Raw genomic sequence first — 144179 nt, 5'->3', positions numbered from 1 at the left:
AAAAAAATTATAATTCATTGTCTCCTGTGGTGTTTTATTAGATTCTAGTATAAATCTGATCAATCAATGATTCTAAAGAGGCACCTGTATACTGTCAGAGCATAATACAAGAAAGAGTGTAAGAATTCACTTTAGGTATTTTGACAAGGAAGAATTTAACACAAGGAATTTTGTGTTTATAATACTGTTTTAAAGGTCAGATATATAGAACATAAGGAATCATCAGATATAAATACTTTGTTTCACATCTATGAAACTTACAGCTAAATACAAAAATATGAAATAAGTTACAAATACTCATATATGTCAGGTCTTTCTTGCTACTCATCAATTCTAGAAGAAAATGGCCTAAGCTAAACTTTCACATCCCACAAGAATTCTATTTCTAAAATGTAAATAAATGCTGAATCTAGCTTTAAGGGAAGTTGAAAAATGTAGCTTTTAGCTTTCTAACCACTGTTATAAAAGAGGGAAGGGAGTTGAAGAGTTGAAAATGTGCAAAAATTTCCAGCTGGCTATTCAGTAGCACAAATAGGATTTTTCTAGGAGAAACACCAGTTACTTCCAACTTATGTTTAAGAATCAGCTCAAGAGACTTTCTTGGCTGTCCAGTGCTTAAGACACTGTACTCTCACTGCAGGAGTTCAATCCCTGGTTGAGAAACCAAGGTCCCACTTGCCATGGAGTGTGACCAAAAACAAACAAACAAAAAATGTTCAACTAACTGTAGATGTGCCAGTTGTTTAGTAATCACCAGTAAGTATGCCAAGATTATTTACAAATAGTTGATTCCCCTGGATGAAAGGGTTTCTATTTCAACAGCAAATAAATTATTTGAAATTGTGCTTAGCAATTAAGTGCTCAATAATCTGTATATTTATTTCATGATCTATTAATAATCTTCTTCTTATTGAGTTGCTCATTCCTCTTTATTAAGAACTGTTAAAATATTTTAGCAAAAAGTAGCGAAAAGCAATGTCTTGCTCTGTTTTGGTTTTCTGTTGTTGTTGTGACCTGGGATCTGTATTGTCCTTGAAAGTAGTTTTCTCCTGAGGCAGTGATATAGTGACATTTAAAATTTTATTGATCCCAGGGCCTCTTGGATTCCCTACGCACTAATTTCCTTAAATTGTAATGACTGTATTTTCCTTAGTTCCTGCTGCTATTGCTACTGGTCTTAACTTTCATCTGTCTTTGTCTCCTTGTTTTTATCCATTCATTCTTTATGTTTCATTGCTAAGTGCAAGAGCTTCTCTCTGTCTTGTTAGGAAAGCTGCTACTCTTTAATCATTTATAATCTGCTTGTCATGTTACACATTGTTGTATTAATATATTGGGGTCAGTTTTAATGAGCCATCTTTTAATAGTCACAATCAAAAGCTGTGCTTATGTAAATACTAAGCTTCTGGTAAAAATTTGTTGATTTCAATCACATTAAAATATTGCATATCTCTTCTACTTACTATGTGTCATTCTGTAAACATTTCGTAGGTGTGTATGCTTTCTTTGATTTCCTGCTCTAAAGGCTGTGTTTTAGCCAACTTCATATTCTAAGGGGCCAGAATTTATTTTGCAATTTGTTGATCTGGTTAAGATAGAAGTATGTTTTTCAGAACACCCTTCCTTGTATGGTTCTAAGTGAGAGGTGGCCAAAAGAGACATGTGCATGAAATTTGGAGTACATGAGTGAATCAAGAGCCATTCCTGAAGACTGCCACATACCCATGGGTTTCAGCCTCTTCATAATCTCATCAGCCCTTCCTTCTGACTGCTGGATTTGCTGACAAATTGATGCCCCCAGTCCACAGTCATATGCTCAGCTGCAGACACATAGAGATAAATCTACCCAAAGGCAGCAGCTTCCCATAGATCTTAGCACAAGTTTCTGTATCTCAGGCCCACATTTGGTATAGAACTCTATTCACACAGACTGGTGAGAATCTTCTTTGTTCCCCTACCTCCCCCTCTAGGTTTTTGCTATCTAAGCTCCATCTAATATAAGAGGTCAAATTAGCATAGTAAATCCTTTATCCCATAGCACTCATAGTGATTTTGCTCCCTTGACTGAATTATGATAGAAAAAATTGGGCCAGGATAGCATAGTATTAATGCAATAATAGATCTCATTTTCTCTCTAAACCATACATGTGAACTGTCCTTACCAGTTTATATTCATGAATATTATAAGCCTCATTCTAATGACTTCACATCTTCATTGATATAAGGTTTCTTGTATACACAGATACTTAAATCCCAGTGACTTATTTCAGTTTTACACTCAACATTTTCAGAAAGTCACTTCATTTTGACTCTTCAATAAAGAATCATAAGGAAACTTTCAGTAAGACTGACTGTTCTAGAAATATCTACAATTTCTTTTTTCTCTCTTTATTTGCTTTTTTACATTAAAGAAAATCATTTTAATCAATTCTCCTTTCTAAGAATTGCATAATAAAATAATAATTATATACAAAAGCACATACTATATTTGTTTATCTTTTTTTATAATTCCAAATATATATAGCTTGATTTCTCATTCCTGTTGACACAGTCTTGTCTAGTCAAAGCTATGGTTTTTCCAGCAGTCATGTATGGATGTAAGAGGTGGACCATAAAGAAAGCTGAGCACTGAAGAATTGATGCCTTTGAAAAATGGTGTTGGAAAAAGGCTCTGAGAGTCCCTTAGATTGCAAGGAGATCAAAATAGTCAATCCTAAAGGAAATCAGTCCTGAATATTCATTGGAAAGACAGATGTTGAAGCTGAAGCTCCAATACTTTGACCACCTGATGTGAAGAACTGACTCATTTGAAAAGACCCTGATGCTGGGAAAGATGGAAAGCAGGAGAAGGGGATGACAGAGGATGAAATGGTTGGATGGCATCACTGACTCGACAGACATGAGTTTGAGCAAGCTACAGGAGTTGATGATGGACAGGGAAGTATGGAGTGTTGCAGTCCATGGGGTCGTAAAGAGTTGGACACAACTGAACAACTGAACTGAACTGAATGTTTTAGGCATAAAAAACCCACTTAACTCTTGCCAATTTTTTTGCCTAGAGTTTTTCTACACAGATATGCTTAAGGTGCAATGAGAAATTATTATGCTTATATTTATTTTACCTTTGTTTCTAGCACTATACAAGGGCTTGCATTTGACAGTTTAAGTTAACAAGTATTCTAAGAATTCCCTGGAGAAGGAAAGAGCATCCCACTCCAGCATTCTTGACTGGAGAACCATGGACTCTGGAGCCTGGTGGGCTACATTCGATAGTGTTGCAAACAGTTGGACATATCTGAAGTGACTTTGCATCCACAATTAAGAATACATTTGATTCAGATATTATGCACTCTTGAAGGAGAGTAGCAGCAGTATAAATAGGATAAGCTCTGCTCAAGTGTAACACAGAGATCTCTAAGTTCAGTAGCAAAGTATATAGCCAAGCTCATACTGTTCAGTTCAATTCAGTTCAGTCACTCAGTCGTGTCCAACTCTTAGCGAACCCATGAATCGCAGCATGACAGGCCTCCCTGTCAATCACCAACTCCCGGAGTTTACTCAAACTCATGTCCATCGAGTCGGTGATGCCATCCAGCCACCTCATCCTCTGTCGTCCGCTTCTCCTCCTGCCCCCAATCCCTCCCAGCATCAGGGTCTTTTCCAATGAGTCAACTCCTCGTATGAGGTGGCCAAAGTACTGGAGTTTCAGCTTCAACATCAGTCCTTCCAATGAACACCCAGGACTGATCTCCTTTAGGATGGACTGGTTGGATCTCTTTGCAGTCCAAGGGACTCTCAAGAGTCTTCTCCAACTCCACAGTTCAAAAGCATCAATTTTTCGGCACTCAGCTTTCTTTATAGTCCAATTCTCACATCCATACATGACCACTAGAAAAACCATAGCCTTGACTAGATGGACCTTTGTTGGCAATGTAATGTCTCTGCTTTTTAATATGTTATCTAGGTTGGTCATAACTTTCCTTCTAAGGAGTAAACACCTTTTAATTTCATGGCTGCAATCACCATCTGCAGTGATTTTGAAGCCCCCCCAAATAAAGTCTGACACTGTTTCCACTGTTTCCCCATCTATTTCCCATGATGTGATGGGACCAGATGCCATTATCTTAGTTTTTTGAATGTTGAGCTTTAAGCCAACTTTGTCACTCTCCTCTTTCACTTTCATCAAGAGGCTTTTTAGTTCCTCTTCACTTTATGCCATAAGGGTGGTTTCATCTGAATATCTGAGCTTATTGATATTTCTCCTGGCAATCTTGATTCCAGCTTGTGCTTCTTCCAGCCCAGTGTTTCTCATGATGTACTCTGCATAGAAGTTGAATAAGCAGGGTGACAATATACAGCCTTGAAGTACTCATTTTCCTATTTGGAACCAACCTGTTGTTCCATGTCCAGTTCTGACTGTTGCTTCCTGATCTGCATATAGGTTTCTCAAGAGGCAGGCCAGGTGGTCTGGTATTCCCTTCTCTTTCAGAATTCTCCACAGTTTATTGTGATCCACACAGTCAAAGGCTTTGGCATAGTCAATAAAACAGAACTGAGTGAATATTAAACAATCAATCAGGGGCCTGTGTTATGTTTTTATAACAAACTACCCCAATCCCATAGAGATGAAATGTCTGATGGTCATTTACACTCATTTACTGATACACTATAAATTTGCCATATTTTATTATGTCTTGGCAAAGTAACTGACAGGAAGTTTAACAAGATATGTGCTCACCATCTACCTTTATCACCGTCTGAGAACAGTGGCTTGTAAGATTCTTTTTTTTTTTTTTTTTTTTTTGGTTTCGTTTCTTGGACAACAAGTTTAACTTTATTATTTATTTATTTATTTATTTTTTTGCTTTTTTTTTCATTTATTTTTATTAGTTGGAGGCTAATTACTTTACAATATTGTAGTGGTTTTTGTCATACATTGACATGAATTAGCCATGGATTTACCTGTATTCCCCATCCCGATCCCCCCTCCCACCTCCCTCTCTACCCAATCCCTCTGGGTCTTCCCAGTGTACCAGGTCCGAGCACTTGTCTCATGCATCCAACCTGGGCTGGTGATCTGTTTCACCCTAGATAATATACATGTTTCGATGCTGTTCTCTTGAAGCATCCCACCCTCGCCTTCTCCCACAGAGTGCAAAAGTCTGTTCTGTACATCTGTGTCTCTTTTTCTGTTTTGCATATAGGGTTATCATTACCATCTTTGTAAGATTCTTGATTAGAGGAATTAGATATATACACAACTGGTCTTCTGCGTGCTATTTCTTAAAAAGTTGTTTTTGTACAAAAACTAAGATGTGCAAGGACAGGTATGATCTCTTTGAGCCAAATTTCATGCTTTTCTCTCTAAGAAGGAAGTTGTTCTTACCAAAATATGTAAGGTACAATGGTATTCTCTGTTTGAAAATATAGACAATGCTTATTAGAAGTGATAACCTGATAACAACTTTTTAAATAAAAAAATGAAAGTTTCAAAAATTTTTATCTGACATAGAGATTACTTCACTTAGATGGTTTAGAATGGAGACACACACATTAAAAAAAAAAACAACACACAAACAAAGAAAGTTACCTTTCCAACTTCTCATCTGTTGGTCTCAAAATTTCACATTTATCTTCTCTTTTTTATAATGACTTAAGTAAACTGAAAATCCAGTTTTCTGGTTTTAAGTACAGCAGAATTTTGGTCAAAATATTGGCATTGGTTCTAGATTTCTCCTTTTGTTTATATCTTTGATCAAAAAGAGAGAATCTCTTACAAAAAGTAGTCAAGGAACAAATAAGTATTTTGGGTTTTGACCCAGTACATTCAATCCATGAAAAATTGCTGTGACCAAGGGTATATTTTTGAACACATGCCTACATCTGATATAAGGGAAATAATTATATCACTGGAATAACATGAAGAATCTAGACTTAAACTTTATATTGTTGGACAAATTGGAATAAAATTTCTTTTAAAATATTTTGCTATTACCATGAGCAAAGCAGTGTTAAAATATGTAAAGTACAAGTGTGTCAAGGAAGAAATAAAAATAAAAAATTATATATTATAAAAAGAGTAAGAAGATTATAATATAATAGCAATTTAATGTGTAATTAGATATCAAATTGTTTCTGAGAAATATAGATATCAAAGTTTTAGATTTTGAAAGACTACATTTTTACCCTTTTAATCTTTCCTAAACAACTAATTTCTCTACTCCTTAATAATTGCTATGGAGACAATGTTACAACATTATTTTTAAATTTCCTCAAAATTGCTTAAGTATCACTTGACCTCACTTATATATTTTTTAAAATTTCCTAACAAATTTAGATATCCTAATTCTCCACTGCTAAGCAAAGACTAGAGATCTCTTCAAAAAAGTTGGAGATATCAAGGGAATATTTCATACAACGATGGGCACAATAAAGGACAGAAATGGCAAGGACCTAACAGAAGCAGATGATATTAAGAAGAGGTGGCATGAATATAAAGAAAAAAAAAAAAAAAGAAAACTGTACAAAAAAGATCTTAATGACCCAGATAACCATGATGGTATGATCACTCACCTAGAGCCAGACATCTTAGAGTTTGATGTCAAGTGGGCCTTAGGAAACATCACTATGAACAAAGTTAGCAAAGGTGATGGAATTCCAACTGATCTATTTCAATTCCTAAAAGATAATGCTGTTAAAGTGCTGCACTCAATATGCCAACAAATTTGGAAGCCTCAGCAATGGCCACATGACTGGAAGCAGTAAATTTTCACCCCAATCTCAAAGAAGGGCAACGCCATATAATATTCAAACTACTGCACAATTGCACTCAATTCAAATGCTAGCAAGGTAATGCTCAAAATCCTTCAAGTCGAACACTACATGGGTTCAACACTACATGATTCAAGAACTTCCAGATGTATAAGCTGGGTTTAGAAAAGGCAGAGGAACCAGAGATCAAACTGCCAACATCCAATGGATCATAGAAAATGCAAGGGAATTTCAAAAAAAATCTGCCTCTGTTTCTTTGAGTATACATTTAAAGCTTTGCTTTGATTGTGTGGATCAAACAAACAAACAAACAAAACTGTGGAAAATTTTTAAAAAGATGGGAATACCAGCCCACATTACCTGCCTTCTGTATGCAGGTCAAGAAGCAACTGTTAGAACAGGATATGGAACAACAGACTGGTTGTAAATTGTGCGAGGAGTATGTCAAGGCTGTATACCGCCACCGTGTTTATTTAACTTATATGTAGAGTATAAACACTGCCAGGCTGGGTGAAGCTCAAGTCAGAATCAAGTTTCCAAGGAGAAATATCAGTAACCTCAGATACACAGATGACACCACCCTATAGCAGAAAGTGAAGAGAAATTAAAGATTGATGAAGGTGAAAGACAGTATACAAGCTGGCTTAAAACTCAGCATTAAAAAAATGAAGATCATGGCATCTGGCCCCATCACTTCATGCCAAATAGATGGGGAAACAATGGAAACAGTAACTGACTTTATTTTCTTGGGCTCCAAAATCACTGTAGATGGTGACTGCAGTCATGAAATTAAAAGACGCTTGCTCCTTGGAAGAAAAGCTATGACCAAACTAGATAGCATATTAAAAAGCAAAGACGTAATATGCTGAAAAAGACCCATGTAGTCAAAGCTATGTTTTTTCCAGTAGTCATTATGGATGTGAGATTTGGATCATAAAGAAGACAGAGTGGTGAAGAACTGATGCTTTCAAACTATATTGCTAGAGAAGACTCTTGAGATTCCCTATGACAGCAAGATCAAATAAGTCAATCCTAAAGGAAATCAACCCTGAATATTCATTGGAAGAACTGATGCTGAAGCTGAAACTCCAATACTTTGGCCATCTGATGTGAAGAGCTGACTATTTGGAAAAGATCCTGATGGTGGGAAAGACTGAAGGCAGGAAGAGAAGGGGATGACAGGGTGAGATGGTTGGATGGCATCATTGATTAAATGGTCATGAGTTTAAGAAACTCCAGGAGAGATGAAGGACAGGGAAGCCTGGCATGCTGGAGTCCATGGGGTTTCAAAGAGTTGGACACGACTGAATGACTAAGCAACAGCAACAACAAATCATTAGTGATCTTACTATAACAACCAGAATATTTCAGTGCAAAGACCAAAAATATTAACTATTAGAATCAATCATTCAACAGTCTTTTCAGCATATAGATGAATGAGACAACCCTAGGAGATTTTTTTTTTTTTTTTTTGGTATTTTCTCATTAAAAGAAGATATTGGAACATATAAAATTGGAATCATATAGCAATACTTTAAACATTTGGTTCCACTTTGACCTTGCATTCTTAATGTGAGAGAACATAACTTCCTGAATTTTTTTTTAAAATACGCTTATTTTCTGGATGCTCACTAATTTTTTAGCAAGGTGTTTGAAGAAATCTTTCCCTTATCTCTACTCTGTGTATGTGCAGTAAAAAATATATTTTTATGTTAATATTTCATAAAGCTTCCATGAGTCTGAAGTTAGCTAGGAAGTAATTCACTGTCTGCAGACTACAGATTCTGAATCTTTGTTTTTCATTAATGGAATTGATAAGAAAAATGGGTCTCTCCTGGGTTTTCTTCCTTTTCTATTTCCTTTCTACTTCACCTTGTCAGAGATTTATCTGTAGGCACATAGAGGAGTCATGTATATGAACTGCAGTAGGGCTTATCTCCTTCTGAGGTCACTGTAGTATATGCCTTTCTTTCTGAAACAAGAAAAGGACAGATTTATCATAGATACATGATAGTGAAGCAGTGTTATTGGGAAAGCTACTGTTTTTCACATAATACAACAAACAGATGTTGGAAAGTGATTCTGATTTCTGTTAGATACTACAAATAAAAGTGGCTTAATTTCTAATTGCAAAGTTAAGCTGAAAAATTAAATTATAACATGGGTTATTAATTCAAATATCCCAAATTACCTTTGAACCAGCTTGGTAAAATAGTGTAAGTTTTAAAACAAAATGCCATCTTCAAATATACTGATAAATGTAATTTGCCTTAAAAATATTTATTTCAAATAATAACAAAAAAGATCCAGTTAATACAGGAAAGGAAATAATAAAGAACAAAAAGAGAGCTCAGTTCAGTTCAGTTCAATCACTCAGTCGTGTCTGACTCTTTGTGACCCCGTCAGCCGCAGCACGACAGGCCTCCCTGTCCATCACCAAATGCCAGAGACTACCCAAACCCATGTCCATTGAGTCAGTGGTGCCATCCAGCCATCTCATCCTCTGTCATCCCCTTCTCCTCCTGCCCTCAATCTTTCCCAGCATCAGGGTCTTTTCCAATGGGTCAACTCTTCGCATCAGGTGGCCAAAGTATTGGAGTTTCAGCTTCAACATCAGACCTTCCAATGAACACCGAGGACTGATCTGCTTTAGGATGGACTGGTTGGATCTTCTTGTAGTCCAAGGGGCTCTCAAGAGTCTTCTCCAACAACGCAGTTCAAAAACATCAGTTCTTTGGGGTTAATGGAGACTAAAAAATATAAAAGATAAATTAAACTAAGATATGGTTCTTTGAAAAGATAAACTGAGTTGATAAACCTCAAAGCAGTCTCGTAAAGATAGAAGGGGGATCCAAATAAATAAAAAGAAGACATAACAAATACCATGGATATATACATTTATAAGAGATTACTACAAAAATTATTCTCTAACAAATTGAACAACCTAGAGGAAATGCATAAACTTCTGAAAATTTACAATGCCTCCAGCAGTCATGTAGGGATGTGAGAGATGGGCCATTAAGAAACCTGAACGCCAAAGAATTGATGGTGTTGGAGCAGACTCGAGAGTCCGTTGAACTACAAGCAGACCCACCCAGTCAATCCTAAAGGAAATCAGTCCTGAATATTCATTGGAAGGACTGATGCTGACCTTGAAGCTCAAATAATTTGGCCCGCTGATGGGAAGAACTGACTCATTGGAAAAGACCCTAATGCTGGGTAAGACTGAAGGCAGGAGGAGAAGGAACGACAGAGGATGAGATGGTTGGCTGGCATCACTGACTTGATGAGCTTGAGTTTGAGCAAGCTCTGGGAGCTGGTGAAGGACAGGGAAGCCTGTCATCCTGAAATCCACGGGGTTGCAAAGATTCAGACATGACTGAGCCACTGAACTGAACCGGTAATAAACTTAGAAATAATGTCAAAATAGTGTTTTAAAACAGATGCTCTCAATGGTTTTTTGAAATTCAACAGAATACATCCTGCTGAAAACATGCTTTTATCAGTATTTCCATAGTGAGTCTGAGTATTCATCCAGTGGCTAAGAAGGGACTGCAAAGGAATCAGTTCAGTCACTCAGTAGTGTCCGACTCTTTGAGACCCCATGAATTGCAGCACGCCAGGCCTCCCTGTCAATCACCAACTCCCAGAGTCTAACCAAACCCATTCCCATCGAGTCGGTGATGCCATGCAGCCATCTCATCCTCTGTCGTCCCCTCCTCCTCCTGCCCCCAATCCCTCCCAGCATCAGGATCTTTTCCAATGAGTCAACTCTTCGCATGAGGTGGCAAAGGTATTGGAGTTTCAGCTTCAGCATCAGTCCTTCCAATGAACACCCAGGATTGATCTCCTTTAGGATGGACAGTTTTATCTCCTTGCAATCCAAGGGACTCTCAAGAGTCTTCTCCAACACCACAGTTCAAAAGCATCAATTCTTTGGCACTCAGCTTTCTTCACTGTCCAGCTCTCTCATCCATACATGACTACTGGAAAAACCATAGCCTTGACTAGACAGAACTTTTTTGGCACAGTAATGCCTCTGCTTTTAAATATGCTATCCAGGTTGGTCATAACTTTCCTTCCAGGGAGGAAGCGACTTTTAATTTCATGGCTGCAATCACCATCTGCAGTGATTTTGGAGCCCCCCAAAATAAAGTCTCACACTGTTTCCACTGTCTCCCCATCTATTTCCCATGATGTGATGGGACTAGATGTCATGATCTTAGTTTTCTGAATGCTGAGCTTTAAGCAAACTTTTTCACTCTCCTCCTTCGCTGTCATCAAGAGGCTTTTTAGTTACTCTTCACTCTCTGCCATAAGGGTGGTGTCGTCTGCCTATCTGAGGTTATTGATATTTCTCCAGACAATCTTGATTCCAGCTTGTGCTTCTTTCAGCCCAGCATTTCTCATGATGTACTCTGCATATAAGTTAAATAAGCAGGGTGACAGTATACAGCCTTGAGGTACTTCTTTTGATATTTGGAACCAGTTTGTTGTTCCATGTCCAGTTCTAAGTGTTGCTTCCTGACCTGCATACAGGTTTTTCAAGAAACAGATCAGATGGTCTGGTATTCCAATCTCTTTAAGGATGCAAAGCAAGACATCCTTCTAAAAACATAATTTTATCAGTATTTTCATAGTGAGACTAAGTATTTATCCAGTGGCTAAGCAGGGACAGTTTCTAAAACTCTCTGGTTAAGCTAGGGGGATTAAGAGGGTGCGTGGTCCTGGTTTAGAAGTGATGTTTGACTTTCAAAAGAAGAAAATACAAATTCCATTTAAAAGAAAGCAACAGATAAGTATCTCACATAACACAACTAAGACTTTGGGCAGGTGTGCTAAGTCACTTCAGTCATATCTGGCTCTTTGTGACCCTATGGACCATAGCCTGCCAGGCTCCTCTCTCCATAGGATTCCCCAGGCAAGAATTCTCAAGCGGTTTGCCATGCCCTCCTCCAGAAGATCTTCCTGGATGGAACCTTCATCTCCTGCATTGGCAGGGGAGTTCTTTACCACTAGCACCAGACCTGGTACAGCAAAAAATAAAATTAAAAAAAAGAAAGTGTCAAAGAGTCAAGATCAAACCACTGAGTGTACATCAAGTAGTTTCCAGGCTGAATGGATGTTCTTGCATCTTTGAATTAGTCCATATACTGCTGCATGTTTTCTGTATTAATTAAATAAAGCATTTAATATTATAGTTATTAAAATAAAATTTATTTAAGCACATCTTTGAAATAAACCATTGTTAGGTGTGAGACTTGCCTGTTCTTTGATGTTAAAATATGTTGTTTTTTAAATTTGAATCTGATTTTATATACACATTTAATTTTACTAGCTTTTCCTTAGTTTGAATTATTAGAAAGCAAAGGCTTTAGGCATAATCTGTGTTTGACACTGATGTAAATTCCCTTTAGCCTCCCCTCCTAGCAACTCTGCTTGCACACTTTATCTCCATTATAATCAATTAAAGCTAATTAAAAAAAAGAAGAGACAGTTTTCCTTTCAACCTTTGATCAGTAGAAGCTCCAGGTGTTCCTATATGGACTATCTCTTCTTATTTAACAATAAAGAGTAAAAATAGTTTTATAAGCAACATCTCTAGATTTCAATATATGAACATTTGTGATTAAATTTTACCAATTGGAATAATGTTATGTGAACCTCTTTTTTAAAGAGAAATGAAACACCCTGATCATCTTTATTTCTTTGTTAAGATTTTTAAAATGATAGATGTGGCTTATAAATTTGCCACAAGTTATGAAAATCTGTCTTTAGCATCAACTGATTTTAAAGGATTTGTTGTTTTTATCATGGATCATTTCTTTTTGAGTGACACTTTAAAATAGATAATAAAAGGACTTTTCAAGCAGTGATTTTAAATTGTTTTCATCACAGAGGCAAACTAAATTTGCTGCATGTGGATGAATAGCTTTATGATGATTCTGAGTATCTACTATAAATTTAAGACTATACTAGCAAAATCAGTGTGAAGATAAAGGAAACTGAACTTCTATTCCTAGAATTCAGATTTGAGGACTGGAATGCTATCACAAAATCATCAGTAGAAGTACAGTAATATTTTTCTAATGATAAACACGAGATCTCGAAATTCACCTAACAAACAGTGTAAGAAAGAGGTGTCAAAATCTTCCAGAAGATGATTTCATCCTAAATTTTTTTATTATCATTAATTATTATCATTATCTAAGAAGGATCACATTGAATTTGTAGATCTATTTAGGAAATTTTGCTATAATAATAATATGTAGTCTTCTTATTCATAAACATATGATAGCTTTCCCTTATGTTAATATTTTTAAAATTATTTTTAATCAGAAATGTTAATAGTTCAGTCAAATGTGTTTAGTAGTTGTCAATAAAAATATTTTTATTTCTTTTGCTGAACTTATTCCCAAATATTATATTAATTTGATTCTATTGTGAATGGGACATTTTGGACTTTGCTACTGCACAATAATTTTTTATACTGAACTTATATTCTGTAAACTTACTGACCTTAGTCTTAACTATGTTTTTGTGGTTTCCTTGAGATTTTCTATATGCAAAATTCTATGCAACACATTACTGATACAAAGTTTTACTTCTTTCTACCTAATCTGGATGTCTTTTCAAATATTTTCCTGCCTCATTCCTTATATAGAATTTCCAATACAATATTAAATGAAAGATGAGAGAGTGCAGATATTTGTCTTGCTCTCTACCTACAAAAAAAAAAAAAAAAAAAAAAGGAAAAAGGAAAACATTCAGTCTTTAACAATAAAATACAATGTAGCTGTAGCTTATCTCTCGATCATCTTTATTATGTAAAGGAAGTCTGTTTCTATTCCTAGTTTCTTGAATGTTTGACAGTAAAACGTGAATTTTTATCAGTTTTTTTTTTTCTGCATCTCTATGGATAATCATGAATTTTGTCCTTTATTCCATAATATGATTCTTGTTCAGTTCAGTTCAGTCACTCAGTCGTGTCCTACTCTTTACAATCCCATGAACCGCAGCACGGCCAGGCCTCCCTGTCCATCACCAACTCCCGGGGTACACCCAAACCCATGTCCATTGAGTTGGTGATGCCATCCAACCATCTCATCCTCTGTCATCCCCTTCTCCTCCTGCCCCCAAGCCCTCCCATCATCAAGAACGTTTCAAATGAGTCAGCTCTTCGCATAAGGTGGCCAAAGTATTGGAGTTTCAGCTTCATCATCAGTCCTTCCAATGAACACCCAGGACTGATCTCCTATGGACTGGTTGGATCTCCTTGCAATCCAAAGGACTCTCAAGAGTCTTCTCCAACACCACAGTTCAAAAGTATCAATTCTTCAGCACTCAGCTTTCTTCACAGTGCAACTCTCACATCCATACATGACCACTGGAAAAACCATAGCTTTGATTAGATGGACCTTTGTTGGCTAAGTAATGTCTCTGTTTTTTAATATACTGCCTAGCTTGGTCATAACTTTCCTTCCAAGGAGTGAGTAAGCATTTTTTAATTTCATGACTGCAGTCACCATCTGCAGTGATTTTGGAGCCCAGAAAAATAAAGTCAGCCACTGTTTCCATCGTTTCCCCATCTATCTGCCATGAAGTGATGAGACTGGATGCCATGATCATTGTTTTCTGAATGTTGAACTTTAAGCCAACTTTTTCACTCTCCTCTTCACTTTCATCAAGAGACTCTTTAATTCTTCTTCACTTTCTGCCATAAGGGTGGTGTCATCTGAATATCTGAGGTTATTGATATTTCTCTCCGCAATCTTGATTCCAGCTTTTGCTTCCTCCATTGTCTTTATTTTCTTGTAACAGTATTTCTGAATTTTCCTTGTGGTTTATCAACAGATCCATTAGTTGTGTAGGTTTTTAAAAATACTTTTTCCATATTCTCCTTATGTTGCTGTTATTCTCCATATTCTCCAACTGTTGCTGTTAAATTTTCTATCTCTTCTTTCAACTCTCTCAGTTTTTGCTTTATACATTTTAGAACTTTGTTATTAAATGCATACCTGTTTATACTTTCTGTATCTTCCTATATGATCCTTTTATCATTTAAAATGTTTCTTTGATTCTAGTAACTTTTTTTCTTATATTCTAGTTTGCCTCATATTAATAGATCCAATCTTGTTCCTTTGTTTATTATTTGTAGGGGATAATTTTTCCTTCCCTTTAAATTTCTATTTTTGATTTTAATCTAAAGCATTTACCTGGGCATAATGTATAGTTGAATAGCATCCTTTGTCCCTCTACCAATATGTGACTTTTCATTGTAAAAATTAATATGCTTAAAGTTAATGAAAATACTGATAAATAAAAATGGTGCTTGATATTGTGCCATTTGCTTCACATGTGTCTTGAACTTCATACCCTCCTGTATCCCTACATTTCAGTTTTCTTTCATGCAAAGTAAACATTTTCTTGTCCTCTATTTTAATTCCCTTTCTTTTATCTTTTACTATATATTTAGATATCTGTTCTTAGTGGTTGCCTTAGCATTATAATTCCATCATTTTACATAAACTTTTATAGCTTAGACTAATGCTAACTTAATTTCAGAATCATACACAATGTTTTCTCAAAGTAGATTAATTACTTGCCTGTCTTCTTTATGTTACTTTTGTCACACAAATCATGTCTTTATAGACTATAAACCATCTATGTAACTTCATGGTTATTGTTTTCATCAGTTGCCTTTTAAGCTAGATGATGACAGGTTTAAAATCAAAATCTTTAAAATTATACTGTTTCTCCTGCTGTTTATGTGTAGTACACATTGCTTTATCGCACTCCACTTTACCAAATTTTACAGATTTTGTGCTTTTTGCAAATTGAAAATTTCTGTTAACTTCTCATTGAGCAAGTCTATCTACAGCATATTTTCCATACCCTTTGCTCACTTCATGTCTCCGTATGACACTTTAGCAACTTTCACAATGTTTCAAACTTTTTATTGTTTATTATATTTGTTATGGTGTTCTGTGATTAGTGATCTTTGAACATTACTACTGCAAAATGATTATGACTCACTGAATGCTCAGGTAATGTTTGGCAATTTTTAGCAATAAAGTATATTCTAGTTAAGGTATGTTGCCCCTTTTCAGTCACTAAGATATGCACACTGATTTTATACATAGGGTACTACACACATAATAGAGTATATTAAAGTGTAAACATAACTTTGTTTTGTTTCATTTTTTAAATAATTAATTTTAATTCAAGAATAATTACTTTACAATATTGTGATGGTTTTTGTCATACACGAATCAGTCACAGGTATACATATGTCCCCTCCATCTTGAACCCTGCTCTGACCTCCCTTCCTATCCTATCCCTCAGGGTTGTCCCAGAGAACCAGCTTTGTCTTTGGGTGTGTTCCTTCATGCCTCAAACTTGCACTGGTCAACTATTTTACATATGGTAAGGTACATGTATTAGTGCTATTCTCTCAAATCATCCCACCCTTGTCTCCTCCCACTGAATCCAGGTGTCTGTTCTTTGCATCTGTGTCTCCTTTGCTTCCCTGCATGTAGGATCATCAGTAACTTTTATATGCACTGAGAAATCAATTTCATCTACTGACTTTATTGCAATATTTGCTTTATTGATTTGTTATTTTTGTTGTTCTTGACGTGTTCTTAAGTAAACCCACACTATCTCCTAAATAAGCCTATCATTTTATCAATGATCTTTATTTTCTTGGATTGATTGAACTCATTTCTAAGTATCCTTTCATTTAAGCCTGAAAGACTCCTTTTAGAATTTCTTACAGCCCAGGTCTCCCGAAATAAATTCTTCATTAATTTTTAAAAATTCATCTTCATTTTATCTTCATTTTTTGAAGGATTTTTTCCTGGGTTTAAAATTGTTTGTGATGATTTTTTCTTTCAACAATTTGAATATATTAGCCTACTGTTTTTTGACTTCCATGGTTCTTATAGAAGTCTGCTGTTATTCTTATTGAGGATCCTTTGTAAGTGATGAGTCCTCTATTTCATGCTGCTTTTATTTTATTTATTTATTTATTTTTTCATGCTGCTTTTAATGGTCTGTTTTTCAGCTCTTGACAGCTTCCCTATAATATGTTTAGGTATGAATATCTTTAAATTTCTACCTCTTGAAGTTCTGAATTTCTTGAATATATAAATCATGCTTTCATCCAATATAGAGGTTTTTTGACTAGATTAAGCCCCGCACATACAAATGACTTCTGTTCCAAGAGCTTTTCCATAAGTCCAGTTTGTAAGTCCAACAAAATTTGTAAGTCCACCAAAAATAGCCTAGGTACCCAACTAGGTACTCAATCAGCTATACAGTACTGAACTGCAAATAGGTTTATAATATTTTTCAAACAAATAATACATAAACACAAATCATAAGGAAAATATTTTTAATCATATGTAGAGTACCTTGAAAAGTACAGTGGCACAATACAATAGCTGGCATACAGAGGCTGCCATTGAGTGAACAGGCAAGAAGAGTTTTTGACCAGAGGCAGGAGAGAAGGTGGGAGACAGTAGAGCTGAAGGGTCGATAGGAGACAGAGGGCAAGCTGCAATTTCCCTCACACCTAACACTGATTGCACAGTTTCTGGTTCCTTGCTGGATTCAATTCTATCTACCCTCTTGAAAAAATGATCCAGTGATGTATTTGTTGTAGCTCTTTTTTTTTTTTTTTCCTTATCATAAATAACATGGTAGCACTGGGTTGCATTCTGAATGACTGCTGAAACGTTTGTATACCATCCTATATTCAGGTCCTATTCCTTAAAAACTAATTGTGCCTCCTCAAATAAAGAAAATCCACTTGCTATTCCTGCATTGTGAATCTCTTCAGTTCTATTACTTCTTCTTTCTTGGCTTGGCACTTCTTAGCTGTATCAGCTATGTTATCACTGCTTTTATGCTTACTTCCAGACATCCTGGGCTTGAAATAAAGATATCATACTACTGTTCTCTATAGTACTTTACAGTAAAGTACACAAAGGCACAACTGCTTTTAAAGGTACACACATGTGACAATGTATGCCAGACACATGAAGTAACCTACAGGATTGGACATGAGAACACACATTCACATCTTTGAAAGTTCACAGGTTGAAGGTGTGTATATAGGGGAATTATACTGTGTTGCTTCATCAAATATACTTTCTGCCTTTTCCTCTCTGCTGTGCTTCTGTCACTATCATTGTCTGCACATTGCTAAACAATGTGGTGTCCCCCAGACATCTGGGACTATCTCCACTTTTTCTTTATTCTTTTTCTCTTTCTGCTTCTAAGACTGGATAATCTCTATTGACCTATTTTCAAGTATGCTTTTTTTTCGTAAGTCAACTCAAATCTCCTCTTGTGTTAGAGATTTGAACTCCTCTTGTGCTTATTTAAAATATCAGTTACTACAAATAAACAAATGGGACCTAATGAAAATTAAAAGCCTTTGCACAACAAAGGAAACTATAAGTAAGGTGAAAAGACAGCCCTCAGATTGGGAGAAAATAATAGCAAATGAGGAAACAGACAAAGGATTAATCTCAAAAATATACAAGCAACGCCTGAAGCTCAATTACAGAAAAATAAATGACCCAATCAAAAAATGGGTCAAAGAACTAAACAGACATTTCTCCAAAGAAGACATACAGATGGCTAACAAACACATGAAAAGATGCTCCACATCACTCATCATCAGAGAAATGCAAATCAAAACCACAATGAGGTGCCATTACACGCCAGTCAGGATGGCTACTATCCAAAAGTCTACAAGCAATAAATGCTGGAGAGGGTGTGGAGAAAAGGGAACCCTCTTACACTGTTGGTGGGAATGAAAACTAGTACAGCCACTATGGAAAACAGTGTGGAGATTTCTTAAAAAACTGGAAATAGAACTACCGTATGACCCAGCAATCTCACTTCTGGGCATACACACTGAGGAATCCAGATCTGAAAGAGACACGTGCACCCCAATGTTCATCGCAGCACTGTTTATAATAGCCAGGACATGGAAGCAACCTAGATGCCCATCAGCAGATGAATGGATAAGGGAGCTGTGGTACATGTACACCATGGAATATTACTCAGCCATTAAAAATAATTCATTTGAATCAGTTCTAATGAGATGGATGAAACTGGAGCCCATTATACAGAGTGAGGTGAGCCAGAAAGATAAAGAACATTAGAGCATACTAACACATATATACGGAATTTAGAAAGATGGTAACGATGGCCCTATATGCAGGGCAGAAGAAGAGACGCAGAAGTACAGAACAGACTTTTGTACTCTGTGGGAGAAGGGGAAGGTGGGATGTTTTGAAAGAACAGCATGTATATTATCTGTGGTGAAACAGACCACCAGCCCAGGTGGGAGGCATGAGTCAAGTGCTCGGGCCTGTTGGGCTGGGAAGATCCAGAGGAATCGGGTGGAGAGGGAGGTGGGATGGGGGACCGGGATGGGAATTTGTGTAACTCTATAGCTGATTCATATCAATGTATGACAAAACCCACTGAAAAATAAAATAAAATAAAATAAAATATCAGTTACTATATGTCTTAGTCTGGGCTGTGATACCAGATTTATCATGAACTACATAGCTTATGACCAACAAACACTCATTTCTCACAATTAGAGAGACTTGGAAGTCCAGGCTCAAAGTGCTGGTGACTTTATTTCTGGTGAGGACATGTTACCTGGTTCATAGATAGATGTCATCTTCTCATGTTTTCACCTGGTGGAAGGAATGAAAGAGTTCTCTGGAGGCTCCTTTATAAGGCGTGAACAATTCTGTTCATGAGGGCTCCATTCTCCTGCCATAGTCACTTTTCAAAGGCCCCACTACTGGATACCTTCACAATGTGGGAATAAATTTCAAAGAATTTTGTAAGGACTTCTAACAATATACTTTTCAACCCCAGAATTTCTTCTTGTTTCCTTTTTGGGTTTTTTTTTCTTTTTCCCTTTTTTGATAGTCTGTATTTCATGAGATATCAATCCATACTTTTCTTTAATCCTCTAAACATGATTCCTGTTTTTTCTTTGAATTAATTTAAAATATTTGTCTAGTAAGGCCAACATCTGTTCTTCCTTGCATGTGTGGAAAGTCACTTCAGTTGTGTCCAACTCTTTGTAACCCTCCACCAGACTCTTCTGTCCATGGAATTCTCCAAGCAGGTGTACTGGAGTGCCTTGCATACCCTGCTCCAGGGGATCTTTCCGACCCAAAGATTGAGCCTGCATTTATTACATCTCCTGCATTGGCAAGTTGGTTCTTTACCACTAGCACCACCTGGGGAGCCTCCCCCATCCCTGTTCTTTCTCAGAAAGTTTCTAATGGCTGTTTTGTTTACTTGATATAGAGCGTGATGTAATGATTTAATAATTTACTGAAAAAAAGGTTTTTTTTTTGTTTGTTTAAAACTGAATGTCTTAGATAAACTAAGTGGAAAATGTGGGTATCAGACTCTCCTGCTTATATTTTGCTGATGGTACTAACTGTGGGGGATTTTTTTTTTTTTTTTTTTTTGCTATTTAGTAATTTTCCTGAACTGATTTCATAAAGTCTCTTTTCCCTGACATGTTTGACTACTGAAATCTCTGCTCATTAAGCTTAGAGTAGAGATTCCCTTATGCCTAGAATGAATGTCTTTCATATTTGGTTAAGATGCAACATTTCTGTTCTGAGATCATGGTGGCGATTTGCAACTCTGCTTTGTCTTTACCTTCTGCTGACATAGAGTTTCAGTCAGCCACAAGTGAAGCAACAATGCTTCTTTGAGATTTTCTTGTCATACACACAGCCCTGCATAAGCACATGACCTTTTAGAGTCCTAGCATAATGAGAAGTTTTCAAAACTACTATGGATATCTTCTTTCTCATATCTTCCTCACAATGTCTTAGTTTCCTCTTGTTTGTCCCAATTAGTATCATTGCTTTAGCCTGCTGTGATGTTAAGTAATTATCACTAAGTTTTTCAATGACTGCTTGAGGGAGAGAACTTCTTTTCATTGATCCAGCTCAGAACCAATCAGGCCTGGGAATGGGATTTTTACAGGAACTTTCCATCAATGTCAAAAGTGGCAGTTCTCCAGGGATAGGGCTTTTGGATCAATTATGTACAAGGCCTGCCCCCTCCAATGGCTACAAGACTGCCAGTTTTCACAGCTTTCATGATTGCAAAGCTGTCATTAAAAAGGTTACTATGAACTTGGGGAGAGGAGATGGGAAGATGACAAGTTGAAATATCAAAAAATCAGTTATTCCTATAAAGATTTACCTGTCATTACTCAATAACCACTTCTTAGGCTGTTGCAAGACTTTGGTTAAATCCAGACCCTGAGAAGTTTATTTTGATGCAAAATCTTTTATTTTATTTTTAAATTTAATTTAATTTAATTTAATTATTATTTAATTTATTTTAATTGGAGGCTAATTACTTTACAATATGTAGTGGCTTTTGCCATACATTGACGTGAATCTGCCATGGGTGTACATTTGTCCCCCATCCTGAACCTCCCCCTCCCACTTCCCTCCCCATCCCATCCCTCAGGGTTGTCCCAGTGCACTGGCTTTGAGTGCCCTGTTTCAAGCATCGAACCTGGACTGGTGATCTATTTCACATATGGTAATAAACATGTTTCAATGCTATTCTCTCAAAATCTTCCCACCCTCACCTTCTCCCACAGAGTCCAAAAATTTGTTCTTCATATCTGTGTCTCTTTTGCTGTCTCACATACAGGGTCATTGTTACCATCTTTCTCAATCCATATATATGCATTAATACAGCGTATTGGTGTTTTTCTTTCTGACTTCTTTGCTTTGTATAATAGGCTCCAGTTTTATCACCTCATGAGAACTAATTCAAGTGCATTATTTTAAATAGCTGAATAATATTCCATTCTATGTATGTACCACAGCTTTCTTATCCATGTGTCTGCCTATGGACATCTAGGTTGCTTCCATTTCCCAGCTACTGTAAACAGTGCTGCGATGAACATTGTGGTACACATGTCTCTTTCAATTCTGGTTTCCTCAGTGTGTATGCCCAGCAGAGGGATTGCTGGGTTGTATGACAATTCTATTTCTACTTTTTTAAGGACTCTCCACACTGTTCTCCATAGTGGCTGTACTAGTTTTCATTCCCACCAACAGTGTAAGATGATTCCCTTTTCTCTACACCCTCTCCAGCATTTATTATTTGTAGGCTTTTTGACAGCAGCCATTCTGACCGGTGTGAGATTGGTACCTCATTGTTGTCTTGATTTTTTCCAGTGGTCACATATGGACATGAGAGTTGGAGTATAAAGAAAGCTGAGCGCCAAAGAATTGATGCTTTTGAACTGTGATGTTGGAGAAGACCCTTGAGAATCCCTTGGACTGCAAGGAGATCCAACCAGTCCATCCTAAAGGAGATCAGTCCTGGGTGTTCATTGGAAGGACTGATGCTGAAACTGAAACTCCATTACTTTGGCCACCTGATGTGAAGAACTGACACATTGGAAAAGACCTTGATGCTGGGAAAGACTGAGGGCAGGAGGAGAAATGGAACACAGAGGGTGAGATGGTTGGATGGCATCACCACCTCAATGGACATGAGTTTGAGTGGACTCCAGGAGCTGTTGATGGACATGGAGGGCTGGTGTGCTGTGGTTCATGGGGTTGCAAAGAGTCAGACACAACTGAGTGACTGGACTGAACTGAACTGAAACTATGCTGTCATAGTTATAAAATTCCTAATGAATTTTATATTCTGTATTTTCAAGTGGATCATCAGTGACATTGGAAAATTCTTCCTCTGTTTAACTCTTACTTTTTGTTTCATTTAAAAGTCCAGCTATGTATGCCTTCATTTTTACTTTTGACATTAAATATATTTAAAATATAGCATATTCTTCAAAGTAAAATGTTCAGGAAACAGCAAGTAGATATCACATAATACGTGTTGAGGCTATTTTCCATATCAATGTCTTTTAAAGTTGAGTAAGGTATGGCCTGTTAAAGAAATAGTCAAATTATTGTGAACTACTCATCTTACAAAGATTTTTATTAAAACATTAAATATTATAGTATTTTATATATAATCTGTAATACGATTTATGCAGATATAAAACCAAAACACATTTACAAGTTAATTACTATATGTATGTGGTGTAGCTTGTGTGCTCAGTTATGTGTCCTCCTCTCTCTGATTCCATGGACTGTAACCTGCCAGGCTCCTCTGTCCATGGAATTTTCCAGGTAAAAATACTGGAGGAAGGAAATACATTTCCTTCTCCAGGGGATCTTCCCAACCCAGGATTTGAATCTATATTCCAAACATCTCCTGCATTGGCTGGTGGATTCTTTACCACTGTGCCACCTGGCAAGTTACATTGATTACTAATATAACTATAATTTATAACTATAGTTTATAAACTAGACTTTAATTGTTTCATTGATTCAATATTATAAATGATGTACTGAAACCAAATTTCCAATAGAAGTTTATCTATGATATTGACACTGTGCCAGTGTTTTTTTCAAGTTTGTCATATTTGAATTTACAAGGGGCATGAGATGTGTAAATTTTCCTGTCTTTAAAAATTTTTTGAATTTTTATGGAAGTTGCATTTGTACACCATGATCATCACTGAGACTTCCCTTGACATGAAAATGTTATTTTTATGGCACATCTCCACTGATTATTTTTCATACACAGTGTTAGGTAAAATAAGACTACCAAAACAGTTAACAGCACAGCAAACATAGACTCAAATCTTATATGGCAATGCTCAGTCACAATGTGAATAACCAGTGATTCCGAGTATTATAGTAAATCTCAAAAGGAAATAAATTCCTGCTCCATGAAGCTTTAAAAAAGAGTAAGATAGATTTTCATCCATGGACATGAAAAGAGACACAGGAAATATTACTAAAAGGAAACTTCTTATTGAACAGTATTGCTTTATTTAGTATATTACATAACAATAAAGTGTGTTATAGTAAACATTATGTATATATATATTATATATAAATAAATATATACATACCCACATACACATAGCATACCTGGAAATATAAACTCCAAACTGTTAACTGTTTTTATTAGTTTATTGTTAGTGAATGGGTGTGAGTGTAGGAGCCGAAAAATTGGTTTATCTTGTTTGGCTATACACTTTTATATAATAAAATTATTATCTCTACATAATAAATTATTTGTGCCTCACAGAGAAAATATATATATTTTAATTCCATGGTATTTGGAAATTTAGGACAGTTTTTAGATAAAATTTTTCTAAATAAAAATTCATAAATAAAATTAACACTAAGGTGGGTGATTAGGGAGGAGGTAATAGTAATGCAGTTTTGTGCCAAACAAACTGAAGAGGAAATGTACCAAATATCTGAATCTTAATATGATGAAAAGTAATATTTTCCATTTGTTAAAAATTGAATCTATAAGGAAAAACAATTGAAATTCACTTTAGAATTTGAGTCCAGTACTACAGAAAGTAAATTTTTGTGGTTTAGAAATCTAAATATTTATTGAATTTCATGCAAGATAAAAGCATTCTACACAAATAGAGGTATTATGAACTCCTAGCATCAAAATACAGCTTTTTATATCTCACATAATAGAAATAACCAACTGGTTTACAGCTAGCAGGTGAAGTCATCTCTCTAGTATTTTCTCCTTAAATTATTGATTCATTTTGCTCCTATTGGCACAGCGAGAAGTCATCACTAAGCTCAACAACTCTTTTTACCTGACATACGTACAAGCATAGGATATCTTAGTACAATACAAGTATGGACACCTGTCCTCTTCGCCTCTTCTTTCAGCAAAATTTACTCCTGAATGCCTTTTCTCTGTATTTTACCCTTTTATTTAAAAAATGCATTTTATAATATTAATTATATACATATATATATAATATATATAAAAGCATACACTAAGATAAATTACTTATATACTTTTTACACCTAAAAGTTGATATTTAAACCTTCTTATCCTCACATGGCATCTGGTCTCATCACTTCATGGGAAGTAGATGGGGAAACGATAGAAACAGTGACTTTATTTGCTTGGGCTCCATAATCATTGCAGATGGTGACTGCAGCCATGAAATTAAAAGACGTTTACTCCTTGGAAGAAAAGCTATAACCAACCTAGGCAGTATATTAAAAAGCAGACATTACTTTGCCAACAAAGGTCCACCTAGTCAAAGCTATGATTTTCCCAGTAGTCATGTATGGATGTGAGAGTTGGACTATAAAAAAAAGCTAAGCACCAAAGAATTGATGTTTTTGAACTGTAGTGTTAGAGAAGACTCTTGAGAGGCCCTTGGACAGCAAAGAGATCCAACCAGTCCATCCTAAAGGAAATCAGTCCTGAATATTCATTGGAAGGACTGATGCTGAAGCTGAAACTCCAATACTTTGGCCACCTGATGCAAAGAACTGACTCATTGGAAAAGACCGTGATGCTGGGAAAGATTGAAGGTGGAAGAAGGGGAGAAGAGAGGATGAGATGGTTGGATGGCATCACTAACTCGATGAACATGAGTTTGAGTAAGCTCCGGGAGCTGGTGATGGACAGGAAAGTCTGGTGTGCTGCAGTCCGTGGGTTCACAAAGAGCCAGACACAACTGAGCGATTGAACTGAACTGAACTGAACTGATCTTCACATTTATGACCTTTAAAAAAGACTCCTCTATTTTCTTTAGTCCTTTAACCACACAAGAAAATCTTAAATTATTTTAATGGTATAAATTCTCAACATCAGAGAAAGATATATAACCCTGGAAGCGTTCTCTGTTCCTATATAACTTTTATATCCAGTTCTTTAAAAGGGCAATGATTTGAAAACACAGAGCTTATATTAACATGTTTTTTTTTTTCTTCTCTTAATCTAAGTTAACATTCTCCAGCTTCTCTATGCACAGTATATAGTGTACAAGGTTTTTGCATACAAATAAAATATTTTCATGATTTAAAGTATCTCCAATGGTAATTTAGATGAAATGTTCAACTTTAGTTTTATATTATCTTCTAATTATTTACCCAGTGTTTTATTATGAAAATTTTCTTAAGTAGGAAAAATTTGAGGAACAATAGCAAAAATATTACTATACTATACAATTTACTATACTAATTTCCTAGTTTCAGTTATATTTAATCACATTGCATATTTTGATATATCACTTTCTTATTGTTGTATAAATACAACAGAGGTATTTGGCTGTTACTGCATCACTTGAAAGTAAATTGAAACATAACAATATTTCATCACCAATTCTTCAACCTGTATTTTTTAAGATTACTTATATCTTCTCCCCAGGACTCTACCATTCACACTAGCTTCCCAGTCTAAGAGGGTATCACCATGAACTGGTTTCTTTCAGACAATATTAAAAGACAGTGTTCACAGAATTTTTTAGTCCAGAAATAGACTTCATGAAAACAGACTGCATAATTCAAGACTGGAAGAACAAGAATCAATTACTTATGGCTAAACAGACTAAATAATTTGTCAAACTTTTATTAATAGTGTATATAAAAAATTTGTGTTTTTCTTTATAACTCACTGTTGGATTATTATGATAGAAACAGATATAGACCAGTTATTTGCATATCTATTTCCAAAACCCCTTAGAATTAAAGAAAATTATCTTTCTAAAATGATTATTCATGTTTATAAGCTAATGAATTTTCAGGAAAACGTTTAATAGAATTTATGTAAGAATGATACATATTAATTGACTTTACAAAATAGTTCAAAATGATAAGAGCAATATCTAAATATTTTCCAAGTTATCTGTTTTTCGTTTCTTTACTTTCAATTACCATGTAATTATTTGCTTAGGATTCAGAATATACCCCTTCCATAAAAAGACTTAATTGGATATATGAAATGTACAACCAAATTAAGCCAGATATATCATTAATTAGGTATGATAAATGCAATATTTTCCTATTCTTTTAAAAATAATACCTACAAATATTTTCAGGAATATGGCCTATTGTCTACTCTTTAATTAATGAAGCCACAAGCTTAAGTTAATAAATGTTGTTATTTTCTAGAAGGACAATGCTATTGACAGCCTTGAAATATCAGAAAGGGAAAGAAAATACTTTTATAGGTATTGCAGGTGAAATATAGAAGAATTGAGCTCAGTGATTCTTGGATTCTTATCTTTTAGTGAAATCTGATGCAAAATTATATAAACAACAATAATGTTTGAGCATTGTCACTTTCATGAAAAATTACTGTAGTTCATTGCTAAGAATTATTATAACTTCTATTCAAACAGAATTTTACTATATTATAGAGTAATGTAGAGTTCTGATATCACATTTTAGATATAGTCCCTTCTGCCCTATATACAAATGCTGCTTTCATTAACCATTATTTTTCTTATTTGTCAACTAGAGGAAGGAAAGCTTTGAGAATACAGGCATGACTTTAAATGAAAATCACTGAAGTCAGAAGAGAGATAATCAATGTAATAGAGATTAAAAGAGCTTATGTTAGGCATGATGCTGACTAATAACTCAATTCTCCTAGGGCTTTGTAAAGTAATCGCAAATCAAATTTGCAGCTTTCTTGCAGTGTAACAGACATAAAAATCTTGCTGAGTGATGAATATCATGGCTCTTTAGGTTTTTGCACCTGCTTTGAAAGAATAGTACAGGACCAAATAAAATTACTGTGAGCAGTTGAAGTTTCTCACCTGTGAAAGACAAAATGCTGCCAAAAGGAAGAGTCCTTGGAGACCACTATAAAATATTCATTTGCAAATAAGCTCAAGTGCCTAAGACAGAACTTTTAAAGTGCAGGAAAATTTTTTTATATTAGAATTTTTTTTAAATTACCATAGCAGATGTGAGAACAAATTGTTTTTTCTTTAGGTATTTCTTTGGGAAATCACAATTTTGTGAGATAATTAACATATGTTAAAAATTGTATATCTCAAGAAAAGCTATGAATCAATTAAAAATGAAGATTAACAAATGAATTAGGGCTTCCGAGGTGTTGCTAGTATTAAAGAACCTGCCTGCCAATGCAGGAGACATAAGAGAGATGTTGGTTCAACCCCTGGGTTTTGAAGATCCCCTGAAGGAGGTCATGGCAATTCACTTCAGTATTATTGCCTGAGGAATCCCAAGGGCAGAAAAGCCTCATAGGGTACAGTCCATAGTGTTGCACAAAGTTGGACACAACTGAAGGGACTTAGCACACATGCACGCATGCAAGACAGAGGCTTATGGTGCGAGGCCATTATTTTGAATGCTTAATAGAGTTCAGAACTTCCCAACAATTTGTCTTCTATTTCTCCTAACTTCTTTGAGCATCTTGTTTTCATTGCTTAAAGTGTTTCATTGTTACCTTCATCATTTCATATTTGTTATTTTTTCATCATTTCAATCTTATCTTTACTCTATTTTCTAGACTAGTTTCTTCAATTCTCACACTGACTCTAATTATCCCATTTTTTTAAATCAGGTAAGTGAAATTTTTGTTTAACTTTTTACCCATCTACAGTATTTGATACTATAAAGATCAAGCAGAAACTGTGAAATGTTTTAACATATTTTTGCCCCATTTTCCAATCTCATTTTTAAATTCTACATTATTGTTTCAGAGAAATAATACTGTGGGAAAAATTCCATTTTTCTTAACGTGTTATCATTCTGACTAGAAGTGTCTCGTGAATTGAAAGTCATAGGAGGAAACACAGGGTTTATCTTGTCTTAATGAGAATTTGAGCCTAGATTAAACTGATGTTGGCAATGCTTGGGTTCAGGAGCCAGACATCCTCTTTTTAGTGCTGGATTCCTGTATGCTGTGTGCTAACTCATCTCAGTGGTATCTGACTCTTTGTGACCCCATGGACTGTAGCCTGCCAGCCTCCTCTGTCCATGGGTTTCTCCAGGCAAGGATACTGGAGTGGGTTGCCATTTCCTTCTCCAGGGGATCTCCCTGACCTAGGGGTTGAACCTGCATCTCTTAAGTCTCCTGCTTTGGCAGGCAGGTTCTTTACATCTATCACCGCCTGGGAAGCCCAGGGAGGATCCCAGTGAGGTAGCTCCAATTCCTTTTATTAGGTGCAAAGTGCTTCATTGAATTGTAGGCAGGGTTCAATCACTTGCTCTGTTTTTGGCTTCATCCAAGTTTCACTAGAGAGTATGTTTCAGAAATTACAAGCTGCTCAAAACTTCTGAATCTCAGGTCCTTGACAAGTAAACTGAGTGAATAATACCATACTTTTTATTGAATGGTTTAGGGATCATATATCTAAAGAACTTGGCCCATTATAGTTGGGGAATGGTAGGTATTATTATTATTATTCAATTTGATTTTAAAATGTTGTGTTAGTTTCAGATGTACAGCAAAATGAATCTGTTATACATATACATGTATCCACCTATTTAAGATTCTTTTCTCATATAGGCCATTATGCACAGCAAAATAAACCACAAACCAAATGAAAATAAAACCCTCAGAATGGGAGAAAATATTTGCAAATGAAGCAACTGACAAGGGGTTAATCTCCAAAATATACAAACTGCTTGTGAAGATCAATAACACACACACACACACACACACACACACACACACACACACAAATAACCCAATCAAAAAAATGGGCTGAAGATCATTTTGACATTTTCCCAAAGAAGATATACAGATGGTTATAAAGCACATGAAAAGATATGCAACTCACTAATTTTTAGATAAATGCAAATCAATACTACAGTGAGGTATCACTTACATGGGTCAGAATGACAATCATAAAAAAAGAAAAAATCTGTAAACAACAAATGCTGAAGAGGATATGGAGAAAAGGAAACTTCTATCACTGTTAGTGGGGATGTAAATTGGTGCAGCCATTATGGAGAACAGTATGGAGGTTCCTTAAGAAAACTAGAAATAGAACTACTATATGACCCAGAAATTCCACTCCCAGGCACATACCCAGAGAAAATCATAATTTGAAAAAATATATGCACTCCAATGTTCATTGCAGCTTTATTTACAATTGCCAGGATATGGAAGTAACTTAAATGTCCATCAGAAGAGGAAAGGATAAAGAAGATGTGGTACATATATTCTATGGGGTATTATTCAGCCACAAAAAATAATTAAATAATGCCATTTGCAGTGACATGGATGGATCTAGAGACTGTCATACTGAGTGAAGTCAGACAGAGAAAGACAAATATCATAGGATATTGCTTATATGTGGAATCTTAAAAGTGGTACAAATGAACTTATTTACAAAACAGAAATAAATTCACTGATTTAGAAAACAAATATGGTTACTAGGAGGTAAGGGTAGGTGTGGGATGAATTAGGTTGAAATTGCCATATACACACTACCATAAAGATCATAGGGCTTTCCAAGTGGGACTGTGGTAAAGAATTCAGCTGCCAATGCAGGAGACATGGGTTCAAATACTGGGTTGGGAAGATCCCCTGAAGAAGGAAATAGCAACTCCAGTATTCTTGCCTGGAAAATTCCTTGGACAGAAATCTGGGATTGCAAAGAGTGGGACACGACTGACCACACATGCTACATGCTGCTGCTGCTGCTGTCACTTCTGTCGTGTCCAATTCTGTGCGACCCCATGGACAGCAGCCCGCCAGGCTCCTCTGTTCATGGGATTCTCCAGACAAGAACACCGGAGTGGGTTGCCATTTCCCTCTCCCACACATGCTACCTAGAACATATATATAACATATATATGACCTACTGTATAGCACAGAGAACTCTGCTCAATACTCTTAATTCCCATTTATATGCTTTTAAGCACCCCTTATTTATAAATTTGTAAGACTTATTAACATTAAATAATTATTTAATGCCTGGTTATGTGCTTAAAATCTGTTAGTATCTCAGAAACACAGGTTTTGTGATGTTATGGACCTTTCTGCTACTTTCTTCAAAGAAATAGCTTCATTTTTTTTTATGTATAAGGAATCCCAAGAAATCTTATGTCAAGGATACTTCGTTGTATCATCTTACTTGGATTATACTCATAAAACAGATGCAGGATAAGTCAGTAGATAGAAAGTAATAATACCCTTAAGACTTCATCTACTTTTACAGTAATAGTTGATGACCAGATTTTTGCCACAAACCCACTGAAATGTTGTGAAGTAATTAGCCTCCAACTAATTAAAAAATAAAATAAAAAATAATAAAATTAAAAAAATAAAATAAAATATCTTGGCTATCTTTGTGCTTTCAACATGTTTCTGGCATATGTATGCATGTAACATTGGAAGTACTTAATAATTTTATTAAAATCAATGAAAATGAGAGACTTGTTTTAGCCATCTTCCTTATCTAGTCCACATAAATGCCCACAGTTTAGGGCAGGATCAGCCACACATAGATCCCATACCGATACCACACATAGATACCATACTGATGTATTGATTTTTGAGGAAGAAGTACAATACTCATGGAATGAGCCTTGACCCCTCTTTACATTGGTATTCTTTTAAGTTTATAATGTATACTTGCAAATGGTACTTCCTAAAATTTATATTTGTTACTGAACAAAAATTATACTCCTTATTGGAAATATATTATTCGTTTATTTTACTATTTTTATTGAAGTATATTTATTTTGCAATATTGTGTTAGTTTTTGGTTTACAACAAAATGATCAGATACACATATACACATATCTATATATTCTTTTTCATATTCTTCTCCATATGGTTTATTATAGGACATTAAATATACTTACTTGTGCTGTACAGTAAGACCTTATTTATTTTATATATAATTGTTTGTATATTAATTCCAAACTCCTAATTTATCTCTCTTCCCCTTTCTCTTTGGTAACCACAAGTCTGTTCTCCACATCTAAGTTCATTTGTGCCTTATTTTAGATTCTACTTATAAATGATATCATGTATTTATCTTCTCTAACTTATTTCATTTATTATTATAATCTCTAGGTCTGCCCATGTTTATGCAAATGACATTATTTCATCCTTTTTTATGGCTGAGTAATATTATATATATATATGCCACATCTTCTTCATCCATTCATCTGTTCATGGGCACTTAGCTTGCTTCCATATCTTGGCTATTGTAAACAGAGCCGCAGTGAAGATTGGGGTGCATGTGCCTTTTTAAATTGTAGTTTTTTCAGGATATATGCACAAGAGCAGACTTGCAGGATCATACGGTAACTCTACTTTTGTTGCTTGTTTTTCAGTTTAGTTATTTATTTAAGTCAGCACAATTGCAGAAGCTGACTTGCTTGCATAAACCAATAAGTTACCTTTGCTATGGAAAGTTAGGTTGCTATCTTTACAGAAAAAGAAATTTTGGAAAATAATGAATGTTTAAGCATTTTTTTTTTTAGTTTGAATGCAATTAGAGTTCAAAGACATGACAAGAAAGGAACATGTCTGTCTAGTTGGCCTTTTGTAGGGTGACATAAGTTGAGTTAAAACATAACTAATAAGATTTGATTATTAACTATTTAAGTCCAGTACTCCTCTCTGGACTGTGGACTAAGAATGCATTAGAGTCAAGGGTATCAAATCACACTAAGCTAATTCTTAGGGAATAATGCATAGGATATAATCCTGCAGAACCTGAAAACCTTTAACACTGTTTTATGTGTTATACTCTGTAATTAAAAACCTACATTGGCATTTATATTAATATGAGTTGTACTCGATAAGAATAAACACTAGCAAACTATTCAGGAATGTTACCAATGCCAACTGTGATCACTTGATAAGGCAATTCTCTAGGGAAACATGGCTAGACCATCTTAAGAAATTGACAAGAAACTACATCACCTAAAGAGGAGGAAACATCTACTGACCCAGTTATTTTTTCCCACAGCAATTTTAAGTTTAGGTCTTGTAAATACTTTTCATTCATACAAACAATTTTTATTTTTCTGACCATGCCTTATGGCATGTGAAATTTTAGTTCCCTGACAAGGGAACAATTTTTTTTTTTTAAGTGTATTCATCAAGAAGTAAATGATACTTTGCACTTTGAGCATAATTTAATAAAGGAAATTTTTTAAATGGTGCAGATTTGGGTAAGAGAAAGCCAACAATGAATAGTCAAGGAGCTTAAGCTTGCAATAAGGGAATCCAGTCCTATGCATAAAGTTATCAGAATGTTTTAGTTATATCCTTCACTAAAACAACAACAACAAAAACTCAAAACAGCCACTCAGCAGCAATTTTGCAAGGATGATACATTTAGAGGAAATATCCCAAGAATAACTCCACTGTCTTTGCTGACTTCTTCTTTATACCTCTTGTTAGTTGTATCAGATGACAAGAGCAGAGAGTTCTGCATTTTTTGATGCACTTCCTAAAATCAGTCTCTCTCAGCACAAAATATGGGAGAGAGACATGGAGAGTGAGTTTGATGAAGCAGACAGGAAATATATAGCATATACAGGTAAAATATAGTTGACTAAGTTACTAAAATGATCCTGTGATAAGAACTATACTCTAGGAACCTTGATTAGAATAAGGCTATCAAAATCTATTTTAGTCAGTAATTTATAGATAATCATTTAGTTTTAGTTACTTTACTGGAGAGATTTACTAATCTCATTTACTCAGTGCCCACTTGTGCAAATTTCATTATTAGAAGGCAACCTTTATTTTAAATTATGAATTTCTTCATGCCATCCCCTGTGTACTGATTAAATTTTCCAGAGCTTTATGTTAGGAAACATTACTACCCACACACACATATACACCCTGTACTGACCCACTGAGTCTGCATGCATTTCCTCTAACATTTTGACTGGACACAAGCTCATTTACTGTACCTAATTTGTTTTCCATTATGTGTGAGAACTATTAGTTTAATGTCAGTCATCAGCTACACACTTGTTAACACATGTTCTCACAGTGACCACATTTCAAACATTTCAAGCATAGCAGAATTTTGCTTTTCTTCATAATGCTTTTCATTGTGCATTTACAATTGGCTCTGCTGTAGTATTATTTCTCGAGCAGAAAAGAGCCTGTTGTGAATGTAAAGACAATTTTCACTTCCACTATTCCAAAGGATCAGAACCAAGCTTGCATTTAGTAGGGTATGAAAGAATTGCCTTGTACTTTGTTTCCTGAAAGTGTTACCTACTAAGCTCAGCAAATGCTGTCAGTATTGACATAGTAGGTATTACCTACATCAGATGTTCTCTCTTATTCAGTTGTATTTTTCAAAATGAGGATATATCTCTAAAATGTCTGAACATGGTTATAATTAAGTGCTTGATCCATAAAACCTAAATATTTCTTTGTTGTTGTTCAGCTAGTCTTTGTAACCCCATGGACTGCAGCATGCCAGGGTTCTCTGTCCTTCACTCTCTCCCAGAGTTTGCTCAAACTCATGTCCATTGAGTTGATGATGTTATCCAACTATCTCATCCTCTGTCATCCCCTTCTCCTCCTGACCTCAATGTTTCCCAACATCAGGGTCTTTTACAATGAGTTGGTTTTTCATATCTGGTGGCCAGAGTATTGGAGCTTCAGCTTCAGCACCAGTCCTTCCAATGAATATTCAGGACTGATTTCCTTAAATCAACCCAGTCAAAATCTTCTCCAGCACCACAGTTTAAAAGTATCAATTCCTTATTTAAAAGAAAAAAAAAAGTCTAAACAGCTCTATCTCACCTCTGCTAATGAAAGTACAAAAATGCAAAAAAATAATCTATAAATTTTTACATTTTGTTTCAAAATGGGGCAAGTGGTGAACAAAAGTCAGCTAGCAATCTAAAACAATTTAAAATCAAGCATAATGAGTTAAATATTTTAGCTTGGGTCATTTGAATAAAGTAAGTGGCTTACCTAATTTTTCAATTTACCTAATGACTGTTTCCTCATAACTCAATCATAGTCTAAGACAAATAGTTTTCCTAATTCCTGCCACATACAAATCTGAGGTTTACTTTAAATGCTTGTGATTTTATAATTTAAGGAAACATATTTATTGATTAAACTTATTTAGTGTTTATATTAATAATTGGGCTTATATTGGTATAATACTACTATTTCTACTAGCAATAATGAAAACAGAAATATTAAAATTTTCTTACAAAGATTGAGTAGTTAACATTTACAATAATTATTTAATTTAATTTTCACAAAAATATTTAATAGTAGTGGAGTGATGGTGTTTAAATGTCAGAAGGACCACTTAAAAGGTAAACCAAAATACTAGTGGTCATGCCACTAACTGCTGGAAAACAAACACACAGGGAGCAAGATAAAAGTACCTGATACAGAGTTGTAACAGGCCATTTACTTTTTTAATTCAATAATTCCATGCTAGTAAAGTTTATTAAATGATTTTCTAAGAATAGGAGAAATTTCCTTTAGTTCTCAGTGAAATTATTTATGATCCAGTCTGTATGTGTGAGTTCGTGTTAGCTTTATCTCTCACTGCCTTCAGATATCCTCTGATATAGGGCTACTCATAACTCATTCTTTCATCATACTCAGCAACAGACAGCTTCCTACAAATATGGTATATCCAAGGAACTTCTCTTTCATCCTAACTTTTTCAGCTCCTTTGTCATGGTAAATTTGTCTAGGAAAGCCCACGTCAACTCTCAGACCATAGTCCCATTTCTCCAAACAAGATGGTTATTTTTCTTTCCAAGTGTGCTACCTCTTTGGATAACTTTTTGTCAGGTATCTCTGAGATCTAACTCTGTAGGAGTTCTCTTTAGCCTGCTTGCAACTCCCCTTATTCTATTAATGATAGACTCTGTTTATCATTCTCTCACATTCCTTTGGTACTTAATGATTTATGAGATAAGGGAACATTCCATTTATACTGTGCAAGGTAACTACTATAAATAAGGGTTCTTTATCTTGTTATTTTGTACTGACTCAAAAAAAAAAAAAAAAAGCTAGGTCACTATATTGAGGCTAAACATAAAATAAGGGAAAATAAATGTGCACAGTGTAGACAATATTGTTCATTATGTGTACTTTTCTCATAACAAGATAATCTTTAAATATGTAAACTAACACATCTGACTAGAGAAATAGGAGAAAAGTGAGAAGACTCCGTGGGATCTAGACCAAATGTGGCCCATAGATAATACACAGAGGGTCAAAGTTAGTCCTTTTTCTTAATAACAGTGTCATATTTGTGGGTCCAAGTTATTTTTTTTTAATAACAACGTTATTGTTATTAATGCACATAGTATAATTTTGTCTGTTGTGGACCGAATAATTACCTAGATGTAAAAATAAAAATATGTAGTCTTTTATCTTTATGAGTTTGCAACTAATAGGAAAGATGAAATTCTTGTGAAAGGCATAACCTTCTTGCCACTAAAAAAAAAAGATTCATTATATCACATGAATCTTGAGAATCGATAGAATGATTTACTGAAGTGTGGGTTCTTGAGGGAAGGAGTTATTCACAGGGTAGAGTAAAGTACTCCAGAAAGAAAAAAAGAACATAGATGATGGCAAATATATGGTACACATATTTACTGGTACACATAAGCTTACACAGTACACATAAATCTGGCTGAAGTATAAAAAAAATGTAAAAGACATTAGTTGAATAGAAGTTTGAGTGCTTAGGAGAAATCTTGGTTACTAGGCAAAGTTACCTTATCCTTTTTCCTTGGTTTGGTTTAGTTGCTAAGTTGTGTCTGACCCTTGCAACCCCATGGACTGTAGCCCACCTGTCTCCTCTGTCCATGGGATTTTCCAGGCAAGAGTACTGGAGTGGGTTGCCATTTCCTTCTCCAGGGGATCTTCCTGACCCAGGAATTGAACCAGGGTCTCCTGCACTACAGGCAGAGTCTTTACCAATTGAGCTACTTAGCCAATGCCAAAAAAAAAAAAAAAAAGTAAAAAAATTTAAAGATAGTGTTAATGAGTTTTTTGGGGAACAATTTCAAGTTTCCAAATCATTTGCTTCCTCTTCAAAATGATTGAAATAAAAATAGACTTGAAAATACTGTAAATTTAGTTTTACTATTCACAGGTTAGTAATTTCCAAACAGATGCAATTTTAAGAATTCTAAGTTGTTTGTTTTCCATAGATCAATGAGGAAAAATGTATGTTTTGACTCTGCTAAGTCCCTGGCCTCAACTTCAAGATATGGAATAAAGTGTTGGACTTTTTATTCTACTGATATCTTCATTAGGGGTTTCAACTACTAATTCTCAAATTTCTGACCATGCTACATAAACAATATGTAACAGTGAATTTTCAATGAAGCTAATAAAACTCAAATTTTGGGTCTTTCACTTGCATGGACTTCTTTCAGACCTCAGAAAGATCACTGGGTATTTGCAAATAAACTATATATTTTTGCAAAATTTGCCAAAGCAGTATTTTAAATGCAAATGTTAAAGACTGCTACACCTTAATGTTTTACCTTACCATCTGTCTTTTTTTCTCTCATATTATCTAATATTGGATTAAGTACGGACACTTTTGGGGTCTCACTAAGGAAGCACTGAGGCCGGAAATCTTTCACTTTTGGTTCAGCAGGACCTTTTTCTGGAATTTGCAATAGATGGCTAGCCATCTCCATTTGGGGAACTGTCCTCCAAGGTGCTGACTTACCCAGCATTGTGATAAGGGGCCAAAGAAATACAGATTATGCAAACAAAATTTACATTATGCAAATGTAATCTTTGAGACTCCCTAGATAGTTCAGTTGGTAAAGAATCTGCTTGAAATGCAGGAGACAGGAGATGTGGATTCCAATGCCCGTTCAGAAAGATTTCCTGGAGGAGGAAATAGCAACCTACTCCAGTATTCTTGCCTGAAAAAAATCTCACGGATAGAGTAATCTGGCAGGCTACAGACCAAAGGGTCATAAAGATTTGGACACTACTGAGCAACTAAATAAATGCAATCTATAGGACCAGGAGCTGGAACTATACAGGTAGAGTAGGAGGAAAGAAAATTAAATATATGGATCTAGAAATGATTTTGTAGAAAATTGCTCTAATCACAAACTGTGTAAATTGTAAGTGTGCTATTCACTTCATTGATCCTCACGATGGGTATTCTCTTCTTGTAACTGTATAAGATGTATAGGTAGGTGGATAGAGAGATAGATAGATAATATTGAGAGTGGTCAAGAATTGTGTGAAACAGAGATCATAAAAATTCATGGGTTTGTTTTATAGACTGCATACAATACTCCAAACGGTGAACTTGTTTGTATGTGAAGTTGAATGCTATATGCATCTCAATGTCTCAGATTGTATTTTAATGTGCTTCCTGTGTTTTCCTAATGAAAGTTGGCAGTCCCTAAAGAAATGGCAGGCAAATTTGCCTCCAGTGCAGCAAAATAGCCCAAAGAAATAAATATTAACACTATAGTGACAAAACTTCTAAATATATAAATACATCAGTGTAAGTAATATTCATTTGAATTTACATTTTTGTAGCTTAATACATGGTGGCAAATTAGAAAATGCTTTAACAATTCTTGTGTATGTGTTGATTTCAGAATAATGTTATGTATTTTTTCACAATAATTTATCCTTCAAAACTTAAAATATAACCAAAAGGTAGAATCCTAATTGAAGCCAAAAATATTAAAAGACAGGTTGTCAGTAGCATTAAAATATCAAACATTTGTTGATTTTTTTTAAATTTAGCAAACCATTACTTGATTCGAGTCAAACAAGAAGCCATTTTATAGGAAGGCTCAAATCTAAGTCCAGTTCTCCAATCCTTAGCTGCTCCATTTCTGTCCCTTGTCTACATGACTTAAGGGTGATCCAGATATTTACACACTGTTGAGACACAGATTAGGGGTTTTCCTTTGTTTCTAACCTGTCTGGGATTTCTCTCATTGTTCAGACCTGTAGTTGTCTCAAGCAGTGCTTTCTTCATGCCAGAAAGACTTCACATTTTCTTTTGAAGATTTAGCCATCTAAACAGCACTGTCAGCAGCCTGCCTGAGGCTAAAAGTCATAAAAATTGGAAATTCATGTCAACCATAGCCCGCTTGCTTTTGGTCAGTCATAGGTTCTTCTGGTTCTTGATTTTAGCACGATTTAATCTAAAGTGGATTTATTATCTGCAAGTGTTGTTTCTGTGTGAGATTACTGGGTTCACATTTAAGGGTAGGTTCCTCTTAGTCTTTTGATTAACTGCACAGTGGGTATCTGATTCCTCAGGTTATGGAAGACTCTATTCTATCCCTCACAGATTTTGAGTTTAACTCTTTAGCTTCACCCTACACACTTTCACAGCCTGATTTATGTCTTAAAGGAGAGACCCACTGTGCCTCCGTGGCCAGCACTTCCTGTATCCACTCCTCCCTGGATCAGAGATGTGTATGGTAAACATAGTGATACTGTGGGTGATTTCACTCTTCCTTCCTGGTTCAGACACCTCATGTGCCATCCTAAAAGTCATAAAATGTGCCAGTGTAAATTCAGGCTGTTTTATGGATTGACTAATTTCCAAGCTGTCAAGCTAGTCCCAAGTAACTTTGAAGTTTTTGACTTCTTTTTTTCACTTAATAGAGGGTTTCCTCCTAGACAAGTCTGATTTCCCTGCCACTCATGGATTTACCAAATCCCTACTCAGGAGAAAATATCTCCTGATGATCAAGTTTGTTATGAAGACTTCCTCCCTCTCTGGTATTTTAATTACATTTTAGTTAATTTAATTTTATCTATTCTAGTACTCATTATTCCACAGTCTTTTAATGTTCTTTAAAATTAGTTCTGCCAACACTCATTTATGAAAAAACTCTCAGCAAACTAAAAGTGGAGAGGAAATGTATAAACCTGATAAACAACATCTATTAAAAAATCCTAAAGCTAAGAAAAGTGACATCACTTTTAAAGGTGAGAAGTAGATGCTGTCCCCAAGATCAGAAATAAGGTAAGAATGCTCCCATCTTCTACTCTTATTTAAGACAATACTGAAAGCCTTCACTAATGCATTAAGACAAGACAAATAAAAGTATAGATCTGAGAAAGGAAAATAAAACTCTCCTCATTCACAGATAGCATGATGGCCAATATAGAAAGTCTTAATAAATAAACAAAAATTCCTGAAACTAAAAATCACTTATAGCAAGGTGACAAAACACAAGGAATTAAACAGTCACTTTCCTATATATAGATATGAGCAATCAAAACTTGAAATTAAAAATGCAATCTATTTACATTAGCACCATAAAAATGAAAAACATGTGTATAACTCTAGCACATGTATAAGATACATATAAGGAAAACTACAAAGCTCTAATGATATGAATTAAGGAGGATATAAATAAATGTAGATACATCTCATGTTCATGAATAGAAATACATATTGTTGTTAGGATGTCAAATTTACCTGTAAAACCAACACAATCTGAACATCTCATCAAATTTAGGTATATTGACAGACAGATTCTAAAGTTTGTATGGAAATCCAAAGACCTAGAATAGTTATCAGGATATTTAAAAAGAAGAACAAAATCAAAGAACTGATACCACCCAACTTCAAGGCTTACTATAAAGCTATAGTAATCAAGATTGTCTATTCTTAGAGAGAGAACAGACAGATCAATGGAACAGAAAAGAGAGCCCAGAAATAGAACCATGTCATTATAGCTGGCTAATTTTTGAGAAAAGAGCAGAAACAACCAAATGGAAAAAGTATAATTTTTTTCAATAATGGTACTAGAACATCTGGAGATCACATGACAAAAAAAAAAAATCTAGATACAGGTCTTTCGTCTTTTATAGAAATTAATTTAAAATGAATTGTAGACTAAATTTAAAATGCAAGCTTTAAAATTTCTGGAAGGTAACAGAGGGGAAAATCAAAATAATCTTGGGTGAGCAATGCGTTTATGGGCAGATGGGAGAGCATATAAGACTTCTTCTATTTTTGTCCAATTTCTCTGCAAACCTAAAACTTCTCTTAGAAATAAAATCTATAAATTAAAGAAAACAATGATGTATGTAATTTTATCAATTTTTTTTCCAGTTTCATCAGGAGTGTTTGTCTCAGTCAACTACATCATACTCTTGAGTAGAAGTTTAAAATAAGGAAATTTAAAAGGAATACTTTGGTAAGTCTCCTACAGGAGGCTTTCAGAACTTACCATCTGCAAGTCAATGGCTCATAGACAACCACTGTGTAAATATTCTTCAGGAAATGAGAATAGACATTTGAAGCAACTCATGTCACTGTTAGAATTGTTATTGCACAACAGAATCTATAAAATGACTTCCATTAACCCCACTCTGTGAATGGAGCATTGGGCCATGAGTTGTATCTTGAACACATGAATCTAAAGTTGTGGTTGCACAACTTATGATTTGAAGCAGAGGGACAATATTTAACAATAGTAATACTTTGTATTTTTAATATATGTTAGTTTCTGCAACAGTTTTAGATTTACAGAAAAAAAAAAAACCAGGGAAGATTGTGTGGAGTTCTCTTATATCCTGTACAAAATCTTCACTGATATTAGTATTTTACATTAGTATATTACATTTGTTAATATTTAACCAATAGTAACATATGATCATCAACTAAATCCATAGTTTATTCAGATAGCCTTTGTTCTTACTTAGCTTTCTTCTACTGCCCCAGGATATCATTCAGGATTCCTACTATTTAGTTCTCAAGTCTTCGCAAGCTCATCTTATTTGTGACAGCGTTCTCACATTTTCCTTTTTCCTGGTGTTCTTGCCAGTTTTGAAAAGTGATGATCAGACACTTAGTAGGAGTCACCTCTATTCCAGTTTGTATGACCTTTTATTTGTTTCATAAAATATAGAGACTATGGAGTTTGGATCACAGACATAAAAATGCCATTTTCACCATACCATATCAGCAAGCATTTTATTATCCTGCCTTATAATATTGATATTGACTTTGATCACCTACCTGACGTAATGTGTTTAGTTTGTTCGACTGCAAAGTTGCCCGCCGCCCCCCCCAACCCTCCCCCCATCTTTTCCATACTGTCTCTTTGGAAAGAAGTGGCTATGCACAACCTGCAATAGAGTAGAGTTTGCTTCACCTCCTTGAGGTTGAAGTATTTGCTTGATCTCTTTTTAATTCTCTGCATAAGAGATTTGTCTTTTCTCACTCATTTATTTTTCAATCATTTATTTCCATCAACTTGAAGCCATGGATATTTATTTTATAATTTGTGTTGTCATCCAGTGCTACTTTATTTAATTTTTGATCAAATTTGTACAACTTGATGACTACGAGCTCTTTCACTTGGCTTTTTGCCCCTTTGGCACACTCTCATCAATATGTTTTGTTTTTGGTTCTCAATACTTCCTCCTTTTCTGGAACTAGAACAGACTCCATACTCATATTTTATATTTCCATTCCTGAACCTAGACGCAGCCATTTCTCTAAGAAGCTATTGTACCATGTATTGGAGAATGATATTATGAACCAAAATCTAGGGGTTGTTAGATATGCTTTTACTACTAGATGTCACTTTTAGGTTATCTTTAGTTTTTTTTTTTTTTTTTTTAATATGAAAATTAAAAACATGCTGAGTCATGTTGCTGTCAAAATGATATAATATAGAGAGGCAAGAACCAAGATTTAAGCTTAACAGTAAAACAAACTGAGGAGGTAAAAGAAAGTTCTTTGTCTAGTGAATGGGCAGTTGGGGAGTATTAGTTATTTGGCTAATTAGTTTTGGTTTATGATAGAAGCAGAAGACTGAGGGACATCTTAGTACAGTGACATTAAATAACATTCACCTCAAATTAGAGAATTGCTTTCTGTGTTTATGACATCTCTAAGATGACCCATTTTACCAATAATTCTGTCTCAAGATTCCTTAATAATATAACTGCATGCAACTTGAAGAATCTACCATAATACCATAATCTGGTCATTCCAGTGCTGATTTTTGATCTACCACATCTGCCTTGAAACATGAATGCTTATGTTTCCATTTATCTAGGAAGTAAACTGTGAGGAAAAAGCAAATTAGCCAAGATGGTGCGGTCAGGCTCTCTCACCCCACGACCTCTCACTCTTGCCCTACATTTTGTAAATAATGACTATAAAACAGCTGAGCTCATTTATAACACTGCTCATGCACGTCACAAAGATACTCACTGGGTCATGAGCTACTTTTTTGCTGTGTGTAGGGATTTATGCTGCTGTTGCTAAGTCACTTCAGTCGTGTCAGACCCTGGGATTTATGAGCTCCACCTAAAAGGCAGCGGCATTACTGCTGCATCATGGCTATGTCCACTGGGTCAGCCATGAGAGGAGAAAATAGAGCCTGTCTACTGTTACAGCTTCTGTGCCAACCAGGAGAGAATAAACGTGTCTGCGGTTCCTATGGCTCCTCAAGTTTCCTTCCAGCCTCTTAGCTCAAGCCTTGCCTACCCTGGGTTCAGCAAAGGGTCAAACAGTGTGAACAGCAAGAGGACTGGCTTCATGAACAGGATCAGTGATACACAAACCAATACTAGCTGACCTCCTAAATCATTTACTACATAAGGGTCATTTGCCATTCTGAAACATAATGTTAGAAAGAAATGAGATGGGTTTCTTTTATAACTGTTTTCAATAAAATTTGTTATAAATGAGAAAATGACTGGGATATAAATACTTCTAAGTCTGAAAATCACAAGAATTGACTATAAAAATTTAAAAAATAAAATTTGAGGAAAAATAAACAGAAAATAAAATTGAAGATGTTTAAAATTACACACTTTAAAATTAATACTAGCTTAACATAAGAATGAATGCTTTTGATGAAATTTATACCTGTCAAATGTTACACAGAAATAATACAAATTACAATTCAAAATTAGCATGAAGCAAAATTGTTTGTTGAATATTTATTTGAATGTTAACACAGCAGATAGGGTATCCCAAATAATATTTGAGTAAACTTAGAAGACTATGCTTAATTTTAAGAAAAATATAACTTGATTTAATAGGTTTAGGTGAAAAATAAATTTTCCTCCAATATTCAAAATACTTGTATTATTTTGATAAAATATTAGTTTTCATATGTATTAATTAAACAATTTTGGGGGAAAAAAGCAGTAAACACAAACTAGTACATTTCAAAACATTCTGTATTTAGAGGTTGTTGCCTATAGATCAACAACAACAAAAAGTCCACTACAGTTTAGATCACCTGAACTTTTTGTTTCTAGATTATCAGTATCCAAAATAGAAGTGTCAAACTAGAAAGAAAACTAAGTTAAAGTCCCCTTAAATAATCTAATATGATGAATCTAGGAGTCATTTTTTGAATGTAAATAAATGAGGATTAGTGTGAACTTATCTGTTTTGCATGATCTAAGGAATAAAATGAAACCATGGAGGTAATTGAAACAAATACTTACATAAAAATTGAATGGTTTCAGATATTGGGAATTGAAATCAGCTTTATCAGTTAAACTTGAAATAGAGCCTAGCTTCATCCAGCAATATGATATGGCATTTTATATTCTTTTCCTAGAAATCATGAGATTGTTATATGTTTTACTATACAGATGTTAAGAAACAAATATGGAACCGTGTATGTGTTGAGAAATAAAATAATATGTTTACTTATGTTTTAATGATTTGTTTCCTCTTAAACAGTAGAAGGTCAGAAAAAGTAATTTCTCAAGAAATTTACACTATACCATAAATTTTTCTAAGGGATATTCAAGCCATCATTTGCAAATAACACTGACTCATTATTTCATTTAACTATATCCTTTATTGATTTCCGTGCACGTCATACCCCCTCTATTAGTTAGGGATTTCACAAGAACATTTTATTTTTAACATTTGAAAGCATGTGTACATAATATGTTAAAAGACCATGTCTTTTCTACCTTTTCAAAAATATGTGAGCTTATAGGTAAATATTTATTAATTCTTGTGGTCTTGAGTTCATTAGATATGCTTATTCCTCATCTTCAAATGCTAGCACATATAATATTTAAGGCCTATGAGTATGGGCTTGATATTCAGTCAGATAAAAATAAGTATTTTTTTCTTTTTCTTTTCTTTTATTTATTTTTAATTTTTAAAAATTTTGTATTGAGGTACAGTTGATGGGAGAGTGCCTTGGACTGCAAGGAGATCCAACCAGTCAATCCTAAAGGAGATCAGTTCTGAATATTCATTGGAAGGACTGATGCTGAAGCTAAAAGTCCAATACTTTGACCACCTGACGTGAAGAACTGACTCATTGGAAAATACTCTGGTGTGAGAAAGATTGAAAGCAGGAGTAGAAAGGGACAACAGAGGATGAGATGGTTGGATGGTATCACTGACTCAATGGACATGAGTTTGAGCAACCTCTGGGAGTTGGTGATGGACTGGGAAGCCTGGCATGCTGCAGTCCATGGGGTCACAGAGAGTCGGACACAACTGAGCGACTGAACTGAGCTGATAGTTGGTTAATAATGTTGTGATAGTTTCAGGTGAAGAGCAAAGGGACTCAGCCATACGTGTACATGGATCCATTCTCTCCAAACTCCCTTCCCATCCAAACTGCCATATAACATTGAGCAGATTTCCACGTGCTATACGGTAGGTCCTTGTTGGTCATTCATATTAAATATAGCAGTGTGTGCATGTCCATCCCAGATGCCTAACTGTCCCTTCCACAGTGGCAGTCATGTTTGCTCTCTAAGCCTGTGAGTCTAAGAGAAGTATTTTTTTAAAAAACCATTTCCAGATAAAGAATCATTTTCAGAGGACTTAGAATAATAATCAACTCCTATAATAAAGACAATTACATTTTCTGGGAATTTAGTTTTTGGCAATGGCTTCATAGAGTCATATGGCTAACTTTCTTTTTTCCTGGCTTCAATTACAGTTGTTTCCTTTTTCCATTTAAGGACGCCTTCAGTGTCTTGTTTATAATATTTCAAGCAGTTTCAGATTCAATGAGCTATTGAAACACTATGGCATTGGTAATAACTAAAATTTTTCTCACCTGGAAATTGCAGGTAAGTGTGAATATATATTCAGGATCTAATGAATCTACAATCATGTTTATGTACCAGCTGTTTGCTTTTCCTTAGCTGCTGTGATATACCTGGCTCTGAATTTTCTGTTGCTCTTTATTTACTCTCTTGAAAAAAGAAAAGGAATAAAAAAAAATCCACAAGATATGAAAAAAGTCTTTTGATAAATGAAAGTTCTGACATTATAACTTTTCAAATATATATGCCCTATGATGAAACAGTATCCCATGTATTGAAAATGCATCAACCACACTTGTTTTAATATTCCAACTTACTTTTAGTAAAATGGAGATGGAGGTGTCTGGTAAAAAATGCAATATGTGACTGCAGATAAATATAACTGATTAACATAAGGTACATTTAATATCTTATTTTCCATCACATTTCACAATCAAAGCCTCCCCAGGTTAAACAGGCTCTATATTTTCTTTGTGACATTTTCCACTGAGTCTACCTTCATTTTCTGATTTCAACATAATACGGAGTTTCATAAAGCTGCTAATACCTTAAACGAATGTGAACAAAACTATAAATGCATCCAGAACATTTAGAATTTAAGTGAAAAAGAAGATAAAATGCATACCTGAATTTATTAGCATTATTCTAAAGATTAGGAAAGTTTCTGTCACCTTTTAACTAAAACCAATCTAAGACACATGACGATTATTCACAACTTGTAGATATAAGTGTAATTTTCTCACATCCCTACCTAGCCCATGGATTGTAGAAGTGTCAACTAAAAACCTCAGATTTCATTAAATTCTTGGAGTCTCACATTTTCATGGCTTCCTTAGCATCTAAAGCATTAATGACTAAAGAAATCCAGCCACTCAAAGAATAGTGTAGGTGCTTTAGGTATCCATAATGATTTGGCAGCTGTGGTAAAGTGAATATTGAATGACCATATCCTTGCTTCCCTTGCTGGGTAAAACACTCTACTCAATGTGAAAGGAAACATAAGAAATATTTTAAAGTGATCCCTTAATTAATTCATTGATTTAACAAGTCTTTAATGAATACTTGCCAAGAAAAACATTTAACTCGATCCTGAGAATTCAGCAGAGAGAACAGAATAACCAACTCTCTTTCCTCATGAGATTATATTATCCTACATACTTAAAAAGAGTAGGTTAATAACTACTTGCTATGGCTTAGGTACATCCTGGAAGCACACCATCTACCCAAATAATTTTCTTGAAACCAAGAAGCATACTGAGAAAAAAAAGAAAAAGACAAAGTGAATTAAGAATCATACGAGGTTTTATTTATTTTATTTATTTATTTTGTTATAAATATAAAGAGATAAGAGTTGATAAAATTGATATTTGCCAAATTATTAATTGAGTTGGCTTTTCTCATTTAAAATTAACTTATTATATTTCAATTTCCAAATGTGTAATCTGAATTTCTTGACTCCAAGGTAGACACTTAATATTTCCAAGTTTTGAAATCAAAGCATAGAGTTTAAAATTGAAGGTATATTAAAATAAAAATTCAATTAATATTTGTTTTTAAATTTACTTTGGCTTTATGTTTTTATTATTTACTTTGAATAAATTTTTAAATAGAAATCACTTAAAAATATTCTACATTTGATACTAACATTTTATGGAAGTGGTTATTTGAGGTATTTCCACTATATTGTATGAGGATGGTCATTTTACCACTTCCAGACTCTTATCCATATATTTTGTTAATGTAGAAAATATATGAAAGTGAGTCCCACTGTAATTTTAAGCATTTAATAATTATTTGATTTCTGGTATGGATACATATATTTTCATGTGGTATTAATTTATTTTTTAATTGTTAGCATATTTTCAGTTTTATTACCTTTTGATATATCATAGAGTCACGTTGAAATAAGCAGAACAGCTTTAATGAGACACAGCCATGTACTGCTACTATTGCTGTCCAGCTCCATCTGCACCCCCCTCCAACTTCTTTTGACTCTTTTAGGTCACTCTTCTGTTAGTTACCAGTGCATATCAAAGTAATATGCTTTCTCATAAATGCTTGATTTATCAGTTTGGGATAGTAGCTATTACTTTACTGGTAAGTTCTTATCTGTTAAGTTCTCTTCTCATGTAGTTTCTCTTTTACCTTTCTTCCTGCCAATTGTCTTGTTATCTATTCCTATTTATATCTCTATTTTAATTTATTTATTGGATGCTTCAAATTTTTTAATAATTTGTTACACTTATAATTTAACTTCAATCAATTATCATTTGACTCTCTGTTTTGGAAGATGAGGGTGCTATGAATACAATCCTTTTTTAAGCTTTGTTCTCTAGCTCCCAAATCTTAATTTCTTCAATCTATATGGTAATGTCATATTTTCTAATTTGGTTACTTATATCATGCCTTTTAAACACAGCAGAACAATATCTTTATCTTCACTTTTAGTGTAAAGGTAAAAATTTTTCATTATGTGTCCAAGTAATATATTTAAGAAATGTCCTTCCTATGTTCTTTTTAAAGTTAGTAATTTACATTCCATTTCTCATGAAATACATATCTACATATTAGCCAGTTATTTTCCCAAATTTTTCAATGAAAGAACTCCTACTGAGTGTTTTTTATTGGTTGAATCCACACTCCCATTACCCTCCATTTTTCTGCTTCAATATGGTATTTATTTTATCAGAGATTCACCTGCCACACAGGGATGCTTTTCTCATTGAGTTCTGCACTCTTCTGGATCCTAGTCTCCCTTTTCTTTTCTTTTCTTTTCTTTTTTTGAATCCATCCCTTCATTTGCTGTATCATCTCTTTACTACCTCCTGTAATAAATTTATGGGATGTTATGTTTTGAGTCCTTTTAAATCTTAAAAAGTCACTTATTTTACCCATCCAATTGATGGGTACAGTAGCAATCTGTAGCATTTAAAAATAAATAATGATACTACCTCACCTTACTGGGTACTTAAACTATCTTCCACACATCCTTCTAATTGCTTACATGTGTTAACTCATTTAATCTTTAAAACAATCTTATGAAGTTTGTACAATTTTACCATAGTTTTCAAAGGTATAAGGAAAGTTTCAGTAATTCAATGAAGTTCACAAATGCAATAAATAGTGTGGGAGGTGTTATTCTAGAGACACATTTCTTAAACGTAATACATCCAGACTCTACTTTGGGGGAGGGGGGCGGTCTTAGTTGCCTCCTGATGTTCCATCTCCTCAGACCGAGATGGATAAGCCAAAGATAGAAACAGCAAGCATCTCACTGGAAGAAGCACTTCCCTATTGACAGCCATACAAATGTGTGCACATAGGCATTTTTGACTCGAAAAAGTAAAACAATTATTAAAACGTATTTAACACCAACTTGCCTTTCTATTCTACTAATCTTATTTATGATGTTTTGACCTTCATTTCAAATTTAACAACAACAAAATGTGCATTCTAATTAAAAATCACAATGAGGAAATTCAGTGCTCTAGGAAAATGAACTAGTTCCAAAATGGGAGAAATTAAAAATTTGCATATCAGTAAGTGATCTAAACAGAAGAGAAATGCCCAAACATGCTACAGATTTTCATTCTATCTTGTAGAAAACGATGAGAGATTTTATGCTGGTGAGTTGAATGGTTAAATTTTTAATTCAGAAAACTTGCCCTGAAAGCAAAATAAAGATTAAATGTGTGTGGAAAGTAAGTTGAATTGTGGAGAGCTATATATGAGTAACTCAAAGAGACCAAAACCTTGACCAACTCAGCTGTCCATGGGGATTCTCCAGGCAAGAATACTGGAGTTGGCTGCCATGGCTTCATCCAGTGGATCTTCCCAACCCAGGGATCCAACCCAGGTCTCCCACATTGCAGGCAGATTATTTACTGTCTGAGCCACCAGGGAAGTCCATTTATGGGGTAATTGAAAGAGTCTAGAACATCAACTAGATAAATATACTATATGTGGAATGAAGAGGGGGAGAAAAAAGGTTTAGAGACCTATTATACTAGTAGGGCAGTAATTGATAAGATTTACCAAGAGCAAGTGAAAGGTCAGAACCGGTTTGTGAATGATGTAAACTTCTATCTTGATCGACTAAATGAATAGTTGTCTTGATTGGTAAAATACGGAAAGAAAAGCAAATTTAAGAGAAAATAAGCAGGTTTGTTTTTGACCTGGGTTATCTGTCTGTCCTGGATGAACTGTTCCACCTCCTGCCCCTACAGTCTACATCACTGCACTTGCTTATTTAATAGAGAGAGACTCAGACAGTTTGCTTGGGCAAGATATACCCAACTTATGTTCTAGCAACACAGTAGTCAAACATAGGAAGCTAGTTTTAAATAATTCCTTAAATGTGTTTTAATACTATTCTCCATTTTTGTACATCATAATAGTAAGAGTTTGTCTTTAAGATCAAATTTCTCCATGGATGTTATAAAGAATATAAAGGTTATGGTTTTTAATCTCTATTATTTATGTGTTTATATGCTATAGATAAATATATATTAATAAAATTTATGCATACATATGTATTGGTGTATCTTAATAAAATATAAATATGTAATGCAATGTATTAATATATTGCTGAAGGGAATACATTGATTAAATGAATACAAAATTTTGACATAATTTTCAAACTTACATAGTGAATGTAAAAACTGCAAAAGGAATTGTATTAACTGAATGTATTATGTGAAGCAACAAGTATTTTTAAAAATGTAAATTTATATCCAAATTTTCTGGTCTTGTCACATCACATCAGACCCTGACTTACAATGGCACTGTTTTAAACTATACCACACAGCTTGTCAGAGCAAATTTGATTTGAGAGGAAAAAAAGTTTCTTTGAATATATTTAGCTTCCTCATCTCTGTATTTTTCTTTTTATTAATAGTACCATCCCCAAAACATCCTTTCTCAAGATTTAGAATCTATATTATAGAAGTGAGATAAAAGATAAGATATTCATTATTGCTGTTGAGATGGTTCTGTTAATAATTTCTGTAGTACTTCTCCTATTTTTTTTTAATTGAAATGCTATCTCTCTTTTCTATATTGATGCTTTTAAGATCTTCTGCTAGTTTTTAGAATTCTATGCATTTTGCAATATGTGTGAGCATACTTGGGTGTACTTTTCCTGAAACTCTTTCAACTTATCATAACATTAATCAGAGAACTTGAAGAAGTTTGATGAAGTTTGAAAAATAAGTGATATTTAAGAAACAAAAGAGAAGATAAAGTGGAAAAGAAAATAATATTTCATATTGCTGCCAGTCACTTTCAAATGGTATAATATGCATGCTACTGAAATTTCAGAAAAAATAGAAGAATAATGAGGCAGAAGAATATCTAAAAGAAAATTATTGATATTCTTACAAAAATTGTAAAAGATAGCTAAGTATATTTCCAAGAAGCTCAGAGAACATCAATCAGACTATTTTTAAAAAAAGAAAAAACAAATTCCAGAGACATCATATTCAACAACAGAGAGAGATATTAGAAACAACTTTATCTTTTTTTAATAGGACACAATATATATGGAAGGACAGTGGTAAGAAGTGGAAAAAGTCTTATAGGTAAAAACTATATCAGAAAAGAATGGACTGAGCCATTTTGCTTTGAAAGAAAAATAAAATCTATCAACCTATACTGCTCCTTCAAATTTTAATTTTTCACATTCTTCCTATCTTTCAAAATTGAAGGAGAAAAATAGCCTTTTTCTGATGAAGTAGAACAGAGAGAATTCATTACCAGCAGATATGCACTGCACTACAAGAAAATTAATTGAAGTTCTTCAGGCTGAAGGAATTTTATAAGCTTATTTCATATTAATATAATATGATAGACAGTAACTACACAAGCAATGTAAAGTGCTGGGGATGGCAAAATCAATGTAGGAATAAATTTATTTAAAAAAAATTTTAATCTTCCTAAAAGTTAATTGACTGTTAAAACAGTAGTAATATATTTGTGTTTACTGCATACGTAAAAAAGTGAAATGTATATCAATTACACCAAAAAGGATGAGGCAGCAATTGTGAGTCACATGATTTGAGTAATGATATCTCTTTAGATCTCTGCTAGATTTAGCAGAGGAATAAAGGGATTAAGGAATATATTTTTGAAAAGGTAAATGTTCCATGGCCATATTAACTCATTAAAGTATCCTCAAAATGTTTTGCTTTTTTAAATGAGAAAGAAACAAAGTTTAATTATACCCAGTGTGTATGTACCCGTTGTAGCCACACTCCCAGGAAACAAACTCACTCAGAAGGATGATGCAGATGGTGGAGTGCAGTTTATTACACCGGCGGGCCCAAGGCAGAGTCTCCTCTTAGCCAAGGACCCCAACTAGCATTTGTGAAAATCTTTTTTACCCCATATATACGTGTCCAAACCCACCACCCCAAATTCCTTGAGACTTAGATAAACAAAGAAAGGGTAAATACAATCCCAATAACCCCATCATTCATGTGTTATGTGCTCAAACAGTTAAGCAACTGGCCAATAATCAATAAGCCCAAGGTTACACTCCAATAGGCACAGAAAAAATTTCTGGCCTGTCTGGAGACAGGGGTGATTAGTGTATGTTTTCTCTTAGGCGATGAGTAACCTGGGTACAATCTTCAAGTTTCCCCTGCCCGGAGGTGTTCTAATCCTTCTGTTGTCATTTCCATAGGCACCAGGCACAGGGTTCAGAGTCCGTTGGAGAGGTGGCCGATCACGATCAGCATGGACAGGCCTAAGATGCAGTCTAGGCCCTATGAATTCCCTCTTCACGTACAGTACTTGGTTTCGGTTTAGGCATCCTATAGCACACACCAATGCTATCTTTAATCTCTCTGGTCACCTTCTTCAGCGTATTTTCCTTGGCACAGACAGATGATAAATTGCTATCATCACTCCTTTTGTTATTTATAAATGGAATTAGATTGAACTATTTGTCCCAGTGGAAAGTCTAATTGCAATGCAGTTTTCTGTTCTCCCAGAAATGACCTAAAGGATGTTTTTTCCCTTAATTGAAGACTTCAGGCAACCTGCCTTTATCATGCAGTTATTGAAGATGTACACTTAGATGTCTATGGCTATTAGATCATAGCACACACACAAAGCAATCATTTGTTGTTTATCCTGCAGGAATCTTCATTAAGTACACATAAAAGGCACTTACAAAATAATACCATTTTCTTTTTGCAAAAGGTGTGAAAATTCATCTCTGTATGTTATAATATCTGGGAAATATTTTTATTATTTTGATTAAAAAACAAGCCAAATTGAAACTAAGCATAGACTATTAAATCTATTTATGGCATATCTTTTATCTTCTGCAAAATAAAATCAGATCTGGTCTGATATTTGCTCTGATTGTTCTGATCAATTGAATGTTTGTAATTTATGTATTGTAAAGATGTATGAAATAGGTGAAATGGAATGAAAAAAGGGAGAATTTCATTTAAAGTATGACATGTCAAAAAAGTTTCAATGCTTGGATAGTAAAGATAGAGCAAACCTATTAGTAACTAAATAAATGAAATGATAAGTTTGAATAATTTATCCAAATACAATTTTTATTTGCTTTTAAATTAATATTTCCTTCATTTCATTATAAAATTAAGCATTTAACATGTTGACACTGTTTTAAAAATTTTTATGATCATTACAGGCACTTTTTTGAGTAATGCTATACTCATGTCCTGTACCAATGTAGAGATTATAAATATATAATATAACATATATGTAATAAACACACATACACACATGTGTATATGTTCACACATATCATTTATATATTATAAATAAGTGTATTATATATTAATATAATCTATGTATATTTTTATATGCCAATTATACATAGGCCCAGTTATGGATATTTTAGCCTTAGCTATGATATAAACCATTTTTTAAAATTGTCCATTACAAAGTAACTTTTTATTTTTTCTGCTTGCCTCACATTCACCATTGGTACCCCGAGCTCTGCTTTCTCTATATGTTCACCCTGCATGACCTCTGTTGGACAATTTTTTGATTAATTCATGTAAACCAAAACTCCCAACAACTCAAATTGATGTCAGACTCTGTCTTTTCAGCCAAAGTCTATCTGGCAACTCCACGGAGATGTCTCATTAAAAGCTAAAATAAATATGCTTAAATCTGAAGACAGATGAGCTTTCTCCCAAAATGTCCACTCTCCCTGCATTTGTCATGCTTGCGAATTGCCCTTTTTCCACAGTCAGCTAAGCGAAACATTCGGGAAGCTCCGACCTTCCTCCTGTCACCCACCTGATCATCCACCAGAGCCAGAGAGTTCTCTGCTTTATTCAATTCAGCTTACCTCATCTGCTCTCCTTTTCCATTGTCCCTACATTTGTTATTCTCCTCATGATTTCAGCCTAAATATCTAGATGTGACTCTCAACTGCACTTACCAATTTTATTTTCACACTCTTTCAAACAACCTCCAACTCGACCAAAATTTCTGTAAAATACAAACATGCTTTCATGTTTTAACAGCAGTGTATTGTCATAATTGTTAAATGTTTAATTAGAAGGTAAAGCCTTTTATAATTTGGTCGGTGCCTTCAACCCACACCTCATTTCCCACCATCATTCCTTACCTCTCCTCCTTTTCTCTCTGCTTATTCCAGAAATAAGACTCATGTAATTGTATACCTCCTGGACATTACCTAACTGAAATACACTTCTCCCCTTCATCCCACTGCTGCAGTCTGTCTTTCAAAGCATCTTCACCATGACTCACCTTGAGTCTGTTGGCAGATCCTCACTTTCTCCCTAAACACTTATGCGGTGTGTTATCCACCGACACACATCACATTGTCTTTCAGTCATTGTTTCTCTCTGGATATAATATCTGTTTAAGTTAGAAGGAGTCTTTAATCTTGTGTCTCTTTAACATCTAACATAGTATCTGGCAGAGAAAAAGGGTTTTGGAATAAATGCTGCAGTTTAGAGATTGTTCTGCCTACATTTTATAGTAACAACGACAGCAATTACAAAAACTGTTTCAGAAAAGCTAGTAATGTGGCTGAGGTTATGCAAATGAACCCAAGAGACTAGTTTAAATTTAATTTCCTCTGTGACTCAAAATCCTTACCTGTGTAAGGTTATAAACAAAATATTAAAGTAACATGTCTACTTATAACAAACATTCTTTCTACACTTACTAGAAAGTAGCTATTTAAAATGTCATCATATTTAGCTATTATTGATTTTGTATTAAAAGAATTTACTCTCCTCTTTAATAAAGTTGCATGGGTCATGTCAGCTGGCTCTTTCACTACCAAACTCACATAATATGAAGTCAATAACATTCAGATATCATACAAGACATCTTTTGGCTTTTTATTTGTTTTTCTTGCCATCTTTAATACGGAAAGCAAAATAAGAAATATTTATGTGTGGTTCATTATGACACATAATGATTTAATTGACACCGATATTCCAGGCATATGCTACTTATTTACAACTATTGTGTTAATTACAGGAAATTATAGGAAATTAAATTATTTTTGTTGTGTGCATGCTTGAATGTGTGTGTGCTGTCACTTCAGCCGTATCTGACTCTATGCAACCCCATGGACTGTAACCTGCCAGGCTCCTCTGTCCATGAGATTGTCCAGCCAAGAATATTTGAATGGGTTGCCTTGCCCTACTTCATAGGATCTTCCCAACCCCTGGGTCAATCCTGTGGATCCTGTGACTGCATTGCAGGTGGATTTTTTACCTACTGAGTAACCTGGGAAGCCCCCAAAATCTTATGATTAGTGAGGGTAAAGCTTTCTTGAAGTCACTGTATCAGTGACTATTGATTTCTTTCTTCTAATAGTTTATTTCAGCTATAAACAAAAGTGTCTTGAGGGATAAAAATATATATTTTTTAATTTATTAAGCTCTGCAGTTAAAATGTGTAGACCAAATCCTGCTGTCAGGTAGACTTCTTAGTCAATTTTTCTATAACTAAAAACTTGGCCTTACAAGCCATCTCTTTTTACAGGCCCTTTCGAGAGTCTTTTGAGACTGCATAGGCTATTTTCTAAACACTGTTCCTATTTCTTATTTAGGCATTTGAGAGTTTATCTTTACCTATTTAGAAATATTCTAAAACTACACTCTGGCTGATTTATTTTGTGGTGCTACTGGCTTAGGCATATTCATTTGTCTACCATTTCTCTTTCTGTAAAGATTTAGCGCTGATGTGTTTGTAGTACAATTTTTCTAATTTCTTTAATTAAAAAGAAAAGCACCATCACCATTGCTTTGATTAACAGATATAAAAACAGATAAATCACTTTCTGAGGTATTATAGAAGATTTTATGGAATACAACAGGTGTATTTTTGTCATTTGACTACATTTAGAAACAGAAAATACTTTTAAATAAAAATATTAATTATGTATAACATAGTAACTGAAAAATATTGTTTAAAAGAATACAGCAAAGAAAATATTTTCATATGCCAACTTCAAAGCTAAGTCTAAATCTGTTCAAACAGATTCAAGAAATATGTGAATTGCATTTTGTTCTGTTAGCTTGGACTGATTAAAAATTTAATGCATGGTGAGAATACAAAACAATATTGGTAAAGAAATAAGAGGAAAGAGGAAGTGAATATGTTAAAAAAGATAAAAAGTGAGCTTAACCTTAGAGTGAGTGCATTGTAATTTTTGGATAGTGGTTACCTCTAAAGTATGCCAAAAGCACCAGGAATCCCTTGATGATGTATCCCAAAGTTCTTTTTTCCTCCCCAGCTTGGTTAAGATATAACAGACATATAACACTGTGTAAGTTTAAAATGTACACATAACAATTTGATAAATGCCATGGCATCTGGTCCCATCACTTCATGGCAAAAAGATGGGGAAACAATGGGAACAGTGACAGACTTTATTTTCTTGGGCTCCAAAATCACTGCAGATGGTGACTGCAGCCATGAAATTAAAAGATGCTTGCTCCTTGGAAAAAAAACTATGATCAACCTAGACAGCATATTAAAAAGCAGAGACATTACTTGGCCGACAAAGATCCTTCTAGTCAAAGGCTATGGTTTTTCCAGTAGTCATGTATGGATGTGAGAGTTGGACTATAAAGAAAGCTGAGCACCGAAGAATTGATGTTTTTGAACTGTGGTGTTGAAGAAAACTCTTGAGAGTCCCTTGAGCTACAAGGAGATCCAAACAGTCAATTCTAAAGGAAATCAATCCTGAATATTCATTAAAAGGTCTGATGCTGAAGCTGAAACTCCAGTAGTTTGACCACCTGATGAGAAGAACTGACTCATTGAAAAAGACCCTGATGCTGGGAAAGATTGAAGGCGGGAGCAGAAGGGTACAACAGAGGATGAGATGGTTGGATGGCATCACTGACTCAATGGACATGAGTTTGAGCAAACTCCAGGAGTTGGTGATGGACAGAGAAGCCTGTCGTGCTGCAGTCCATTGGGGGCCAAAAGAATCGGACATGACTAAGAGACTGAACTGAACTGATATATTGCAAAATGATTTCCACAATAATGCTAAGTCATCCATCACTTCACATAGTTACACATTTTTTGTTGGTATGGTGAGAACTTATAAAATGTACTCTTTTAGCAACTTTCATATACACAATGAAATATTGTTAGCTAGTCACCATGCTGTACATTAAATCCCCAGGACTTGCTCATCTTATAAATTGAAAGTTTGTACCCTTTGACCACTTTCACTCATACATTTCAAATATTGATAGAAATGCCTAGGCTGAGTTTTAGTTCAAAGTCCAAGCATATGTTTGTGTTTTGCCATCTTAATTATATTGCTTGGCTTTTTGTTCTGGGTCTCAGTCTGTGGAAGTGGGGAGAGGAAGCATATAGTAAGCACACATCCATCCCTCTTATTTCCCTGGTCTCACATTGGGCACAATGCCACATCTACCGCCAGGAACTGTAATTTCTGCTTTGGCATTCATATTACCAACTACCATCCAGGGGCTTTACAAATAGAAAAATGAATTAAAAATATAAGATTAGATCCTAGGTGATAGATGAATAATAAAGATATTATATATATATATACACATATAATGCAATTATATGCATATGTGTAATGGAATACTACTCAGCTGCAAAAATACAATAAAATAATGTTATTTCCAATTACATAGGATGAACTAAAGATGATCATACTAAGCAAAGTAAGTCATACAGAGAAAGACAGATGTCATATAATATCACTTATACATGAAATCTAAAATATGACACAGTCAAACTTATATTTGAAACAGATACAGATACATAGACATAGAAAACAGACTTGACTTGTGGTTGCCAAGCAGGGTGATGGGGAAGGGTTGGTTAGGAGTTTGGGGTTAACAGATGCAAGCTGTTATATAGAGAACGGATAAAAACACAAAGTCCTACTGGATAGCACAGGAAACTACATACAATATTCTGTAATGAACCATAATGGAAAAGAATATGAAAAATATATATTAAGTATAACTGAATCACTTTGCTGTACATCAAAAACTAACACATAATGTTAACTATAATTTAATAAAAAAGAGGTTCTATACAGAAATAAAATAATCAATAAATAAGTGACCAAAAAATGTTCAGACACTATAATATAGGTAAAAATCAGTCATTTGATTAGCCCAGTATTCATGCACTCCATTTTTCCCCACAAGTAGAGCTATTTTACCACCTATTTCATATACCCTCTGCACTGTACTCAGCTCAATTTCTAGGATCTCTTTGTGATGTTAAGTAGATACCACCAGGTCATGTATGTCTAATTTTCAATGATAACTTTAAAGTATAAAAATATCTGCCCAATATAGAAGGTAGAGTAAAAATATAATAAGCCTATTAAAAATCTACATTTGGAATAAAAGATAATGTTGTAAGAGTTGCAAAGATATTTCATAAAATGTCCCCAAATATATAAGGGCTGTATTAATGTTTTGTCTTTGTGAATAGCATGGCAGAGGCTCTGAACTCTCAGGTTCTCATGTGCTCTGACTTCTGTAACATATATTCCTGCAAGATCAGTCTGAGATTAACCATGTCACAAAGCTGAAAGGTGGAAAGAGCGTGGAGGAGTTTTGGGAATGTCATGTGCCAAGCTGAGACATTGTCTTCATCACTTCTGCTTACATTTCAGAGAGAAAATAACACTAAACCAAGAAATATGACTTTAAAACAAGAACTGAAACATTTTTTTCTGCCCTAAATGAGAATAGATAATGAGAGTTCGTACTAATAGCTGTGTTTTCTTGGTTTCTCTCAAGTTGACTTGAGTTCCCAAGTTGTAGATTTTGGACATATGAAGAGGACTGATCAGCATCTTGGGGATCTGTCAGCTACTACTAAATTTCTCTAGTTTTTGACAGATCTGAGTAATAATATCTTGGGGGTGTCTGTATAATTTTCTGTGTGTAATATTGGTGGTGTGATAATATATGTGGTATTAACTCTGTACAGACCTTTTTAAAAATGTGCAAAGTCAAAGGTTTGAATTTGAAACTTTAAATTTAAACTTTAAATTCTAAAGGAAGCAACCTAGATGTCCATTGATAGATGAATAGATATAGAAGTCATGATACATATGTACAATGGAATATAGCTCAGCTATAAAAGGAATAAATTTGAGTCAGTTTAACTGAAGAGTCTGTTATACAGAGTGAAATAAATCAGTAAGAGAAAGTAAATAGCATTTATTAATACTTGTGTGTATATATAAATATATATATATGTAATCTAGAAAAGTAGTACTGATGAACCTATTTACAGTCAAGATATGGACACACAGATGTAGAAAATGGACTTCTGGACAGCATGAGAAGGAGAGGGTAGGGCACATTGAGAAAGTGCCATTGATATGTATACACTACCATGTGTAAAATAGATAGCTGGTGGTAGCATGCTATGAAACACAGGGAGCCCACACTGGCTCTCTGTGACCACCTATAGGGATGGGATGGAAGAGGGGAGAGAGGCTCCAGAGAAAAGGGATCTATCTATCTATCTATCTATCTATCTATCTATCTATCTATCTATAAGGGAATGTGTATATAACTATGGCTGATTCATATTGCATGGCAGAAACCAGCACAAACTATAAAGCAATTATCTTCCAATTAAAAATAAACACATTAAGGAATCACATCCCCTCTGTGAGAGGGAGCACAGCTGAAGTGTGACCCAGGCATCAGGGTCTCTCCTTTTCACATCCTAGCCTGGAGGGAATCAAACTAAAGCTTATTTTTCCCATTTTTCAGTTTAACTTAATTGAAGATTTATAATAGAAATAAGACCATGATAAAGCAAACACAAATACTATAAATATTGATAATAAGAGAAAAATTAGGTAATGATCTGTAGGCAAAGTTATCAAGCTCGTCCTTTGAATCATACCTGTGAGCTCCATCAATTTATCAAAGGAGAATTGACTGCAAGTGCGAGTACATAGGATGCGACCCTTAAAACAGTAGAAAGTCATTTACTGTGTGACTTATCTATAATGAATGATCATGTGAATGCTTTCTCTATAATTTAGATATCAGATTAAATGTGAAAATACATATAAAATTAACTGAGTATATTTGAATAAATTTAAGGTTTTAGACTATAAGCAACACAACGTGACTCAAGCACTCAAGCACACACATACACACACACACAATTTAAAAAAACAGAAAGACCTGAAGAGATAATTTTCCAAGAAAGACATACAAATGGTCAACTAGTATACAAAAAAGTTGCCCAATATCACTAATAATCGGGGAAATGCAAATCCAAACCACAATGAGATATCACTTCACACCTGCTATAGTAGCTATTATCAAAAAGACAATAAATATCATGTATTGGTGAGGATGTGGATAAAAGAGAACCCCGCACACTTTTGGCCAGAATGTAAGCTGGAATTGCCACTTTGAAAAATGGTATGGAGTTTCCTTGAAAAACAAACAAACAAACCTCCATATGACCTGAAATTTTACTTCTGGGTACACATCCAAAGGAAATGAGATCAGTACCTTGAAGAGCTATCATGTTCATTTCAGCATTATTCATGATAGTCAACATGTGGAAACAATCCCCCACCCACTTCTCTCTCTCTGTATCTATCTACCTATCTATCTTATTCAGTTTCAAAGTAGAAATGTAATTTTCAGCAACATGGATAAATCTGGATAACTAATAAGCCAGACATGGAAAGAAAATATTGAATGTTCTCACTTATATAGAGAATCTAAAAATTATATAGAAGCAGAGAGTGGAATGAAGGTTATGAGGGGAGGGGAGATGTTGCTCTAAGAGTCCAAAGAGATTTAATATATAGCATGATACTTACAGCTAATAATATTGTATTGATTTCTGCCAAACATCAACATGAATCAGCCATAGGTAAACATATGTCCCCTCCCTCTTGAGCCTCTCACCCACCTCCCTCCCCGTCCCAATCCTCTAGGTTTTTACAGAGCCTCAGTTTGAGTTCCCTGTATCATACAACAAATTACCATAGGCTATCTATTTTGCATATGGGAAACCAACAGCATTCTGTAAAGCAATCATCCTTCAATTAAAAATAAATTAAAAAAATAATGTTGTGTTCAATACTGGAAATTTGTGAATAGTCTTCAGGTTCTCTCACGGGGGAAAAAAAATGAAGTTAACTGTGAGATGATATGTTAATAGATTGACTGTAGTGGCTGTTTCACTACATATATGTAAATTAATTATGCATTATGTCACATTTTATTCCTTGGTAATGGTTGAGTATATTATATTCATGGTAATGGTGTATGACATTTTCATACACCTTAAGTATATCCAAATTTTATTTAAAATAACATTTAAAAGAAAGCAATAACATCTTTGAATCAACCATTACCAAGGAATATAATTCTTTTACACAGCCTTAACAATAAAAAAATAAATAAATAAAGAAACAAAAGGAGAATGCTCAGAAAGAAAGAGAGAAGTTGATCTGATCTTTTTTTAAACTCTCAGCAGAAAATATTTATTATCTATTTAAGGAGAAATTGTTCAGGCATTAATTTAGAGCAAATGACATTGGAAGTGTGTTGCATATTCAGATCAGTGCAAATTAGCATGCAAGATTTGGTACATCATCTGTTCAGACTTATCCCCTGTCTGTGACCATGTGTTCCAAATGCCATGTTCAGTGCATATGCATGTGCGCCTGTTCAGTTGACTCAGCTGTGTCCAGCTCTTTGTGACCCCATAGCCCACCAGGCTCCTCTGTCCATGGGATTCTCCAGGCAAGAACACTAAAATGGTTGCCATGCCTTCTTCCAGGGTATCTCCCCCACTTAGGTGTTGAATCCATGTCTCCTGTATCTCCTGCATTGCAGGAGGACTCTTTACCCACTGAGCCACCCAGGAAGTCCTTGCAGTTCATACTTCACTCCTAGTTTAGTGCATATGGGTTTCTCTTGCTCTTTCAGAACAATGACATTTATCTACAAATCTATCAAAGTATTGAGTTTTGTTTGTATTATTCGTAGAAACAACACTTGTATGTTGTGATCTGTGTGCAAATTGGAAAAGAATTTCCAGACATGAAGCAGCATGAGAGGTGAATAGAGCTTATCAGAGTGGAGATCAGGAGGCTGGCTCAAGGGAGAGCCAATCCCTTCTGTGGGTTAGTAGCCAAATTTTATAGCCTCAAGACAAAGAAAATTCCTGCTGGAAGGGTGGTAATTGGTGACTGGTTAGCATCAGTATCTTTTCCTAAGATGGGGTTAGGGAGCTGGCCAGTTAAGATCAGGAGAGTTCATGGCAATGGTTGCTGTGAGGCTCAGTCATTTCTGGAGATGACCTTGGCGCTGGGCTCCACATTTGTGGCTTTTGCACAAGGACTTGCACCTGCAACTTTGGTATAGGGCTCCACGCCATAGTCTTCTTATACCACAAAGCTATGCTCTCCATACCATAAGGATAGAGCTTATGAAAACTGTCAGATGATATACTTGCAAATTATATTAAACAATGATCCATAAATTCTGTTAAAAATACATTTAGCACCACTGTTTACAAATCTCAACCAGGTTTCTTTTTGTACATAACATACTTAACATACTTAAGAAGGCACTTGCAATATAAACCAAATTTTTAGAAAAGTATACAAACATCCATTAATTTTTGACTACTGACTTAGATACAGAATAAAACTATTTTAAAATAATGCAATTACCTAATCTGTATTACTGAATGCTTCATGGTAGTAAGACTTTGAATAGACTTTGAATAGACTTCATGGAGCTCAAGCAATAAAGTAGTTTTCTCTAGAAAAACACTCTACTAGAAATTTTCAAAAGGTCACAGTTGCATCTTTTGAAAATTTGTGTCAAGTATACTTGCAATTTCCATAAATGAGAAAAACAAAATAATGTAAAATTAACATCTTCTGAGGTACTATATAGAGATTGTTAGCATTTATTTCTTTAAATAAAAATAGCATTATCTATAAAGGAAAAGATGATAATTACACTTCTATATTTTGAAGCATTTTGCTACATAAGAGATATGAGTGAAGTTATGAGTTTAAATTAATATAAGTATATGAATATTTTTCAGTTTGCAAAACGTTAGCCTTTACTAAGAATATCTAAAGGAACTACCATAAAGAAGTTACATTTAATAAATGTATTCATTTGTATATATTTAATAAATGTATTTAATAAAAGTTACATTAAATAATTGTAATTAATTAATTAATTAAATATATTCAAAATTATATTTAATATACATAAAATTAAAAGATGCTTGCCCTTTGGAAGGAAAGATAAGACAAATCTAGACAGCACATTAAAAAACAGAGACATGACTTTGCTGACAGTGTGTTCTTTATCACCTGGCAAACCCATATGTATGTATGTATGCATATATATAAATACATGTATGCCTTCCTTGGTGGCTCAGACGGCAAAGCGCCTGCCTACAATGTGGAAGACCCGAGTTCGATACCTGGGTCGGGAAGAGCCTCTGGAGAAGGAAATGGCAATCCACTCTAGTACTCTTGCCTGGAAAATCCCGTGGACGGAGGAGCCTGGTAGGCTACAGTCCATGGGGTCGCAAAGAGTCAAACACGACTGAGAGAATAAACTTTCACTTTCATATATAAATATAAGTATAAATATATATATATTTAGAGAGAGACAGAGGGAGAGAGAGAAAAAAACTCCATTCTTCTGTCTTTACTCATCAAGAACCTCATTTATATAGGGGCTAATCTTTTTTATTATTACGTGTTTGCTTTCTTTTTACCAAACTGCTGTTTCACTTTCCAGAGAATGTGTCTGATGCTCATGCCCCAGCCCTCACAATGTTTTTATCTCTTCTACTTTTTAGTACTTCACTTAGATTTTTACTCAAAGTCTTTGTTTCATGTACTGTTATACATGATTTGCTACAAGTTAGCATCATAGGGTGAAAAGCCATCTGGTTTGTCTGCCCGTGTTTTAGCATTAAAAGTGCCACATCTTGGAACAAACCTCTTTCAGAATTTTAAAAGTTCTGTTCTTTTTTTTTTTTTTTTATAATGAGCTTGGTAGTTTGGGGAAAGTGTATAGAAAACTTATAATCGTCCCCAAAATAGAAGGTAAAAGAAATATTCCTTTTGGTGTAAAATGGATATGGCAGAAATTATCTGCCTTCTATAGTCTCTGTCACTTTTTTTCCTGACCTCTGATCTTGGAAATCATGATCTGTTTTCCCAACAATTGATCATGAGAATCTTTGCTCACTCCAAAATAGAAAACTATGTGTATAATTAAAGTGTGTTGAAATTTTGAGTATTAATATTTCATCTTTGACTTTGTTTATGAATTAACTGTGGGACTTCCCTGGTGGCTCAGATGAAAAAGAATCTGCCTCAGATGGTGAAGAATGCAGGAGACTCGGGTTTGATCCCTGGGTTGGGAAGATCCCTTGAAGAAGGGAACGACTCCAGTCCATGGAGTTGCAAAGAACTGGACAGGACTAACCAACTAACACTTTTAATTTTTTCATGGATTAATTGTAATGCTTTGTATCATGGTAATGCTAGAGAATTCCATGGACAGAGGAGCCTGGGCAGACTACAGTCGATGGGGTCACAAAGAATCAGACACTACTGAGTGACTACACAACACAGTGCTAGATTAAATGTTAACAATGTACATATTTTGACTATTTTTTCTAACAATTATGATGATGGAAATGAACGATTGCAACGTTAACAGTGGAATGATTCAGACATCACCAAAAAGAGAAGTAAACAACTGAGTGATACTAATGGCAGATGGAAGGACATATACCACTAAATTAGGGAGGATAGTAACCACAGCAGAGAATATTGGACAATCTGCAGAGCAGAATTTGTCATGATGCCTGGTGGAGCAGAGCATATGAGAGCACATATGGAGGTGGAAACTCACAATCCAGGATGAGACACAAAAGCACTTCTGAATCAATCAAGAGATTTTATCTTTCCTAAAGATACCAATTGCTTGTCAAAAATAGTGGCTGTTGAATTAGTTTGGGAGTGCCACAGGAACCAATATTTATCATAATGTTCTCTGAACTGATCTGAGAAATTTAGTAAAGAACCATTTCCTTATTCAGAAGTTGCAACCAAATGGTCTGTGTTACAACAAAACACAGGAGACATTTTTATACTGATGTTTTGGCCCCTTACCATTTAGTGCTAATTTTGAGGATCTTACCCATAGCTATATTCCCTAGAGTCTATTAGTCTATTATTTGTTAGGTTTGTTGCTGAATCATGGCCAAAACAACATAGGAATAAATTTAAATATATATTTAAATTTCTTTAATTTATATTGCTATATATATTGCTATAATTTAATTGCTTTACATATATATTTAAATTGATTAAATTTAAATCTTGCTTTCAGCTTGTTTGATTTGAAATGTGATGTTTCAAGTAATATTTCTAATTTCTATGAAGATTGTAACAAAACTGCAGAGAACACAAGACACAAGATTGTTAATATCTTATCCAAATACAAACTAGGCTTTGCCTGTCCATCTGCATGTTTGGCAGACAGACAATGCAAATTTCATTTTGTCTACAAACTTCTTACCAAATAAACTGAAGAAGCCTTATCTGCTAAATATTCTGCATAGCTTGTACATAGTTCTGTCAAAAGTAGTAATGTTTGGTTTATTGAGGCTTTCTTAATAAAGATTTTCTTCATTATCTTGCTTTTCAGTTTTCTTAAAACAATGTAGAAGCACCTAATGACGTTTCACCTTAATATAAATGTAAAGGGATAACCTCATTAAACTTGTGTTTACAATATGGTTATCATTTTTGCTAGTTGTAGAGAATATTTAAAAAATGTTGGCCATTCATCAAGTCATATCTTCAAAGTGTGGGGAATAGGATGTCCTGCTTTAATTTGGAAATGCACTGAGGATGGGAATATGGAAATTGAAACATATAACAATGAAACAAAAATCTGTGTATAGTTTTGCCAAAATGGTTTGATTATCTCTGAAGAGGATTTTAGGTGACTAGAAAAAAATGAATGAAATGAACTTAAATTATTCACTGTTACATGTAGGTTGTGACAGAATTTCCCAAGGTGAAAAAATAGCTAAGTGTTTGGAAATAAGGCAGCCTGTAGCCAAGTTAAACAAGACATTTTCATGTATGTACTAAACTGCATACATTATATTTGAAATTTAACTTCAGTTTCAAAATCCAAATGATCTCTGTGCATTAAAACCATTTTCTCTGAGAATGGGACATTTGTCTTATTCTTGATGTTCTTGAAGCTTAGAATGATTGAAAACAATGGGAATTTATAAATGGAAGGCCTATATAATACAATTGTAGGTATGAAGAACCTCATTGGTAAACAACCGGTCTACCTGAAATAGTTGGCTTTAGAAATGAGTAGACATTTTTGAAGAGCTGGGATCTAATTTCTACACATTTGAAAACTTATTGTTGCTAATAAAGTCTTAATTAAAGTAAAGTCCTAATTATCTTATGCGTGAATGTTTTGTTGAGAGTGTATTTAGTGTATTGTCATCACTTTGAACAGGAAACAATGTAAAATAGGCTTGAGAAGAGCAGAACACCAAGGAAGGCTGGATTTTACATTGTACTATGACAGTAGTCATGTATGGATGTGAGAGTTGGACTGTGAAGAAAGCTGAGCTCCCAAAAATTGATGCTTTTGAACTGTGGTGTTGGAGAAGACTCTTGAGAGTCCCTTGGGCTGCAAGGAGATCCAACCAGTCCATTATAAAGGAGATCAGTCCTAGGTGTTCACTGGAAGGACTGATGCTAAAGCTGAAATTCCAATACTTTGGCCACCTCATGTGAAGAGCTGACTCATTTGAAAAGACCCTGATGCTGGGAGGGATTGGGGGAAGGAGGAGAAAGGGACAACTGAGGATGAGATGACTGGATGGCATCACCGACATGAGTTTGAGTAAATTCTGGTAGTTGGTGATGGACAGGGAGGCCTGGCATGCTGCAGTTCATGGGGTCACAAAGAGTCAGACACGACTGAGTAACTGAACTGAACTGAACTGATGAACATGAAACAAAAGAAAGCAAAACAAAACCAGACGAAGCCAAAACAAGATCTCCTAGTGGATGCAGGTAGTTCAGAGAAGTATTAGAAAAAAACAGAATGAACTTAATCTACTCTATAATGGGCAAATAAATGTGTCATTAATATTTTGTATTGAGGTATAGTTAATATTATGTTAGTTTTAAGTGTACAGCAAAGAGATTAATTTATATATATATAAATTAATATATACATATATTCATATTATTTTCCGTTACAGGCTATTATAAGATGCTGAATATTATTCACTGTGTTAGACAGTAAATTCTTGTTGCTTATCTGTTGTATGCATAGTGGTTTTTATCTTTTAATTCCAAACTCCTAATTTATCTCTTGCCCTATCTTCCCCTTTGGGAACCATAAGTTTGTTTTCTGTATCTGTGGGTCTTTTTTCTGTTTCATATATAGATCCACTTGTATTGTTTTTAGTTTCCATATACTATAAGTGATATCATACAGTACTTGCCTTTTGCTGTCTGATTTGGTATAATATTCTTTAGGTTCATCCATGGTGATAGCTATTTAAAAAGTCTTATTATATTTTTCTCCTTTAAAAAAAGCTTTCATTATGTAACAAATCACTACATAATAACAGTGTCCATAAAATTTAAATATTCCATTATATATTTCTTACTGTAATTTTGACATGTCTAATATATATGCTATATTATTTCAATTATTCTTGTAGTTACTTACATTTCTTACTTACTTTTCTGATTTTCTGCATTATTATAGAAATATATGTTGTCTCAAGTATGTTAAGGTCTATTTACTGGCATCACTTGTCTTTCCACTTTATTAGGTGAGTCTTTCATTGATATTCAAGTCCCTATATTCCACAACCCTGATTGTACATCTCACCTTTCCCACCTGCATTTTTACTTGCAACCCCATGTTAGAATTCCTCTCTTCTTTCTCTGTAAATTGTTTATATTTTAAAATAAATAGATCTTCCCAGGTGGCTCAGTGGTAAAGGAGCCGCCTCTCAGCGCAGAAGACATGACTTCGATTCCAAGGTTGGGAAGATCCCGTGGAGATGGACATGGCAAATTTCTCCAATATTCTTGCCTGGAAAATTCCATGGACAGAGGAACCTGGTTAGCTGCAGTCATAGGTTCACAAGGAGTCAGACACAACTAAATGATTGCACACACATCTTTAAATAACAAAGAAATTTATACTATTATGATCATATTTAATTTGTTTGATAGTCCATTCATAGATTGTCTTGATGACAGTAGTATTAGTAATTGGGTAATAGTGTTATTGAATTTTGCCAATATTATAAAAATCTTCTTTTGGGACTATTTTTTATCGTATCTTCATTTTATGTTCTGATCGCTCAGCGAAAGTTTTCTAATTTACTGAGCTTGTTTGTTGTCCCCCTGAGACACTCGTTTTTCAGTTTCCATTCTTTGACTAATATTTTTTCTCTAACCTGCACTCATGCTGTCACCTTGGGACTTACGGGTAAGATCCACTGTTACCTTGTTTCTGAGATTTATCTTTCCTGTTTACAGTCTCAATATGGCAGAATGCATTGTCAACTAGTTTTTTAACAAAGACAGCTAGCTGCAGGTAAATTTTCTAAATGATTATACAATTTTTGTCTTTTAAAATTAATATATTTATTTTAATTGGAGTATAATTACAATATTGTGATGGTTTTTGCCACTCATCAACATGAATTGGACACGGATATGCAGGTGTCCCTCCCACTCCTGAGCCCTCCTCCCATGTCCCTCCCCACCCCATACCTTTGCATTGTCCCAGAGAACCTGCTCTGGGTACCCTGCTTCATGCATCAAACTTGCACTGGTCATCAATTTAACTTATGGTAAAGTACATGTTTCAGTGCTCTTCTCTCAAATCATCCCACCTTCATCTTCTCCCACTGAGTCCAAAAGTCTCTTCTTTACATCTGTGTCTCCTTCACTGCCCTGCATGCAGGATCGCTGGTACCAACTTTCTAAATTTCACATATAAATGGTAATATATGGGGCTTCTCTTGTAGCTCAGTCAGTAAAGAATCTGCCAGCAATGCAAGAGACCCAGGTTCAATTTCTGGGTTGGGACGATCCCCCAAAGAAGGAAATGGCAACCCACTCCAGTATTCTTGCCTGGAGAATCCTATGGACAGAGAAACCTGTCAGGCTACAGCCCATGGGGTAACAAGAGTTGGGACATGACTTGGCGACTAAACCACCACCACCACCACCATGGTAATATACAGTATTTGTCTTTCTCTTTCCGACTTAGTTCATTGTATGAAATAGATTCCAGGTTCATCCACTTCATTACAACTGACTCAAATGTGTTCTGTTTTATAGCTGAGTAATATTCCATTGTGTATATGTACCACAACTTCCTTATCCATTTGTCTGCCAGTGGACATATAGGTTACTTCCATGTCCTAGCTATTGTAAACAGTGCTGCAATGAACATTGGAGTTCATGTGTGTCTCTTTCAATTCTGCTATCCTTGGTGTGTATGCCGAGCAATGGGATTGCTGCACATGTGGCAGTTCTATTTCCAGTTTTTTTTATAGAATCTCCACACTATTCTCTATAGTGGCTGTACCAGTTTACATTCCCACCAATGGTGTAAGAGGGTTCCCTTTCCTCCACACCCTCTCCAGCATTTATTGTTTGTAGACTTTTTGATGACAATCATTCTGACAGGTGTGAGATGATACCTCATTGTGGTTTTGATTTGCATTTTTCTAATAATGAGTGACGTCAAGTATCTTTTCTTGTGTTTATTAGCCTTCTGTATGTCTTCTTTGGAAAATATCTATTTAGGTCTTTTGCCCACTTTTGGATTGGGTTGTTCATTTTTCTGGTATTGAGCTGCATGAACAGTTCGTATACTTTGGAGATTAATTCTTCATCAGTTGCTTTGTTTGCTATCATTTTCTCCCGTTCTGGGGGTTATCTTTTCATCTTGCTTATAGTTTCCTTCATTGTGCAAACTTTTAAATTTAATTAGTTCTCATTTGTTTATTTTTGTTTTCATTTCCATTAATCTGGGAGGTGGGTCATAGAGGAACTTGCTTTGATTTATGTTGGAGAGTGTTCTGTTTTCCTCTAAGAGTTTCACAGTTTCTGGTCTTACATTTAGGTCTTTAATCCATTTTGAGTTTATTTTTGCATATGATTTTAGGAAGTGTTCTAGTTTCATTCTTTTACATATAGCTGACCAGTTTTCCCAGCACTGCTTGGTGAAGAGACTATCTTTTCTCCATTGTGTATTTTTGCCTCCTTTGTCAAAGATAAGATATCCATAGGTATGTGGATTTATCTCTAGACTTACTATTTTGTTTGATTGATTTATATTTCTGTCTTTATGCCAGTATCATTCTGTCATGATGACTAACTTTGTAGTATAGTCTGAAGTCAGGAAGTTTGATTCCTCCAGTTCCATTCTTCTCTCTCAAGATGCTTTGGCTATTTGGGGTCTTTTGTGTTTCCATATAAATTGTGAAATTATATGTTCTTGTTCTGTGAAAAATTACCATTGGCAGTTTGATTGGTATTGCATTGAATCTATAGATTGCTTTGTGTAGTATATTTTTTTCACTACACTGATTCTTCCAGTCCACAAACATGACACATTTCTCCATCTATTTGTGTCATCTTTGATTTGCTTCATCAGTATTTTATACTTTTCTGTATACATATCTTTTGTTTCTTTAGGTAAATTTATTCCTGAGTATTTTATTCTTTTTGTTGCAATGGTGAATGGGATTGTTTCCTTAATTGATTTATGAATTTTCATTATTATTTTATAGGAATGTAAGGGATTTATGTATATTAATTTTATATCCTGCAACTTTACTGTATTCATTGATTTAGTTTTAGTAATTTTCTGATGACATCTTTAGGGTTTTCTATGTGAGAATCATGCCATCTGCAAACAGTGAGAGTTTCACTTCTTTTCCAATCTGGATTCCTTTTGTCTCATTTTTCTTTTCTGATTGCTGTGGCTAGGACTTCCAAACCTAGCTTGAATAGTAGTGGTAAGAGAGTGGGCACCCTTGTTTTGTTCTTGATTTTAGAGGAAATGCTTTCAGTTTTTTTGCCATTGAGGATAATGTTTGCTATGAGTTTGTAGTATGTGGCTTTTATTATGGTGAGGCATGTTCCTTCTATGCCTACTTTTTGGAGAGAGTTTTTATCACATATGGGTATTGAATTTTGTCAAAGGTTTTCTCTGAATCTATTTAAATAATTATATGGTTTCTATTTTGCAATGTGTTAATATAGTGTATCATATTGATTGATTTGCTAATATTGCATCTTTGGAATAAAGCTCACTTGGTCATGATGTATGATATTTTTACTATGTTGCTGAATTCTGTTTGCTAAAGTTTTGTTGAGGATTTTTACATCTATGTTTATCAATGATATTGGCCTGTAGTTTTCTTTTTTGTGTCATCTTTGCCTGGTTTTAGTATCAGGATTGGCCGTGTAGAATGAGTTTGGCAGTTTTTCATTGTAGAATGAGTTTGGGAGTTTTCCTTCCTCTCCAGTTTCCTAGAGGATAGGTGTCAGCTCTTCTCTAAGTTTTTGGTAGGATTCACCTGTGAAGCCATTCTTACTTAAAGTTCTCCTACATGACTGGTAGTTTGGTTGAGTTTTCCTGGTAGAAAAATTTTACCTATAAAGTTCAAAGCAATATTGTTAGGTCTTCTAGCCCCCATGATACAGTTAAGAAATCCATTGCTAATCTAGCCTGTACATTCTCCCAGAATATTTCTTTTCCATGCTCTTTTTTTCTGATCTAATTTTATCCATTTGAATCATCCATAAGTACTTGATGATAAAGTTTAATGAATATTTGGACATTTCTCACTTCTGGGCACAAGAAAGTAAAGGAAAAATCAACTTAAATTTGTCATAACATTTAATTAACATAAGCTTGTAATTAAAGAGTTATAAAAGATTAATTAGGGTTTTGAAGATTAACTTTAACACAATGGAACTCAAATTTTAGAGACACTAAGACCTAGTAAGTAACAAAGAAAAGAAAGACAATGATAGACAAAAGAAGTTCATATCAAAAACAGCAAGAGTGCACAGCATCTTAAGAGCAAGAAAGAGACATTTATAAGTAATGGTTGAACTGTGGCACCAAAAGTTTCTGAGGAATCAATGATAAGTATAATATATATATATATAAAAAAAAAACCTGGAGAGTATTTTTTAAGTTTCAGCCCACTTGTGTATAGAGAAGTGCAAGGATGGAAGCCAAATGGAAGATTATGAAAACAAGAACACAAGAAGGTTCTGAGCAAATTTCATTTCAAGGAGTTTTAATATGAGATCAACTATTTAATAAAAGAGCATTTGTTAATCAACTTAAAAATATGAGCAATTTGAGATTATTTAAAGACATAGAAAAGAAACACTTTTGAATGTAGATATTATCATGCTAGGTCTTCACCATGGACAGAGGAACTTGGCAGGCTACAGTCCATAGAGTCACATAGAGTCAGGCATGACCAAAGCAACTTAGCATTCATGCAATATCATACTAATTGAAGTAAGTCAAACAAAGAAATATAAATAGCTTATGATATTGCTTATATGTAGAATCTAAAAAAAAAAATGATGCAAACTTACTTATAAAATGGAAACAGACTCAGGGACATAGGAAACAGGCTTAAAGTTAGCAAAGGGAGAGAGAGGGATAAATTAAGAATTTGGGATTAATAGGTACACACAATTATATATAAAGAAGATAACCATAAGGATCTACTGTATAGTATAAGGAATATATTCAGTATCTGATGATAAATCATAATTGAAAACAATATAGCAAAGAATATAGATATACAAACACACACATGCACAGACATATAAATATATGAAATTAGAATTGTTAGCTGTTCAATCATGTTTGATTCTTTGTAACCCCATGGACTGTAGCCTGCCAGGTTCCTCTGTCCATGGGTTTCTCCAGGCAATAATACTGGAGTGGGTTGCCATTTCCTCCTCCAGGAGATCTTCCCAACTTAGGGATGGAACCTGGGTCTCTTGCACTGTAGGTAGATTATTTACTTTCTGAGCCACCAGGGATAGTGGTATATGTATATACATACACACACACACACACACACACACATATATTTATGATTGCATATACATATACATATATATACAAATCACTTTACTGGATATCAGAAAGTAATATAGCATTGTACATCAACTGCACTTGAATTAAAGAATGCTTTACAAGGGCTTGAACTTGTTAGAAGCAAAGGTTATACTAATTCAACCAAAACTCCAGATCAGAGACCAGATGTGATTTCAAGTTAATTTTACAAATGGTACATGCATGTTTATTGCAATACTAAGGAGATCAGGATATCTTAAAAAACTCAGGCTTTTCTATTGTGTGAAATGAGTTGTATTATTAAGTGTGGGGAGGATTGGGAGCTTAAATCCTTATGAGATATCTGTGGATCACACACTAAGGAATCTATTAAAGATAAGCAAAGGATTTGAATAACTATTTGAGTTCAGGAGAGATTATTATTAAAAATATATGCATACAGACTCAATCAGTTTTTCATTCAAGCTAGTTTGAATAACTAAAAGTTGTAATTGTTCTATAATTGCCAATATGTAAACTTACATATTTAATTAATTGTAATTTTAAATGTTTAATTGCAAAAATTTCTTCATCCTTTCTTTTATTAGTATTACTTCTAGTCCGGGGAAATTGGAGTAATCTATAACAGAAGATTGAGCTATAAATTCTAAACCAAATTAACCTTTGGGAAATTATATCATGGTTTCTGTAATTAAAATAATGAGAATTCTAAGAATAAAAGTGTTTAGGTCTTTCCTATTTAAGCAGAAACTTTTTTGTATTTAAATAGCTAGTCAAAGGACAAACTATAATTGCATGTTCAGAAGTTCCACCATTGTGCCTCTATGCTAAATCACTTTCCTTTAAAAAGTTTTTTTTTTTTTTTTAAATACAAGAGTAAATCTGACATTTACCAAAAAGTCTGGGGTCCATAGAATGTCAATGTGAAACTCTCTTGACTTCACTTCTATTGTTTGCAATCTTAGAATTTTTTTTTTTTTTTACCAATAATCTTTAATAGTTTTCTGCTCAAAATTATTAAAATTTTGGAATGTTTAAATTTTCCTCTTTTTCTTTTGAGGGGGACCCCCTTTTTCTTATTTACTGAAAAAGCATGCAAGAACTGGAGGGGGGACAAAAACACCACAACACTCTTTAGTGACTGGATATAATGTTTATGGCAACATGGCATTTAGATAATATGCTCAAAGGTCTTAGGCAAACTGTGGTTGTAATACTATCCAAAAAGTGACATGGATGAATGTGATAACATAGCAGGATGACATGGATGAATGTGATGGCATAACAACATGACAAACATCTCGGTTTCAGTAAATGTTGATTAGAAAACACGGGGAAGGAGTTAAGAAATGCATATAATGAAGCTTCACCTGTCTCAAATCATTTTGTAAGATGAGTTAAAGACAATAAATAGATGATATGAATGGTGTGTGCATGTTTATTCTTACAGAAATCACTTAAACAGGTGACAGTATTATTTCTTTTTTACACTTGAGAGAATAAAGCCTGTAGAGAAGTAAGACACTTCCAAAGGTCACTAAACAAGTTAGTTCTAATTTAAATTATATCTAACTCCAAAGCCTGTGGATTTAAGCCCTCCACAACATTTCTGGCTCTCTACTTGATATTTGATAAGCAGCTGGCATTTGGTAAGCACTCAATTATTTTCATTAGCTTTCCCCTCTCCCTAATTAACTTCAGGGCCAGGAAAAAGGAAATAAGTCTCCTGGGATTGCTGCAACAAAATTGATCTCTCATTACTTTGAAAAATGAACAACATAAAAGATCTCTGTGGCTGAATAAACATTATTTTAATTACTCACTTTGTATACACATAGAAAGATGTATGAATTAACTGAGTGCTTCAAGCATCAACTATTTCTTATGCATGGAGACAAACACTTGGTTTAAGCTTACTTTCCACCTTTAACTGATCAGAGGATGGTCATACCTAAACTGAAAGGACTCTTCTCCCAGTAGTCGTCATGGAGAGAACCCTACAAAAGACTCTGAGGGTCAAGAAAGCATCATTATGCAACAGTGATAGAAATGACTATTTTATTATCACAAATGACATCAAATATTGCCCAGTGTTTTAAATTAAACTTCCTTGTTTTCAATGCTTCATATATTAATAAACCAAAATAAAACAGAAAATGAAGGTGAATGAGAGGGACTTAAAATTTATTCACAGATAAACGTGTTTCTATTTCTTTAATACATTCCTGGAAGTTGACATAAACAAGTTTCCACAATCTTTACTAACACATGGCATCTTTTTGGGGTAATATAGTGTAACTAACTTAATTTTATATATTTAGTGGCACATAACCAAATGCAGCCAAAGAACAGATGGTATTGAAAAACAGGCAATTAGGAAATATTTGACTCCAGTCCTTCATTTAGATTTTACAGTTGCTCTGTGTTTGACCAGAGAAAGTCTTTGGATGGATGTAACTTTGAAAAATAAGGCAAGGGCTTTTTTTTTTCCTTGGCTTTTTATTTTTGTCTTATTTTAACACCAGAAGTGGCTCCCTCAAGTGAAAAGTGTAAAATTGCTGGTCTCTCTAAGGATTCAAAGGAAATTACCTGTGGCAGGAAATGGGGTGTAAAGCACTCTTGCTTTTTATCAAGATGTAATCCAAAAAGTCAGCTGGGGTATGTATGCTTTCAGAATTGCTATTAAAACATAAACCAAAATATCACAGTACCAACTATTTCTACGAAACTCTAAAAAAAAAAAAGACGAGAGAATGAACTTTCCTGCGATCTTTATGTTTCCAAATTGCTTTAGAAATATAACCATGTTATGTAGTGTTTTATATATATATATATATATACTTTCTATGATATCTCAGTATTTTAAAACCCTGATAAGAATGCATATTTAGCAAATCTTAGCTGAAGTATAGCTTGACATTTATGATATTCTACTTTTGAACACTGTAATTTTGATTGAAATCAACTGTGCCCTGCCACAAACCAAGACTTTATGTTTTATATCTGTAGTCTCATAGCTTTTACAACACACAGAACTTTTGTCTATGTATAGTTTGATAACTTTTCCAAATCTGGAATATTTAGGGGATACTGCATCATAATCTTTACATTATGCAAAAATAAACTCCAAAGAAATAACAAGTTTGAATGAAGGTCTGTTCAGTATGATTGCTCTTCAGAAGTCTGATTTCAATTTTGTATCTTTCTGAGACTTTTATCTTTCTAGTTTCATACCACAAGTGCAAAGATGAAGGCGCAAATAACAATAATTCTGGGAGTAGAGATATCTGAGTTGAACTCTTTTTATAAGAGCCCCAAAATAACAACTAACTGCTGAACAACCATCAACAAAAAGAGCTGGAATCAGCAGTATATGCCCTACACCTAAACATCCAAAGACAAAGAAGAAGCCACAATAAGATGATGTCTCTGCATGCACACTCAGTTGTGTCAGACTCTTTGCAACCTCATGGACTATAGCCTGCTAGGCTCCTCTTTCCATGGAATTTTCCAGGCAAGAATACTGGAGTGGGTTGTCATTTCCTCTTCCAAGAGATTTTCCTAACAAGGGATCAAACCAGCATCTCCTGTGTCTCTTGCACTGCAGACAGATTCTTTACCACTGAGCCACCTGGAAGGCTGACAATAAGATAGTAGGAGGGGTGCAATTGCAATAAAATAAAATCTAATATCCAACAGGTGAATGATGTACAAGTTGGAAAATTATTATACTACAGAAGTTTTCAAACAAAAGTGAAATTTCTAAGCCCTATTCCCAGCTTAGGGGCCTAGCAACAGGAGGGGAAACTCCCAGAGAATCTGGCTTTGAAAGCCAGTAGGGTTTGATTACAGAAATTACACATGACTGGAGGAAACAGAGAGTCCAGTTTTGGAGGCTGCATTCAAGGATCTGTGCTCACCAGGACCCAGGGGAAAGAGCAGTGATCTGAAAAGAGACTAGGCCATACCTCCAGCTAGTACTGGACGGTCTCCTGCGGAGGTAGAGGTGTGTGTGGCTCACTGTGGGAACAAAAACATTGGAAGCAGTGTATCTGGAGGAGTACTCATTGGTGTGAGCCCTTCTGGAAGCCACCATTAGCCCCATCTTATAGCATCTACCTTCCAATGCTGGGATGCCTCAGCTAACCAACAGGGAGGGAACACAGCCCCAACCTTCAGCAGAAAAGTAGCTTAAAGTCTTCCCGAGAAAGACTTCCTACCCATCAGAGGAACAAGACACAGCCCCTATAGGATGCAGCAAAAGCATTTCTAAGAGGGAAATTTATAGCAATACAATCCTACCTCAAGAAACAAGAAGAACATCAAATAAACAACCTAACTTTACACTTAAAGAAACTAGAAAAAGAAAAAGAAAAAAAACCTCAAAGATAGAAGAAGGAAAAAAAAAAAGATTAGAGCAGAAATAAATGAAAAAAAAATGTAGATATAGAAAAGAGAAATAAAATTAAAAGCTGGTTCCTTGAGAAGATAAAATAAATCAATAAACCTTTAGACAGACTCATCAAGAAAAAAAGGCAGAGAACTAAAATCAGTAGGATTAGAAATGAAAAAGAAGTTACAACAAACGAGCAGACATGCAAAGAACAAGAGGTTATGAATGGCTTCAAAGGCAAATTCTATCAAACATTTAGAGAAGAGTTAACTTGTATTCTTCTGAAATGATTAAAAATTCTCAGACACGAGAATATTCTAAAACTCATTCTTTAAGTTTGCATCAATTTGGTAAGACAATCAATGATACTACAAAAAATGAAAATTACTGGCCAATATCACTGATGAACATAGACACAAAAGCCTTCAACAAAATACTAGCAATTAAAATCCAATGATACATTAAAAAGATCATACACCATGATCAAATGGGACTTTTCCCAGGGAAGCAAGGATTTTTAAATATCCAAAAATCAATCACTATGATACATGACATTGACACCTTGAAGAATAAAAACCATATGATCATACCAATAGATGCAGAAAAAAAAAATTGACAGAAACATGTAAAAACTGACTAGTTCAAATTTGGGAAAGAATCATGATGCCTGTATATTATTATGCTGCATATTTAATTTCTATGTAGAGTACATCACGTGAAATACTGGGGTGGACAAATCACAACCTGGAATCAAACGTGCAAGGAGAAATAACAACCTCAGATATGCAGATGATACCTCTCGAATGGCAAAAAGCAAAGAGGAACTAAAAAGCCTCTTGATGAAGGTTAAAAAGGAGACTGAAAAAGCTGACTTGAAACTCAATATAGGGGAAAAAAAACAAACTAAGTTCGTGGCATCTTGTCCTAGCACTTCATGGCAAATAAAGGAGGAAAAAGTGGCAGCAGTGATACATTTTATTATCCTGGGCTCCAAAACCATTGCAGGATGGTGGCTGCAGCAATGAAATTCGAAGACACTTGCTCCTTGAAAGGAAAGTTATGATAAATTTATGAAAAGTAGAGACATCACTTTGCCAACAAAGGTCTTCATAGTCAAAGCTAGAGTTTTTCCAGTAGTCATGTACGGATATGAGAGTTGGACCATAAAGAAGGCTGAATGCCAAAGTTTTGATGCTTTCTAATTGTGATGTTGGAGAAGACTCTTGAGAGTCCTTTGAACTGCAAGGAGATAAAACCAGTCAATCCTAAAGCAAATCAACTCTGAATATTCACTAAAGGACTGTTGTTGAAGCTTCAATACTTTGGCCACCTGTTGTAAAGAGCTGACACATTGAAAAAGACCCTGATGCTGGGAAAGACTGAAGGCAAAAGGAGAAAGGGAGTGGCAAAGGATGAAATGATTACATAGTTTCACCATCTCAATATATATGAATTTAAGCAAACTCCATGTGATGGTGCACAGAGGAGTGTTACAGTCCACGGGGTAACAAAGAGCTGGACATGATTTAGTGACTGAAAAACAACAACAACAAATCACCCACTTATGACAAAAATTCTCCAAAATGTCATTATGATACTGGCACAAAAACAGAATTATAGATTAACAGAACTGGCTAGAAAGCCCAGAAATAACTGGTCATCTCAGTTCAATTCAGTTCAGTTCAGTTCAGTTGCTCAGTTGTTTCCGACTGGTTGCGACCCATGGACTGCAGCATGCCATGCTTCGCTGTCCATCACCAACTCCTGGAGCTTACTCAAACTCATGTCCATTGAGTCAGTCATGTCATCCACCCATTTCATCCTCTGTCGTCCCCTTCTCCTCCCTCCTTCAATCTTATTCAGTATCAGGATCTTTTCAAATGAGTCAGTTTTTTGCATCAGGTGGCCAAAGTATTGGAGTTTCAGCTTCAGCATCAGCCCTTCCAATGAACATCCAGGACTGATTTCCTTTAGGATGGACTGGTTAGATCTCCTTGAGGTCCAAGGGGCTCTCAAGAGTCTTCACCAACTCCACAGTTCAAAAGCACCATTCTTCGGTGCTCAGCTTTCTTTATAGTCCAACTCTGACATCCATACATGACTACTGAAAAAACCAAAGCTTTGACTAGATGGACCTTTGTTTGCAAAGTAATGTCTCTGCTTTTTAATACTTTGTCTAGGTTAGTCACAACTTTTCTTCCAAGGAGCAAGCATCTTTTAATTTTATGGCTGCAGTCACCATCTGTAGTTTTTGGAGCCCCCCAAAATAAAGCCTGCCACTGTTTCCATTGTTCCCCCATCTATTTGTCATGAAGTGATGGAGCCAGATGCCATGATCTTAGTTTTCTGGATGTTGAGTTTTAAGCCAACTTTTTCACTCTCCTCTTTCACTTTCATCAAGAAGCTCTTTAGTTCTTCTTTGCTTTCTACCATAAGGGTGGTGTCATCTGCATATCTTAGTTTATTGATATTTCTCCCAGCAATGTTGATTCCAGCTTTTGCTTCATCCAGTCCAGCATTTCTCATAATGTACTCTTCATAGAAGTGAAGCAGGGTGACAAAATATAGCCTTGACATACTCCTTTCCCAGTTTGGAACCAGCCTGCTCTTCTAAGTCCAGTTCTAACTGTTGCTTCTTGACCTGCATATGGATTTCTCAGGAGGCAGGTCAGGTGGTCTGGTATTTCCATCTCTTTAGGAATTTCCCACAATTTATTGTGATCCACACAATCAAAGGTTTTGGCATATTCAGTAAAGCAGAAGTAGATATTTTTCTGGTACTCTCTCACTTTTTCAATGATCCAACATCACCTGATCTATAGCAGAGGAGGCAAAAATATCCGATGGAAGAAAGACAGTGTTTTCAATAAATGATGCTATAGAAATAGGACAGTTGCATGTAAAACAAAATTACAACACTGTTACAACATACATAAAAATGAACTCAAAATGGATTAATGAAGTAAATGTAAAATGGATACTATAAAACACAAAGGAAAATAAGGCAAGCTACTCTCTGAAAGAATTGCAGGAATAGGCTTGTTTGATATGTCTCCTAGAGTAATGGAACTAAAAACAAAAATAAACAAATGATACCTAATTAAACTAAAAATCTTTTGCACAGCAAAAGAAACCATAAACAAAATGAGAAAACAATCGAGATTGACAGAAAATATTTTCAAATGATGCAACTGACAATGGATTAGTCTTCAAAATTTATAAATAGATCACATGGCTCAATATTATAAAAAACAGTCCAATCAAAAAAATAAGCAGAGGTTCATGACATTGTACAGGAGGCAGGAATCAAGACCATCCACAAGAAAAAGAAATGAAGAAAAGCAAAATGGCTGTCTGAGACCTTACAAAGAGCTGTGAAAAGAAGGGAAGCAAAAAGCAAAGAAGAAAAGAAAAAAAATGAGCAGAAGATCTAAATAGATATTTCTCCAAATAAGACATGCAGATGGCCAACAGGCAGAAGAAAAATTGTTCAATCTTGCTAAAATTTACAAAAAATCAAGTGAAAACTACAATGAGATATTACCTCACACCAGTCAGAACAGCATCATCAAAAATTTACAAACAATAAATTCTTCAGTGGTTGTGGAGAAAAAAAGAACCCTCCCAAACTGTTGCTGGGAATGTAAATTGGTACAGCCACTAAAATGAACAGAATGAAAGTTCCTTAAAAAGATAAAGATAGAGCTCCCCTATGATCCATCAATCCCACTCCTGGACATGTATCTGGAGAAAAACATGGTTCAAAATGGTACACGCCCTGCAATGTTCACTGCAGCACTATATGCAATAGCCAAGACACGAGAGCAACCTAAATGTCCAACAGCAGATGCATAGATAAAGAAGATGTGGTACATACATAGAAATATATTGCTCAGATGTCAAAAATAATGAAATGGTGCCATTTGCAGCAACATGGATGAAACCAGAGACTGTCATGTTAAGTGAAGTGAGCCAGTCAAAGAAAGATAAATGTCATATGATATCATTTGTCTACAGAACTAAACAAAGAAAATGTGATACAAATGAATATATTTGCAAAACAAAAACTGACTCACAGACCTAGAAAACAAGCTTATGGTTATCAGGGAGAAAGTGGGTGGGAGAGGAATAGCTTGGGAGATCAGGGTGGATGTGTACATACTGCTATATATAAAATAGATGAGCAGCAGATACCTACTGCATAGCACAGAGAATGCTGCTAAACATTCTGTAATAATCTAAATGGGAGAATAATTTGAGAAAGAAAACTATATGCATATATATAGCTGAATCACTTTACTGTACACCTGAAACTATCACAACATTGTTAGTCAACTACACTGCAATGTAAAATAATGGAAATGATAATTCTAAATAACCATAAAATTTTGGAGTTCTGAATTTTCATTAATGAAACATTATTGTATTGACAGACACCATTTAAAATACTCTTTATTTTACCTTATTTTCTATTAAGACAAATAGCATTATAATCCACATTTTTAAAATAAACAAGCACCAATATTTTAAATAAATAAGTTGCCCAACATACTGTTGTACCCAGCATTCAGGCTGCATAGTATCTGTTTTCTCCACTTCATTGCTCCCCTGAGGATGGTGTATGTAGCCATTGTTCTGATATAATCAGTGACCTATCATCTATTTTCCTGGTTGTTGGAAAACTATGCCACATGGTTTATGTGATGATAATCATAGCTACCATCCATATCATGGGCCAGGATGTTTAGTTTTTGATGCACATTTTGACACCTGTCTTGTGGGAAATAATCTTTCTTCCCTTAAAATGAATGCTTGTGTATAATTGGATTGTCACACATTTCCCTGGCCTTATGAAGGAATTGGAAATAATGTGTAAGGAAAAGCAGAGTTGATAGATGGATGAAAAAAATATGAGCCAGAATACCACATTTTTAGTTTCTAGGAACAGATGTACCTAAATTGAGAAAAGTTCTATATTCTTATTTAATGAATGAAAAATTCTCCCACTTAACTTAAGCTTAAAGAGTGCTTACTGAAGTTCAAACCCTTCTGTGGATATGGAGACAAACTAAGAAATGCCAATATTAGCTCCCATTTTTACCTCCTCAGATTTTATATACTGTTCAACTTCGATGTATTTGCCATAAAGACACACAAATGTTTGTAGAGTGAAGAAGGAAGGTTGGTTTCAAGGACAGTAATTGTCAACATCATAACAGCAAAGCTGGGCCACCTCAAGCGCTGACCTCCACAGCAGTCACTGATGGATTGGCTATTATGATACATTCACTCTATGCTATACTGGATATATGTTGAACTTTTTTTTTTTTTATCATTTTATGTTTCAAACATAAATGAGGTATCATTTACATATATTGAAATTACAAGATATAAGGCAAACTTTAATGACTTTTGACAAATGCATTCTTCCATGTAACAGCAACCCCATCATGATACATAGAGAACATCCGCTTACTCCAGAAGCGTACTGTCTTTCCTAGTCAAAACCCAACTGCTAGAGTTATTTGCACTGAATTCTATCACAGAATAGTTTGACTGCTCTAAAATTTCATATAATTTGAATAACAAAATCTCAACTCTTTGGTGTATGGTTTCTTTCTATACACCACTAGTATCTCTCACAGAACAGGAACGTGAAATAAAGAGAACAAATAATTAGTAACTAATTACCAAGCCAATGGTCTTCCAGACAGTAGATCTCAGAGTTCAGGTTCAAACTTAGCAACTCGACCCCAGAGTTCATCTTGTTAGCAGTATTCCAGTGGTCACTTGCTTGAATTTCCATGTCTTTACTTTTAATGGCTAAATGTACTAACAAAAGCTTAGGATTTGAATTTTACTGTAAATTTCTTTAAGGGGAATTTTAAATTGTTTTTTATTATTAAATATTATTTTTAAAATCACATCATTTTTAAAAGTACATAACTAATACTAAATCATGTTTTTTCTCTTCTATTATCTTATCATATTTTGTACATACAAATACAGAAGCAAGATGATCATCTAAAATTTTAAATAATAAAAAAATTTGCTGTGACTGTTACCTTACTGGTTCATGGATTTTTTTTTTTTAAAAACAAACTGTTTAAAATCAGTTTCTAAATATTTCATTTCACTTGTAGACCAAACTTTATTACTGACTAAGTACTGCTAATAAAATAGTGTTAAATTATATGTTAAAAAATAAATTAAATTTATCTTTAGTTTAATTTGTTCTGACAAGCATTGTGGTAATGAAATTATTAAAAACAACATTGTGGATTTGACAGCATTATAGTTGCTTGATTTAAAAAAAAAAGACTGCTTAATAAATTGACACTCTAAGGATCAAGAAAACTATTTAAAGAGATATTTTCTTATTGAATTATTTGAGTAAAATTACTTAGTGAAATTTCTAGCATAATGATCCCATAAAATATTGTCTGGGAATGAATTGCTGCAAACTCTTCATGAGTTCTCAAATGAAAGCACATTCTTTATTGAAATTTAAAGACTCTCATTAAGACCTCAGGAGAATATTATTGACATGCTGTGGAACTTTGCAGGGTAAATAGAAAACTATCTGTTCTTCTTCAACATCATATAAAAAGGCATATATAATAAAACAGATGTGAATGAGGGTGATAATGAGTGCACAACGCTGCTTTTTAGGTATTAATTATTTCTTGTAATATTTCTTGAGGCCCTTTTACTGCTTTTATTATGGTCATTGTCAATTATATGCAGGCTCCTTTTGATAATAATTTCTAGGCACAAACATACAAAGCTATGTCCTATCCAAGTGTGATCTGAAGCTCTGTCATCTCCCCAACAACCAGCCCTTCTGCCTAACCCTAGTACACTAAGATGGCATTTTTAATTGTTGAAAGTAATGAGGTATGTAAATACACATTTAAGTTAATTGACAGAGAGAGACTTTGTTTTCATATTAGCAGTGTTATGGAGAACTGTGTGATTTGCCCCTTATCCAAAAGAATTATTGAGACCATACATTCTCAAAGACAGTCTTTTCACTTTCAAGGAAATGAAAATGGATCATTGCGGGGCTTCCCTCATAGTTCAGTTGGTAAAGAATCTGCCTGCAATGCAGGAGACCTGGATTCAATTCCTGGGTCAGGAAGATCCCCTGGAGAAAGAAATGGCAACCCACTCCAGTATTCTTGCCTGGGGAATCCCATGGACAGAGGAGCCTGGCAGGCCACAGTCCATAGGGTCACAAGAGTAGGACACAGTGACTAAAGAGAGAGAGAGGGAGAGAGAGAGAGAGAGAGAGAGAGAGCAGATCTTGGATATCACAATGGCTTTAGTCTTCTGAAGGATCAGAATCCGCACGCAGATATGGGGGGCATGGTATTACAATTTCACAGTTGAAGCTAGGCGATTAAGGGGAAAAATGTCTAAGAAAGCTCTGCAACATAGTGGTAATGAATAAAAGGATGCAAAACACTGAACACTGATATTATGTCAGATACAGCAGTGTTGATTCAATAATTAAGAATATATTTAACTTTTTTGTGCATGAATATAGTCAAAGAAATAATGAAACTTGCCCACTTGGTGCTTTTGCCTTGAATGTTAATGTTTCTTTTCCCCTAAATTTGTATGTTGAAATCTAATCCCCAGTGTGATGGTATCTGGAGATAGGACTTTGGGGAGGTTATTAGGTCATAAGAGTGGAACCCTCATGAAAGAGACCCCCAAAACCTCCCTTGCACCTTCTATCATGTGAAGACAGAGCAAGATATGGCCATCTGTAAGGCAGGAGGAGGCCTATCACCAGATATAGAATTCAGGAATTGAACAGTGCCAAGATCGTGATCTTCCCAGCCTTCAGAGTGTGAGAAATAAATTTCTATTTTTTTATAAGCCACCCAGTCTGTGGCATTTCTCTTATAGTTGCCCAGATGGACTACAGCAGCTGGTATAGAGGTAAAGAAATAATTGAAGTCTAGTTGTTTAAGTCACTGGTCATTGGATAAAGGTAAATATACATATTTGCAAATGCCTCCTTGTTTTTCAGTAACACACCTTTCAATTAATGTACGCCAAATTATTTTTGCTAAAATATTCTTATGAGCTAATTAAGTAGCAAGCAGCAAAAGGAAAAACCTATCTCTTTACCTATATCATTGGCTTGATTCTAAGTGAGCGTGGAGAGTGCTGTTGGATGAATAAGAGAAGAGAAGGGCTGTAAAAACTCCTACACTAAAGGCAGGTGCTTTTGTCTTTTTGGTTGCTTCATTGGTTTCACAGCATTTCTTTTACTGTTTCTTTTTAAATTCTCAAAGGAAAGTTTGGTTTTATGGATACTTATTGGTGATTCCTGACTTTAGAAAAAGGTCACATTGCACCACACTCCTCTCAATTCCCAAGGAGAAAGTGTCAAAGAAAAATTGTTGAATTAAACAGGCAAGGAAGACTGCTCAAGACTATTGAAACAGGGGAGAGGGAATGAACTCAGTGCTTCTGCAACCAAAGGGAGGAGAGATTTTAAGCAGATTTCCACTTCCTGAGTGAGGAAGTGGAAAAATACAAAAAGACGTCAGCAGGGAGTCTGGTCAATGTGATTAGCCATTTGTGTTTGCTAATTGGCAGTTACTAAAGTTAGGGTTCTACCCTGCTACAGAGATATGGAGAGATGAACCCTACTTTCTTGATCATTACATTCAAAGATATGGCTGCCAATTTCTTGAGAAAGACATTTCTGGTTTGTGAAGCCAACCAAACTATTAGGAAACTGGAAGATTTGCATCTCACAGAGGCATTAAAAATTACAAACTTAATTTTTTTTTTTCAGAATAAAACCTCTAAGGAAATGGAAGTCAGGGGACTAAAATCAGGAGCAAAGCTGTCTAAGCTGTTCCCTTCAGTTTGACTAAACTGAAACAGTCAAGCCTTCTTGGCCAGAAGATGATTAATGACCAAGATCTATGAGGTGATTAGAATATGCTATTTCACTCAGCAGAGAAGGCAAAGGCACCCCACTCCAGTACTCTTGCCTGGAAAATCCCATGGACGGAGGAGCCTGGTAGGCTGTAGTCCATGGGGTCACATAGAGTCGGACACGACTGAGCGACTTCACTTTGACTTTTCACTTTCATGCACTGGAGAAGGAAATGGCAACCCACTCCAGTGTTCTTGCCTGGAGAATCCCAGGGAAGGGGGAGCCTGGTGGGCTGCCGTCTATGGGGTCGCACAGAGTCGGACACGACTGAAGCGACTTAGCAGCAGCAGCATTTCACTCAGGGATGGAGTTATTATCAGGAGGAGAAAGGTGTTTGTGGTTTTCACTCTCTTTTGGGGACTATGTTTGTTGATTAAAATGCTTCAGTCTCCTAGGAAGGTAAACAAAACTGTGAAGATTTTTCTGCTTTCACTTTTTGTCCTGTGTTTTATTTGCTTTTTTCATTTCTATGCTTTTCCTAGTTGACTTACAAACTGGTGCTTTAGGGTTTCATAATAAATATTTTTCCATCTGCTGATACACTTTTAGATTATTTATGTATTAATGTATTTATTTTTATTTTGTTCTCTCTTTTAGAAAAGTTCTGTAAGTCTAGGATTTGTTGAGAATTTAGTGAAGGGGTATCCAAGGGCCATTTGGTTGGATTTTTGCTCAGACTTCAGCATAACAGGAAAAAGCAACCATTATTGTGTGTTGCCTTGACCCAGGTAACAAAGAGATTACAGGAAGTAGGGCTTGCAAGTAGGTGGTTACTAGAAGGACATCTGGGTGTTTGTGGTTTCCTTTGGTTACTTTCATCTCTACATTATAGATATCACAGTATTCTACACTTCCACTAAGAAACTTTGAAGAAAATATTCTGTTCCTTTGTTGTTGTTGTTTGTTGGTTTTAAGTAATGGCAGTGAAAACTAAATATTCTTTTTTTTGCAAAGCATTATCACAAGGAACTTTTGAAAGTGAAGCCAAACTCCAAAGTATAAACTCATTTATAAACAAACTATATGGTTTTATGTGATCTAAATTTTCAGTAATTTTAATCAAGTGGGGTAAGTCTTGTTCTAGAACAAACAAATATAAGAAAATCCCATATTCATGAAGGATGACTGGACAGTAAAGTGACTAGAGATGAATTGTGTGTGTACGCCCAGTCACTTCAGTCGTGTCTGACTCTTCATGATCCTAGGACTGTAGCCCGCCAGACTCCTCTGTCCATGGGATTTTCCAGGCAAGAATACTGGAGTAGGTTACCATTTCCTTCTCCAGAAAATCTTCTCTACCCAGGGGCTGAACCTGCATCTCTTATGCCTCCTGCATTGGCAGGTGGGTTCTTTACCACTGAACTACCTGAGAAGCCCAGAGATGAACTGAATGAATACTGATCAAGTGAAATGAAAATATTCATGTTTTTTCTTACACTTATTTCTGATTTACAAATAATATTATTTAGCTTTGAAGTTATCCTGACTTTAATCTTATTTTGATTAAAAAGTGACGTTGGGACATTGTGTTTGTGTAGCAGTTCAATCTCAACTGAAGATTAATGACAAGGAGAATCAAGGCACAATAATTCTGGGCTTCCTTGGTGGCTCAGTGGTAAAGAATCAGCCTGCAATGCAGGACACCCAAGTTCCATCCCTGGGTCAGATAGACCTCCTAGAGAAGGAAATAGCAAACCACTCCAGTATTCTTGCCTGGAGAATTACATGGGTGGTGGGCTACAGTTCATGGGGACTTAAAGAGTTGGTCAAGACTGAGCAACTAACACTTTCACTTTGAGGCATAGTAATTATCCCTATCTGGAGAGTGGGAGGATTTAGATGAGGGCAGGAACAGTTGTCTCTCGGGAAGAGCTCCCCTGTTAACTGGCAAAATCAACAAAAGTTGTAGGATGGAATGACTATCACATCCAATTGTCCTCTGACTCCACAAGTAGGCAATCTGATTGATGTTGTAATACGTGCGTGCACACTCAGTTACTCAGTCAAATCTGACTCTTTGTTACACTATGGACCTTACCCCATCAGATCCTTCTGTCCATAGAATTTCCCAGGCAAAAATAATGGAGTAGATTGCCATTTCCTCCTCCAGGGGATCTTCCCAACCCAGGGATTGAATATGAGTTTCCTACATTTCCTTTATCGCCTACATCATCATCATCGTCAGGCCGATTCTTTAGCGAAGTGATGTCTAATTTTCCCACTCATTGTGAGTCCTCCCCAAATGATAATACATCAGAGTTAAACTTTAAACTTATCATACAATGATTTTCCAAAGTGGGTTTCAACAGTAAAAGCTGAAAAAATAAATGGGAAGAGAAACTTTGAATTCCACAAATTTACTGTTACCTTTGACCTGTTTCGTTTTGTACTTCAAGGCCAAATTTGCATATTACTACAGGGATTTCTTGACTTCCTACTTTTGCATTCCAGTCCCCTATAATGAAAAGGACATCTTTTTTGGGGTGTTCGTTCTAGAAGATCTTGTAGGTCTTCACAGAACTGTTCAACTTCAGCTTCTTCAGCATTACTGATCACGGTACAGACTTGGATTATTGTGATGTTGAATGGTTTGCATTGGAAACGAACAGAGATCATTCTGTCATTTTTGAATTGCATCCTAGTACTGCATTTTGGATTCTTTTGTTGACTATGATGGCTACTCCACTTCTTCTAAGGGATTCTGCCCACAGTAGTAGATATAATAGTCATCTGAGTTAAATTCACCCATTCAGTCCATTTTAGCTCACTGATTCCTAAAATATCGATGTTTACACTTGCCATCTTCTGTTTGACCATTTTCAATTTACCTTGATTCATGGACCTAACATTCCAGGTTACTATGCAATATTGCTCTTTATAACATTGGACTTTACTTCTATCCCCAATCATTAGCACAACTGGGTGTTGTTTTTGCTTTGGTTCCATCTCTTCATTCTTTTTGGATTTATTTCTCCCCTGATCTCTGGTAGCATATTCCCCCTGACTTGGGGAATTCATCTTTCAGCGTCCTATCTTCTGCCTTTTCATGCTGTTCATGCTCAAAATTTCTGAGGCCAGGCTTGAAGTACATGATCTGTGAACTTCCAGATGTTCAAGCTGGATTTAGAAAAGTAAGATAAACCAGAGATCAAATTGACAACATCTGTTGGATCATAGAAAAAGCAAGAGAGTTCCAGAAAAACATCTACTTCTGCTTTATTGACTGTGCCAAAGCCTTTGACTGTGTGGATCAAAACAAACTGTGGAAAATTCTGAAAGAGACGAGAATACCAGACCACCTGGCCTGCCTCCTGAGAAACCTGTATGCAGCAACAGTTTGAACTGGACATGGAACAACAGACTGGTTCCAAATAGGAAAAGGAGTACATCAAGACTCTATATTGTTACCCTGATTATTTAACTTATATGCAGAGTACATCATGAGAAATGCTGAGCTAGATGAGGCACAAGCTAGAATTAAGATTACTGGGAGAAATATCAATAACCTCAGATATGCAGATGGAACCACCCTTAGGGCAGAAAGCAAAGGAGAACTAAATAGTTTCTTGATGAAAGTGAAAGAGGAGAGTGAAAAAGTTGGCTTAAAACTCAACTTTTAGAAAACTAAGATCATAACATCCGTTTCCATCACTTCATGGCAAATAGATGGGGAAACAATGGAAACAGTGATAGACTTTATTTGGGGGGCGGGCTCCAAAATCACTGCAGATGGTGACTGCCACCATGAAATTAAAAGACACTTGCTCCTTGAAAGAAAAGCTGTGACCAACCTAGACAGCATGGTTCATCTAGTCAAAGCTATGGTTTTTTCAAGTAGTCATATATGGATGTGAGAGTTGGACAATAATGAAAGCTGAGCGCCAAAGAATTGATGCTTTTGTTCATCTTCATGGTGGTATTCTGACATAATGTGTTTCTCTAACTTAATTTGACTGTTTTTTTGGTGAAACAACTTCATGTATTACACTATTGAAATCATATGCTCCAAGGAGTCAACTCTTCGCATGAGGTGGCCAAAGTGCTGGAGTTTCAGATTCAGCATCAGTCCTTCCAATGAACACCCAAGACTGATCTCCTTTAGGATGGACAGGTTGGATCTCCTTGCAGTCCAAGGGGCTCTCAAGAGTCTTCTCCAACACCAGTCTCGTTCAGTCAGTTCAGTTCAGTTCAGTTGCTCAGTTGTGTCTGACTCTTTGCGACCCCATGAATCGCAGCACGCCAGGCCTCCCTGTCCATCACCAGCTCCCGGAGTTTACTGAAACTCATGTCCATTGAGTCGGTGATGCCATCCAGCCATCTCATCCTCTGTTGTCCCCTTATCCTCCTGCCCCCAATCCCTCCCAGCATCAGGGGCTTTTCCAATGAGTCAACTCTTCGCATGAAGTGGCCAAAGTATTGGAGTTTCAGCTTCAGCTTCAGTCCTTTCAATGAACAGTCCCATTGCTTCATGGTAAATAGATGGGAAAACAATGGAAACAGTGAGAGACTGACTCATCTGAAAAGACCCTGATGCTGGGAAAGATTGAAGGCGAGAGGAGAAGGGGATGACAGAGGACGAGATGATTGGATGACATCACCGACTGGATGGACATGAGTTTAAGTAAGCTCCAGGAGTTGGTGGTGGACATGTCAGCCTGGCATGCTGTAGTCCATCGGGTCGCAAACAGTCAGACATGACTGAGCAACTGAACTGACTGACTGATTGATTTAATCACCTTTTCTTTTTAAGAAAATCACTATTCTTCTGGCACATTTTATACAGCTAGGTGCATTGTGCATCTTCATGGTGGTATTCTGACATGTGTTTCTCTAACTTAATTTGACTTTTTTTTTTTTTTTTTCGTGAAACAACTTCATGTATTATACTATTGAAATCATATGCTTCATGTTTCTTAGTCGCTCAGTCATGTCTGATGTTCTTGTGACCCCCAAGGACTGTAGCCTGCCAGGTTCCCCTGTCCATGGGATTCTCCAGACAATGGAGTGGGAAAGCATTCCTTTCTCCAGGGGCTCTCCCAGACCCAGGGATTGAACCCAGGTCTTTCACATGGTAGGCGGATTCTTTACCATCTGAGCCAGCAGGGAAGCCCCATATGCTGCATATTGCTGTTTAATTTGGATCCCATTAATCATATTTACACTTTTACATTCTAAATGAGTAGAGATTGTGCTTCCATATTTTGTGGGGATTATATATATCAAAGTAAAAACAAAAGAAGCTACATAGTCTTAGATCTTTAAGAATCCTCACAAAAGGCACATCTGCCTACTTTTTGTTATGCAGCTTACCTTAGCACTTTTCAAATATCCTGTTGACACTTAAATTCAATTTATTGGACCACTGGGAAAGTGTAATGCAAATTTATTAATATAACTTGATCATTCTTCTGGGTTTTTAAATTTTACCTCTCTCTTGATTATGAGGTACAAATAGTAAATACCTTAAAAACATGTAATCCAACTCATTTTCTCTATTGAAAATCATTTTGTTTAGTCAGTTTTGTACTTAGCAAAATTGTGAATAAAATAATATCTTGCAAATTAATTCACTTTTGAGGTAGTTCTTGATTGTGGATGCTACGATCATTGTGATGATAAAAATGGCAGAAAATGAACCAGTTGGAGACTAGAGTACTCCTAGAAATCTCATAATTTAGTTTCAAATTTCATTATAGTCTTCATGAAGTGATCAATACCTTTCAAGAGAATTAAATTTTGCATTTATCCAGTTGATCAATTCAAATAAATCCTAGGACTATTACATAACAAAATAAGCAAATGCAGATGCCTACCATTAATTACCTCTCCCTAAACCAACCTTTTTTTTTACTACTAGTCTAATCATTTTACAATTTTTAAATAAAATTACAGAAGGTTAACACTTTAAGAATAAGGATCACCACACTTAGAATACTCTGAACCCTAATGTTGGGAGCTTCCATTCTGTTTAAAATAATTTTTTATTTTGAATCACAGAATTGTAGAAACTATTTTGTAGAAATCTATATTTAATTTAGTCCTTCTTCAAAATTAACAGGACTCTATTTTTGTCATGACACTTATTTATTATTTAAAAGTAGATATAATAAAATTGTGCTGAAATAATTTGTATCAAAACAGCAAATTATTATTTATTGAGGTGTAATTAATGTGAAATACCTTTTGTCTCATATTTTCAAGAAAGTGATTCACAATTTTAAAGTTTATATTCCAGTTATAGTTATTATAAAATCAACTGTATGCCCTGTGCTGTGCAATATAACCTTGTAGCTTATTTATTTTACACCTAGTTCTTTGCAACCCTTAAATCTCTATCCCTGTTTTGCTCCTCCCCTTTGGCCCACTCATAACTATTAGCTTGTTCTCTATATCTCTGAATCTGATTCTTTTCTGCTACATTCACTAATATGCTGTATTTTTTAGATTCCACATTTAAGTAATATGCTGTAAGTCTCTTTCTCTGCCTGACATTTCACTTACCATAATACCCTTCTAGTTCATCCATGTTTTTGCAAATGGAAATATGTATATGTATATAGACTGAATAGTATTCTATTGTGTATATATACCATATCTTCCTTTTTTAAAACTATATTTTGTATTAGATATAGCTGATTAACACATCTTCTTTATATATTTATCTGTTGGGCATTTAGGTTGATTCCATGCCTTGGCTATTGCAAATAATGCTGCACTATTTACAGTGTTATTATTTAAAGCTACATGAACCACTTTTAGCTTTCAGAATTAGTATTTTTAGGTGTTTTTTTTTTTTTTTTAAACATATTCCCATGAATGGAATTGCTGAGTCATGTGGTAGTTCTATTTTTCATTTTTTTGGAGAAATGTCTGTACTGTTTTCTGTATTGGCTGCACCAATTCACACTCCCACTAACAGTGCACAAGGACTCCCTTTTCTCCACATTCTCACCAACATTTGTTGCTTGTTCATTTTGATGAGCTCCGTACTGATAGTTGTGAGGTGATATCTCATCGTGGTTTTACTTTGCATTTCTCTGATGATTAAATGTGTTAAGCATCTTTGTATGTGCCTTTGGTTATCTGTATGGCATCTTTAGAAAATTGTCTATTTAGATCTTCTGCCCATTTAATTGTTCTTTTTTTTATGTTGAGTTGCATAAGCTGTTTATATATTTGGGATATTAGCCTCTTCTTGGTCATATAATTTGTGAATATTTTCTTTCATTCAGTAGGATGCCTTTCTGTTTTGTCAGTGGATTCCTTTCTGTGCAAACTCTTTTAAGTGCAATTATGTCTCATTTGTTAATTTTTGCTTTTATTTCCTTTGCTTTAGGAACTAGATTAAAAAAAAATATTGCTATGATTCTTGTCAAATCATGCCCTATATTTTTTTCTAGAAGTTTTACAGTTTCTGGTCTTATATTTAGGTCTTTAATCCTTTTTGAGTTTATTTTTGTATATGGTGTTAGATTTTCTAATATCATTTTTTTATGTGTAGCTGTCCAGTTTTCCCAGAACCGTTTATTGAAAATTATGTCTTTACTCCAATATATGTTTTCCTCCTGTGTCAAAAATTAATTTCCCATAAGTGTGTGGGTGACAAGACTTTTAAGGGAGATCCAGGTTTTTTTTTTTTTCCTCAATGCATCTTAGTTGAATAAAGACCCTTACTCTAGACAGCTTTCAACTTCCTAGGGCTTGGTCTCATTTTATATTTGCTGATATGAAGACTTTCTATATTTTTACCCTGAGTTTGTGACTATTATTTAGAAATTTGAATGTATCTTGAATATTAGAAAGATAATCCATTTATTTATGAATAACCTTGGGTGTACCCATAATTTTTTGGAAGCAAAATGTCACCTACAAATTGGCACCTGCCCGGTAAAGAATCTGCTTGTAAAGTAGGAGGCCCATGTTCATTTCCTGGGTCATGAAGATTCCCTGGAGGAGGAAATGGCAACCAATTCCATTATTCTCACCTGGAAAATCCCTTGGACAGAGGAGCCTAGTGAGCTACAGTCCAAGGGGTTGAAAAGAGTCGGGCATGACTGAGGAACAAGCACGTATACATACCTACCTCTACATGGGATGAATTTTGAGTCTCTGCAACTGCTGACCTTCATCACCCCTTGAGGGGAGTTTGGGGTGGAGATCAGTAATGAGATACTCTATGCTCCAGGAAAAATGGGCAGAACATTACTTCAGACAGATATTTTCAGGAGAAAATTTTATGAGCTCAATCTTGCATCTCCTCATGACTAGAGAAGCTTTAAAATCCTTCATGGTTATATCAACTCCTTGTAACTAAGGGTAACCTTCTTGAGACTAGCAGCAAACTCTTGCAAAGGAAAAAAAAAAAAAAGTGCTGAATTGGAAGTACTTTCCCTACACCAGAATCACATACATACTGACATCCCCCCTACTCTTTGGAGCAATTTCCCAGAGGTATCTGGAATGCTTTCTCCCAGGCTATAGTACTCATTTTGCCCCAAATAAAACTTAACTCACAACTCTTACATTGTGTGTGTGTTTGTGTGTGTGTGTGTGTGTGTGTGTGTGTGTGTGAATTCTACAGGCATAAAAGAAATCTTATTGCTGGATGTGATATATACATAACCAAGTTCAGAGTACATTGCAAAACTTTTCTTTAAAATCTCCCCTCTGAGTAAGCTATCAACCCACACAACATCCACCTCTGCTAGGCATCAGGGGATCCTTCATCATTTTTTCATGTCTAAGGTCTTCTAGCAATTTTATACAAATGTCCTCCCTCACCTACCTCATCCTGGTTCTCCAACAGTGGACCATAAGTAGAAATTATGGGAATGTTTGGGTTTTTTCTCAGGTCCCTCAAAACGATAGCAATAATTGCTTCTACATAGTGAATTATCATTTCTCCTGTTAATTTTGAACATCTCTTTCATCTGAACTGTTTGCACGATTTCAGTAACAGAGGGCTTGTCTCTTCCCTTGTTACCAAGGGCAGTTTAGACCATGTTTCCTTTCCTAGTATGGATTCATGTTAATGTTTGGTGGAAAAAACAAAATTTTGTAAAGCAATTATCCTTCAATTAAAAAATTAATAAATTTTTTAAAAAAGGCACTGAGATTAGGAAGAAATGAGGAAAGTGGTTTCTAAATTCCCTGAATGGAGGGAGGGGTCATTCTGGCCTTTAAATCACTCTTCTTAGAGGAATGCTTTAAACAGATTTAAAATGAGGCTACCCTTCCCCTGTGGCTTGCCGACTAAAGAGGGCTAGAGTGTGCCTCTCCAGGTATCTCCTGTCACTTGTGGTAGTGGCAGTGATGGGAGGAGGTCTCTTCCTAGGATCCATACCACATTTCAGGTCAGAAAATTCACCAGTGGATTTTGTGTGTGTGTGTGTGTGTGTGTGTGATTTCTTCATGGAGATGTTGCTTGTCTCTTATCTTTGGAAGCCAAGAATCACATACCCTCATTTCTCTGACCACTTTTTGTATTTACATTACAACTCAACACATTTTGTCATGTCTTTACCCTACATATACTGAGTTGTGGATTTATTAGCCTACTGCTTCAGATTTTTCCACTAAAACACTTCAGGAGTCTTCCCACTTGATCCATTGATAAATTGAAAGGGATGAGGTTGGGGGGAGAGCCAGACTTTTCATCCACATTGGAGCATGACAGGCAGATTTGGGCATGGTTATTAGGGTCAGAATTTTGAGGCAGGTAGGGTGGATCCACACTACAACCCTCCATTACCTTATTACCTTTTAAATAGACTGCTCATCTCGTTAAGTCTGTAGTCTCTCTAGGAAGGTTCACTTTAAGAATATGGATGATTCTTGCTAACTATAACACTTTTGGAAAATTCAAATGCACAAAATCATCTCTTTAACAGATTAGGTTTAAACCAGGGAACTATAAAGAGAAAATGTATTTCTCTTTCACCTTAAATTCATCAAAGTGTTTATGTTCTATCTTGGATGAATGTTGTGCAGTTCTGATGTCTCTTTAAAGAAACAGGGGGAAAAGAGTGCTGATGCATTCTAAATCTAGTAACTTTTTTGTTTGAAAATATTTTAAATAGCCTATCTTAATGTGAAAGACTTTCTTCTGAAAACACAACATTGAAATGTCTGAATATCTGCAGTCATGTGGGATCAGAAGAGTCACCCTCTTATCAACTCTACTTTCTGTTCTTTCCAAAAGTGTTCAAGGTCATCTGAATAATCCCTAGGATCATAGGATAATTTTTCTTGAAACAACACACATATCATTCTCTGCCCATTTGTAGAGAATAGTATAAATCTACAAAATAGTTAATTAATTACTAATAATTCCTTTGGTTCCTTCAGCGTATCTCTTATGTTCTTATATATATGGGGACTATTTTCACATTTAAAATAATACATTTTATATCATATAACATCCCTTATATGTGGAATCTAAAAAGAAATGATAGAAATGATCTTACTTACAAAACAGAGAAGCTTACAGACTTAAGGAATGAACTGTGGTTCTCCATATATACTATATTTAAAATGAATAGCCAATGAAGAGCTACTGTATAGTACAGGAAACTCTTCAATTTTATATGGCAGCCTGGATGGGAGGAGAGTTTAGGGGAGAAAGGATACATGTATATGCATGGTCAAGCCGTTTTGTTGTTCACCTGAAACTATCACAACATTGTTAATTGGCTATGCTCCAATACGAAATAAAAAAAAACTTAAAAAAAATATGCTGTTCAAAATTCTTGGCAGGAGCTGCATTATGCAGTGCATACATCCATTACTCTCTTCAGCTCTATCTTTCCCCACTGATCTCTGTACCAAACTGTAACTTCCATCTAGGGAAACCTTCACTCCCATCTACAGTGCTTTAAGGTTACATAACTTATATCAGTTGTGGCTACAGACACAGATTGTCAGCTGGGTTCTTTAAATATTTGAGTTGGTTCCTCTCCTGCTCAGTCCCCAGGGCATTCATGCAGTGAGATAGAATACTTTTCCTTGTGGTGTTATATTCAATTATTTGAAGACCAAAAATGACTCTGTTGAAAATATTAAGGCCTTCTCTTGTCCTGAGCATAAACAGAAAACAAGAACACAACTGGGCATTGTTTCCTTACTAGTGATACATTAGGAGGTCATCAAATTGTGCTTTAGTGATAGATAAGCTTAAAGAAGGAAATCATTTTGCCACCCTACAACTTAATGGGAACAGATTAGAGTCAGTAGGGTAATTTACTCCTAACACTGTTTAGGGTTCTTTTGCTACAGCTGATATACTAAGGCATTCACCAGACAGTTCCATATTTTTCCCAGTAGTAATGATAGAGATAAAGGGACAAAGTAGGTGATTAAATATTAATAGTTAATCCCACTAAGTAGAAAAATACAAGTAGAAAAAATACGAGAGACCCCAGTAAATTAATGATCACCTAAGAAAACAGGTGTGATTAATCACAAAACCAAAGCAGACTTTCTCAGCAACACACCATGCAGCACAAGCATATGAGATGCCCCCAACACCAAACAATGGTCACATGAGATCCACATCCTGCCCAGTGAACTTAGTAAGTCAATGACCCTTGAGACATGCTCTATGCACACATAAAAAACAGCAATTTATGGAAAAGTGACATTTCAAAGTATTGTCCTGAGACATGGAATACTATTTCTATAGTGCTATGATAGTTCTGGCTTGATCATACAGGGGCAAGAAAACTCCCTTGCCCAATCTGGAGGAGGAACTGGTGATGGAAACATGACATCTACTCAAGAATGTGGAAGGGAGTGGTCTTTTTCTTGTCTCCACTTTTCCTTTGATTATATAACTGTAGTCCAGTAAGTTGGGCTACACCCAACTGTAAGCCTCACAAGCATTTTATTCTGTGAACAATTCTTAAAGAGATGGGAAGACCAGACCACCTGACCTGCCTCCTGAGAAATCTGAATGAAGGTCAAGAAGCAACAGTCAGAACTGGACATGGGACAACAGACTGGTTCCAAATCGGGAAAGGAGTATATCAAGGCGGTGTATTGTCACCCTGCTTATTTAACTTATATGCAGAGCACATCATGAGAAACGCTGGACTGAATGAAGCACAAGCTGGAATCAAGATTGCCGAGAGAAATATCAATAACCTCAGATATGCAGATGACACCACCCTTATGGTGGAAAGTGAAGAAGAACTAAAGAGCCTCTTGATGAAAGTGATAGAGAAGAGAGAATGTTGGCTTAAAGCTCAACATTCAGAAAACTAAGATGATGTCATCTGGTCCCATCACTTCATGACAAACGGATTGGGAAACAGTGGAAACAGTGAGAGACTTTCTTTATTTGTTTATTTTGAGGGGAGGGGGGCTCCAAAATCACTGCAAATGGTGACTGCAGCCATGAAATTAAAAGATGCTTGATCCTTGGAAGAAAAGTTATGACCAACCTATAGAGCATATTAAAAAGCAAAGACATTACTTTCCCAACATAGGTCTGTCTAATCAAAGTTATGGCTTTTCCAGTAGTCATGTATGGGTGTGAGAGTTGGACTGTAAAGAAAGGTGAACACTGAAGAATTGATGCTTTTGAACTGTCGTGTTGGAGAAAACTCTTGAGAGTCCCTTTGGCAGCAAGGAGATCCAACCAGTCCATCCTAAAGGAGATCAGTCCTAAGTGTTCATTGGAAGGACTGATGCTGAAGCTGAAACTCCAATACTTTGGCCACCTGATGAGAAGAACTGACTCATATGAAAAGAACCTGATGCTGGGAAAGATTGAAGGCAGGAGAAGGGGACGACAGAGGATGAGATGCTTGGATGGCATTACAGACTCAATGGTCATGAGTTTGAGTAAAGTTTGTAAGTTAGTGATGGAGTGGGAGGCCTACCGTGCTGTAGTCCATGGGGTTGCAGAGTCAGACACAACTGAGCAACCGAACTGAAATGAACTGTCCTTTTGCTGAATTCTTTCTGTGATGAGACATAAAGAACTCTGGTAGTGGAGCTGTTTGCAGCCTCCTAGAATGACACCTAATGGTTCCAGTAAAGAGGGGTCCTTCAGTGGGTGTCATTCAGTGGCATGTCAAGTTTGAGGTGAAGGGAGATATATTTCCTGGGTTCAGGCAGCAAGATATTGCATATCTTGTGGATAATTCATGAACAAAAAAGCTAAGTGAATATTGGTCATCTTTATTTTGTCAATATACACTTGTGATTTAAATAAAGTCACTGATTAAAAAAAATGTTGTTTGAAGATGCATACACACACACACATGTGTACATACATATAAACATGTGCATGTGTTTTCAAATAACACATTTATTTTGGTACACATGTTTTAACAAACATTCTCTTTTATATGTAATCTTCAAAGAAGTTAACTTGGAAAATTCTCAGTTATGCAGTTAATGCTTGAATCACACAAATCTTGTTTTTAAAAATTAAACATATTATTAAAGACTAAATTCATCAAGATTTGCATTTGTTTCAGTTCACTTAAGGCTCAATTTTGCCTCCAACTACTGTGGTGCTATGCTTTCTTGTATTTAAACAGTGGATTGCAGTAAACAACAATAGCACAGTGATTATAAAAACAAAGGAAAAGGACGACGTATTTCAATTTTGTCTCTCTAACTGATCAGCTGAAGTTGTGTTTAAACTTTTTGATGATGGCCATTCTTATCAGCCTGAGATGATACCTCATTGTGGTTTTGGTTGCATTTTTCTATTAATGAATGATGTTAAGCATCTTTTCATGTGTTTATTAGCCATCTGTATGTTTTCTTTGGAGAAATGTCTGTTTAGTTATTTGGCCTATTGTTTGATTGGGTTTTTCATTTTTCTGGTACAGAGCTGCATGAACTGCTTGCATATTTTGGAGATTAGTTCTTTGTCAGTTGTTTCATTTGCTATTAGTTTCTCTCATTCTGAAGGCTGCCTTTTCATCTTATAGTTTCCTTCTTTGTGAAAAAGCTTTTAAGTTTAATCAAGTCCCATTTGTTTATATTTGTTATTGATTGATTGATTGATTGATTACTCTGGGAGGTGGGTCATAGAGGATCTTGCCATGACTTATGTTGGAGAGTGTTCTGCCTAGGTTTTCCACTAAGAGTTTTACAGTTTCTGGTCTTACATTTACATCTTTAATTCATTTTGAGTATATTTTTGTGTATTGTGTTAGAAAGTATTCTAGTGTGATTCTTTTACACGTGGTTGACTAGTTTTCCCAGTGCCACTTGTTAAACAGATTGTCTTTTCTCCATTGTATATTTTTGCCTCCTTTGTCAAAGACAAGGTGTCCATGTGTGTTTGCTTTTTCCTCTGGTATTTCTATTTTGTTCCATTGATCTATATTTCTGTCTGCGTGCCAGTAGCATACTGTCTTGATGACTGTAACTTTGTAGTATAGTCTGAAGTCAGGAAAGTTGATTCCTCCAGTTCCATTCTTGTTTTTCAAGATTGCTTTGGCTATTCAAGGTTTTTTTGTGTGTGTATTTCCACACAAATTGTGAAATTATTTGTTCTAGTTCTCTGAAAAGTACCATTAGATTAATAGGGATTGTGTGGAAACTATAAATTGCTTTGAGTAGTATATTCATTTTTCACTATATTGATTCTTCCAATCCAAGAACATGGTACATTTCTCTGTCTATATGTGTCATCAATAAATGCTGGAGAAGGTGTGGAGAAAAGGGAACCCTCTTACACTGTTGGTGGGAATGCAAACTGGTACAGCCACTATGAAGAACAGTGTGGAGATTCCATTAAAAAAAAAAAAAAAAAAAAACCACCAAAATTGGAAATAGAACTGCCACATGATCCAGCAATCCTATGCTGGGCATACACACCAAGGATAGCAGAGTTGAAAGAAACACATGGACTGCAATGTTCATTGCAGCACTGTGCACAATAGTTAGGACTTGAAAGCAACCTAGATGTCCATTGGCAGATGAATGGATAAGGAAATTGTAGGACATATACACAATGGAATATTGCTCAACTTTAAAAATGCTGCATATGAATCAGTTCTAATGAGGTGGATGAAACTGGAGTCTATTATACAGAATGAGGTAAGTCAGAAAGAGAACACCAATGTAGAATATCAACACATATATATGGAACTTAGAAAGATGGTAATGACGATCCTATATGCAAATCTCAAAAGAGATGCAGATGTAAAGAATAAACTTTTGGACTCTGTGAGAGAAGGTGAGGACAGGATAATTTGAGAGAAAAGCACTGAAACATGTATATTACCATATATAAAATAGATGACCATTGTGAGTTCGATGCATGAAGCAGGAAGTTCTGAGTATGTTGTAGACCCCTAGGTGCTCCAAGGAATTAGCTGTTGACTTAAAAAAAGCATGCTGGGAAATACTAACATCTCTTGACTTTTGGTTTGGTTATTCACTTCTTTTTTATATTAATAATAAATCAAAGAAATAAACAAATGAAAAAGAACTAGGGGAGGAAAAACTCTGATTGCAGAGGAATTCTGAACTTATAAGCATTTGAATAGAGAATTTCCTGAGTGATGAATTTTACCACTATGTGTATTCAAAATAAGCAGCACAAGCACATTTGCGCCATTCATTTCCATACAATTTCTAAAGTTATTACCTATTTGGAATATTACCCACTTTTCATGTACAACATAAAAATTTATGATGGATACCCTTTAAATGTGTATCTAAAAGTATGCATTACAATAAAGTATGATTTGTGATGGGAATAAGCATTGCATCTTTATTTTTAATTACCTTTCTCTTAGAGATGAACTCAGGGAAATATCAAAGATATAACTTATCACAGATGAGTACCTCAGTATGACTGTATATTATATTAAACATTCCCTATATTAATACTCATAGTTATTCCTCTACTAAATAACCAAACAGACCTGAATTCAGGTTTTCATTTTATGGAAATGATCATTGAATTACATATCCATATTCTTTTGCTTATTATCCCATGATATAGTATTCTTCAGAATAGGAATATTTGTAGGGTTTCAAATATGTTCATTGAGTTATAAGAGATTCTTTTATGTATTTTGTATCATCTTACATGACAATTACATTTGTATACTCTAGACACTAAATGATTCATAACTGTGCTATCCTAAGATTTTTTTTTGTCATAAAGTGTGAAGTAGTGTAAAATGAAACTATGCAGGATAGTCATCATATAAAAATGAAGCTTTCCATTTAAATTTGGGAGCTACAACTTTATAAATAGTATGCAATGTCAGCAAGTTTGCAAGGAAATAAAGTTAAAAAGTACATTGGAAGCACAATAAATAGAAAAGAGCAGAATGTTAAGTATCCGTGTTCACTTTATTTTGTGCTATGTTTACAACCTATAATAGAACTCTGTGTGTAAAGATAACCATACTCTCTGGTAGAAGTGTGATGAAATAATTGCTAATGCACAAAACTCTAAAGCATGACTCAGCATGCCATTTTCCAGATGGTATCACAAGTCATCTTCACAGAGAATGCTCTTTTCACTGCCTTTTTCAGATGCAAAAATTATCCCCAAACTAATGAGGGTTTACGGTATCCTCAGATACTAAAATATTATACCATAATTCTTGAATGTGTCAAATTTAATTCTTAGTAGTAAAGAAGATGGAAATAAAATTCATAGCACTTCCTGAGATGCAATGACCAGCCAGCCATCAGGCATCCCATTTACAAGAATATCCAGAATCAAAGGAGGTAAAGTAGATTTAGGGGCTCAAACAAGTTAACTCTGAATAGAAGTTGGATGCCACGCCAAGGAAGACAATTTCATTTCACTGGCAATACATAGAATATTTTAATCCTCAGTAAAAAGAGACAAACATGATTATATATTTGACTGTAGGATTTCCCTGGTCATCCAGTGGCTAAGACTCCGAGGTCCCAATGCAGGAGAATCAGGTTTGATCCCTGATCTGGGTACTGTATCCCACATGCCACAACCAAGAATTTGCATGCTGCAACTAAAGACTCTGCATGTTGCAACAAAATCAAAGATTCCACAAGCTATGACTAAGACACAGCACAGCCAAATAAATTTTTAAAAATATTTTAAAAATTTTGGTTAATTAAAAATTTGACTGAATTATTTAGTGAAAAGTTGCTCAGTCCAAAAAAAAAAAAAAAAGTGAAAGTGAAAAAAAGTGAAAAGTGAAGGTTGCTCAATTGTGTCCAACTCTGCAAACCTATGGACTACAAAGTTTATGAAATTCTCCAGGTCAGAATAGTGGAGTGGGTAGCCTTTCCCTTCTCCAGGGGATCTTCCCAACCCAGGGATCAAACCCAGGTCTCCCTCATTGTGGGCAGATTCTTTACCAACTGAGCCACCAGGAAAGCCCAAAAATACTGGAGTGGGTAGCCTATCCCTTCTAGAGGGCATCTTACCGACCCAGGAATGGAACTGGGTTCTCCTGCACTGCAGGTGGTTCCTTTAAACTGAGCTACTAGGCAAACTTTGAATCGCTGAGAGATTAGTTTAATGTCCTTAGATAGTTTGAGGACAGTGACTTACAAGGAAGCCTGGGTCATTGAAGAAAATTTGGGAAGAACTATATTTGCATATATGCTTTTAAAAAAACAACTTAACAAACACAAGTAGGTAAGTAAGTAAGTGTTAGTAACTCAGTCGTGCCCGACTCTGTGATGCCATGGACTGCAGCCCACCAGGCTCCTCTGTCCATGAGATTTTCCAGGCAAGGATACTGGAGTGGGGTGCCATTTCCTTCTCCAGGGGATCTTCCCAACCCAGGGATTGAACCATGGTCTCCTGCACTGCAGGCAGATTCTTTACTGACTGAGCTACAAGGGAAGCCCAACAAACACAAAGTGAGGCCCAGAAGTCCAAACCAGAGCACCTGATTTGAGCTCCCTGCGTCATACAGAAAATTCCCACTGGCTAAATTTTGCATATGGCAATTTGTATGTTTCTCTGCTACTCTCTCAGTTCATCCCACCCTCTCCTGCCTTCCCCCAGTTTCCACAAGTCTGTTCTCTATTTCTGAATCTCCACTGCTGCCTTGCAATTAGGTTTATCAGTCTAACTAAAATTTTTTTAAAAGTCCAAGCCAAACACTGTGCTTACTATTTGCATGACTGTGTGTTTTCTGAACATAAAAATAACATATTCATCTAAAGAGTTTTACATAAAAAAAATAAAATAGGAAATAAAAATAGGATCTTTACATCATATAAGCCAGTGGTAACTAAATATTATGTGATAAATGGGTGTCAAAATGGATATGCTTATCCAATATGCAGTTTTATAAGCTTTTAACACACATAAGATTTCAATTCATTAGGAGGGAGAGAAAAACGTCCTCTTTACTTTTTCTCTCTTCCTCCACTAATATTCTGGTCTAGCAATGTATGAAGAACACTTCTCATAGTTACATCCATGAGAAAGAATTTCAGAGTTCTAGTTCCTGGTCAATCTTATGTGGGAACTATTGACTTATTATGACAAAAAATGACAATTTGCCTTATTAAATTCAATCTGTATTCCTTTTTTTTGTTCCACTCAATACAGAATTGCTATTTTCAAAACTCAGTTGACTTTTAATTGTATTATTAATTTTAGATAGCTGTAAACATCATGCTTTGACGTCTTCCTGTAAGATGAAGATACAAGCACTTGTGCTATTCTATCCTGAACTTATGTGAGACAAAATTTGACTTTTATTTTGAGAGGGTTGAAAATAATTTTTTCTGTTAGAGCTGCAATTAAGTCTTATGTATTTTTTTCTGTTTGTTCATGCCAAACATTACATATCAACACAGGATTCTTGCTTCCAAGTATGATAGTATGATAGAGTGATTATGTAAGCACATAGGTTAAGGGGTTCTCAGAGAAAGAGAAGTAAGAATGGTCTTTCTTGACATAAAAGGAGCCATTTTAGCCTAAGCCATTTTGTGATCTAAGCCCAACCTCAAAATTTGTCTTTCAACAGGTCTCAGTAATCTATGATTTTAAGGGGAAGTGAAGGAATGCAGGAATGAAGGAAAAGCAGTCAAAAAAAAAACAAAAACAAAAACAAAAAAAACCTAAAACACACACACACACAATAGTTCAGCTATCAAACAGAGTCCAGGTTCCTCCTCATAGAATGTACTAACCAACTTGATACATGTTTTCTTTGAACTCTGAATAAACTAAACACTGTTCTATGTGCACACGTGCACACACACACACACACACACACACACACACACACACACACACACACACACCACACATGCCCAAGTGGAAAATGGAATGATAACATTGACCCTTCTGACTTCAATCAACTAAAGTTTGTATTCTGTCAAGCTTTGCCCCAATTCTATATTGAATTCTCCTTTATTCAACTCCTTCATGATTATGCATGGGCCCTTAACTTAAAACTTCCCTAATTGCATTGTTCAGAAACACACTGCTTTGGAAAAGATACCCAGTGCTATCCTTACTTGCAAGTTGAGTGAAACCAGTTTTGGGGTAATATTATTGGATTACATCCTCCATTGCAAACAAATAATTAGACGATGTACATAAGGCAATAGTTATTATGAACTAGACAGCAAGGGCACATAACCCCAAATTTTGGAAACATGGACACTCAGATTTGCTCCACAATCATCCCTCTACCAGAAGACAGTTCCTTAATCATGACTCAGCAAGCTGGTCTCCAATAGGAATCCCAATGGTTGAGGTGAAATCTGAAGGGAGAGATCAAATCCATGGATGCTCAAGCATGTGGGCTCTGTAGATAAAACCACTGAAGAAGAGGGAGCCTGGAAAAGTGGCTTCCCACAAACATGCTTGAGTTTTCCTAACAAGTTCTGTGCCAAGGACCAAGTCTCACATACACAGTGAAAGATTCTAAAGGATTTACCCAATAGTGTTGACTGCAGGATGGAAAATGAAGTGAGTGGGAGAGGTAACTGCACTGGGCGATGTTGGTACCCAGTCAAGCGAAAGTGGCAAAATGTCATTGCCACGTCCTTCACATTTTAGACATCCAGCTGAGACACCAGAAAGACCACTGCTTATGAGTAAGTCTGAGGACCTAGTGGGACCCTCACTCTACCTTCTCTAACACACTAAAATCAAGCCCTGGGTCCTACAGGACAGGAGGGCATGGAGACCAAGTCTTACAAGTGAGAGGACTTAAGAGACACCTAGGACTCTGCAAAAATGGTTCGCAGCAAAGTGTTAACAGAGCCTACCTAAGGACAAGTGACCAGTTAGTAACTGAATTCCCTACGAGAAGAAAATAAATATACTTCAGGGAATGCTAACCAAATCTAGAATCTCTATAATTTACCATAAAATATTTTTAGTACAAAATGATAATTTTAAAAATTATATAAGCAAGGAAACCAGCATATGTGACTAGTAGTCAATAAAACAATCAATAGAAGTTAAACTAACAATGTCTTGGGTATTAGATTTTGCAGACAAGTTTAAAGCAAGTATGACATATTGTTCAAATAAGTACACCTTATTTCGAAAGATTAAAAAAAAAACAAGATGATAATGATTGCACTTTCATGTAATCTCATCAGAGAAATGGAATCCATAAAAACAGGGGAATTCTAAAAATTTAAATTAAAATAACTGAGGCAAAATTTTTTCCTGCACTTCACAGTAGATTGGAGGTGAGAATGGAGCCAGTGACCTTGATCACTGATGAATAAAAATATATATGATAAAAATTATCTGGATAGCAGACACAGTGTTTGAGAGAAACATGCTCAGGATAGTTAGCAATTGTCGGGCAAAATAAAACTGACATATAATAACTGTGTCAGGAAGAGACACACATGAGAATAGGGCAGAAATTTTTAAGTAAACATCGTGAAGTAATTTCCCTCAAAATGAGAGAAATGAAGGAATTGTAGGTCTGATAAATTCAGTAAAAAGTCAAAGGTAACCTGAAAACATTGAGGGGGAAAAGAAAGAACTACTACACACAGAAAAACAGTAATAGTAAACTTACTTATTCCTCATCAGAAATAATGGAGACCTGAAGAAAATGGAATGATATTTTCTGTGTGTGTGTTTCTGTTGTTTCTTTTTTATTGAAGTGTGGTTGATGCACAATATTATACAAGTTACAGGTATAAAATATAGTGCTTCAAAATGCTTAAAAGATATTCCCCACTTGTAGTTGTTATAAAATATTGGCTATATTCCCTGTGTTGTATATCTTTATAGTTTATTTTATAGATATAAAAAAAAGATGCCAGAAATGTAAATACATGGGTAACTATAAAGAAATCTGCTTTTGTTTTCTTTTCATAATATTCTTAGGGAAGAACTAATAAAAATAAAATTAATAAAATATAAAATTGATTTGTGATACACACATAAATACAATGCATGACAGTACCTGAAATTATATATCCATATAGATATGATGGTAGATAAAGGATTATACTCTTGGCACATTATCCCATTTGAGAAATTAAAAATGGAAGGTTGGAAATAAAAATTGACAAGTATGAAGTATGAATTAAGAAGAGCAAAGGATGAAGTTGAAGTAATATAATTTTGACCCTAAATACCTTTTTGCATATTAATAATACACATTTTCAACTTTAAAACAGTCACTGAGTTTAAAAAAATATTGATTTAATACATTTGTAATGAAAAGATATAGCATACTAAAATATATTAGAATATGTGCTTGTCATCCCTGATGAAGTAACTGGTACTCATCTTCTCCCCTCACCCCGGCCTAAAACTAAGAAATTTGATGAAATTAAAAATAGGCTTTTAATCTGGTGTCTTATCCTTTTTAGATATTACTTTCTTATAAGTAAAATGAAATACTTATTCTTGAACAGCCATCCTCAAATAACACAGCCTGGCTATGTCAGAATTATCTTAAGAAATTTTGTCTTCATTTTGAAATACAGACTTCTGGCTTCAAAAAGAGTCTTACTGAATAATAACTTCTAGGTACCAACATAGTCTGATGTGCAGTTAGGTATGAAAATTACAAAATTCAATGTCTCAGTCTCCCTTGAAATTCTTACATCCTAATTCATTGAACAAAATAGTTAATTTTAGATAAATATTTCCTACAACTTCTAGTAATAATATGTCTTTAAGGATTTTTCTGGTACATATAAAGGCATCATTATAGCATCATTTAAACAGACTTTCTTATGAATTTAGATGTTTCATGACCTTTTCAATGAAATGTTTCATATTAATACCCCTTCACTATCAATGTCTCATTAAAGGGAAAACACTCCCAGGAGTGTGCAGAAATCTTAAATTTATAGGGTCAGAACCACAAATGATAAATGGTAGTAATAGGATAGAAACTACAAAATAAATCTTCAGAAACCTTGTAATTAGTGGCACAGTTTTCAAAATCAAATAATATATTTGCCAACATAAACACAAATAATTACAGGCCTAAGAATAATTTGAAATTATAGAACTGTTACCTATGAATGATGGTCAAGAATGTTATGTATTTATCATTACTTTCCTTTCATTTTGTAAAGCATTTAAGCTTATCTGCCAATGGGATACTACCTAGGAGTCCATTACCAGTTCAAAAAATTGAATTTCAATTAATCTGCTCTCTACTTTTCACCTTAACCAATACGCCTCCAGGAAACACTGCTCACTGAAAACATTAATTCATGAAATTTGATTAGATGACACTTAATGGGCTCAAACTGACACTTCCTTCACCTCCTTGAGACATGTTAATTACACAGTTGGTTTCTATAAATAAATATAACTAAATACAACTCTTGGGAGTTGTATGTCTCACACATCACTGGGAACCAGGTCAAGAGTACTGATGAAGAGAAATGAAATACCTAACTGTATCTGCTAGGGACATGATCAGAATAGTATTAGTTATTTCTTACTCCCAGCTAGTGATTTTGAAAATTATTTTAGTAGTATATTTTCAAATATAAATTTTGTAACCTATAAACTGAACATGTAACAGCAGGCTTGTTCCAAATCAGGAAAAGGGTACATCAAGGCTGTCTATTGTCACCTTGCTTATTTAACTTATATGCAGAGTACATCATGAAAAATGCCAGGCTGGTTGAAGCACAAGCTGGAATCAAGATTGCGGGAGAAATATCAATAACCTCAGACAGGCAGATGACACCACACTTTTGGCAGAAAGTGAAGAAGAAATAAAGAGCCTCTTGATGAAAGTGAAAGAGGAAAATGAAAAAGTTGGCTTAAAACTCATCATTCAGAAAACTAAGATCATGGTATCCAGTCCCATCACTTCATGACAAATAAATGGAGAAACAGTGAAAACAGTGAGAGACTTTAGTTTCTTGGGCTCCAGAATCACTGCAGATGGTGACTGCAGCCATGAAATTAAAAGATGCTTATTCCTTGGAAGAAAAATTATGACCAATATAGACAGCATATTAAAATCAGAGACATTACTTTGCTAACAGAGGTCTGTCTATTTAAAGCTAAGGTTTTTCCAGTAGTCATGTATGAATGTGAGAATTGGACTATAAAGAAAGCTGAGCACCAAAGAATCGATGCTTTTGAACTGTGGTGTTGGAGAAGACTCTTGAGAGTCCCTTGGACTGCAAGGAGATCCAACCAGTCCATCTTAAAGGAAAGCAATCCTGAATTTCATTGGAAGGACTTATGTTAAAGCTGAAACTCCAATACTTCGGCCACTTGATGTGAAGAGCTGACTCATTGAAAAAGATCCTGATGCTGGAAAAGATTGAAGGCAGGAGGAGAAGGGGACAACAGAGGACAAGATGGTTGGATGGCATCACCGACTGGATGGACATGAGTTTAAGTAAGCTCTGAGAATTGGTGACGGACAGAGAAGCCCGGTGTGCTGCAATCCGTGGAGTCACAAAAAGTCAGACATGACTGAATGACTGAGCTGAACTGACTGACTGAACCTATAAACAATAAAGTCGGTTCTAATGAAACAGATACAAGGAGAAAGGAGAAAAATTACATATGTCAAGCTAGTCTGTATTCACCTTTTCATTACTATAGTTGTATGTAACACAAATGAGTCAACATCATAAGTACACAAACATGGATACTCACAACTGGGACACAAAATGAATCCGGCTACATGTTTAAGATATCTGATGCAAAGTATTATATGTAGAATGGATAAACAACAAGATCCTTCTATATAGCACAAGAAACTACACTTTATATCCTATATAAACCATAATAAGGCTTCCCTGGGAGCTCAGTGGTAAAGAACCCACCTGCTAATGCAGATGTGGGTTCCATCCCTGGGTCAGAAAGATGCCCTGAAGGAGGAAATGGCAACTCACTCAACTAGTCTTACCTAAGAAATCCCATGGACAGAGGAACCTGGTGTGCTGTAATCCATGGGGCTGCAAAGAGTCGGACATGGCATAGCAACTAAACAACAACAGCAAACCATAATGGAAAGAGAAAAAGATATAAGCTCCATATTTTCATTGTCACACTATGTAAGGACACAGTATGTTGCTGTGATTAATCTATGGCACTTTACAGTAACTGCCTCTTTTCATATCCATTGATGATTTTGAATGGCATTTAATAAGAAACAATGAATCTAAAAGAATGCAAGCAAATTTTTGTTTGTTATTTATGCAATATATCTTAAAAATTATTATTGGCCCCAGAAAACATTCCAGTTGCAATAAACAAAAAACAAACAAACTAGTATTGTTTGCTGGTCAGAGATGCTAGTTATTCTCCACAGCTGGTATTTCCTTTAAGTATGTGTTTGAATTTTCCATTAATGAGGTATAGACAAAGGTGATAAAATCCAATTCTAGGCCAAATCCCTCCCAGAACCTCTTGCTTAATTCTTTCCTTTCTCTTCTTCCTTTTTATCAATTTGGTAGCTGTTTTTAAGGTATATTAAGGTATTTTTAAAAAATTTTTATCTAAATCAGACGTTGAAGAACTAATAGCCAACATCAGTCTGGGTTCCTGAATAGCCCCTTTGAACAGAATTTCCCACACAATGAACTTTTTGTGTGACAGGCTTTAGCCACACTACTCACCCACTTAAGATACTGAGTGTCTATATTTATTGTAACAGTATTCAACTGACTTTAATGGATTCTTTAACCCACAGGAAAGGTCAGTTTCTCTCAGTTGCGGGCATGCTAAGTCACTTCAGTCATGTCTGACTCTTTATAGCCTTATGGACTCTAGCTCTCCAGGCCCTTCCATGGGATTCTCCAGGCAAGAATACTGCAGTGGGTTCCTGTGACTTCCTCCAGGGGATCTTTCCGATCCAGTTAAGTTGAGGCAAACACAGGACAACTTTCTCTCTGAACAAAAATATGTGTTGCACAAATGAAGTAAAGAATCCCAAAAGTTAAAAGTGTTTCAACTAATCATTTAAATTGATTTAATCAAACTGATATTTGAAAACAAATAGATATTTTTTGTGGGATCTTTTTTTATACACCTCAGGGCAAGTAAGCTTCATATGACTTCTTTGTTCTCAACACAACATTCCTGACATTCTTCATGCTTGTACCTTTGCCTTAGGACTCTTTTTTTTTTTTTTTTAAAGAAATCTAGTCCTGCATATTCTTCAGGACTTTACTTCAAAGCTATGTGACCAGAAGTTGTATTCCATCTTTTTATTATTTAATTTAGTCATTTGGTTGTTTTCTGTTAGTATTTGTCACATGCGTAAAAAATTTACTTGTTCCTTTCAATTTATTTCTGAATTTCAAGTAGAAAATGAACTACCACAGGGAAAACATCACATCTTGATTTATTAATAAAGTCTAAGTGCCTAGTTTTAGAAAATAATCCTACAAGATCACTTTGAATTAGAAAATAGACTGTTCAGAAGCACAGCGTGAAGGGGCATGCAGGAGGAAGGGGGTGGGAGATGCAGAAAAGAGGCTATTGCAGATGAAAAATAAATGAATGGTTTGTACTGCCATATCAGCATGACCAAACCAGGTACATTTAAATAACCCTGAAATGGAATAAGAGTCAAAGGAATGGGTGTCCATGTGTTAATCTGCGAGTAATCAAAGAGAAAAAGGTGGCGTCTAATAATCAGAGAAAGAACAGAAATATGTTACTTCTTTTTCTTTCCCTCTATTATATTAGTCCTCCTAGGGCAGAAATAGGTCCTTTTATCAATGCTCTTTGTTAAGCATAGAGTCCTGAAGCTACAGCAAGGCAGGATGCAGTTTTTGGTGGTGTTCCCAGAAAAAGCAGTGAAGTGATCAGAGGAGGAAGATTGTGTGCTAGATTAAGAAAGTGATTTATAGTGGCAGCTTTAAGAGCCACAAAATTAGCCTGAATGCAAGATATATGTATCTTTTAAAGTAGTTCAGTTTTGGAGTAGAAACTGCAGGATGGCCTGAGCAAGAATCACAAGACAGAAGGAAATGCACAGGAAAATACAGTGAGGTGAAGGAAACCAATGAGCTCAGTAAACGAGGGCCTTTACCAGTGATTTAAAAATTAACACAATTGCAAGGCCCACATTGACATAATATGTAGATTCTGAATGTATTTAAAATGTGTTCCTATGACCCTTAGGGCTTCCCTGGTGGCTCAGATAGTAAAGAATCTGCTTGCAATGCAGGAGACCTGGGTTCAATCTCTGGAGAAGGCAGGCCCCTGGAGAAGGCAATAGTTACTCACTCCAATATTCTTGCCTGCAGAATTCCAAGGACAGAGTCGTCTGGATCCATGAGGTCTCAAAGAGTTGCAGATAACTGAGTGATTAATACTATTCTTTTCTATTCTATGCCCTTTACTACTCTAAGAAAGAAGAATAACATTGCGATCTACTGCTACAATTCCAGGCATCCATGTGGCTACCTTTTATTTTATTTTACTTTAATTTCATTTCATCTCATCCTCTGACCTTTTTCATTTTATTTTATTTTTTCAAATTAATGGATTAACCCATTTTCCAATTAAAAATTAATAGGAAAATTAATATATTTTTCTCCTGAAGTTTTATTTTCTTCTATTCTCATTTACCTATGCAAAAATTTTTCAAAGGACTTATTTACTCCAAAAGGATTAAGTATATTTTCAACAAGTAGAGCAGAGAAAACCCTGGAGTAATAAGTCAATAGCTTTACTAAAATTCTGTATTACCTGCTGCCATCTCATAATGTCCAAAGCCTATCACTTTTGTATGCTAGCTCCCTCTGACAGGGCATTCATTCCACTGTCGTTGTCCTACAATTATTCTCCCAAATTGCTCCATAAATCAGGAGAATGACCAAGCTTGGTTTTTCAAGTTAAAACATCTGCATTTGCATTTATATTAGGAATAACAGCTGCTAAACTGTTAACAAGTGAAAAATCTCACATTTAAAGTAAAAGATTCTAGAAGCAGTGGTAGAAAGTTTCTAGCCTCAGTCCCACTCTCAGAAACTCAGCCACGACTGCACATTTCATTGAGGCAGACCTGTTTCAAGAAGCTTACTGGCTAATTTTAAAAGATATTGTTCTTCAATAAGATTCACATAACTTAACAAAATTAGTTATGTTGTAAAAGTGGAAATAAAGAGAAAAATAAAATTTGAAAAGAGAAAGAAACAAAGAAAAAAAAAAGAGAGAGAGAGAGGATCACTTATCAATCAACAGAAAGAGTAAAACTAAACTGCCCTAATAACTAAAAGACTGAAAAACTTATTTTTTTGACGGAGTCCTGTGGCATGCAGGATATTAGTTCCCTGACCAGGCATGGAACCCTTGTTCCCTAGGTTGGGAGCATGATGTCTTAACCAGTGGACCACTGAGGAAATTCCGAACATATAAGGTGATTTGTAGGTTAAATTATATTTTACATATAAAAGTGTACACTTTCTTTTTGGTGGCATTGTCATTATCAAGAATCATTTTTTTTTTTGGCAAGTGTTACCATCAAACAAATTTAACCAACCATGACTTATGTGACAAACATTTATAATATGGCAGATACTGTTAATCATGATCACCCAAGTCCATGCTAAAGAAAGGAGGAATCCCAGAGTGAACTAGGCATATATAATTCCGCCTTGGCATTTAAAATATTAGATGGCATTCTAATGTTGTTTTGATGATCAGATATTAGTGAAAAAAAGCTACATAAAAAGAATTCTTTTAAAATGAACCAGGTAGTTAGATTTAGGTTTCAGATTTCTGCAAAGTTATAACTTGCACTTCATTTTCTTAGCTGTTTCTTGAGAATTTCAGTCTTTTCTAATACAAGAATTTACTGTTGATAGGTGAGTTTTCATTTCAATCCATTTAAATATCTCATAATTTTGCTTAAATTTTTTAATTTAAATTCATGTCATTATAAGTATGTTGTTTAATTTTGATATGTGGGGTTATTCCAATAATATTCCACATTATTCCAAATATGTCTTTAATTTCTGATTTAATTATTTTATAGTCAGAGGAAAATATTCTATGTATGATTGTCATACTCTTAAATTCATTTATACTTATTTTATGGCCAGCATGCAGCCTATTTTGGTGAATAATCCATTGAATATGCATTGAACAAAACATTTTCTCTATGAGTACTAAATGTAGTAATTTATAAAGAGCAATCAGATCATTTAGGTGACGGCATTGTTCCTAGCCTTCATACACTTTGTAATATTCTACTTGCTTTGTAAGTTACTAAAAGCAGAGGGATGAAATCTCCAACTGTGACTGTGTATATTTATATTTCTCTTTTCTGTTCTGCAATTTTTTGCTTGGTGTATTTTGAAGCAACATTATTAGTTGCATGTGTGTGTATGTATGCATGTTCAGTTGTGTCCAACTTTTTGCATCACCATGGACTATAGCCCAAAAGGCTCCTCTCTCCAAGGAATTTTCCTGGCAAGAATATTGTATTGGGTTGCCATTGCCTACTCCAGGGGATCTTCCAATCAAACCAGGAAGTGAATTCCTCTCCTGCATTGGCAGGTGGATTCTTTACCACTAACCCTACCTGGGAAGCCTGTTAGTTTCATGAGCACTGAATGTTAGTGTTTTCTTTATAAAATAACTCTCTTACCTTTGCTAAATTAATACTTTCTTTGTGGTAATAGTCCTTGTTCTGAAATGTAGTTTTTGTGAAATTAATGTAGCCATTCCAGCTTTTTATGATTAATTTTTATATAGCATATTTTAACTTAAACTTTCATTGTCCATTTTAACTCTGCACTTGCTGTCTTAGTATAGTTGGGTCTCACATTTTTATCCATTTAGACAGCACCTACCTTATATTTGTAAAGCTTAAGCCACTTTTATATAATGCAGTAACAAAATTACTGAAACTAAGCATATTATATGCTTTCTATCTGTCACATCTTTTCCTTTATTTTTCTGGTTTTTTTTTCCTTTGGATTAATTGTGTATTTTGTTTTTATGTTTAATCTAAATGATTGGATTGATATTCACATCTTTAGTTCCTTCCTCACAATAGGGAGTGGTGGATGGCTGCCTTCTGGGCTTTCTCACATCCCCAGAGCTCCTCAGCACTCACTGTGAGGAGTGGCTGATAGCTGCTGGATAGTTCACATTCTTCTTCCTTTTGGGCACTTTCCAAGCTCAGAAATTCACATTTGGAGGCCCAAAATAGCTGATTGTTGTACCATACTTATTTACTGATATGGCAGCAAATACTCTGTTTCACAAGTGTCTGTATTCTGGTCTGTGTCTCCAGTTGATTTTTTTTTTTTAATTAAAATTAGTTAAAACATTTTTTCTCCAAAATTTTCACTTAATTTTTAAAGATATCTTTCTCTTTTTTCTTAGCATGCCCATGTTTTCCCTCATATTCTTGAGCACATATATGATAGCCATTTTAAATCTGTCTATTAATTATATAATTAATATAATTTATGTGTGTATATATATATATATATATATATATTCACTCTTTTTTTTTGCTCAAGTAATGAGTCACATTTTCCTCTTTTCAGTAATAATGAATATCAAGCTGTTGAATGTTTGAATTTGAAATTTATCACTTTTTCATCTCAGTTTTACTGAGAATTATTTAACATACATCACTGTATGAATTTCAAGTTTATAAAATGATGATTTTATTTACATATATTGTGAAATGATTGCCACAATACATTTAGTTAGCATCCATCATCTCATATAGATACAATAAAAAGAGGAAAAAGTGCTTTCTTCTTCTAAAGAGGACTTTTAGGATCCACTCTCTTAACAATTTTCCTGTATATCATACAGCAGTGTCAAGAAGCCAATATATTATATATCTTGATTTAAAGAGGGTTGAAGTGTGTGTTGAGAATCAATTAAATTGACTATCAGTCTGTCAGTTCAGTTGCTCAGTCATGTCCAACTCTTTGTGACCCCATGAACCGCAGTATATCAGGCATTCCTGTCCATCACCAACTCCTGGAGTTTACCCAAACTCGTGTTCGTTGAGTCGGTGATGCCATCCAAACCTCTCATCCTCTCTCATCCCCTGTTCCTCCTGCCCTCAATCCTTCCCAGCATCAGGGTCTTTTCAAATGAGTCAGCTCTTCACATCAGATGGAGCTTCAGCTTCAGCATCAGTCCTTCCAGTGAACACCCAGGACTGATCTCCTTTAGGATGGACTGGTTGGATCTCCTTGCAGTCCAAAGGACTCTCAAGGGTCTTCTCCAACACCACAGTTCATAAGCATCAATTTTTTGGTGCTCAACTTTCTTTATAGTCCAACTCTCATATCCATACATGACTACTGGAAAAACCATAGCCTTGACTAGACAGACCTTTGTTGACAAAGTAATGTCTTTGCTTTTTAATATGCTATCTAGGTTGGTCATAACTTTCCTTCCAAGGAGTAAGCGTCTTTTAATTTCACAGCTGCAATCACCATCTGTGCTGATTTTGGAGCCCCAAAAAATAAAGTCAGCCACTGTTTTCAATGTTTCTCCATCTGTCGTGAAGTGATGAGACTGGATGCCATAATCTTTGTTTTCTGAATGTTGAGCTTTCAGCCAACTTTTTCACTCTCCTCTTTCACTTTCATCAAGAGGCTCTTTAGTTCTTCTTCACTTTCTGCCATAAGGGTGGTGTCATCTGAATATCTGATGACAGATATTATTGACAGTGACAATAACAGTTATTGATATTTCTCCCAGCAATCTTGACTATAGACTAGCTTGATTCTATTCAGCTATGTTTTTAAATTTACTAGTGAGATTTTAGGTTTTTCTTTATTCTGATGCTAATTTAGCTCTATTACTACTATTACTATGGTGTTACCCTTTGACATCACCATAAAATTCCCTGCTATTTCAATAAGGTCTCTTTACTCTCTTATGAAACAAATGGTAAAATGTGAGGGGAATTTAATGACATGATAAATTGATAAAAATATGGAATTTTGAAAATATCAATGAAGTAAAAGAAAAAAGAAAATATCAATGAAGTAGATATAACTGATAATTACACAAAAGTAGAATACATAATTTTGACCATTTAGATGAAATTCTATAAATGGAAAATAAATATTTAGTGACAGAAAGCAAAATATTGTTTGCTCATTTGGATTAAGAAATTATTTCAAAGACATACAAGGGAATTTTCTAGGGTGATGAGCATGCTCTATAGCTTGATTTTGTTGTGGCTACAAGGGTATATATGTTTGTACAAAGTCATCATTTAGATTGGGCCTTTGGGTGTGTAATTTACACCTATACAATATTTATTTACTTAAAGAAACAATATAAACACATTTGAAATCATTTATGTATTCATGATTTGAAAGAACATGGCACTTGGAAAAATTGTATGTTTGTTCAAATAAGAAAAATGACATATTTGAATGCTTTATGTCTATGATCACATCCAACTTTTTTACAGTCCATGGGATTCTTCATGCCAGAATACTGGAGTGGGTAGCCTTTTCCTTCTCCAGGGGACCTTCCCAACCCAGGGATCGAAGCCAGGTCTCCCACATTGCAGGCAGATTCTTTACCAGCTGAGCCACAAGGGAAGCCCTCCAACTTAAATTGTGCAACTCTATTGTTACGAAACTCAGGTCCAGTGGCTCTCTGCTCAAAAGTCAATACTTGAGAGGCAAATGTTAGTAGAAAGGAAAGATTGCTTTAATCAGAAGGCTGACAACCTATGAAGAAGGCAGACTAGTGTCCCCAAAACCAATTCCCAAGTTACTGTTCAGCCATGACATTTCTTAGAGGAAAAAAGAGGGCAAGAATCTCAGTGAATGATCAAGACAGGAGGTCAAAGTCTGGGTCATTTTCCATTGGGTTCAGGCTGGCTGGCTCCTCGGGACTTCTTCAGATGCTGTCTTTCCCCCATGGTATACCTGCAGGATTGTTAAAGGGCTGCTGGGGGCAAAGAGCTAGTCATTCTTTAACTGCTCAATTCTTTATTCCTACTTCTTTTAATCTAAGAAAATAATCAATGGATTAGGCAAGATATTGTGTGCATTCTGTGGATAATAGGTCAGGAGTTAGTTTAAATGTCCTGGTGATCTCATTCCTAGATTAGGTCCTTTTAACGTTACAAGGGAACAGGAATAGGAAAATAGGAAAGGGGCGAAAAAGCTCCTTTTACCATTACTTCTTCAAATTAGGATTTTTATGTTACTCTTCAATTGGTAGCAGCAGTTATATTAATGATTAATTTGATCTTTATTATTTAAATAATTAGATGTTATGGAATGTTGTATAACATATTTCACAGTTAAAACTTTCTATTTTAGTCTTTGTATTAAAGTATATCTGGGAAAATTATATCTCCCTTATGTCTATTTTGTGGTTGTTTAGTCACTAAATTGTGTCCATCAGTTTTTATAACCCTATGCACTGTAGTCCACCTGACCTCTGTCCATGGGGGATTTCCCAGGCAGGAATACTGAACTGGGTTGCCATTTCCTTCTCCAGGGGATCTTCCTGACCCAGGGATCAAACCTGCATCTCTTGCATTCATAGGAGGATTCTTTATCACTGAGCCACCAGGGAAGCCCCCAAAATTGCATTCCCCCATCACTGAGAAGCTTGGAAAGGATAGGATTTGAACCCACACATGAAGAGCACAGTGGGTTAGTAGTCCATTGCCTTAACCATTTGGGCATATCATCCCACTATGTCTACTAGAAAATGTTCATTCTACACACACACACACACACACACACACACATGAAGATAAATCACTCCTTTTCTAAATGTATCAATATATACTTTGCTTCTTCTACTTTAGTTCCCCAACTTTCATTTGTACCTCAAGATTTTCTTGTACAATACCACAGAATCTTTGAGGCCATGTATTTAATGGGTTAGAAATCTTAAGTATTTTCTTTAAAAAAAAAATTCTCCCTCTGTAGGAGTTTAATAAGTTTTTTTTTTTTTCCATTTTAGGCATGGTATATCTGGCATACAAGTGGCATCCTTTGTGTATAACCAGTAGCAGAAGTTTGAAGACTCTGCCCACTGATTCTTGTTTTAGAGTCCTTGAGGAACACACACCACAGTCAAGAACAGGATGGGCAAAGAAATAGAGCAAAATCAATTTCAGTAGAGGGTATTGGCACCCCCATGGCCATGGGGTCTATTCCAGGGGCAGCAGACAAGAATACGCAGCTTATGTGCAGCAGAATGAAGGACCCTGCCCCCTTCCTCTAGGGGGACAGAGTAGGATGTGGGTGGACTAGGTACCATTTGACATGCACGCTTAAGCAGAGCAAAGGAGCACACATTGATTGTGAAACAGGGAAAGATAATCTCAGACAAGGTGATAAGCCCACACAGGTTATAAGGTTTCTTTATCTCTTGGGGAGGAAGTGAACCCCCAGGTACAACTTCATTCTTATGCTGCCCAGTGGGGGGATCAATAAATTGCATGTTTAGAGGTGATGGTCATTATACTGCAACATCTAAATGTATCAGGTGCACATTATACACCTTAAATTCACAATGCTATGGTAATTGCATACCAATAAAATAAATGTTAAAAGAAGATTTAAAGGAAGAATGCATTTATGAGAGACTGCCTTTGCCCACAGTGTCATTATATGCTTGATTTGGCTTCCCTGATGACTCAGATGTAAAAAATCTGCCACAATGTGGGAGACCCAGGTTCGATCCTTGGGTGAGGAATATCCCCTTTAGAAGGAAATGGCAATCCACTCCAGTATTCCTGCCTGGAAAATTCCACGAACAGAGGAGTTTGATGGGCTTCAGTCCATTGGGTCACAAAAAGTCAAAAACAACTGAAGGACTAGCACTATCAGATAAAAAGAATGTTTATCAAATCAAACAACAAAATATAAATTTGGTTCAAATTAAAAATAAGCATTATGTTTTAAAATATATTTACATTATTTTTATTATATATTCTTTATATCAGTTCTTTGACAGAATATTTCCTCCCAATACCTGGCTTACCTTTATATTTTCTTAATAGTGTCTTCCTATTGATTTTTATTTATTTGATAATGTTGTAGAATCCCCCTTATTTTTCTCACAGCTGCATTTCTCTTCAGTTTTCAAATGACACATCTACCTAAAAGTATTTACCCTTTTGTAAATTCTTCTAAGTCAACACAACAAACAGCTTTAACAAAAAGACAGTCAGACCTATAAAGTCCAAGTTACAGGTAGTTTCTCTGGGCTGAATTTTACTTACTGCTCTTCTATTTTTAGTCAAATATCCTCAAATCAATGTTTTCAAAAGTAGAAGCAGTCATTTTGTTCCAAGTACCTTTATAATATTCAGCCCTGCATAGTAACTCTCCCTATGTGTTATATAAAATTACTGATACATGTGATTAATCACTAATTTCCCCACATCTTAGATTCTTAGATTTATTCAGAATCCCAAATTTTCACAATTCCACCATGCTGATTTAACTTCATGGTGTCATTCTCTCCTAAGATTGTTTCAAGCAAGGTATAACCCAAATTCTTCAAACTGTCCAAAACTTGAAGATAAAAATGAAATTATGCTACCAGTAAGAAATAGTAATCCTCTCACAGTGAGCTTTATCTCTGAAATTGATGAAAGATTAATTCATATCTGAAACTACCTTCCCAAATATTTATGATTTCAGGAGTTGGGACATTAGTTTGGAATAGATTTCAATGTATTATTTAGAATCTATTTGTGTTCTGTTTTAAAATTCCTTTCTTTATATGTCCACCATTGCAGAGATATCCAGTGAGATTCAATTTTGTGGATCTGTCTTCATAATTAAATATGTTTTGTCTTCTGTTCAAAACAACAGTCTTAAGACAGTTAACATTAATCCTTATTGCTTCTTAAGTCCTTAGGGCCATTTCTTTATGCTTACTGTCCCCTTCAACTGAAGGCGCTGAAGCTATGTGCCAGAAATACCAGATATTCCCTCCTCCTTTACAAAACATATTTTCCCCAGTGCAGTGTCAGTTTCCTCATTCTTTGTATTTGGATTATTTGTTTGTTTATGTCAGTATTTTAAAACTTCATATACAGATTCCTGTCTATAGTAATCATATTACCATCAATGAACAATGTTTACACTTAATCCAGATATTCTGCTTAATATATCTTAGTGGAGTAGGTTTATTTTGAAAATCTTTCCCATCTCTTCATGGGACATCTACCGAAGGCTGTTTCCAAATATTATTACTAAAATTATTTCCATGACTTTCTTTTCTTTTCTTCTTCAAGGTTTGCTTTTCTTCCCTTGGATTTAATTATAAAATACCAGCCTCAATCAAGTATCTCTCTCAAACAAGAAGAAATTTCTTCCTTAGTCAACTGGAAGCTTGTTTTAGAGGAAATAATTTGTTATGTTAACAGAGACAAGGACTAGTATAAGTCTCCTAATATCAGTTCATCTGTCTGCCATGCCCACAAGTAAAGTAATGTGCTCTCAATAAATGTGTCTGGACAAAGAATGCCTGGAGGTTTTATTCTGATGATGCTGTAACAGTAATTCCAATTACTGCTTTGAATCAGACTAAAAAGTCTATCAAATGGAAAGATTGTCACTCAAAAAGAAAATGATATGAAATCATTGCTATATTAAAGCAGTTGGCACTTTGTCTCTTTTATCTGAAATTAAGCATTGAGTGTGGAGAGTAAAGAGTAGTTCACTTTTTGATTAACACTGAACCAAATATCTATACAGGTTTAGAAGACAGGTAGCTAAGATTTTAAATGTTAACATTTTAAGGGAGCTACATGATCCTATTCTTTAGTTTGGCTGACATATTTTTCCATCTTTCTCTGAATTGAATGCCATACTCTTCTCAATGACAGTGATGTGATGTCTTGTGAGGTGATACACTTGAATGTTAAACTTGTGAGTGTTGATGTGTGCATATTTTTCAAGTGTCTTGAAAACAGTTTTCCAAGTGGCTTGATCTCTTTATATCATCATAGATAGATTGGTAGCTAGCTAGTTCACAGATCACCTTTGAGTTGCACTGGTCCATGTCAAATGATGAATATATCTGAAGACCAAGAGCCAAAAGGGAAAAAAAAGCTTCTTTGAGCATTTGGAAGAGTTTACTGTAGCTGCAAGCATATTATATATACATATGCATATATATACACATATACATATTATGTATATATATATATATATAATGTACATGTATAACTAATGTGTATACATATATACTATGTATACACTACACATAATATATACTAAATATATAGTATTTGATTGGTTATGTATACACACACAAATATATACATCTACCTAGCTATGAGAGAAACTTTCTCAATGAAAGTTGTCTTGAATTATTGCATTGATTTATATTATAATGAAAATGTTTTATCTCTTTACCTCCTGTTTGACCTAGAATGCTCTTTGCACTATTTTTCATCTGAATAACTGCTGGTTAAATTGATAGCATCAGTTAAAAGTTGAAAACTTCCAAATCTGACTTGTATGTCTTCTTAAGGGTACTGTATCTGCACAGATAATTTTTTAATTATCACTTTACATATATTACTCCAGTATAAATACTTTTTTTTTTAGCATTCTCATAAGCTGATTTTTAACAATAACAATTGAAATGACATCAATGATCAATCACCTGTGCTTCTTCCACTGCTGAGGGAAAAAAAAGGAAAACAAAAAACTCTTCTATATAGTTGAGTTCCAAAGGAAAATCAAGACATTATTACCAGATATCCATTAGCCAGAAAAATGCTCTGTTGGTTCAGTGGTATAGACACTGACATGTTCAATGTACCAGTACAATTAAAATATATACATTCATAATTATCCTTTCAAAAAAAAAAAAGCACTTAAGTAAAATAACTGTGTATTAAACCAACTATTCACTCATCCATTCACTCTATTTGCATCACTATGGTCACAAGAACAAATGAATAAAAGAACTTTTAGTAACAAAGAAAAAAATCCAAATCTCATCCCCACTTTGTGGGTTATTATGTGCTAAAATGACCACAATAAAGGGTCATGAGCTACCTGAAATGCAAAGATAAAATGACAACTAAAGCATTTCATTAAAAAAACCCACAAAAAACCTCAAACTTGTGAGAAAAAAACCCGTAACACTATGAGGTTGGTAGTATATGTACAGTCTTACAGACACAAATAAATGGAATTGTTGTTGGTTTAGCTACTAGAAATTAGGTCTGAGAAATTTCTTTCCGAACTCTACATCTTGAAGACTTCTAAACAAAACCAAAGAATAAAAATTCCTCATTGTTTGTAGTAATCTATTATCTGAAGCACTTAGGGCTTACCAAATAAAGTTAACACCAAAGGGTCAGCCCCCCCTGACATCTGGAAGCCAGGACAGATAAATTGACTCAAGCGAGTAGGGATATACTTCACTTCCTGCTTTCTCTGCATAGCTCTGTACCTCTAGTTTGCACCATTACAATGATTTCCTTTTGTGATGTTTTCCTTGGTGAGTTTAATTTCTTTTCCCTCTTCATATAGCTAGAGTGATATCAAAGGAAGAGCCAATCTCTAGTCTTGGTATTTAAATCAAAACCAAATGTTCTTTGAAAGAATTACAGTCTTCCTTCTGTTTCTAAGAAAACAGCAACTCTTCTGAAATCACCTGAGTTGTTCCATGGTTCCACATTTAGAAAAGAAACAGATTACTGAGGTGCAATCCACTCTGGGGGCTTTGGCCCTGTTCCTGACCCTGCAGGAACCTCTATCTCCAGTCTGCACTTTACTTGCAGAACATGGATGCAATGTGAAAGCCTTTCTGCACAGGACCAAGGGAGAAAAGGGGAAATCAACGAAAACTGGTACCAAAGAATCGGCTGCCGTGGGAAGAATGAGAATGTTCACTCTCTGGGGCCACCGCAAAGCGCAGCAGGAGTGAAGCCAGCATCAACCTCACACTCTAGCGGGCAAGCGGGATTAGGTCCCGGCTAGCTTGACTAAACTGTACTTTCTAGAAATTGTCAAGGATCAAATCTCAGACTTTTCCCTTTCCACACTTGTTAAAATTTCTAGTATGAATGTAAATTTTTCTCTTCATTATAAAGATCCGTCCCAGGCATCCATCCACTGGCAAATCATGTTATATGACATCACAAGGGCATATACACTACACTTTGTCCTTCTGGACTGAAACATACATGAACCTTTCTATTCCTCAAATACTGTCACAAAGCCTATGATTGAAAATCACTAATTTTGCTTTGTTTTGGAGTTATTATACATATCCTCAGTACTTCAGCACAGAAGTATAATTTTGTTCTCTACCAAGGAAAGGCAGTTTCATGGTCCAGTACCCTCTAAATCATCTTAAAAGTAGCCCATAGCAAGAACTATGGTCCATATGACTTGTTACCAGACAGAGAAGTAAACCACATCTTGTGAAAGCTAAGAGATCCAGCAATTTATGCTTTTAGTGTTTGAATCTTTTATCACTCTATCCCCAGAGTTAGCTTTCTTTGGCTGGAGTCCAAAAATCCCAACCTATCATCTGAGTAGAAGAGATTCTTATTATTACCACAGATTAGATGAATGTATCTCAGAGAATTTATTGTTTCCATATCATGAGATGGAGCTGCCTTGCCTGGAAACCATTTCTGAATACAAACTGCACATCAGTCAGCCTGAAATCTCCCATTAGAGGGATAGATGCTGTTCGGAATCTGTGGGAAGTAATGGGTTGCAGCTTCCCCAATTGCAGTGTAGGTTGAGAAGGTTGTTCTCCTGTGCTCAGAAGGCTGGTTGACATCACCAGTCACCACAAGTGCTATGCATGGTACTGATGGGCTGGCATGAGTCCCTTGCATCATCCCAATTCACAAAATGTCAGTGTCACCAACAGTCTGAGATAAGTCCTGACTGAAAGGGTGAGACAAAGGCCTGCAATTTCAGTTTGCCAGAATGCCTGTAATTATAATACTGAGCCACTTATTAAAAACTAAGTGGCTTCTGTCCTGTAGAAAAGGGCAGAATGTGATTGTCAGTGTCCCATTGGAAGAGTTGATCAACATCCTTGGCACAGTGGGAAACAGTGCGAGGAATATGACCTTGATCAGCTCTATTACATGGCCTGGGGTTAGGCCACTTGGATAATCTGTGTCACAGCCTCTTCATCTACTTGACTTGGATCCTGCATACCAGGACTATTTTTTCCTTTGGAGAGAAAAATCATCTGCCTTCATCGTGCTTCTGTGCCATGGCATGACAGTGCTGAGACTCATGCAAGTATTTCCCTCTTTCCTTTGGAATTTTCCCTTCTGCCTCTAATTTAGCCCAAGCTTGCCTCCTCTTGAGTATAAGGTGGTACTGTTTGACATTGACATAGATAGGCTCTTCTCCAAGCATCTTTGAGCCAGGGAGAGGAGTTCTCTGGATTGCAGGCACAGAGCCAGCACCAGGTACCATCATACCATCCCTCATGAATTAACCACATTGTCTGCCACTGGAAGTGTCACAGGGACAGTCCCTTGCCCACTGCTGGTTGTGTTGGTGTCGGCTTCTGTATGAACAATCTGTGCTCCTGCCAGACTGGCTGTGGGGATGGTGATCATGCCTTGCTGGAGAACGGTGCCATCTGCATTAATGGCTGATAGATAATGGTCTGCCCTTCAGCAGTCTGTGCCACTTGCTGCCCCTGGAAAGCAATCTGCTGAATGTGTCTGTGATTGGCCAGCAGTGACGGCCGTCCGGGGCTGCTGGGTGATGATCTGCTGGGTCTGGCCCTACTGACCCTCCACTTGCACAACTTGTTCACCCTGGATCTGGATCTGTCCTGGTGGGACCTATTATATCTGCTGCAAACCCCGTGTCCCAGAACAGGTACCTGCATGATGGTTTGGCCTTGTCCGCCAGGAAGAGCCTGGACCATGATGTGTTGGCCGGTTGTGACTAACCGGCCTTCACTGACCTGTACCATTAATGGCTGCCCTTGGACCTGCTGCTGCATCTGTCCAGCCTGTACAATAATCTGCTCTGTCGAACTATTGCTTTATGCTGTATACTGGTCCATGGTCCCTCCAAGTCAGAGTCCTGTCCACAGTCAGTTTCATCCTGGAGATCCTAGAAGACCACCAGATGCACTCCATGCTTCACTCCCCGGGTTGGCTGCCCATGTTGATTGGTTTCAGTACCGGACCCCAAAACTCAATCAGAGGCTCCAGCCGCTGCTGACACCACTACCACTGCCTCGAAAATGGCAGTCCTTCCTCCCAAAATCGTGTGGGTATGGACAAAATTACATGACATATTACATATAAGATTATGTTTAAACAATATAAATGGGAAAAAAAGAATAAAAATATTAAAAAAAATAAAAAGATAAAACAGAAGAAAGCAGCCACAAACAATGTGTAAACAAGTAGAGGTGGCTATGTTCCAATAAAAGCCTACATACAAAAGCAAAAACAACCCATAGCTAATTTCAGGTTTCATGCTAATCACATGGGGTGGTTGTGGGGGTGATGGTGGCTTGGCAAGAGCCCAGGACTTGAAGAAAAAAAATAAAAAACAACAATATAATGTCTAATCCTTATTAGACATTAAACCACAGAAGGACAGTATCTGTATCTTGTTTCTGTATAATTTTTTAACATCTGTTGCTCAACATGTAATAATGTTTATTAAATATTGAATCAATATGGGTTGACTGAATTTGCACTATGATTGTACATCTGAGAAAATGTTCTTCCATAAGAACATTAGAGACATTTAACAAAATCACATACAAAAGTAGTGGTAGTAAAACAACTCTATGGACTTTTTTCAAAAAACCTAACTTTTTAGTGCTTTTTAACTTCTGGGGTGTAAATCCTCCCACTATGGTCAAAGTAAAGTTGCTAATAGATGTCACTGAACTTAGAGTTGAAAATTCACTCTCAAATCATTTACATAAATCCATTTATCTGATGCATTAAAATATACCTATCTACTTAGCATTTATATCTCAAAGATAAGCATATGCAAGAAGGCAAAGTGATTGTCTGAGGATGCTTTACAAATAGCCGTGAAAAAGAAGGAAAGTGAAAGACAAGGGAGAAAGGAAAAGATATACCCAACTGAATGCAGAGTTCTAGAGAATAGTTAGGAGAAATAAGAATACCTTGTTAAATGAACAATTCAAAGAAATAAAGGAAAACAACAGAATGGGAAAGATTAGAGATCTCTCCAAGAAACTTGGAGATATCAAGGAACATTTTATGCAAGAATGGGCATGATAGAGGACAGAAATGGAAAGACCTAACAGAAACAGAAGAGATTAAGAAGAGGTAGCAAGAATACAAAGAAAAACTATACAAAAAAGGGCATATTGACCTGGATAACCACAATGGTGTGGTCACTCATTTAGAGCCAGACATCCTGAAGTATGAAGTCAAGTGGGCCTTAGGGAGCATTACTACAAACAAAGCTAGTAGAGGTGATGGAATTCCAACTGAGCTATTCCAATCCTAACAGATGATGCTGTTGAAGTGCTGCACTCAATATGTCAGCAAACTTGGAAAACTTAGCAGTGGTCACAGGACTGGAAAAGGCCAGTTTCCACTTCAATCCCCCAAAAGGGCAATGACAGAGAATGTTCCAACTACCATATAATTGCACCCATTTCACATACTAGCAAAGTTATGCTCAAAATTCTTCAAGATAGGCCTCAACGGTGTGTGAATTGAAAACTTCCAGATGTACAAACTTAGTTTAGAAAAGGCAGAGAAACCAGAGAACAAATTGCCCACTTTTGTTGGATCATGGAGAAAGCAAGGGAATTCCAGGAAAAAAAAAAAGAAAACTTCTATTTCTGCTTTTCTTGGCTATGCTAAAACCTTTGCCTGTGTGGATCACAAAAAACTGTGGAACATTCTTAAATATGTAGGAGTACCATACCACCTTACCTATCTCCTGAGAAACTTGTATGCAGTTAGAACTGGACATGGGACTACTGACAGGTTCAAAATTGGGAAAGAAGTACAATAAGGCTGCATACTGTCACCCTATTTATTTAACTTATATGCAGAGTACATCATGTGATAAGCCGGGTTGGATGAATCACAAGCTGGAATCAAGTTTGCCAGGAGAAATATTGGCAACCTCAGATACGCAGATGATACCACTCTAATGGCAGAAAGTGAATAGCAACTAAAGAGTTTCTTGATAAGGGTGAAAGAAGAGAGTGAAAAAGCTGGTTTGAAACTCAACATTAGAGAAACTTAGATCATGGCATCTGGACCCATCACTTCATGGCAAATAGAAGGGGAAACAAAGGAAGAAGTGACAGATTGTGTTTTCTTGGGCTCCAAAATCACTGTGGATGGTGACTACAACCACAAAATTAAAAAAAAAAAAAAAAAAAATACTTGCTCCTTGGACAGAAAGCTATGACAAACCTAAACAGTGTATGAAAAACAAGGACATCAATTTGCTGACAAAGTTCCATATTGTCAAGGCTATGGTTTTCCCTGTAGTCATGTATGGATGTGAGAACTGGACCATAAAGAAGACTGAGTGGTGAAGAATTGATGCTCTTGGATTGTGGTGCCAGAAAAGACTCTTGAGAGTCCCATGGGCTGCAAGGAGATCAATTCAGTCAATCCTGAAGGAAATCAACCCCTGAATATTCTTTGGAAGAACTGAGGCTGAAACTGAACCTCCAATTCTTTGGCCACCTGATATGAAGAGCTGACTCATTGGAAAATACCCTAATTTTTGGAAAGACTGAAGGCAAAAGGAAAAGGGATCAGCGGAGGATGGGAATGTTGGATGGCATCACTGACTCAATGGACGTGAAGTTGAGCAAATTCTAGGAGACAGTGGAGGACAGAGGAACCTGGCATGCCTCAGTCCATGGACTCATAGAGTCAAACCCAACATAGTGACTGAAAAACAGCAACATCAAATCTACTTGGCATTTATATCTATCTCAGATAAGCTGAAAGTTGTTTGAAAGCATATTGTAATCAAATGTTTATTTTTTTAATGTCTTATACTGTTTCATGGCATAGTTTGAATGAATGTTTTAAGTAGGAAAAAAAAAAAAAAACTGATTACAGGGGAGGAGGTTTAGCTGTTCAATTTAAACTCAGCTATCCACTGATGCAATCAATGAAATACTGAGTTTTTTTTCAATTCAATATCTCACTTTGGTAATTTAACTAAGAGTCTCCCATGAGACAGCAAAATGATTCTCCAATTAAAATGAGTGCTTCTTTATGGGTATTATTATCATGTTCAATACCACACTGGCTGTGACAATAGATATTCCAGTTCCTGTTTGTGTAAACTTAAGGACTCATTTAGCTTATCTAAGACTCAGCTTCTTCATTTGTGAAATGAAATCATAAGGATCTAGCTTAGAAAGTTGCTATAATTGTGAAATGAAATTCTGTATGTCAGTGACTTAGAATAGGTTGACACATACCATGGACTTAATAAACGATAGCCATCATTACTTTCATGGAGAGCTTCTAAAAGAATAATGCATAACTATTATAAAAATGCCTACAGATCTTAAATAAAGAAATGAGCACTGTTCTTAATTGTAAAGCAGTAAGCAAATTACAGAATACTTTGAGGAAATGGATTGTGTTCATGGAGTGATACATAGGACACTTCTACAGTGTTGGTAACAATCTGTTTCTTCTCTTGGGACTCTCCTGGAGTTTGCTCAAACTCATATTCATTGAGTTGGTGATGCTATTCAACCATCTCATCCTCTGTTACCCCCTTTTTCCTCCTGCCTTCAGTCTTTCCCGGCATTAGGGTCTTTTCCAATGAGTCAGCTCTTCACATCAGGTGACCAAAGTATTGGAGCTTCAAGATCAGTCAGTACTTCCAATGAATATTCAGGGATGATTTCCTTTAGGATTGGCTAAATTAATTGGTCTGACCTTGCAGTCCAAGGGACTCTCAAGAGTCTTCTCCAATACCACAGTGCCAAAACATCAATTCTTCATCACTCAGCTTTTTTTATGGTTCAGTTCTCACATCCATACATGACTATAGGAAAAACCATAGCTTTGACTATACTTATATTGTTATATATATGTATATCCATAGTCCTCTTAATGATTGCATTCTGCATATACATATAAACTGTTTTCAGAAATAATACTGTGAAAGAATTTTAATCTAGAATGCAACTGGAGAATATGAAATGCAAAATCTCATGCATGTACTATTAGAAGAACTGAACTTAAGAAATGAGACAGTAATTTCCATTAAATACTCAGTGTACAGAAAACAAAGCACTATCTCCCAAACCATGGACATCCACTAAGAATTTATTTTCATCTCCAAGCTAATTATTACTGCTTAGATTCTGGTTGAGTTTCCCACTCTTTGCACTCCTTGCCTATAAATATAGCCCAACTCAAACCTTCACAGGACTCCCTTTTAGCTTACTATAGCATGTGTTTTCCAAATTTCAATTCCTATGGTAATTACAAATAATATCAGGTAAATTGCATTTGTTTCAGTTTGCCTCTTTATCGAGACTGACATTCAATGTTTTTAGAATGTGGGATCCGAAGGAGACAACTGCCAGATCCTGCCTCAGAATCAAAATTCAGTGAGGTATGCACACTGAGATGCTTGCACTCAATGCTTTTTGGGTCTCCTTCTGACTTGGTGAGTCCTCTCTCAAATTTTGAGCCCCTTCCTTTTGGTCAAGCTCTCCAACTTTATTCAGAATTTAGACAAAAGATTGTCCTTCTGGTGGCTACTTTTTTGGTTTCTCAATTAGGATGTGCTTGGCTTAGATTAAAACTTGCAGATTTTATCCATCTCATTAGAACTGATTCAAATGAATTCTTTTTAACGGCTGAGTAATATTCCATGGTGTATAGGTACCACAGCTTCCTTATCCATTCATCTGCTGATGAACATCTCGTATACCCTATATGCAAAACAGAAAAAGAGACACAGAAATACAGAACAGACTTTTGAACTCTGTGGGAGAAGGTGAGGGTGGGATGTTTTGAAAGAACAGCATGTATATTATCTATGGTGAAACAGATCACCAGCCTAGGTGGGATGCATGAGACAAGTGCTTGGGCCTGGTGCACTAGGAAGACCCAGAGGAATCAGGTGGAGAGGGAGGTGGGAGGGAGGATAGGGATGGGGAATACGTGTAACTCTATGGCTGATTCATATCAACGTATGACAAAACCCACTGAAATGTTATGAAGTAGTTAGCCTCCAACTAATTAAAAAAAAAAAAAAAAAAACTGAAGCGAAATCCAGATTAAATGATGGTGTTAAAAAAAAAAAAAAAAAAAAAACTTTTAGATTTTACTGAAAACAAAACTAAAACTAAAATGCAACCTAGAACCACAATACTATTATAAGGTATGTTCCAACTAGAGAAGATTGTTTAAGATATTCACTTGAAAACAAGTGTTCCCAAATCAACAAAATAAGATACTGTTTCCAGTGAATTTGACATTCTTGCTTTACTGCTAAAGAATTCAAAGATGGAGTGGTAAGTAAGAAGTGGATTTATTTAGAGAGAAACACAGTCCACAGAGTGTGGGTCACCTCAGAAGGCAAGATAGAAGGCAAGAGAGCTTTGAAATATGACACAGTTAGTTTTTATGGGACCAGTAATTTCATAGTCTAATGAATGAAGATTTTATCCATTAGCTTTTGAGGAAGGGACAGAAATTTCCAGAAATTGGGCCACCACCCATTTTTGGGGACTTTTATGTTTGGTCTCAGAGCTGTCATGGTGCTGATATGTGTGTTACTAAGATCCTAATATATTACAAAGATTGTTTGTTGAGTCTACTAAAAGGTTGACTCTTTGGCCCAATTGGAACGGTAAAGTAAAAAGATCATGAAGCAGGTTTTGTCATATCCTACAGCTATGTCAATTTTTAAGGTTGTGCCCTACTCCCTTCTCTCCTGTTTGGGTACCTGTTTTAATTGGCAGGTAGAAGTATCTAGAGGCTCCAAAATTCCAAAAGAGCTTCACTGCAAAAGGCTAATGAAAAATCAAATATTAAATATGTACCTAAAATAAAAAACTGTAAGACTTCGTAGCTCCTATTGTCCCCTCTCTATCTTTCTCTTTTTGAGTATGTGTTTCTCTAATCTTGGGTCTAAACCTGTTACTGAGTCCAAGCTGCATCTGCTTACCACACTACAGGCCAATAATTAGGAGGCAGGTGTTGAGGTGAGGAATAGCAAATTTATTCAGAAAGCTAGGTGTCCAAGAATATGGTGGGCTAAAGTTGTAGAGTACCCTCTTGTCACTGTCTGGATTCCAGTTTTGTTTGTTTTTTTTAATTGAACAGAGAAGTAGAGGAGGTAAGGAAGTAAAGTAAAAAGACCATGAATCTTGCAAAATGTCTTCTGGTTTGGCCAACCTTGGGTGGGGGGATGTATTAATTTACTCTTCCTTGCAGTCATTCACAGGTGGAGAGGGTCAGAATGTCTCCCTGTGAGCTGAACAGAGACATTTTGGTTTAACATTCAGGCAAAGGAGCAGGGTTCTCAGAAGCAGGCAGTTGTGTATGCTTATAGCTATAAACAGCATCATTTTAGTGATTATAAAAACAAAAGCAACAGAAAGCAAGGGTTAAATTAAAACAAACTGATCCAACACAGTGTCAAACTTTGTTTCCTTGCTACAAATTGCCCTTCCACTTTGAAATGACTATATGACCATAAAAAAAAAAAAAAAAAAAAATTCATCAAGCTAGTGACCTTAAAATACCCTCACATATATTCTTAAAGTAAGTCCAGCACATGGGCCCTTCTCAAGTTTGATTCTCTGTTAAACTGCTACAGGCTATTCTCTTAAACAGATAAAGGGAAACTAGAACTAAAATTAATAGAAAATCTTGCCAAATTCTTGGGCATACCAAAAATACACTCTCTACTTTAGCTCCTACTTATTGTAGTGCCTACAGATAGGATCCTGGGAAAAATGGCAGAAGGCAACTCAGGGTAAGAATTCTTATTGGGTCAGTTCTCCCAAACCTCTCTCTTGTAGGCCCCAGTCAAGAGAAGAAGATGGAATTTCACATCAACTCTTTTCTATATTGAGACTTATTTTTTATTGGTCCTTTCTCACCTGCTAATCTAAGAGGGAGAGCAATGAGGGATCCTAAAGAAAGATCTTAGTTCCCTGCCCAGAACTTGGGTAACATGGATGGAAACTAGGAACCCTGGCCCCCAGGCCAGCAGGGGCTAGATGCTAGAAACAAAGTAGCCCTGGCTATTGCCCCTATTTGAAAGCAAAAATGTTTCAAGGAGATAAAAGCTATAAAAACAGGTATGAAGTTTATTATTAGAGAGATAGCATAGTGTATGGAAGAGCACATAGGAAAATAGCTTGCTTATCCAGCTCAGAATCAAGGCAGAGATACACACCCAAGAGAAAGGGTATGGGCACCCTCTCTAATGAGAAAGAGCACAATAAGTCAGAATTGGGGCAGAGACACACCTGGAGAGGAGTGCAGGCAATCTGAGTGAGGAGGAAGCACAGAAAAGAGATGATGCAAATCACTTATGCAAGACAGTCCTTCCAGGAATTTGTTTACCTTTGGCCAATTACCTTGTTTCTTTTCTTTTCATCTGACTAATTAATCCTTGGGACCTCTCCAAGATGCCTGTGCAGCATTTTTCTAAGGTGGATCCCACCACTGAGGCCTATGAGTGCATGTCCACACTTATGGGGTGGGACCTCCTGCCATATTGACCCCCAAGAAGCCTTCTTGCACTTGTGCAGACAGGGAAGTCTTCCCTGACCTCAGGAGTGGGCACTTTATCTCCCTATTTTAGTGGAGTTCAACTTTTGCTGCTAACTTTGTCCTTGGAGCATCTGGGTGAGAACAAAGCTTGGATTTTACTCCAGTTGCAAAATCCCAAGTGTCCAGCCCAGAGTCCCATTATGTCCTATCTCTCTGGGAACAGCTGCCACTTTTTTGTTGGTTTTATCTCCTGCTCTGAGACCCTTTCTTGGCAACAGTCAGCCTAGAGGAATCAAAATATAGCCAGATAGAAATGTGAGCTATGCTCCATTTGCAACTAGATTTGGCTATACAGAAATGTGGGTTGAACTTCATTTGCAGCTAGACTCCTACCAATTACTCCCAGCCATCAGAGCAATCCCTGAGGATTCCTAAGATTTTCTATCTTTCGATCATCTTTGAGAGTAGCTCTGGATTTTGGGAGGATAGTGTCCTTTCCACTCTCTTTGGAGATGTCTCTTGAGGCAGAAGGAGAAGGGGACAACAGAGGATCAGATGGTTTGATGACATCACTGACTCAATAGACATGAGTTTGAGCAAGCTCTGGAACTTGGTGATGGATAGGGAAGTCTGGCATGTACAGTCCATGGGGCTTCAAAGAATCAGACAAAACTGAGCAACTGAACTGAACTGAACTTGGGTCCAGTGGGTCACACATAACTGCCAGAAATATTTAGTATTTGCTTCAGCTAAATCCTGACAAGATAATTGAAATGTTTTTTGCTGTTGTTGTTGTTTTAAGTAGCTGTATGGTCAGAAGTTAGCTAAGTTGGAAGTTAATTTTCACAGCCTGAGAGAATTCTTCTGTTTAGATATCCTCACCTAAGCTAAATGAACCCCTATACCTAAATGGAAAGAAAAACATCATGAAGTCTTTGCAGATTCCATAGGCAAAGTTCTAATTTCAAAACATAGTGTTGGGTAGTTAGAATAGGAAAAAGGAGTCCAGAATGGTGGTAGCTAAAAAACGAAGAAGGAAAAAGCCCATGAAAATAGAACAAAGGAAGGTCTGAGGACCAGAGTGAGGACCTCAGGTAAAACAAACAGCCCTCCTGGCTAGCCCAATTTACATAGGGCAGGCAAAGAGGGGAGGAGACAAATATTTAAAAGGAAGCCTAGAAGGATTGGGGCTTATCCTCTTTTGGTTCTACCCACCCTCAAGCCTCGAGGGTATATTTTCCTTTGCTTGTCAATAAAACTGAGCTACAACACTGGCCCATTCATTGCTTCAAATTTTTGCTGAGGTGAGAACCAAGGAAATTACACACTCCCTTGAAAATATAATATAACCGGAGTACGTTCATAAACTGAAACTTAATTTTCTTTCATTGGCTGAATGGATGATAGTTTTATGACTGTTAGTCTGCTTTTAATTAGCAATTGTAAAAGGTTTTTCTGTACCTTTTAAGTAATCTGCATAGAAAGAAAAAATTGTGAGTTTTATCAAAATAATTTCCTGGACATTATTTTGCCTTTATCAGATATTTGATTACTTACAAAAACCCAGTTGTTTCAATATTTAAAAAAGTAAGCTTTGTTCACAAACTATGTAGCATCTGTTGTTGGAAAAGAGTGTTTGCTATGACCACTGCGTTCTCTTCATGAAACTCTATTAGCTTTTGCCCTGCTTCATTTTGTATTCCAAGGCCAAATTTGCCTGTTACTCCAGGTATTTCTTGACTTCCTACTTTTGCATTCTAGTTCCTTATGATAAAAAGGACATCTTTTTTTGAGTGTTAGTTCTAGAAGGTTTTGTAGGACTTCATAGAACCATTCAACCTCAGCTGCTTTAATACTATTGGTCAGGGCACAGATTTGGATTACTCTGATTTTGAATGATTTGCCTTGGAAACAAACAGAGATCATTCTGTCATTTTTGAGATTGAATCCAAATATTGCATTTTGGACTCTTTTGTTTACTGTGATAGCTACTTCATTTCTTCTAAGGGGTTCTTTCCCACAGTAGTAGATATAATGGTCATCTGAGTTAAATTCACTCATTCCAGTCCATTTTAGTTCACTGATTCCTAAAATGTCGATGTTCACTTTTGCCATCTCCTGTTTGACCACTTCCAATTTGCCTTGATTCATTGACCAAACATTCCAGGTTCCTATGCATTGTCGTTCAACACTGGACTTTCCTTCCATCACCAGTCACATCCACAACTGGGTGTTGTTTTTGCTTTGACTCCATCTCTTCATTCTTTTTGGAGTTATTTCTCCATTGTTCTCTAGTAGCATACTGGGCACCTACCGACCTGGGGAGTTCATCTTTCAGTGTCTTATCTTTTTTTCCTTTTCTTGCTCTTCATAGGGTCGGTAAGAGACTGACCCAGACTTGTCATGAGAGTTCAGGAATCTCTAGCAGAGGCGTGGTTGCCTGGTGGCCTCCTGCAGGGTCGGGGCACTGAGTGTGGCAGTGGGTCCTTTTGGGACCTTTTGAAGGAGATCACCATTGTCTTCGTTACTTCCACCAGTTTGGCCTCAGATCAAACAACAGGAGAGGAACACAGTCCCGCCCATCAACAGAAAATTGGATTAAAGGTTTACTGAGAATGGCCCCACCTATCAGAAAGACCCAGTTTTCCCCTTGGTCAGCCTCTCCCATCAGGAAGCTTCCATAAGCCTCTTATCCTTCTCCATTAGAGGGCAGACAGAAGGGAAATCACAATCACAGAAAACCAATGAAATTGATCACATTCCACAGCCTCCTCTAACTCAGTGAAACTGTGAGCTATGCTGTGTAGGGCCACCTGAGACGGATGGTCATGATGGAGAGTTCTAACAAAACATGGTACACTGGAGAAGGGAATGGCAAGCCATTTCAGTATTTTTGCCTTGAGAACCCCATGAACAGTCACAATTCTAGTTATTATCTTAAAATGTTGTGCATCACAGAAATAACCAAATTTCTTTGTCAAATCCATAATACTGAATTCTTATTATATCTTTAACCATGGCATTTTAACTCCTTTTGTCATGTACACACATTATTGTTTTACTCTGATGCTTTTGCAAAATTGAGATTCATAGAAAGGACCCTACCAAGTACGCTTGATCTCTGCCCCCACTGCCAAATCACAAGGTGAAAATCTTTGGTGCCTATTTTACAACTGGAACAAGACTCCACTCAGCATTTGATCCCAGGCAAGCACTGGAGTCTCAGAATCAAATGGACTAAAAAGAGAAAACTGCAGGAGATAGCGAAGGACAGGGAAGCATAGCAGTCTACAGCCCATAAGGTTGCAAAGAGCTGGACACGACTTAGTGACTGAACAACAGGAAGAGAAGTAACTGACATGGAAGTAAACTACATCCCAACATGTGGAAGCAAGAAAGCTTCTTTCCATTTCTCCTTTTCTCCCTGATGCTATTTTCTAAATTCAAATACCATGAAGGTCTTTTTATGATTCATTTGTCCACTTTTTGCTTTTCTTTGGCCTGGAAATATGATGCCACTTTCCATATATCTAGGCCATTGCAGAGAAAATTCAAATTATCATTGAGATTCCCACGAAACTGCAGATTCTATAGCTTCAAGTTCTCTGGTAAAAATCTCAGTCCCCTCTCTATCCTGTCAACCTCTAACTCTGGAGATCTGCTTTCCTGTTTTTGGTTAGCAATCCCAAACCTGGGGAATATTGTATTGAGACTCTACACAAAGGTGCTCAAGGCAAATGTGACTAAAATACATCCAGCTGAGTGGCCTGAAGACCCTTAAAATTCAATGACCTCTACTGGTCTCATATTTCCATGCCTGAGCCACAGTCTTTAGGAGAAGTTGCAGGAGGAATATCTGATTCAAATTTGATCCCTTTGCCAGATTTCCTATTCCTCTGGCTATGATGTCTTTTTTGGGTGTTAGTTCTAAAAGGTCTTGTAGGTCTTCATAGAACAGTTCAACTTCAGCTTCGTCAGTGTTACTGGTTGGAGCATAGGCTTGGATTACTGTGATATTGAATGGTTTACCTTGGAAACAAACAGAGATCATTCTGTCATTTTCCAGATTGCATCCAAGGACTGCATTTGGTACTCTTTTGTTGACCATGATGGATGGCTACTCGATTTCTTCTAAGGGATTCCTGCCCAGAGTAGTAGATATAATGGTCATCTGAGTTAAATTCACCCATTCCAGTTCATTTTAGTTCGTTCATGCTAGAATGTCGACATTCACTCTTACCATCTCCTGTTTGGCCACTTTCAATTTGCCTTGATTCATGGATCTAACAATCCAGGTTCCAATGAAATATTGCTCTTTACAGCCTGGAACCTTGCTTCTATCACCAGTCACATCCACAACTGGGTATTGTTTTTGCTTTGGCTCCATCCCTTCATTCTTTCTGGAGTTATTTCTCAACTGATCTTCAGTAGCATATTGGACACCTACCGAGCTGGGGAGTTCCTCTTTCAGTATCCCAGCATTTTGCATTTTCATACTGTTCATGGGGTTCTCAAGGCTAGAATACTGAAGTGGTTTGCCATTCCCATCTCCAGTGGACCGCATTCTATCAGAAAAAGAAGTTCTTTTCATTATAGGGGACTGGAATGCAAAAGTAGGAAGTCAAGAAACAACTGGAGTAACAGGCAAATTTGGCCTTGGAGTATGGAATGAAGCAGGGCAAAGGCTAATAGAGATTTGCCAAGAGAAAACACTCATCATAGCTAACACCCTCTTCCAACAACACAAGAGAAGACTCTACACATGGACGTCACCAGATGGTCAACACCGAAATCAGATTGATTATATTCTTTGTAGCCAAAGACGGAGAAGCTCTGTACAGTCAGCAAAAACAAGACTGGCAGCTGACTGTGGCTCAGATGATGAACTCCTCATTGCCAAATTCAGACTTAAATTGAAGAAAGAAGGGAAAACCACTAGACCATTCAGGTATGACCTAAATCAAATTCCTTATGACTATACAGTGGAAGTGAGAAATAGATTTAAGGGACTAGATCTAATAGAGTGCCTGATCAACTATGGATAGAGGTTCATGATATTGTACAGGAGACAGAGATCAAGGCCATTCCCATGGAAAAGAAATGCAAAAAGGCAAAATGGTTGTCTGAGGAGGCCTTACAAATAGCTGAGCAAAGAAGAGAAGTGAAAAGGAAAGGAGAAAAGGAAAGATATTCCCATTTGAATGCAGAGTTCCAAAGAATAGCAAAGAGAGATAAGAAAGCATTCCTCAGAGATCAATGCAAAGAAATAGAGGAAAACAACAGACTGGGAAAGACTAGAGATCTTCTCAAGAAAATTAGAGATACCAAGGGAACATTTCATGCAAAGATGGGTTCGATAAAGGACAGAAATGGTGTGGACCTAACAGAAGCAGAAGATATTAAGAAGAGGTGGCAAGAATACACAGAAGAACTATACAAAAAAGATTTTCATGACCCAGATAATCACAATGGTGTGATCACTCACCTAAAGCCAGACATCCTGGAATGTGAAGTCAAGTGGGCCTTAGAAAGCATCACTAAGAACAGAGCTAGTGGAGGTGATAAACTCCAGTTGAGCTATTTGAAATCCTGAAAGATGATGCTGTGAAAGTGCTGCACTCAATATGCCAGCAAATTTGGAAAACTCAGCAGTGGCCACAGGACTGGAAAAGGTCAGTTTTCATTCCAATCCCAAAGGAAGGCAATGCCAAAGAATGCTCAAACTACTGCACAATTGCACTCATCTCACACACTAATAAAGTAATGTTCAAAATTCTCCAAGCCATGCTTCAGCAATTCATGAACCGTGAAATTTCAGATGTTCAAGCTGGTTTTAGAAAAGGCAGAGGAACCAGAGATCAAATTACCAACATCAGCTGGATCATCAAAAAAGCAAGAGAGTTCTAGAAAAAGATCTATTTCTGCTTTATTGACTATGCCAAACCCTTTGACTGTGTGGATCACAATAAACTGTGGAAAATTCTGAAAGATGGGGATACCAGACCACCTGACCTACCCCTTGAAAAACCTGTATGCAGGTCAGGAAGTAACAATTAGAACTGGACATGGACCAATAGACTGGCTCCAAATAGGAAAAGGAATATGACAAGGCTGTATATTGTCACCCTGGTTATTTAACTTCTGTGCAGAGTACATCATGAGACACTCTGGGCTGGAAGAAGCACAAGCTGGAATCAAGATTCCTGGGAGAAATATCGATAACCTCAGTTATGCGAATGACACCACCCTTATGGCAGAAAGGGAAGAGGATCTAAAAAGCCTGTTGACTGAAGTGAAAGAGGAGTGTGAAAAAATTGGCTTAAAGCTCAACTTTCAGAAAGCTAAGATCATGGCATCTGGTCCTATCACTTCATGGCAAATAGATGGAGAAACAGTCGAAAAAGTGGCAGACTTTATTTTTCTGGGCTCCAAAATCACTGCAGATGGTGATTGCAGCCATGAAATTAAAAGACGCTTACTCCTTGGAAGGAAAGCTTTGACCAACCTAGAGAGCATATTAAAAAACAGAGACATTACTTTGCCAACAAAGGTTCGTCTAGTCAAGGCTGTGGTTTTTCCAGTACTCATGTATGGATGTGAGAGTTGGACTGTGAAGAAAGCTGAGCGCTGAAGAATGGATGCTTTTGAACTGTGGTGTTGGAGAAGACTCTTGAAAGTCCCTTGAACTGCAAGGAGATCCAACCAGTCCATCCTAAAGGAGATTAGTCCTTGGTGTTCACTAGAAGGACTGATGCTGAAGCTGAAACTCCAATTCTTTGGCCACCTCATGTGAAGAGTTGACTCATTGGAAAAGACCCTGATGCTGGGAGGGATTGGGGGCAGGAGGAGAAGGGGATGACAGAGGTTGTGATGGTTGGATGGCATCACCGATTTGATGTACATGAGTTGGAGTAAACTCTGGGAGTTGGTGATGAACAGGGGCCTGGCGTGCTGCGATTCATGGGGTTGCAAAGGGTCGGACATGACTGAGTGACTGAACTGAACTGGCTGTGAGTAATTGCAAATGATGCTATTCAAGAATCTCTTTATTCTTGACAAATTTCCATAGAGCCTCTGGCCAAAGTTGTACTTGAAAATTGAATAGTCCTTGATTATCTGTCTGTCTCTCTCTCTCTCCTTTTTTTTTTTTTTCCTGGTCAGATTATCTTTTGACTAAACAAGGAGGTATCTGTTCTATAGTCAGCATTACTTATTGTACTTGAATTAATACTTTTGTGAAGTCAAGTTTCAAATACATAACCTTTAAGATGAAGTCCATTGGCTACAACAAATGCAAACTTTTTCATCTTGGAATTTGGATTTATTCAGCTGGCTACCTACAGAATGGGGATCAGGGTTTAAATCTATACTTCAATTTGCTCCCTCTATCCTATTTGTCATTTTTTAATTTGTTTTGTGACTTTTAGATATTCAGTTTTTCTTTATCCAGTCTTTGTAAAAAGAACAAGTCTGATACACTGATGTTTGCACTGTGCTTTGAAATGATATCTAAAACTTGCATCTTTCACTGTCTTCCTGCTTTGACCCTCCACTTTGACTCAATACAAGAATTTGCTCAAATTGGTCTTTTGGTTGTACTAGCTACAAAAGCTTCTCTCACCCTGAAGAAAGATGTCCAATTGTAGCATGGTGTAAAAAAATAAACAACAAAGATGATCAGTCAAATAATGAAAGCTATGCAGAAGAAACACTTAGCAATATGTTGGATTATCAACCCCCCTAATGGGGACATGCTCAAAAAGGGGACATATCAAAACAAACTAAAGTGAAGTGATGTATAGCAGGAAAAAAAAATGAAGATGGTAAAGGCAAACTCATAAAGGAAACAGCGTAATCTTACAGGAATTTACAGCTCTTCTCAGAAATCAGAGAAGGACAACAGCCAATCCCCAACTGGTAGGTCTGTTCATACCATCTCTGGACTTCCTTGTTTCTCTGATTCAGCTATCCTGATTAAAACTGATTATTAAATTTCTTGCTCAAAGGAGGTCAATAAAATTCAGTTGTCATTTCCCTTCTTGGTGGCACACAAGCCACTTAAAAGTGGTCTTCTTCATCCTCAAGGGACATGAACTCCATATAACAATGTCTTTGATAAAAAACAAACAAATAAAGAAGGAAGGAAAATAATGTCTAAACTATATAGTTTATCAGCAATGCTTTCTGTGAAAGATCTTGATCCAATGGGGAAAATGCAGGATTTCAACTCAGAATGAAATGAGGATATGAAATGGAGAGCCTCACATATGTGCCCTCAGAAGAACAGAACTGAAGAGGCTGATCTCTATTAAATACCTGATTTACAGATGATCAAGCATTATTTCCTGATACATGAACATCCAACAAGTATCTCTCTCCATCTTCAATTCAAACAACTTACTGATTTGAACTCTGGTCAAACTCTCCACTCTTTGTGCTCCCTTCCTGTAAATACAGATCAATTCAAACCCTGAGAAGATTTGTTTGTAGGTTACCATACCAATTTTTCCCAAATATCAATGCTTCTGCTATTCCCAAATGACTTCAATTTTGAATAATTAAAATTTGCCTCAGTTTACTGCTTTGTCCCCAATAATAGTGATAGTGCTAGTTTAAAATATATTTTATTGAAAATATTTGCAGTATGTTTGAAAATCAAGGAATAAAAATACATTTTTAAACCTATTTGCAGAAGTTTCAAGCATCTGTACTAAGTAGTCTCTATCATTGTCCCTTGAAGCAAATAACCTAAATGCATCAGGTAAAGATAAAGTTTTGGTGGTAAAATAAAGGGAATTTTTGCCAATATAAAATTAAAAGAATAATAAAAATTAAAGTCAACATGGAATTTAAATAAACGGTTATTTTGCAAATGCCAGACAAAGGAAGACAGCAAAAGAAAAAAAAAGAAAAAGAAAGGTTTGTTTTTAACTTTATGGGACATTGTCCCAGTAATATTTACTACTTGACAAAGCTATCGCATACCCTTTTAAGCTTTAGTGATTTCAGATTGTTAGTGTGGAGTTCAAGTGGCTATCTAATTGCCTAACCTAGTTAGCAAATTGTTTTCACTATAGGTCTGTATTTGCCAAAATAAGTTGTGTAATTTTTTTAGCTTATATGCTGTATTCCATCATTTTGTTCTCTTCAGGTAATTAAACTCAATTTTCAATGGCATTAGAGCTAAATTATGTTGTAATTATAGTATGATGATAAAACCCCAGGCTATTGATCCAAGGGTGTTTGTAGTTTCTTTTATTCAGTGTACTGTTTGAAACATGATTTATTACTGCCTTAGG

The 144179-nt window shown here is 35.7% G+C and overlaps 1 pseudogene; it reads right to left on the bottom strand.

Moving 5' to 3' along the window:
* Positions 1–126275: 126275 nt before the first annotated feature.
* Positions 126276–127208, bottom strand: LOC136146045 (nuclear transcription factor Y subunit alpha pseudogene; annotated as a pseudogene).
* Between the last annotated feature and the right edge of the window lie 16971 nt (positions 127209–144179).

Source organism: Muntiacus reevesi, chromosome 13 (genome assembly GCF_963930625.1).
Source record: "Muntiacus reevesi chromosome 13, mMunRee1.1, whole genome shotgun sequence".
NCBI lineage: Eukaryota > Metazoa > Chordata > Mammalia > Artiodactyla > Cervidae > Muntiacus > Muntiacus reevesi.
The sequence above is the reverse complement of the archived record's forward strand: the minus strand, read 5'-3'. Positions and strand labels throughout refer to the sequence as shown.